The sequence below is a fragment of the Capricornis sumatraensis genome, chromosome 3 (assembly GCF_032405125.1).
Source record: "Capricornis sumatraensis isolate serow.1 chromosome 3, serow.2, whole genome shotgun sequence".
In the NCBI taxonomy this organism is placed as follows: domain Eukaryota; kingdom Metazoa; phylum Chordata; class Mammalia; order Artiodactyla; family Bovidae; genus Capricornis; species Capricornis sumatraensis.
In genome coordinates this window covers 21824667-21931989 of record NC_091071.1, presented here as the reverse complement: position 1 = coordinate 21931989, position 107323 = coordinate 21824667, and the positions used below count along the sequence as shown (strand labels likewise).

Here is a 107323-nt window from a genome sequence, read left to right as displayed (position 1 = left end):
TTTGCAATTGTATGATAAGACAGTAGCTAGGCAACAGTGAACAACACAAGAAAAATAATTTGACATCTCCTGTAGCTGTTTGTATAGGTGTTCTTATTTTGGTGTCTACTTTATCAATTCTAATATATTTGTATTGTCTTTGTCTTCTGTGTGGGCTTCCCAGATAGCTCAGTGGTAAAGAACCCGCCTGCCAATGCAGGAGAGGCAGGAGACATGGTTTCGATCCCTGGGTCGGGAAGATCCCCTGCAGGAGGAAGTGGCAACCCACTCCAGTATTCTTGCCTGGGAAGTCCCATGGACAGAGGAGCCTGGTGGGCTACCGTCCCTACAGTCGTGAAGAGTCAGACACAACTGAGCACATTTGCACTCATATCTTCCATGTAGGAGTTAATTCTAACATTTTTAGTTGCTACTTTTATTTTGGAATAATGTTAGATTTCGAGAAACCTTTCAAAGATAGTACAGAGAGTTCGTGTGTACCCTTAACCCCCTAACTTTGTCTTGCATAGTAGCCACATTATGTGTCTAAACTAAGAAATTAACATTGATACCCTATTATTAGTAAGTAAACTACTGACTACTGCAGTTTCGCCCATTTTTCCATTTCCTTTTTCTCTGTTCCAGGAGCCAATTCAGCATACTACATCCCATTTAGTTGCTTACGTTTAAAATTGCTTGGTGTTTATTGACACAGTACCATTTATATTTTTCTTCCAAATATTTATTATAAAATCACATGAAATTTCCCATCTTAACCATTTTTAGGTGTTCAGTGGTATTTAGTACATTCAAATTGCATAACCATCACCATAATCCATTTTTACTGTTTTCACATTTTGCAAAACTGAAACTCTGTAGCCATTAACACTAACTCCCTATTCCTTTCCCCCTTCCCCCACCCCCAGTCCTGGCAATCACCAGTCTACTTTCTTTGAATTTGGCTATTCTAGGTACCTCATAAAAGTAGAATCATACAATATTATTTTGTGTATGACTGGCTTATTTGATTGAGCACAATGATCTCAAAGTTCATCCATGTTATAATGTGTGTCAAAGTTTCTTCCCTTTTTAATGCTGAATAATATTCCATTGTGTCTTTTGCTTATCCATTCATCTGTCAATGGACACCTGCATTACTTTTATTTGTTATTGAGAATAATGCGACTATGAACATGGGTGTATGAACAATCTGTTTTGAGTTGCTGTTTTCGGGATCCATACCCAGAAGTGGAATTTCTGGATCAGACACTAATTGTATGTTTAATTTCTTGAGGAATTGCCATATTGTTTTTCACAGTTGCTGCATCATTTTACATTCCTACTGACAGTGTACAAGGGTTCTAATTTCTCCACATCCTCCCTAACATTTGTTATTTTGTAATTTTCTTGATAGTAGCCGTACAATGGATCTGAGGTGGTATACAGTGGTTTTGATTTGCATTTCTCTGGTGATTTGTTTTTCTAGTACAACTTGTATGGCATTGGGTTTGATTTACTAGTAACCTGTACTTTGTAGCTTGCTATCCATATTGATATCAAAGATTTGGAATCGGTGTACACTGATACCAAAGTACTTTTTCATTAAGAAATTTCATACTTCTGGAGAATTAGAATTATTATTGCATAACTAGAACTTAAGATTTCCCTCTGGATTTTAGAGTCAATATGCTGTATTCACATGAATTATATACTAGTCTATTTTTTTGTGCAGGACCATTTAAAAATTACTTTCAGTAAGTATAAAATGAAAAGTAAAGATCCCTTCTTTATACCCCCAAATAAATAACCATGTAAATCTGGAATGTCTTATACACCTGCATTTCTTAAGTTTTGGAAAATAATTAAGAACAGATATGATGTCCAAATGCTATTTTCTTCTATCCTGTTCAGGAATCAACACAGTACATTGGTTTTATATTTTCATCTTTTTTCACTTTTTAAAACTATTTTGTATTCAGGTATAGCCAGTACACCGACTAAATGGACATGAGTTTGAGCAAACTGGGAGATAATGAAGGATAAGGAAGCCTGGTGTGCTGCAGTCCATGGAGTCTGTGGGGTCACAGAGTCAGACACGACTTAGAGACTAAACAACAACAACAAATAGCCGATTAACAGTGTGTTAGTTTCAGGTGAACAGTGAAGGGACTCCGCCATACATATACATGTGTCCATTCTCCCCAAACACCCATTCAGGTTGCCACGTAACAATGAGCTGGGTTCCTACTATACAGTAGGTCTTTGTTGGTTATCCGTTTTATATAGAGCATCGTGTACTGGCAACCATAAGTTTGTTCTCTAAGTCTTTTTTTTGTTTTTTTGCTGTGGAAACCCAGGAACCAAGATGCAGGACACTGCTTTTAAACTTGGAACCCTCAATGCTTTTCAAATGGTAGAGCTGAAATGTTTGAGAATATGTTGCCAGTCCGCTTTATACTCAGCAGAACAAAACAGTTTTCCCTACACTTGATTTTGCCATCTTGTTTTTATTTATTATTTGTAGGGTGGCTTTGACTGATTATAAAGCACTACTGGTTTTGGCATTATAAGTAGCATGTTTGTTATAGAAAAAGTAGAAAATACAGGTGTAAAGAACATGCAAGTAGATTTTAGCTGAACCATACCCCTTAGAGGACCACTACTAACATTTTGGTGTTACCCTTCTGGACTTTTTTACATACCTGTATGTGCCCACGCATACACATTTACAAATTTTTAACATTAAAAATTTTGACAATAAAAGATACCTTTATTCTTCCAAGATGAATCATGTGAAACTCATAGACACCTATTTTCTAAATCAAAAATTGACAAAAGATGGAAAACATTTTCTATCATCTAGTGCTTGAGAGTAAGCTTCTTGTTTGAAGGATTAAACCAGGAGCCTAGGCATAAAAGGATGTTTTTGAGGATGCTGATAAATATTATAACTATTTATAAATAACTAATAAATATTTATAAACCATCAACTGAGCAACAGAGCAGCAGAGTTGGTCATTTTTGAAGAGTATATGTCATTCTGCCGCCAACAAAGTAATGTCAGCATTATACATTTCAGTTTTTAAAAAATTTCAGGCATTGAGAGGTGTTTCATTAAATGTAAAGGATTGCGAGAAGATCTCTAGAGCTCACAATTAAATTTGTTGTTCAGTTGTTCAGTTGTGTCCTACGCTTTGTGGACCCCATGGACTGCAGCATGCCAGGCTTCCCTGTCCATCACCAACTCCCAGAGCTTGCTCAAACTCATGTCTATCAAGTCAGCGATGCCATCCAACCATCTCATCCTCTGTCATCCCCTTCTCCTCCCTTCAATTGTTCCCAGCATCAGGGTCTTTTCCAGTGAGTCAGTTGTTCACATCAGGTAGCCAAAGTATTGGAGCTTCAGCTTCAGCATCAGTCCTTCCAATTAATATTCAGGACTGATTTCCTTTAGTATTGACTGGTTTGATCTCCTTGCAGTCCAAGGAACTCTCATGAGGCTTCTCCAACACCACAGTTCAAATGCATCAATTCTTCAATGCTCAGCATTCTTTATGGTCCAACTCACATCCATACATGACTACTGGAAAAACCATAGCTGTGACTAGACGGACCTTTGTTGGCAAAGTAATGTCTCTGCTTTTTAATGTGCTGTGTAGGTTTGTCATAGCTTTTCTTCCAAGGAGCAAGCATCTTTTAATTTCATGGCTGCAGTTACCATCTGCAGTGATTTTAGAGCCCAACAAAATAAAGTCTGTCACTGTTTTCATTGTTTCCCTGCCATAAAGTGATGGGATTGAATGCCGTGCTCTTAGTTTCTTGAATGTTGAGTTTTAAGTCAGCTTTTTCACTCTCCTCTTTCAGCTTCATCAGTTCAGTTCAGTCGTCGAGTCGTGTCCAACTCTTTGCCGACCCCATGGGCTGCAGCATGCCAGGCCTTCCTGTTCATCACCAACCCCCAGAGTTCACTCAAACTCATGTTCATGGAGTTGGTGATGCCATCCAGCCATCTCATCCTCTGTCATCCCCTTCTCCTCCTGCCTTCAATCATTCCCAGCATCAGGGTCTTTTCAAATGAGTCTACTCTCTGCATCAGGTGGCCACAGTATTGGAGTTTCAGCTTCAGCATCAGTCCTTCTAATGAGTATTCAGGACTGATTTCCTTTAGGATGGACTGGTGGATCTCCTTGCAGTCCAAGAGGCTTCTCCAACACCACAGTTCAAAAGCATCAATTCTTCAATGCTCAGCCTTCTTTATGGTCCTACTCTCACATCCATACCTGACTACTGGAAAAACCATAGCTTTGACTAGACGGACCTTTGTTGGCAAAGTAATATCTCTTCTTTTTAATAAGCTGTCTAGATTGGTTATAACTTTTCTTCCAAGGAGTAAGTGTCTTTTAATTTCATGGCTGCAGTGATTTTGGAGCCCCCCAAAATAAAGTCTGTCGCTGTTTCCACTGTTTCCCCATCTATTTGCCATGAAGTAATGGGAGAAGGGAGTGGCAAACTACTTCAGTATTCTTGCCTTGAAAACCCCATGAACAGTATGAAAAGGCACCTTTGTCAAGAGGCTCTTTAATTCCTCTTCGCTTTCTGCCATAAGGACGGTGTCATCTGTATATCTGAGGTTATTGATATTTCTCTTGGCAGTCTTGATTCTAGCTTGTCCAGCCCAGCATTTCGCATCATGTACTCTTCATATAAGTTAAATAAGCAGGGTTTCAATATACAGCCTTGATGTTATCCTTTCCCAATTTGGAATCAGTCCATTGTTCCATGTCCAGTTCTAACTGTTGGTTCCTGACCTGCATACAGGTTTCACAGGAGGCAGGTAAGGTGGTCTGGTATTCCCATCTCTTGAATTTTCCACAGTTTGTGATCCACACAGTCAAAGGCTTTAGCATAGTCAATGAAGCAAAAGTGGATGTTTTTCTGGAATTCTCTTGTTTTTTCTGTGATCCAATGAATGTTGGCAATTTGATTTCTGGTTCCTCTGTCTTTTCTGAATCCAGCTTGAACATCTGGAAATTCTCGATTCATGTACTGTTGAAGCCTGGCTTGGAGAATTTTGAGCATTATTTTGCTAGCATGTGAAATGAGTGCAATTGTGGGGTAGTTTGAACATTCTTTGGCATTGCCTTTCTTTGGGATTGGAATGAAAACTGACCTTTTCCAGTCCTGTGGCCACTGCTGAGATTTCCAAATTTGCTGGTATATTAAGTGCAGCACTTTCACAGCATCATCTCTTTGGATTTGAAATAGCTCAGCTAGAATTCCACCATCTCCACTAGTTTTGTTCGTAGTGATGCTTCCTAAGGCCCACTTGACTTCGCACTCCAGGATGTCTGGCTCTAGAAGAATTATCACACCATTGTGGCTATCTGGGTCATTAAGATCTTTCTTTGTATAGTTCTTCTGTGTATTCTTGCCATCTCTTCTTAATATCTTTTGCTTCTATTCGGTCCATACTGTTTCTGTCCTTTATTCTGCCCATCTTTGCATGAAATGTTGCCTTGGTATCTCTAATTTTCTTGAAGAGATCTTTAGTCTTGACCTTTCTATTGTTTTCCTCTATTTCTTTGCATTGATCACTGAGGAAGGCTTTCTTATCGCTCCTTGCTATTCTTTGAAACTCTGCATGCAGATGGGTATGTCTTTCCTTTTCTGCTTTGCCTTTTGCTTCTCTTCTTTTCTCAGCTATTTGTAAGCCCTCCTCAGACAACCATTTTGCCTTTGTGGATTTCTTTCCTTAGGGATGGTTTTGATCACTGCCTCCTGTACAATATTCTCCTGTACGAACTTCTGTCCATAGCTCTTCAGGCACGTGTCCATCAGATCTAATCCCTTGAATCTATTTGTCACTTACACTGTATAATAGTAAGGGATTTGATTTAGGCCATACCTGAATGGCCTAGTGGTTTTCCCTACTTTCTTCAATGTAAGTGTGAATTTTGCAATAAGGACTTCAAGATCTGAGCCACTGTCAGCTCCTGGTCCTTCTTTTTGTTGACTGTATAGAGCTCAGAAAAGATAGGATAGTTATGCATAATTCCACCATGCACTCTTAACACTTCAATGTATTTCCTGTTTTAATACACATGCATATATGTTGCATGTGTGCATGCTCAGTTGTGTCTGACTCTTTGCAACCCCGTGGACTGTAGCCTTCCAGGCTTCTCTGTCTATGGAATTTTTCCAGGCCAGACTGCTGCAGTGGGTTGCCATTTCCTCCTCCAGGGGATCTACCAACCCAGGGATGGAATCTGTGTCTCCTGTATTGGCAGGCAGATTCTTTTTCACTGAGCCACCCAGGAAACCTTAACATAAACACATATGACTTCATGTTTGACTTTTTTAGATGTAAAATTATTTCCTTGTGTGTTTATTACACAGTCTTTGTTCATACCCATTTAAATAGCTGTATAACCCATGAAGTTGATGTAGTATAGTTCATGTAACCATTTCCTTAATGGGAACCCGAGCTGAATCTTTTCCCACCTGACTCTCCTTTTGCATTCATATGCAGTGCTGCTGCGTTAAATATTTTGGTGCACAAACTTTTTTTTTTACTTCTGAGGATTTTTTTCCCCTTTATATAAATTTGGTCACATTTACTGACCAAGGTGTCTGAATATCTTTACAGTTCTTTTGTTTGTTTTTTAACCGTTGTATTATGGAAAATTCCAAGCACGTGAAAAAGAAGAAAATAGATCATAATAACCCCTGCTCGGGAGACAGCTAGTATCAACACAGGACCCAGATTGTTTCACCCATATTCCTGCCCCTCCTTGGTCCCTGTTATTTCCAAGCAAATCCCAGACATCATGTTTCAGCTTTGTAAATATGTATCTGCAAAAGATAAGGACTCTTAAAAAAGAGCCATATTGCAGTTGTCACACTTAAAAAAACTAACCAGAAAACCTCCAGCGACCACATTGCTCCCATTGTTCCATCATTTTTAAAATTGTTTGTTTGAATTCAGATCCAAATAGAGTCCCTACACGCAATTGGTGGATATGTTTGGAGAGCCCTTCAACCTCTTTCCTCGCCGCTCTTTCGGAGAGGGGCGAGGGAGAGGGCGTGCTTTTGTTGGCGTCTTGCAGCTGCGGGACTGTAACCCCCACGGCGCTCGGGGCCCGGGTCTCCACTCCGGCCGCCGCAGGGACCGCCCGCGTTGGACTCGGAGCAGCGGCGCCGGGCACCGCAGGTGAGGCACCGGCGGCGGGGACGAGGCCCCCGTGGGGTCCGTCGCAGGGGATGCGGGCGGCAGCTGCTCAGGCGCTGGGGTGCGCGGGGGCCAGGGACTCGCCGCGGGAAGCTGCCTGGCGAAGGGGCGCAAGGTACAAGGAGGGCGGCGGGGGCCAGAGGGAGAAAGGAGAGTGGGCAGAGGAGATTCAGCGACTTGAAGGGCTCGTGGGGAGGGCGCCGTCCATGGGAGGGGAGGGCAGGAAATTTCTAAGAAAGGGATCCGAACCCGCTTAATAAGAGCAGACATGAAGGCAAGGACTTTGTCATGATAATATCAATAGCAACAACAGAAGCATCAATAATAATAGCTACTATTTGTCCAGTGTTTATATGTGCCAGTGCTGGGGTCAGTTTTTTTTTTTTTTTTACATATTTTACATACAAGGAAATTTCTTTACATATTTTTCCAATTATATTTCATGGCTGTTGTGAGCAAGAAATGAGAATATTCAGGTAGAGCAAACCGTTACACATTGGATAAATTGATGAACTTTAAAATAACATTTACACAGTCTTTGTGCCTGCTTAGGGGTTTCAATCATGTCCAACTCTTTGGGACCCCATGGACTGAAGCCTGCCAAGCTCCTCTGTCCATGGGATTCTCCAGGCAAGAATACGGAAGTGGGTTGCCATGCCCTCCTCCTGGGGCTCTACCCCATCCAGGGATGGAAGCTGCGTCTCCTGCACTGCAGGCAGATTCTTTACCATCTGAGCCACCAGGGAAGCCCCTGTCTTTGTGAGGCATTATCGCCATCCGCATTGTACAAAGAAGGCAATGTAAGCCCAGAGAGGTCAAGGAGTTTGTTGAAGAGCAGACGGCTAGTAATCAGTGGTCTAAATGAAAACTGGGGCTTCTAGCCCTGAGGTGGCACTGGCCATCTGGAGTTCAGGTACAGGGCCACTAAGCAGAGGCTGGAGAGCAGAACTACTCAGTGTTTGGAATCATTTAGCTCAGGACTCGGGAGCTAGGCCCTGCCACCTAATAGTTGTGTGATCCTCGGCAGGCCACTTGACCTTTTAAAACCCATTTCCTTGTCTGTGAAATAGAAATTGCAGTAATATTTGCCTCAAAGATTCTGCAAGGACTAAGTGAGGCAGTGTGTGTAGAGGGGTGCGGGCTTAATTCTCACTCATTTAGTGGTCGCTACAATTATGATTCCTAGAGAGCCAGGTGGCCCTGCGTCTGGGCCCCCCTTCTGCCATTTGCTCACTGTTTGAGTTCTGTGTGTCTGTTGAACTCGCCTGTGAGACCAAGTAAACCTTCAGGGCTGGTGGACAGAGCAAATGTATTGGCCCAGCAGGCAGAGGATGCCCAGTGAGACAGCATCCTCCTCTCTCTCCTTCTATCACAGAATCCCAAGTCTTCCATTTTGCTCTCCTGAGACTCAAAGACAGGGAGGAGAATGACAGGCCAGAGTCTCACCGTTAGGGACAGAGCTGGGAGCACCACTCAGGCCTGATGCCTCTAGTCTAAAAAGAAAGCACACATTCCCTTGAGTAGAACTCAAGGAATGGGGCTGTTTCAATACCACAGTTAGAAATGAAATCCAAATCCAGTTCAAATAGCCTGGTAGCCTACAAACCAGACAAGTTAGACCACTTTGCATTAATACTAATGAAAATGGTCTTGTGGGGTTATTTTTTTTGCTTTCAGTAGAAAATCTTCAGGTTAGTATCTGTAGACCTGTATCTTTGTATCCATGATACGAACCTTAAATGGCACTGCTTTGCAGACAGTAAAACTCCATGTAATTGTGAATTGTTGGTTTCTGTCTGGGATGGGATGCCCCAGCATGGAGGATCCTCCCAGTATCTTTGCAAAATGTCTCTCATGCATTGAATGACCAGTTCATCCCAGTTTGCCTGCAACTTTCCAGGTCTTAAAGCGGAATCCCTCAGTCCCAGGAAACCCCGATGGTCAAGGTTTTTAGGAACCCATGTTCAGTTCAGGTTTGTGGTTATTGTTACGGGTTTCGTTTTGAGTTTCTTCAAAGCAGTCCTTGCCTGCCTGATTTTCGCCCATCTGCAGGCCTTTGGGTGGGGAGGGGGCTGGATGCATGGAGAAAGCTATTGACCCCCAAATCACCATTGCCCAGCTCAGTCCTTTTAATCCTCTTGGCCAAGCTCCTGAAAGAGAGTGACCTGAGGGACTTTTAATTAAAACCAAATCCCATCCTGGCTTTGGACTGGGATTTCGTTGGAACGAAGACTTAATGTGCTGCAGAAAGTGGAGCTTCTATTTCAGTAATTGTAAACCCCTTGTAGAATTAATAGGGACACTGCAGCAATAAGCACAAGAAGCCTCATTGTCTGGGAAACTGGAGAATTGTGAATGAGGCCAATGCCCCAGGGCAGCTGACCAAAGGGAAGGGAGGGAAAAAGGGCCATAGGTTCCCCAAAGTCCCAAAGCATGTAAGAGCTCTTAGGTGAGCTGAACATCCCCGCCTGCAGGGTGGGATTGATGGGGCAGAAGGCGTCTACCAAGTGCTTTGAGATCAAGTTCACTCAGAATCTATTAGAATGCTCTGCCTTCCTTGTCTGGAGGTTTCCAAAATTTCAGTTTGTTTTTGCCCTGAGCAGTAAAATGAGCGTAACTGTTCCCAAAGCTGGTTGTGGAAGTCCCCATGGGGGGATAGAGAATCTATTTGCATAACAAGCCAGACAATAGCAGGGAAATCTGTATTAGAGGATGCTGGGGCGCCTATAAAGTAATCTCAAGAAACCATAGACGTGCACTGTAGGGCTCCTTTTAATTTCCCGAGAGGGTGGCATCTGGGGATCGGGTTGTGAGCTGCCTAGGAGTCACTTGTTTTCCTATCAGCCCTCTGGTCACTCCTTTTAGAACCCTTTCCCAGTTCCTCCACATCTCTCCACGCTTTTATAAAAATAAAAACACAGTTCCTTTTATTTGTTTTTCTTTTAAAAAGTAATTTATGGTTTGTATGTGGAAAATTTCGAACCCATACAAAGGTAGATACAGGAATATAATGGCCTTCAGCTTCAGTTCTCAACTTGTTTCCTCCATACTTATTTCCTCCCTCCTGTATTATGTTGAAACCATCTCAAACATCACATTTCTTCTGTTAAGTATATAAGAATGTAGCTCTAGAGGAGGCTTGGCAAACTTTTTCAATAAAGGAAAAGAGAGTAAGTATTTGTGGGGCCACACAGCCTCTGTTGCAACTTCCCAGCTCTGTCATTGTAGCTTGAAGGCAGCCATCAGTTCAGTTCAGTTCAATTCAGTTCAGTTGCTCAGTCGTGTCTGACTCTTTGCAACCCCATGAATTGCAGCATGCCGGGCCTCCCTGTCCATCACCAACTCTCGGAGTTCACTCAAACTCACATCCGTTGAGTTGGTGGTGCCATCCAGCCGTCTCATCCTCTGTCGTCCCCTTCTCCTCCTGCCCCCAATCCCTCCCAGCATCAGAGTCTTTTCCAATGAGTCAACTCTTCCCATGAGGTGGCCAAAGTACTGGAGTTTCAGCTTTAGCATCATTCCTTCCAAAGAGCACCAAGCACTGATCTCCTTTAGAATGGACTGGTTGGATCTCCTTGCAGTCCAAGGGACTCTCAAGAGTCTTCTCCAACACCACAGTTCAAAAGCATCAATTCTTCAGCACTCAGCTTTCTTCACAGTCCAACTCTCACCTCCATACATGACCACTGGAAAAACCATAGCCTTGACTAGACGGACCTTTGTTGGCAAAGTAATGTCTCTGCTTTTCAATATGCTATCTAGGTTGGCCATAAGTTTCCTTCCAAGGAGTAAGCGTCTTTTAATTTCATGGCTACAGTCACCATCTGCAGTGATTTTGGAGCCCCCCAAAAATAAAGTCTGACACTGTTTCCACTGTTTCTCCATCTATTTCCCATGAAGTGATGGGACCAGATGCCATGATTTTCATTTTCTGTATGTTGAGTTTTAAGCCAACTTTTTCACTCTCCTCTTTCACTTTCATCAAGAGGCTCTTTAGTTCCTCTTTGCTTTCTGCCAAAAGGGTGGTGTCATCTGCATATGTGAGGTTATTGATATTTCTCCCAGCAATCTTGATTCCAGCTTGTGCTTCTTCCAGCCCAGCGTTTCTCATGATGTACTCTGCATATAAGTTAGATAAGCAAGGTGACAATATACAGCCTTGACATACTCCTTTTCCTATTTGGAACCAGTCTGTTGTTCCATGTCTGGTTCTAACTGTTGCTTCCTGACCTGCATACAGGTTTCTCAAGAGGCAGGAAGGCAGCCGTAGACTATACTTAAGTGAGTGGAGTGATTATTGTCTAATACAACTGTATTTATGGACTCTAATATTTAAATTGCATACATGAAATTTTCATGTGTCCAGACATATTGTTCTTTTGATTTTTTGAAACTGTTTATAAATGTAAAAACCATTTTTATCTCATGCGCCATGCAAGACCAGGTAACCTGTGAATTTGGCCCTTGGGTTGTAGTTAGCTAACCCCTTGAAGGAGGTCATGGAGAGGATGTGACCACCATTGCAAGCTGGACCAGAGCAATCAGAGCCTCCTCACCCCTCCCCAATCCTTGGAATGTATGTTCTGCCCACTGTTCCCACCAGGGGAGCATTTTTTCAGGGACCTAACCTCTTAAGAAACCTATGTGCACGTCAGGAAGCAACAGTTAGAACTCTTTGCGACCCCATGAATTGCAGCACACCACACTATTGAATTTGTGCTCTAGTGCCTGGAAGCCAAAACTATTGAGCCCTTGAGCAGCAACTACTGAAGCCTGCAGAGTCAGTGCTCTGCAAGAAGAGAAGCCACCCCAATGAGAAGCTGGAATACTGGAAGGAAGAGTAGTCCCTGCTAATGGCAACTAAAGAAAATCTCAGGCAGCAATGAAGACCCAGCACAATAAAAAATAAAGAAATAAAAAATTATTTTAAAAATATAACAGCAACAAGAGAAAAGGCAAGCATTGTAAGTAAGTGTCCTTGCTTAGGACACCTGCCATCTACCAATCTGGAGGGGCTGCTTCTTTCTCCAGTCTCTCCTTACCCTACCTGTATGGGGGCCAGATTGTGAACCAACATCCCTCCTTTAAAAGATAAGTACTCCTTTAAAAATGTAGCCACATTTCTGTTATCAAAAACATTAACAGTAGTTCTTTAAAATGTTCAAATATCCAGACAGGGAGCAAGTTTCCACAGTTGCCCCATAGTTTTTATTTTTCATGGTTTGCTTCTATTAGGATCCAAAGAAAGTCTATATGCTATGAATAATTGTTATAGCTCCTAAGTTTTTTAAGTTCCTAGTTCCTTCCTCTGTGTGTATGTGTGTGTGTCTGTGTCTATGTCTGTCTCTCTCTGCAGTGTATTTGCTGAAGAAACTAGGTTGTTGATTCTGGGGAGTTTCCTACAGTCTTGAGTTTGCTGATTGCACCTGGTCTACCCAACATTTTAACAAAGGAACGCCTGGGTCTCAGTCCTTAAAGCTCACCCACGTTCTCCCTTATGCTCATTTTCTTGGTGAACTCATCCAGTGGCCTGGGTTCAAGTATCTTCTGGCTGCTCTGTGTAGATAGCTCCAGTCTGAGCCCTGCTCTAACTGCAGACTCAAACGCCAGACTGCCTACTTGCTTTGTCCACTTGGGTGTTTTATGGTCATCTCAAGCTTAGCTTGTCCAGATCTCCAGAGCATCTTTCTCAAATCTGCCACTCCTATGGTTTTTTCCTATTTCTCACCTCTCTAGATGCTCAGGCCCAGATCCTTGGACGTGTCTGTGACTTGTCTTTTCTTCCTCACATTCAGTTTATTGGCTCTACCCTTCAAAAAATCAGCAACCTCAGATATGCAGATGCCACCACCCTTATGGCGGAAAGCGAAGAGGAATTAAAGAGCCTCTTGATGAAAGTGAAAGAGGAGAGTGAAAAAGCTGGCTTAAAACTCAACGTACAAAAAATAAAGATCATGACATCTGAGCCCATCACTTAATGGCAAATAGGTGGAGAAACAATGGAAACAGTGACAGGCTTTATTTTCTTGGGCTCCAAAATCACTGCAGATGGTGACTTCAACCGTGAAATGAAAAGATGCTTGCTCCTTATAACAAACCTAGACAGCATATTAAAAAGCAGAGACATCACTTTGCCTACAAAGGCCTGTATAGTCAAAGCTATGGTTTTCCTAGTAGTCACATATGGATGTGAGAGTTGGACCATAAAGAAGTCCAAGTGTCAAAGAATTGATGCTTTTGAACTGTGGTGTTGGAGAAGACTCTTAAGAGTCCCTTGGACTGCAAGGAGCTCAAACCAGTCAATCCTAAAGGAAATTGATCCTGAATATTAATTGGAAGGACTGATGCAGAAGCTGAAGCTCCAGTATTTTGGCTACCTGATGCCAAGAGCTGGCTCATTAGAGAAGACCCTGATGCTGGGCAAGATTGAAGGCAAGAGAAGGGGACGAATGAGGACAGGATGGTTGGATGGTATCGCTGACTCAATGGACATGAGTTTGAGCAAGCTCCGGGAGATGGTGAAGGACAGGGAAGTCTGGCGTGCTGCAGTCCATGGGGTCGCAAAGAGTTAGACATGACTGAGTGACTGAACAACAACAACCCTTCAAAATATCCCCAACCACTTCTTGCCACCCTCACTGCCATCTGTGACTAAGTCATCACTGTTCATCTCTTACTGGTCTCCTTGCTTTGCCTGTTGCCCTTGTTCAGAGCATTCTCAACAAGCAACTGGGGTTATGGAGCTAGTGTTTTAAAAGTCAGAGTGTGGCTTTCACACCCAGGCTGTGCTGTGCTCAGCCACTTCAGTCGTGTCTGACCCTTTATGACCCCATGGACTATAACCCACCAGGCTCGTCTGCCCATGGGATTTTCCTGGCAAGTATACTGGAGTAGGTTGCCGTTTCTTTCTCCAGGGGATCTTCCCAACCCAGGGATCGAACCCAGGTCTCCTGCGTCTCCTGCATTGCAGGCGGATTCTTTACTGCTGAGCCACCAGTGAAACCCGCTCTCATTCTAATAACCCTCAGTGGCTCCTGTCTCCCTCCAAGTAGGAGTCAAGGTGCTTATGATGACCTAACCTCACCTACTGCTGTCATCTTTGTGTGATTTATTGAACATGTCAGTTGCATTCCTAACGTCACAGCCTTTGCACTTCTGATTCCCTTTTTCTGGAACATTCTTTCTCCACACTTTCCCATTATTTGAATTTTGAAAACATCAGTTTGGCTTGTTTATTTCCTAAACCCATATGTGGGGCTTTGTTCCAAGCATTGTTCTAAGTGATTTACTTCAGTAACTAATTTTATCCTCATATGATGTTATGAGGTAGGTACCAGGGAAGCCCTTATCTTCTCTTTTTCAGATTCTTTCCCTTATACATCATTACAGAGTATTGAGTAGAGTTCCCTGCGCTATATAGTAGGTCCTTATTAGTATCTATCTTATACATAGTAGTGTGTACATGTCAATCCCATTCTTCCAATGTACCCCACCCCCTCCCCTGTCCCATAACCATAAGTTTATTTTCTATATCTGCAACTCTGCTTCTGTTTTCTAGATAAGTTCTTTTGTAGTCTTTTTTAAGATTCCACAAGTAAATGAAATCATGTGATATTTGTCTGTCTTACTTCACTCAGTATAACAGTCTCTAGGTCAATCCATGTTGTTGCAAATGGCATTATTTCATTCTTTTTATTTATGGCTGAGTAGTTTTCCGTTATATGTACGTACCTCATCCTCTTTATTCATTCATCTGTTGATGGAGACTTAGGCTGCTTCCGTGTCCTGGAGGGAATGTAAATAGTGCTACAATGAACAGTGGGGTGCATGTTATCTTTTCCTGTTATGGTTTTCTGTGGCTACATGCCCACGAGTAGGATTGCTGAGAAGGCAATGGCACCCCACTCCAGTACTCTTGCCTGGAAAATCCTATGGACAGAGGAGCCTGGTGGGCTGCAGTCCATGGGGTCGCTAAGAGTCGGGCACGACTGAGTGACTTCACTTTCACTTTTCACTTTCATGAATTGGAGAAGGAAATGGCAACCCACTCCAGTGTTCTTGCTTGGAGAATCCCAGGGATGGGGGAGCCTGGTGGGCTGCCATCTATGGGGTCGCACAGAGTCGGACACGACTGAAGTGACTTAGCAGCAGCAGCATGGTAGCTCTATTTGTTTTTAAAGAACCTCCACACTGTTCTCCAGAGTGGCTGCACCGCTCCTAGTTCTACCACTTAAGAATTTGCAAGGACTTAGGAGCCCTGTATCAGGGATGGATCAAAAACCAAGTATTAGAACAAGAGATGCTCCTCATGCTCTTATCACTTAGGAAATTACAAGGGATTTAGTGGCCCTGTTGCATGAACTGGGGGCAGAAACCAATACATATTTTCTATTTTCTCACAGTTTCCCTTCTCTCAGGGGTCTCAGTCTTGTTCTACCTGTCGTCTGATGTCTGAAAACCTTTGTTTCATTTGTTTTCTAATTGTTTAAGGCAAGGAAATTTATCTGCTGCCATTTACTCCATCATAGCTGGAAGCAAAAGTCCAACTCATTCCTTATTTATTGATGAGTGGTGTTCCATTGAATGGATATGCCATATTTGTTTAACCTTTCATCTATTGTTGAACATTTGAGTTGTTTCTAATTTTTGGAATGGAACTCTACAAATCTTTGTATGGATGTATGTTTCAATTTCTCTTGGGTAAATACCTAGGGGTATAATTCCTAGATTGTAGAGTACTGTATATTTAACTTTATAAGACACTGCAAAACAGTTCTCCAAAGTGGCTGTATCAGCAATGTATGAATTCACACTGCTCCACATTACTGTCAACACTTAGTATTGTTAATCTTTTCAACTTTTAGCCATTCTAGTGCATATGTAATGAAGTTGTTACCACACCAAATTTGGGTCCACTTGCCTGCACATGGTAAAGCCAATCTACAGACACCAGGTTGTGGTGAAGGAAAGTGTTGTGTTTATTGCAGGGCGCAAACAAAAGAGTCCAGGGCAACCGGTGCTTAAAAGGCTCCCCCAACTCCTCAAATTCTTTCAGGGAAAGGTTTTTAAAGACAGGGTGAAGGAAGGGGAGGGACTCGGGGTGATAAGCTCATGGACATTCTTCTGATTGGTTGCTGGTGAGGTAATCAGGAGGGACCGGCTGGTTCCAATTGGTCTGGGGTTTATGTGCTTGTGGGCAGCATACTTTCTTCCCCGGGGGCTCAGCAGTAAACAAACTGCCTGTGATGCAGAAGACGCAGGAGACCTGGGTTCGATCCCTGGGTCAGGAAGATTCTCTGGAGGAAAGCATGGCAAGCCACTCCAATATTCTTGCCTGGGAAATCCCATGGACAAAGGAGCCTGGCCGACTACAATCCATGGGGTCACAAAGAGTCGGACATGACTGAAGTGACTGAGGATGCTCACATGCAGGGACAGAATACAGTTAACTTCTTCCACCTGTTGGGGGCTTTAATATCTACAAAACAGCTCAAATGACGTGGCTCAAAATATTATCTTCAGTCCTTGAGGAGAAACTAAAAAGAAACTAAAGGTCCTTGATACTGTTTAATGGCTAAAGTATTATCATTTTGTCTTGCTTGACTGTTTCCCTTCCTTTCTGCATTTTCTCACTTCTCTGAATTTACTCTTTGGGACTTGGGGACGGCCTAGGAAGCTAAAGTCTTTCTTTACACAAGAGGCAGGCAGAGGACACGGTGTTGGGGGGGTCTGTTCTGGGAAGACTCCACAGGGTCTGGCTCACTTACAGTGTCTCATTAGTTATCAACAGCATGTTCTTGAAAACTAATATTTGCCTGGCGTGCTGCAGTCCATGGGGCTGCAAAGAGCTGGACACGACTGAGCGACTGAACTGAACTGAATGACACTGATAGTCCTTTAGATGCGTATTGGCCATTTGTATTTTTTTAATGAAGCTTAGGTTCATATTTTTTCCCTGTTGGCTTATTCATCTTCTACCTACTGAATTGTAAGAGTTCTTTTTATTTTCTGGATGTAAGTCCCCTGTCAGCTATAACAGAGTCCATGCTTTTAACCACTCCTCTTTGTTCAACTGAGGGGAATGAGAGGTGGTTGTAAGAATATAAACAGGCCATTATAACTGAGGAGAGAGATGATTGTGTTTTACACCAGCAAAGAAGTTTAGATGGAGCAAGGTGGATGGAATTAAAAAAAAAAAAATCATTAAGGGATTCTAGGTCTATCTGTTTTTCCCTTGTCTTCTGATTATTCTTAAATATGTCTAAAATATACAACCCTGAATCATGTCTGTGCTTGAATTAACTGCAGGAGAATGTCTCAGGAACCTCGGAGATGCTTTCTTTGGCTGTTCCTTTTCCTGAGCCTTGGAGCGGCAAGTTATAGCGTTCCAGACTCCCGGCAGGGTAAGTCCCGAGGGAGGAGTCATCTGTCACGGTTTCCACACATCTCAGGGGATGGAGTGGGATTAGGTCAGTTCAGGTATATGGTGCTACTGAGTGTTCTGGGATGTGTGCATGCCTGTGTGCCCTGTATGTGCCTGTATGTGTAGAATTTTCAGGGTTATTCTAAAAGGGTTTCTCAAACCAAGATTTCCTCACATTGGCACAAGTATAATAAAAATTCACTAAAAATTTCCGTCATGAGTAACCTTTTCTGGGGGATCTTTTCTTAACACATCTGTATTTTTGAAGGTCATCCCATTCAATTCTGTTTATACATTCAATGGCTTTGTTGCAGATTTGCACCCATTGTTGCAAAAGATGACGGTGAGTATACCATTTTCTTCTAAACAACATCCCCTCTGTTGAAACCGCCAACTCGTGGATGTTATACTTGATGTTATCTCTTTGCCTTTTAGGAAGAAATAATAGATGGAAGCTACCTGAATGGTAACATTCCCACTGTCCCCACTTGTTGCGTCTAAGAATTTCAAACAGGAGGTGCCTGTGATCTCTCTGGAATGATTCCTTTTTAAGCTGTCTTTTCATTTTATTTCCATTGTAGCATTGCTGGATCTCATACAGTTTCAAAGGTAACTCATCCTAAAGGGGAGGTGGAGGGATGGAATAGATTTTCTTAATGGAAGTCCCTTAACTATAAAAAGTACTATATACTCGTTTATCCAGTTTATCCAAAATTTAGCCAATGCACAAGTGTTTTAGAATAGATACATTGTTCCATACAGTTTTGGCCCCCTCTGCTGTAACACAAGAGCTAACATTTACTGAGTGCTTACTATGTAGCAGGTACTATTTTAAGTGCTTTATGCATAGAATACACATATAATCCTCACAAACCTCAGTCTCCTCCCACCCAGGTATGTCCTTTTGTTATTTCATTGGATAGAATAATGAAACTGGGGCCCAAGGAGGTGATTTAAGGCTGATTCCCTCAACTGGGAAGTGATGAAGCTGGGGTGTGTATCTAGCAGCCTGGCCCCAGGGTGCACCGTCACTTTATTTTTTTTAGAGTGCTCTATCATTTTATTTTATTTGGCCACACCATGTGGCATGTGGGATCTTAGTTCCCTGACCAGGAGTCGAACTGATGCCACTTGCGATGGGAGTCTTAACCACTGGACCACCAGGAAAGTCCCTCACTGTCCCTTTATGTGCTGTTAGATGCCACCCTGTGGAGCAGGGCACTGAATAGTGTGGTGGCAAGGTAAATATTAACAGATGATTCTAATATAACAAGTACTATGAAGGACTGATGGGAGACTTGGGGCCCTATGACAGGAACACTCAATCATATTAAAATGAAAGATCCCCATAAACACTCTTCTCCCTAAGGTAACTTCAGTTGACAGTATTGAATATATTCTTGCAGGCTAAAATTTTTTATCTGTCTCTAACTATCCATCTATCTAGCAGCACCTATGTATCTATCTATAACGAGAATGTGATTATAAAAGGCCTTCTAATTGTTTAAGGCAGGAGAATTTATCCACTGCCAGCTACTCCATAATAGCTGGAAGCAAAAGTCCCACTCATTCCCCTTTTCTGAGTGAGTGGCATTCCATTGAATGGGTATTACCACCTGTTGAACATTTTACCTGTTGTTGGACATCTGAGTTGTTTTCAATTTTTGGCTGTTATGAATGAAGCTGTGCATTTTCTGTGTGTTTGGCAATGTTTTAGCACTTTACATGTGTGGACAGATTTAATTCTCACAGTTAGCTATATTTACATCGGAGAGGGCAACGGCACCCCACTCCTGGTAGGCTGCAGTCCATGGGGTCGCTAAGAGTCGGACATGGCTGAGCGAGTTCACTTTCACTTTTCACTTTCATGCATTGGAGAAGGAAATGGCAGCCCACTCCAGTGTTCTTGCCTGGAGAATCCCAGGGACGGGGGAGCCTGGTTGGCTTCCATCTATGGGATCACACAGAGTTGGACACGACTGAACTGACTTAGCAGCAGCTATGTTACATAGAAAGGGAAACTGGGGCACAGGAAAACTCAGTAAATTGCCTGAGTCCACACAGTTGAGTGGTAGAGCCAGGATTCAAATCCAGGTTTTGAGCCAACAGTCTTAACTATGCTATTCCAGCCTCTCATGGTATACACAGCATTTGTTTTGTAAATTTAATATAGTCAGGGGGCTTCCCTGGTGGCTCAGCTGGTAAAGAATCCACCCGCAGTGAGGAAGACCTGGGTTTGATCCCTGGGTTGGGAAGATTCCCTGGAGGAGGGACACCTGTCCAAGTCCGTCTGTTTGGATTGTTAATCTGAGTGGATTGTTACAGGATTTAGAATATAGCACACAGCTCTGAAACTGATAGTTGTCTTTGAGAGACTGGTGGTTGGGTGGGTTCCTAATACTGGAAACTCCCCTACACTGTGCCAAGGCAACACATTGCCTTCCTCCAAGCACAGAGTTCCTAGCATCCTGGCCCACTCCCACTGTCCTTTCTGAACTTCGGTCCCCTGAGCTCTTAGCTAGCAGGGGGACTACCCATCCTAGCGGAACCTGTCATCATGACCCTCTCTGTCTGTCTTTGACTAAAGCTCCCACGTGTGGACGGCAGACCTGTCCCACAGAGTCCTGGCCTATCTGAACTCACGGCACGTTGCCTTCACCATCCCCAGCCTGAAGGTGTGTATCTGAGACCCACCCCTGTGTTCCCCTCTCAGTGCACAGGGATTGCAAACTCAGGAGCCAGGTGAGTTGGAGAACTGGCGGAGAGCTAGTCTTCACTTCTGCAAAGAAACATGTTCTGTCCAGTTTTTTCGGAAACGTGCTATAAGCTCTTTTGTCTTTCGTTTTTCTACTTTTGATGGAGATATGGTGTCTGTATAAGGTATAGGCGGAGCTGCTGTCTCTCAGCAAAGCCCCCTCAAATTATAGCAGCTCAGCCATGAAATTAAAAGATGCTTACTGCTTGGAAGGAAAGTTATGGCCAACCTAGATAGCATATTAAAAAGCAGAGACATTACTTTGCCAACAAAGGTCCGTCTAGTCAAGGCTATGGTTTTTCCAGTGGTCATGTATGGATGTGAGAGTTGGACTGTGAAGAAAGCTGAGCGCCAAAGAACTGATGCTTTTGAACTGTGGTGTTGGAGAAGACTCTTGAGAGTCCCTTGGACTGCAAGGAGATCCAACCAGTCCATCCTAAAGGAAATCAATCCTGGGTGTTCATTGGAAGGAGTCATACTGAAGCTGAAACTCCAATACTTTGGCCACCTCATGCAAAGAGTTGACTCATTGGAAAAGACCCTGGTGATGGGAGGGATTGGGGGCAGGAAGAGAAGGAGACGACAGAGGATGAGATGGCTGGATGGCATCACCGACTCGATGGACATGAGTTTGAGTGAATTTCGGGAGTTGTTGATGGACAGGGAGGCCTGGCGTGCTGTGATTCATGGGGTTGCAAAGAGTTGGACATGACTGAGTGACTGAACTAAACTGAACTGAAACAGTTAAGCTTATTTATATTATGTGTAATAGTCCACACCACCCTTATGGCAGAAAGTGAAGAGGAACTCAGAAGCCTCTTGATGAAAGTGAAAGAGGAGAGTGAAAAAGTTGGCTTCAAGCTCAACATTCAGAAAATGAAAATCGTGGCATCCGGTCCCATCACTTCATGGGAAATAGATGGGGAAACAGTGGAAACAGTGTCAGACTTTATTTTTGGAGGCTCCAAAATCACTGCAGATGGTGACTGCAGCCATGAAATGAAAAGATGCTTACTCCTTGGAAGAAAAGCTATGACCAACCTAGACAGCATATTCAAAAGCAGAGACATTACTTTGCCGACTAAGGTCCGTCTAGTCAAGTCTATGGTTTTTCCAGCAGTCATGTATGGATGTGAGAGTTGGACTGTGAAGAAGGCTGAGCGCCAAAGAATTGATGCTTTTGAACTGTGGTGGTTGAGTTGGTGATGGACAGGGAGGCCTGGTGTGCTGCAGTTCATGGGGTTTCAAAGAGTTGGACATGACTGAGTGACTGAACTGAACTGAACTGAGGTGGGAAGTCCAGAGAGGAGAGGCAACTCTACCGCAAAAGGCCATCGGCGGGGGTGGCGGGCGGGGGAGGGCAGGTTCCTTCTGTCTTACTGTTTTATCATCATCTAGGGAGTTGCTGCTTGTGTGGTTGAAATAACATATCCATTCTCCAACCCAGAGAGGGTGCTGTGGGAAAGAGGAAGTGAAAGGTCAACAGCCTCTCTTTAAGGATGTGACCCGGAAGTTGCATACTTCCTCCTGCTCTCATTTCATTGGCTCACAGTCCACAGTCACATCTTACTGCAGAGGAATAAGATGAGAGGCCATGTACCCGGATAAAACTTGTGGGCTTCTGTTGCTAAAAGGAATTACAAGAGAGAGGATCTTTGGGTATAATTATCAGTCTCTCAATCGCAGGTCCAGGAAATATTTTTCTCCCCTTTAAATTCGAGCATAAGAAAAACAGTAGTGCAAGTGCGTAAATAGATGGCAATGGATATTTACATTAGGGAACAATAGGGCATGGTAGGAACTGCAGTGAGCTGGCCAGCCTCTACCTCATTAGCGTAATTAGTAGACGGGGTGCAATGTTGTGCTCTGTGAAGAGCACAGAAAACTGAAAGAACATTCTTTCAGAATTCAAAGACTGTTACTTGATTCAGCAAAGAGGTCATATCACTTATGAATGAAGTTCCGACATACGTCTTTGTTGTTTCAACTTTTACTGACTTTATGGTGAAGATGAACATTCGTGTAAGAGCTACGCTGAGATTGCTAGTTGTTAACCACTTACAGCCACTAGACGGAGGTGGCTGGTGGCCTCACGACATCTGCTTTCTTCGTCTTGTTCATCAGTCTGTGTAATCTATAAAGAAGTGGTGCTTGCCCTTTTCTCTCTAGCAGTAGGGCTCCTCATGAAATGTGTATATTTTAACCTGATTTGAGCTATACTCCCTCTCTTCCTGTTTGTATATTCATTTATTCATTCAGTACCTACTCATCCAACCTCTAGTCTCTGCCAGGCACAGTTGTAGACACTGGAGGCTCAGAACAGGCAGTCACCTTACCACCCATGTGGGCCTTTCAGTCTAGAGGGAGAGACATTGAGTAAACAATTCTTCAACTCATTCAAGACAGAGGATAATGGCTGGCACTGATTGAGAACACTTTACGTACTCATTTACTCCTTGTGATATAGGATTAATCCTTACTTACATAGTAAGTTTGACTCTTGTCCCTACTTTTCAGCTGAGGAAACTGAGACCTGGAGATACTGTTGCCCATTTATCAAAACCCAGGAATCTCAGTTAAATTTGACTTGCAGATTAATAACAAATACATTTTTAGTATAAGTATGTCCCATGCAATATTTGGGATATACTTATGCTAAAAATTATTAGTTGTTTATATTTAATTCAAATGTAGCCAGGCATCCTGTATTTTATCTAGCAATCCTAGTTAAGGAAATTGAGAGAGGCTGCACAACTAGTAAGTGGCAAGGTGGGGATTTGCACATGGGTTGTCTGGTTTTGCCATAAAGGTGGTGTCATCTGCATATCTGAGGTTATTGATATTTCTCTTGGCAATCTTGATTCCAGCTTGTGCTTCTTCCAGCCCAGCGTTTCTCATGATGTACTCTGCATATAAGTTAAATAAGCAGGGTGACAATATACAGCCTTGACGTACTCCTTTTCCTGTTTGGAACCAGTCTGTTGTTCCATGTCCTGAACTATCTGGTCCTAGAGCTTACCTTTTGTCCATGATGCTTTGCTGCCTTTCTAGAGCATTTTTATTTAAGGAAGATTTAGAAAATAGCTCCCCAGGTAGCAGAGGAAATCTCCTCTAGGAGAAACTGCTGGCCTCTGCTCCTTACCCTGGAGGGGATGCCATAGCCAGTTCATGCTGCCTGAATGTTGCTCCTGTGCAGAGGGTTTGGAGCATGGCAGAGGGTTTGGAGCGTGGCAGAGGGTTTGAGCAGGGACCATCTGGGCATAGTAAAATATCTGAGTAGAGGTCAGCTGCTCTGGACTTGAAACCTCAATTGCCTGCAGGGACCAGGCAGCTATGGCTGGAGGGTGGTGATCAGGAAGAGTAATTACAGTGAGCGATTGCCCCTTGGCCTGTTGATTATTATACAGAAGGGGATATGTGTCTAGCACTGCCACATCTTTGTGGATTTTTGTGAGAAATTTCCTGAATTTTAAATGTTGGCAGCTCATTAAAAATTTTGGAATCAACTCAGCCAAACGCATGCAGGCTGCCAGCTTGTGGTCCCTGCAGGGAATTAGGTGGCTTGGCTGGGTGCTGGCTGTGTGATCCTGTCCTGTCCTCACTGACTCGCCCAGCATTCCGTGTCCAGGCAGCCATGGAAAACCTCCTGGAGCAGCGTTTGTACCAGCCCCAGAAGCTGCTGGAGGACCTGAGGGGGACAGATACTCAGCAGTTCCACACCGCCATGAAATGCCTCTTAGAAGACAAGAAGGACCGCCTGGTGAGGCTTTCTTGGCATCCTGGGAGTGGGGGAAGACCCGGGCATTCAACTTGGTGCTTGTCAAGTTGAATGGAATTGAGCCTCATTCTGCCTGTCTTCATTTCCTCCCTGAAAACTCCTTGGGACCTAGATTTTCTGTCTTACTTCCTCCAGAGTTCAAATGAAGTGCCTTATAATTCATATTCTTATGGTAACTCAGATAGTAAAGAATCCACCTGCTATGCAGGAGACTTGGGTTCGATCCCTGGGTTGGGCAGATCCCTTGGAGAAGGGAAAGGTAACCCAATCCAGTATTCTTGTCTGGAGAAGCCTGTGGACAGAGGAGCCTGGTGGGCTACAGTCCGTGGGGTCATAAAGAGTTGGACCTGACTGAGAAACTAACACTTTATAAGTACTTTATAAGTACTAAGAAATGAAGGATACCCAGACCAGCCAGTGTAGAAACTGGCAAGACAGTTCAGTGGGCTGTGCAGCTGGAGCTCTCCCAGCTCACTGCAGCTCTGAACCCTCAGGAATGCCACCTGGACACACTCACACTCTGTCCAGGGTCCTGGCCTAAGTGTTACCAAGATACCGGTCCTGGTTTGGGGGGATTCTGAAACCTCAAACGAACAGAACTTTCTTCTTTTCTAGTAGGTATAATCCTTCCTCAGTTTCAACTCTGTAAAAAAATGCTTTGTAGTTAAAAGCAGTCTGAGGAAGGCTGCTATAAAAATATTTTGATTAAAAAAAAAAAAGGTATTGTAAAGGCACAGTTGTGGCAGTTAGCTTTTTGAAAGTAACTTGTGAAGCATTTACCCTATCCTAAATTGCACTCTTTGCAGACTTGCACACATATGCTCTGCTTTCAGAATAAATTTGCAAATTATATACAAAAAGGAGGAAGCTTTTAATATAGATATTGCATTTATAAATGATCTGTATTAGAATATAAAAATCTCCAGTTATATTCAATTACTACCCATGTTGTACAACAGGTACCTTTTATTTTAGTTGCTAACAAAAGGCTACACAACACATACACACACAAAGAAATAAGGGGTACTGAGGAGTCCCAATAGTTTGGCTGCATAAATACCCATGAATGATTATTGTGTACCAGGAGACACTGGGTTCTAGATGAAAGACAGTCTCTGCCCTCAAGGAGCTTATGGTCCAGAGGAGACAGAAACAGATAATTTTCACAAAATAAGGTTGGCTATGTAAGAGCAAAGAAAGGCTTCTGAGACACAGAGAATCACTGGGAATCAGAAAGGTGAGGTTTAGAGTTTTTCAGAGACAGTTGAAAGTGGAGCAGCATTTTCCTAAGGGAATTGAAGCATTTAAACATTTTAATAATCATAAATTAATTTCAATGTCTGTTATTAAAATACACATCAAAACTGTGAGTTTGATGGAGATGTAGTTTTTCCTTTTGAAATGAATTTAAGTTTTAAGAAGAGTCAGTTTAAAGTAAAAAATTACGGAGAAGGAAATGGCAACCCACTCCCATAATCTTGCCTAGGAAATCCCATGGACAGAGGAGCCTTGTGGGCTACAGTCCATGAGGTGGCAAAGAGCTGGACATGATTGAATGTCTGAACAACAGCAAAAAGTACCAAGTGTACAATCCTAACTAGCTAGCTGATCATTTAGAAGCTGAGTGTGTCAAAGCCACAGAGAACCTGTCTGTTAGAGATTATTCAGTTAGTAACCTTTATCGAGTCCCATGTATGTTTGTTAAAAATAAAATAAAATTGAAAGCCTTTGTATTAAAAAAATAAAGTAAAAAATTAAATAATTATAAAGGTGATGAAAGATATGGCAAAAATGAGGATGGTGGCCTAAGAAAATGGTCTGGATTAATGTTTATTGAGGGTTTACCATGTGTCAGGTATTATCCTGAGGGAAAGTGAGCTGTTTCTGTAGAGGGCCTGATAAGAAATATTTCAGGCTTTGTAGGCCATACAATCTCTGTCACAACTACTAAACTCTGTGGTTGTAGTGTCAAAGTAGATGACAGGTGAATGAATGGATCTGGTTGTGTGCCTATAAAACTTTATTTACAGGAACAGGCGGTAGGCTGAATTGGGCCCATGGGCTGTATTTGCCAACACTCTTCTAAAGGTTTAACAAGCCAGGACTTTTTGAAATAAGGATAACTAGAATCTTACCATTTCAATATTCAGATGAGGAAACAGGCTTGGAGAGGTTGAGTAAGTAACTTCAGGTTACACAGCCTGAAAGTGGCAAATCTGAGGTAAGAACCTGGGTTCCTGACTCTTAGCTGTGAGCCCGTGGCAAGGCCCGCAGGCTCCTTCTCAGAATAAGGTGTTAACATCTATACAATGAAATACAAAGGATGATAAAGGAAGTTGATTCTATTGAAAGACATTTATCAAAATACGTAAGACAAAGTTGGGGGTCAGTAATTCTTGAATACTTTCAATAGTAAGGTTTAGTGGTTGGTCTAACAGCTTCTGTAATTTTGAGGAAATGTTGAGTGTAAGCGAGATTTCAAGTCATTTACAACAACGGTAGTGAGTTATGAAAGTGTTTGTGATTTTTAGTGATGACACAGCAAAGCTTCTTGCTGGTTCAAAGCCACCTTGCTGGCTCGGTGCCTATGTTCATCCTTGAAGGAGATGCCGGGGGTCAGTTCCACAGCTGTGAAACGGAGGATGCAATTCCCTCCACTCCCCACCCCTAATACTATCCACAGACCCCTGCCTCAGAACCCCCAAGTTACACTCTTAACCATTGCACTGTTTGGCCCCAACTGGCAATGACGGAAGTTAGGAAACTTGTAGACGTGGTTAGATGAGTGGGCTTGGATTCAGTACCCTTGTTTCAGATCCCAGCTTTGTGTGCCTTTGGGCAGGTTGTCTAATCTCGCTTTTGCTTCTTGTCACCTGTGATAGTGAGTTAATTATAGCATGTAATGTTTGCTGAGTGTTCACTAGGTACCAAGCACTCTCCATTCATTAAATCTCATTCGGTTTTTATAAATCTAGGAGGTAAGCACTGATTTTTATCTTCATACACGAGGAAGACATCGAGACTTAAAAACGATAAGTGACTTATGCAGGGACACACACATATAAGTCAAGGGCCTGGGCTTTGAACCTAGGAATGTCTGACCCTCAGACCTGTGGGTATCAACCTATAGGACTGTTGTGAGAATAATAGGAGAGTATGCATGGTTGCTCCATGCTTGGCACAGTGCCTGGCATGTAGTGCATACTCAGTAAATTGTGGTTATTTTTGGAAGGCATGTTGGGTGAAGGACAGAGTTGTGAACAGTCAAATTTTGCGTAAACTCTGTCAGCATTCCTGGGGTCTGTGGTCCAAAGGATGTAGTCAGTCATCCTAACAGGCTATTTCTCAACATCTTCTGCGTACCAGGAATCCCACTGGGCACATGGCATGGGCCTCAGCACTTTCCTGGCTCAGCTTCATCTATACACTGAAATCAGATGCCAGGGCTCCACCAGAGCCTGGTGAAAGCAGGCTCTATGGTGGTGCTGGGGATCATCTCCCTAGTCATTCTTATGTACAGCCAGGGCTGAGGTCCACTGGCTTGGAGGAAAGATAGGTTTATAAGCATTTCTAATCACGGAGTTTGGTTCAGGATGTTCTTGGAAGCCCAGAGTGGAGGGAGGTTTGATTTGACCAAAGAAGGACATCAGAGAAGACTTCACTGTTTCAATGATGACTGACCTTGACCTGAAAGAATCAGCTGGAATTCGCTGAGACAAGGAGGTGGGGATTCCAGCTAGAGCAAGGGCCTGAGGTGTGACAGTCATGATGTATCTGGAGAAGGACAAGGCATTCTGTAGGTGACAGAAAAGTCTAGAATATTTGACATAGCAGCATAGCGTTTAATAGTGGTCCTGAATTTCACCTCTGCTGCTAAGCGTGCTCCCGCCCGGTGTTTCCAGATTGAGAGGCAACCCTGACTTCTGCCACTCCTTTAGGAGCTGGACAGCATCGTTATTGACTTGGGAGAGATTCGGAAACAAGCCTTGCAGAGCCCGGGTGTGAACCGCAGCCTGTTTCTCGTCACGCTGGAGAGGTGTTTCCAGGTGCTGAACCCCCTGGAGTGTGTGGAGATCCTGGGCATGGTGCTGAGGGGATCCTCAGGCCGCTTTCTCCACCCGGACATCGCGGAGAGTCTCCCGCATGACCTGCGTGAAGACGCCTTCAAGAACCTGTGAGTGTCCTCCCCACAACCCGCTGACTCCACTCGCTGCCCCTCAGAGTCTGTCCTGAGGTCAAGGAGATAACACATGAGGGAGGGGAGAAGGCAGTGAGGACAGGTTAATATTCGAGGTCAGTTTAGAGATGGCTTGAGTAAAACAGTCTCCCGCATTTTAGTCATTCTGGTATCATCCTCATAATTTTTGCCTGTATTTTTATTTTGTGTATTTAAAAAATAGTGATTCATTCTATCTGCTTAAAATATCTATATTAAAAATAAAAAATGATACATGCTACTGTATATAAAAGAGATAACCAACAAGGACCTCCTGTATAGCACAGAGAACTAGATTCAGATTTGGTAACAATCTAGAAGGGGAATGAATCTGAAAAAAATAGATATATGTATGTATAACTGAATCACTTTGCTGTACACTTGAAACTAAGGTAACATTTAAAATCAACTATACTTGAATAAAATTAAGTAAATTAATTAAAAAAAGTAAACATGGTATAGTTACTATAAATGGGAAACCAGTATCATTTGTCTTTGTTGTTGTTTAATCGCTGTCATGTAAGGAATCATAAAAATAAATACAACAGCAATTTAAAAAGTGTCATTAAATCCTAGCTAGATATATTGCTCTGAGCTTGGGACCTGTTCTCGGGTGAAAAAGGAGCTGAGTGTGTGTTGAATACTCCCTAGCACTAAATTGAGACTTTCTCCTTGAGAGGCAGCAGGACTTGCAGACACAGTTGGATCCAGGAGCTCAAATGACACCATCAGCAACATCTCTGTCTTTTTTCCTCTCAGCTCTGCCCTCCTCTGCATTGGCCTTGCTCCCAGGCAAGCTCTCTCCACAACGGAACATGGGCAGTTCCAGGCCCCTCCTCAGAGTGCCTGGTCCAGAGGACTTTCCCAGCAATTCCAAGCAGAGTCCTAGACCTGATTCTCATTGGTCCAGACTAGGTCATGTGCCCATTCTTGAGCTGATAACTGTGGCCAATGGGATCTGGGGAGATGAATGGCTTGCATGTGGGTCACAGTTCCACCCAAACCACATGGATGTGGGAGAAAAATCATTTTGCCAAGAAAAACTGAGGTGCTGTTAATGCAAGAGAGGAGGTGGATGCTTGACAGTCAAAACTCAGATGTCCAGCACAAAAGCTTTATAGAAACCCTGAATAAGAGTCCATGAAAAGATTTTGGGCCCTACAGAGAGAAAGACAATAGAACAATACAGGTATAACCCTGCATGACTCCAGGTTCTCATCATCACTGGGGAGTCCAGAATATGCCCCCATTTCCTGTTTCCTAATGAGCATCATTTAATCCAACCCCTTCTTTCACAGATGAAGAAACTGAGGCCCAACAAGGGGACGGTATACCTGAAGTGATGCCATAGGGTTTGACTTAATCTGAACTCAAGCCAGTTCTCCTGAACCTCAGTTTTGCCTACTTCTTACTCTACCCTTCTGCTTGTGAGGATGATGTCATTAACTCCATTCCCATTTTTCAAATGGGAAAATTGAGGCAGTGGGATTGAATAGCTTGACCTAGGTCTTGATAGAAAGTGAAAGTGAAGTCGCTCAGTCGTGTCCGACTCTTTGGGACCCCATGGACTGTAGCCCACCAGGCTCCTCCATCCATGGGGTTCTCCAGGCAAGAATACTGGAGAACCATTTCCTTCTCCAGGGACTCTTCCAGGCCCAGGGATCGAACTCAGGTCTCCCACATTGCAGGCAGACCCTTTAACCTCTGAGCCTTAAGTCCAGATCCTTAGGTCATGATAGAGCATTGTTACAAATGGGCAAGCTTTCCCTTAAATGATGTTTACCATTTTCTCAGAATTACTGAATATAGCTATCTCCTGTCCCTTTCACCCCCTCTGCTGTTATGAAAAACAAAACAACAACTGAAAGAGAGAGAGAGAAAGAAGAGGAAGAGGAAGAAGAACCGGAATAAAAGGAGAAAGAGGAAGAAAAACAAGAAGGAGGAGGAGGAGGAAGGGTGAGGAAGAAAAAGAAGAAAAGAAAGATTCAGAGAGAAGACCCTACGATGGATTGAAAGTTTGTCTCTCCGCATATGAAATGACTGGGAGAGTGGGGGGACAAACCTGAAGCTTAGGAAAGGCTGGCGAATTGCTCATTTGGTGAATTGATTTTCAGCAGTGGGTGGAATTGAGCGAAGTCTTCCGAGATGAAGAGACTCAACTGTTTTGCCAGGATGAGCCAGAGGGGTGATCAGTGCCAAATGCTGAAAGGTCAACTCATATTGGACCAAACGGAACTGCTGGGTGTGGTGACAAGGAGGTCATTTGGGATTTGGGCCACAAGGAGTAGTGTGGCAGCGGGGAAACCAGATGACCCTGGCTTAAAAAGTGACCAAGACACTTTATACCCGCAGGATGTCTGAAATTGAAATGTCAGATACCAACAAGTGTTGACAAGGAGGTGGAGAAATCAGAACCTTCAGATACTGTTGGTGAGAAAGTAAAATGGTGTAGCTACTTTGGAAAGTAGTCTGGCAGTTCCTCAAAAGACTAAGTATAGAATTGTCATTTAACCCAGAAATTCCACTTCTAGGTCTACATCCAAGGAAAATGAAGCATGTTACACAAACACTTGTACGTGAATAATTATAGCAGCATTATTCATAATAGGCAAAAGGTGGAAATAGCCCAACTGATGAGCAGATAAAGAAAATTTGGTATATTTGTACAACAGAATAGAATTAGACCATAAAACAAAGTACTGATGCATGTCCCAACATGCATGAACCTTGCAAACATCATGCCATGTGAAAGAGGCCAGATACAAATGTGACATATTGTATGATTGCATTTATCTGGAATATTCAGAAGAGGAAAATCTATAGAGACAGAAAGTACATTAATGGTTTCTAAGAGATCGGGTGACTAGAGGTTCAGGGGTGATAGATAAGAGTACAGGGTTCCTTTCTGAGGCACTAAATGGGTTCTAAAATGGCTTGAGTGATGGTTGGAAAAGTCCATGAATATACTGAAAATCATTGAGTTGTGTACTTTAAATGGACAAATTGTATGGTACACAAGTTACAGCTTAATGAAACTGTTATTAAAAAAAAAATGACCAGGTGGTTGGGAAATGGAGATCAGTCTTTGGCAGATTTAAATGTGATGGAAAGAGGAAAAATGGGGAAATAGCTACACATAGCAAGGGGATGGGAAAGGCTTAATGACGGCTTAACCAGTGACGGCTTTGGGTGCATCTGCTGTTTGGACCCTGCCTGCAGGCCTGCATCTGTTTGTTTCTTAACTGATACCCACATTTTCATCGTTTAGGTCTGCGCTGTTCAAAGATCTCTATGACCAGACCTCGGCCCATGCCCAGAAGGCTGTCTACTGCTGGATGACTGGGATTCTGAAGACATCCGCCAAAGTGACTGGTGAGCCCAGGCCTTGAGGTGGGAACACTTTTTAGGCGGAGTCCATCCTTAAACATGGTGGTGCTTCATCTCTATAAATAGGGATTTGATTTCATTGTCACTTAAGACTTTTACCTCTCTCAGCTTCCAAAAAGGACGTGATGTGGCTTGTGGGAAAACACACATACCCCATTTCATCAATGCGTTTTTCACATGTTGAAGTCTCTGAAGTAACAGTCATTTGTATCTTAGAATCAAAGGTGTGTCCTAGTTTCTTAGGAAATAAAAACAAGTTTACAAGTTCAAAATCTGTGTTAAAAATCTATATCAAAATCGGACAATATAGTTCTTTTAAAGAAAATCTAGACAGTAAAGCCCAGAAATTCAGCACTAAGCTTCCTGGCAACCAAAGCAGAAATAGGCCAGGATTTATTTGACCGATGTTTATTTTTTTGTAAATTAATTAATTAATTTTAATTGGAGGCTAATTACTTTACAATACTGTAGTGGTTTTTGCCATACATTGACATGAATCAGCCATGGGTGTACTGATAAATGTTTAGTAAAAACCTACTATTTCCTAGAATAGTCAAATTCATAGAGATGGAAAGTAGAGTGGTGGTTGCCAGGGGTTGGGAGAGGAAGGAATGGAGAGTATGGAGAGTTACTATTTATTTATTTCATTTTGTTTATTGGCTGTGTCGAGTGGCTTGTGGGATCTTAGTCACCTGACCAGGGATTGAACCCCAGGCCCATGGCTGTCAAAGGGCTGAGTCGTAGCCACTGGACCACCAGGGAATTCCCAGGGTTGCTGTTTAATGGGTACAGAGTTTCAGTTTTGCAAGATGAAAAAGTTCTGGAAAGGGATGGTGGTGCTGGTTGCCCAGCAAAGTGAAGGTACTTAATGCCACTGCACTGTGTACTTAAAAATGATTAAGATGGTAAATTTTATGTTATGTTTATTTTACTACAATTGAAAAAAAAAGAAGAAAAGAATAGCGATGCAGATTAGTAATGCAAACGGTTTCACAGGTAATGTCAACTTGTTGAATCTTTAATGTTAGTAATGTAAACAGAACAAACTCAACACCTAAAACGAGCCCACTGGACTTACCTGGTGGTCTGGTGTTTGGGACTCCAACATCCAGTGTAGGAGGCGCAGGTTCATTTCTTGGTTGGGGAACTAAGATTGCACATGCCATAGGGTGTGGCCAAAACTTTTTTTAAAAAATCACATTTATTTTAAAAAGCCTACTATGTGTCAGCCACTGGAGATACAGAGGAACAGAAGGCAAGTCTTTGCTTTACGGAGCTATAGTTTTATTGTGGGTGAGAAGGTGGAGAAAACTTTTAGGCAAGTAAATAAAAAGGAGAGAGGGAGAGAGAGAGGATATAGATATGAGTACGGCTCTGCAGAAAATAAAATTGGTCAATGCCATGGAGAGGGTTACTGCTTTAGACTAGAACAGGGCTTGGCCATGGTTTTCTGTAAAGGGCTAGAGTAAATGTTTTAGGCTTTGTGAATGTAACAGAAAAGCAGCCGTAGACAGCAAATAAGTAGGTGTAGCTGTAGCCCAGGAAAGCCTTATTTACAGACACTGACGTGTGAATTTCATGTAATTTTCAAGTGTCACAAAATCTTCTTTTGATTTTTCCTTAACCATTAAACGATGTAAAAACCAAGCTGAAGTCTGTGCAAAAAGAGATGCTGGGTGGGTTTGGCCCACAGGCTGTAGTTTCTGACCCCCAGATTAAGGAGTCAGAGAAGAGCTCTCTGAGCAGGCGACATTTGGTTTGAAACCAAAATGAGAAATGGAATCAGACGTGTGAGGCTCTGGAGGAAAAGTGTTCCAGGCAGGGGAAGCAGCAGATAAAAGGCCCTGAGGTGGAAGTGAGCCTGTGTGTGTGGGGGAGACAGAGAAAGCCAGTGGGTGGAAGTGGAGGGAGTGCCAGCCAGTCCTTTTCCTGGAATTCAGCTCTGAGGTTTGTGTATAGAGAAACATTAAAGAGTGGAATAATAAATGTCTTCCATGTGCAGCAGAATTCCCTCTGCCTGGTGCATAATTGTGACCTCTGGGAAACTGAATCTCACACTATGTAACCTGGGAAATTCACTCAACTCGCCCACTAGATTCTTGTTGTTCGGTGGCTAGGTCGTGTTCAACTCTTTGCGACCCCATGGTCTGCAGCATGCCGGGCTTCCCTGTCCTTCACTATCTCCTGGAGTTTGCTCAAATTCATGTCCGTCGAGTTGGTGATGCCATCCAATGACCTTATCCTTTGTCATCCCCTTCTCCTCCTGCCCTCAATCTTTCCCAGCATCAGGGTCTTTTCCAGTGAGTTGGCTCTTCACACCAGGTGGCCATAGTATTGGAGTTTCAGCTTCAGTATCAGTCCTTTCAATGAATATTCAGGGTTGATTTCCTTTAGGATTGACTGGTTTGATCTCCTTGTTGTCCAGTGGGACTTTCAAGAGTCTTCTCCAGCACCACAGTTCTAGACTGTAGACTTCCCTTAAGTCCTTGTTGCCAGAATGTAATTAGAGACAGACTCTCCTAAAATCCCTATGTGGTATGTTTCATTATTAAACTAAAGTGAATTAAAATGAATTCTATTTGGACTTTTAAACTCTTTTTTTCATGAAGTTCCTTGAGGTAACCTGAAATACTTTGGGTGTCAAAAATATCCTGAATTTGGGGATCATTGGTCTTCAGAAATATAGTTCATGCTTAATAATTAATTAAAAATGGACATCTCAGCTTAGTTCTCGGTGAATTTAATGGCTCCCCCACAGAATTATCTAGCCTTTGGGGCCACCCTTTCTTCTAATAACCAAGTCAGGTGTTCAGAGTTCCCATCTAGAGGCTGTGTACCTGTGCTCACAGCAACAGCTGTGATTCCTGGGTTGGGGAGGCACCCTCTTGTTCTCGTGATGTGGTCCACAGATCAGCTGACCCCACCATCTCCTTTGGGCATCAGCCGTTGTCCAAGGCTTCTTGCAATAGCTTTTGGTGACTGATTCACAGCACCCTAAAAATGCTCCCTGCTTTTTTCATTTCCCTCAAATGCTGCCAACGCAATGTTGTACTTTGTAAATCTTTTACTGGAGGTGGAGGATTAGGGGCAATGGCAGCCAATTCTAGTTCACTGAAATGTAAAAAAAAATTTTTTTTTTTTTGGCCTCACCCCACAGCTGGGAAGATCTCTTGGAGAAGGGAATGGCTACTTACTCCAGTATTCTTGCCTGGAGAATTCCGGGGACAGAGGAGCCTGGTGGGCTACAGTCCATGGGGTCACAAAGAGTCAGACAAGACTAAATGACTTAAAACTTTCACTTTTACTTTTTCACAGCCTGTGGGGGCTTAGTTCCCCAACCAGCGATTGAACCCTTGCCCTTGGCATTGAAAAGTGGATTCTTAACCACTGGACCACCACAAAAGTCCCAGTTCACTGAAATTTGAATTTGGATCCTGGCCATGATTGTTCCTAAAGTCCCACTGACATTCGCTGATGGGGAATTTCAAATGTCTGAACAGATGATCAAGTTCTCTGGGAATTCAGAGAAGAGAGAAATTATACTGCTGGCTAAGGAGATGAGAGAGGGCTTCAAGGAAGAGGAAATATTTGAGCTCAGTTTTTAAGGTTGGGTTTGGAGAAGGCAATGGCACCCTACTCCAGTACTCTTGCCTGGAAAATCCCAAGGACGAGGGAGCCTGCTAGGCTGCCATCTATGGGGTCGCACAGAGTCGGACACGACTGAAGTGACTTAGCAGTTGGAAGCAGAAGGGTTAGGGGAAAGGCAGTCTAGCTGTTGGGAAAGTCCCAAGAGAGGAAAGATTTGGAGACCATTAGGGGTGCATACAAGAAAGGGCAAATGGTTTGGGTTGGCTCATGTATGCAGTGATAATCAATAAGGAAGATAAGGATTGTTACTGGCAGTAATAAAAGAATCAAATATATTTCAAGTTAGTAACTAAACTAAAAATGAAACTATATTTTGTGGTCTTAGTATTAAAAAATAATCTGCATTTCTAACTAGTTCCCAAGTGATGCTGAGGCTGCTGGTCCAAGGAGCCGAACTATGAGTAACGAAGTGGTGGCCATCCGTCATTGCCTATGTATAACGTAGCATCTCATAAGCAGAGGGCTCTCAAAAAATGGCTGTTGAATGAATTCATGGATGCAAAAAGAGGTCCTGCTATCAAAGATATTTCTGACAGTCATTTACCAGTGCATAGGCTTTTATTTATTTACTTTTTAACCTATGTTTTGTCTTTTTTGCAGATGACTCTGTTTCATGGGTCAGTGCAGAAAACTTATGGATTTTGGGCAGATACATGGTTCACTTATCCTTTGAAGAAATTATGAGAATTAGTCCCATAGAAGTAAGTTTGAAAAATACGTTTACATGTCTCCATCACCAGTACATCTGAAGTAAGGTGTGTTCTGGACTTCCCAGGTGGCGCTAGTGGTAAAGAAACTGCCTACCAATGCAGGAGACCTAAGAGATGCGGGTTCAATCCCTGGGTTGGGAAGATCCCCTGGAGGGGAGGGCACTGCAACCCACTCCAGTATTCTTTTTTTTTTTTTTTTTCGTATTTGGATAACACACCGATTGGGTTATCTCTTTTTTTTTTTTATTTTATTATTATTATTTTTTTAAATTTTAAAATCTTTAATTCTTACATGTGTTAAGTAACACTCCAGTATTCTTGCTTGGAGAATCCCACGGACAGAGGAGCCTGGCGGGCTACAGTCCATTAAATCACAAAGAGTCAGACACGACTGAGTCGACTTAGCATGTACACAAGGTGTGTTCTAAACCTCTCATGTTCAGCCAGCCACTCACCTTAGCTCAATATAACTTGAGCATCTAAAGAAAACTCCTTGAATAAGGCCTCAAGCAGTCAGTTGCTGGGCTGTGTTCTAGTGTAGAAGAGCCAAGAAAACAAAAAGAATTGTGGACAACTAAGACAGTTCTGATGTCAACAACAGCATCTAAAGAGAAGGTTGACTATGAACCAAAGGTCGTTTAAGGGTATTTTTGAAGTCAAGAAATGCCAAGGATCGTAGCTATAGAGTTTACAGTCACTGGAAGCACAAACCCAAGTCAAAAGCAACATGGATCGATTGCTACTTCTATTTATGGCAACTTCTATTGATAGCTACTTTAGCATGAGCGATGATTGGACTTTAAAGTTTACAGTGGAGAAGTGTACATATTCATGGTGCTCAACTCACTGCTCAGGAATTACTCTCCTTTTCCTAATGTTGTTCTGATGATACTAAAATCCCTTGGGAGGCATGATGCTAGAACTCAGCCTCCAAGGAATGCTGCCAACAGGGAGGCTTTCATAAAGAGTTTGGGGCTTGCCACCAGTTTGTACCCTGTGTGCCCTAACTTTCTCCTGGCCAGTGAAAGAAGTGTTTGCATCAAATGACTGGCCCGTTCAAGGACTGACTGACCCAACCGTGTCTGGTTATTATGAAATCAGAGGCAGAAGTAGGTTCCTCTTTCTTTAAAACAAATATTTCCTTATTTGGCTGTGCCAGGTCTTGGTTGCAGTATGTAGGATCCTTAGTTGTGGCATGTGGGTCTAGTTCCCCGACCAGGTTTAGAACCTGAGCCCCCTGCACTGGGATCATGGAGTCTTAGCCACTGGACCACGAGGGGAGTCCCTAGGTTCCTCTTTTTACCTGACAGGCTGGGAATATTTCAGATGTCTCTCAGTTTCATAACCCTCAGTTATAAAATGGATTAGACCTCCATTTTACGTTTTTAAAGTTGAGTGAACTTCAGAAAGTCGAAAGAGGTTAACTTCTCAGAAAACTGGGCCCCTAGCAGGGACTTCTTGAGATCCAGGGGCTGATCACAACATTTCTTCATCTTCTAAACATGTAGAGAAGGGAGGTGAAGCCACAGGGTACCAACACTCAGAGGGAATTTCTTATGGACGAAGAGCACAATCCATGAGGGAGAGACAGCTTTATGAAATCTTTAAGCGAAGAATAACAGGGCCTCAAAATACAGGAGACCTCAGTGCGACACTCTTGGACACACAGGCAAAAACTGAACAATAATAGAAAGAACCTGAAGAGTATATTTAATAAAGTTGAATGCATTATGTATATATTTACATAATAAGTGTGTGTTAAATATTATGTAAACATGTATTTACATATATATTGTATACATATATCCAACTTTATATCTTACAGAGAGAACACACATTCTTTTTTTTAATCACCTGTGGGTCATTTACAAACCAATTTATCTATTTAAAAAATTCTGATTCCCCAAAGCAAACAATTTGTGGACCACATTCTCTGACCTCAATAAAACAAATCTAGAAATAAATATGCAAATATTAGCTTGAAAAAAGTTCAACTGCTCATATATTAAAAAAGAAAAACTTTCCTAAATAACAGGTGGATTGTAGAAGAAACTGAAGCAGCAGTTACAGACCATTAGGAAATCAATGTCACTTACAGTTACCAAAGAGGCAATGGGATGAGGGACCGATCAATTAGGAGTTTGGGATTAGCAGATCCATGCCTCTATATATAAAAAAGAGAAACCACAAGGTCCTACTGTATAGCATAGGGAACTATATTCAATATCTTGTAATAAACTATTACAGAAGAAAAAAGAAATCAATGAAAATGAGGAATGGGCATCTCCAGGTGTCTGGGGGCGGGGCGCAGCACAGGCCACCGGGGCGGGGCTTCACAGGGCTCCTGCAGCCCCCCACTGATCTTCCTGGCCTCCTCCACCAGATTGGGCTGTTTATCAGCTATGACAACGCCACCAAGCAGCTGGACACGGTTTATGACATCACACCTGAACTGGCCCAGGCGTTTCTGGAGAGGATCAGCTCCTCCAACTTTGACATGAGGAATACCTCTACCATCCACAGGCAAGGAGTGTGGGCACTGGGCCCCCAGAGCTGTTTCCTACCTAAGCATCAGCTTCCTCTGAGCAGCAAAAGAGCTGGGGAGGGGAGGGAGGTGGCTGATCCATCTCTTTGAATCGTCCCACGTCTCTGTGCATGTGAGGGAGGTGTTTCCCCAAAGAGATCCCTTTAAAGAGGTTATGAAGTGGAGAAGAAAACAAAATGCGTTTAAAGCATCTTCTAGGTGCTAACATTTTATACAGCCTTACCTATCAAGTGCTAAGATTCCAGCTCTAAGCACAGAAGTGGAACTTTTTACATTCTTGGTATTCCCTCCATTCCAAGTTGTAAATGTGGCATTTACAGTTGGTTAGGTCGAGTATTGAAAATAGCTCACGGGCCACATATTTGTGAACCTGTGAACCTGTTGTATTCTAGACCCTCAGGCAGGAGCCCTGGTGTGAGGTCGGCTCTAGAATTTAGTGATTGTAACCTGATCCCCAGGAACTGGAACCATTTCCAGCAGGGAGGGGCCAGGAGCTGTGTACTTGGTGACCGCAGAAAGGGTTTGAATGTTGGGGGTAATTGTGCAGTGGGGAGGGGTGGTGGGCACCGTTCACCCATCTTCTCTCCATCTCCCAGGGTCTTACTGTCACAGATCTTCCTCTGACAGCATCACATGACCTTACATTTTCCAAAGTCACCTGCAGAGAATATTCTCATATAGAACCCTTACACCCTCTTCCCCTGTCCTTAGTAATTTTCACTCAATAGCATGGGCCCTATTTTTTCTAGTCAGTTCAGTTTAGTTGCTCCGTCGTGTCTGACTCTTTGCGACCCCATGGACTGCAGCAGGCCAGGCCTCCCGGAGTTTACTCAAACTCACGTCCATCGAGTCAGCGATGCCATCCAACCTTCTCATCCTCTGTGTCCCCTTTCTCCTACCACCTTCAATCTTAGTTACACAAAAAATAGTGTAGTGATTAAGAACATGGGGCCTGGAGGCAGAAGTCCTGGGTTTGATCCTGGCTCTGCCACTTACAAGTTGGGTGATCTGCACCTCCCTGTGAATCTACTTCCCCATCTGTGAAATGGGAGCTAATAAACTGCCTATTTCATTAAGACCCTTGTAAGGATTAAGCACATTTGCACATAGAAAGTGCTCAGTAAATATTAGTTATTCTTAACATGGTTATTAATATTTGGTCTTCACTTCCTCTGAGTATTTTTTTCTCCTAAGACACACTTTAAAATCCTTTTCCTGAGCTGGTTGCTTTCCTGGGGACCTGTCTGAGAGTGTCACTGTTTGATCATGGCCAACGAGGCGGTCCAACCACTCTAAGTCAAGTAGATTTCATACTAATGCTAAGAGCATCCATTTCAGAATAAGTGCTTAGCATCTACCAGGAAGTATGCTAATCACTTGGTATGCATCTTCTCATTTAACTCCCACAGTACTCCTTATTCTTTCATCATATTTATTATGACGTGCTATGATGGGCGGAGAAGGTAATGGCACCCCACTCCAGTACTCTTGCCTGGAAAGTCTCATGGATGGAGGAGCCTGAAAGGCTGCAGTCCATGGGGTCGCTAAGAGTTGGACACGACTGAGCGACTTCACTTTGACTTTTCACTTTCATGCATTGGAGAAGGAAATGGCAACACACTCCAGTGTTCTTGCCTGGAGAATCCCAGGGACGGGGGAGCCTGGTGGGCTGCCGTCTCTGGGGTCGCACAGAGTCGGACACGACTGAAGCGACTTAGCAGCAGCAGCAGCAGCTATCATGGGCAAAGGAAACCTCCCCATTAAAAGCTTAGAGAGGCAGGGTTATGGTAGAGTGTGCGCTGCACAGCCATGTGTAGCTTGCAGAGAAGTAACTTGCTGGAAGTCAGATGTCTCACAGAGCTGAGCTTCAAATTCCAGTTGGGGGTGAAGGTATGTTCTTAACCAATAGATGCAGTGCTTCCAGCTAGACCAGGGTTCAGATCTCATCTCTGCTCCTACATTGTTCTGAATCCTGTCTTTTTATTTTCTTTTGAAGCATCATCATCTAGGGGTGTTGGCTGTAAATAAATATCCTGGAAAAATCCTGGAAATAAACTTCTGCTTCAGAGAATCCCTGAGTGTGGGCAAATCCCTTATCTCTGTGTGGATAAGGAATGCTTTCTTTGTATCCCTTAATGCCCCAGGAGGAGAGACAGCATAGTTGGATGGATCTAGATTTAAGGCCCAGTACCACTTGCCTTAATCTGTTTGAGTCTCAGTTTACCCTTCTGTGAAATGGGGCTAATGAGAGCACTCACCTTGCAGGGTTGTGATGAGATAATCCAGGTTAAAGGGCTCAACACGGTTCCTGGTGCTTAGCAGCTGCTATGATTGTGACCTCTTGGTTCTAACTGGAGTGGAGTCTTGGTTGTGGCCCCCTCCTCTCTGCCCTCCACCAGCATCCCTTTATCTTCTCACGCAGGCTGGGGCTGCTGGTTTGTTTCTACGATGACCTGGAGCTGCTGGACGCTGCTGTGGCCCAAGTGCTCCTTCACCAGATGATCAAATGCAGCCGCCTGCGGGGCTTCCAGGCTGGTGTTCAGAAGGTGCAGAAGTGCTGTGAGGCCCCGCACCCTTGGCCTCAGTTTCACTAGCCAGAGAAAAGGGAAGAACCGTCTTGTCTGCCCTTTGCAAGAAAGGGTGAATCGCGATCTAGGTCCAGCCATGGCAGAAACCCCAGCATGAACTTAAAGTAGGGAGAAACAACAACAAACTGTAGGACGAGCTTGAATCAGTTTAATCAAAGTGGCCACCTCAGACTGAAATGTGCGTGAGGTTATTTGGGGATCTTAAATGCAGATTTAAGGTCTGGGTGGGGCCTGAGACTCTGCATTTCTAACGAGCTTCCAGGCGATGTTGAAGCTGCTTGGCTGGTGACTGTGCTTGGAATAGAGAGGAAGTAAAAGAACTCAAATCTGGTTCTACTAGTGGCATATCCCTTCCCCAGGCTCTACCCTCAGAGATTCTCAGGTTATGGTCTGGGGTTTGGCCTGGGTGTGGTAGGTCTTCAAAGCTACTCAGATGATTCCGATGTAGCCAGGGGAGTTACTGAATTCCTAGACCAAGGTTTTGGGCAAATTGGCACATGGGGACTATCTCATTTCCCTCCCGACTTCATCTCTTTCTCTCCCTTCTTCCCTGGAAGTCTTAATTCTGCCCGGCTTCTCTCCCTTCTTTTTTTTTTTTTAAGATTTTATTTTTATTTATTTGTTTATGGCCATGCTGGGTCTTTATTGCTGAATGGGCTTTCTCTCTAGTTGTGATGTGCAGGCTTCCCATAGCTGTGGCTCTCCTCTTGTGGAGGACAGGTTCTGGGCCCGTGGGCTTCAGTAGCTGCGCCATGTGGGCTCAGAAGTTACAGCCCCCAGGCTCTAGAGCACAGGCTCGGTAGTTGTAACACATGGGCTTTGTTGCTCTGCAGCTTGTGGGATCTTCCCGGACCAGGGATTGAACCCTGATCTCCTGCATTGGTAGGAGGATTCTTTACCACTAAGCCACCAGGGAAGCACCTCTCTCATTTCTTTTTGTTTTTCTCATTTTTCAATGGGAACGATAATATGAGAGCAATATTCAAGAAAATTTTGGTCACCTCATCAGTTATTCCACAGCAGTGTTTCACACATCACCAAATCCTCAGGAAAAGAATCCTTCCCAAGCAAGCTCAAGCAAAAATAAAATAAGTGTAGTTTAGGGCCACAGGGACAGTTGTGACCAAGAAGAAAGTCACATGTGATTAGATATGAGAGAACCCTTTGGCTCATTTGGGTCAATAGTTCTTACCGGGAGGGTGCATCAGAATCAGCGGGAGGGCTTGTTGGAAACAGCTTAATAAGATACCCTCATCTGATTCAGGGGCTTCCCTGGTGGCTCAGATGGTAAAGCATCTGCCCGCAATGAGGGAGACCTGGGTTCGATCCCTGGGTCGGGAAGATCCCCTGGAGAAGGAAATGGGCAAGAGTACCCACTCCAGTACTCTTGCCTGGAAAATTCCATGGACAGAGGAGCCTTGTAAACTACAGTTGCAAAGAGTCGGGCACGACTGAGCGACGTCACTTCACTTCATCTGATTCAAGAGCGCTGGGGTGGAACCTGAGATGTTGTATTTCTAACAACTCTCCAGGTGATGCTGAAACTACTGGTTAAGCCCCACACTTTGGGAACCACTGCTGTAGGCCTTTTGCAGATGTGGAAGCTGATCTCTAGGGAAGGGGAGCTGCTGATTTTGGAGAAAACCAGCTGTGATAGCTGTCTCTTTCACTTAACTCTGCTGCCCCCCAGTGGCCATCTGGAATACTTGCGTACACGCCTCTGACATGATTCTATATATATCTAAGTCACTTCAGTCGTGTCCGACTCTGTGTGACCCCATAGACGGCAGCCCACCAGGCTCCCCCGTCCCTGGGATTCTCCAGGCAAGAACACTGGAGTGGGTTGCCATTTCCTTCTCCAATGCATGAAAGTGAAAAGTGAAAGGGAAGTCACTCAGTCGTGTCCTACCCTTAGCGACCCCATGGACTGCAGCCTACCAGGCTCCTCCATCCATGAGATTTTCCAGGCAAGAGTACTGGAGTGGGCTGCCATTATGGTTCATGCAAACTCAGGTGTTAAAATACAAACCGTTCTGTTGTTGTTTTGTTTTTGTATAGAGGTCACGTTACAACAGATAAATTGATCGCCTTCTTTACTGAAAGCAGTTGGGAAACACACTTGACTATAACTGGACAGGCATGTTATATAAAATAAGGGAATCACAAAAACGTGAAAACTCATACGACGTAATTTTAAATGAAAAATTTTAAATAGAGCAGGAAATTGCATTTCTGTTCATGTTACATCTATATAAAGACTAGATACCATAGTTTATTTATATAGGCATAAGAAATTTTGGAAACATAAACAGTTACTAACCATAGTAATTTTTTTGAGGTAGAGTTTTCAGGAGACTTTTACTTTCTTGTTACTGTTGAGAATTATTTTTACACATTTATATATTATCGTAAAGCTTCCTGGGATATTTCATAAAAGAAAAGCAGCCATGTAGACAGGATGTAGAGTTCAAGGTCACAAAAAAAATAGATGCTACAGGAATGGTGGTTATGAGTGAACAAAATTTCCTTCCGCCATGCTTTAAGGTTGATTTAATAACAAATTAATATTTAAATGAAGCATAGAGTGAATTTGCAGCATAGGAAGGTCGAGGCCAGAGGAGGTGGCATTTTCAGCAGCGTGACTCATGATCTGGTCTCAGCAGGAGCCCCCTTCTTTTTGATGAGCAGGGAAGGGGAAGGCGCATGCTGGGGTATAGTCCGGAGGAGCCGCCGTCCTGCTTGCTGTCAACTCTCACCCTGGCTTGCTCCCTTTCTAGCTCAAAGCTGAGCTCCTGGAAATTGCCACGGAGAACCAGACCCTTAATGAGACTCTGGGCTCTTTGTCGGATGCGGTCATGGGCTTGACCCACAGTCAGCTGGAATCCCTCTCCCCCGAGGCTGTGCAGGGCGCCATCTCAACCCTCAACCAGGTCTCTGGCTGGACCAGGAGCCAGGTCATCATCTTGTCTGCCAAATACCTGGCCCACCAGAAGGTCAGTTGGAGCGTTGGACTCTGTTTTAATGGCCCAAGACCGAAGGGCTGGTTATAGACATTCAGCAGGGGCAGCCAATCGGTAAGAAGATGGTGCCAAGGAAGGCTACCTGGGTGCAAATCCTTGGTCTTCCATGTGTGGCAGTGTCTGCTGCATGACAGTGGGGAACTGACAGCTTCTCCTTGCCTCAGTTTCCCTCTTTGTAACATGGGGATAACAATAGCTCCTATTCCATAGGTTTATGTGAGTTGGTCCACAGGAAGAGGTTGGATAACACGTGACCTAGAGTCCAAGCTCAGTGAGTGTTAGCTATCACTGAGTTAATCATTTAACCTTCCCAACAGCCCTATAAGGTCAGTAATGTTATAACCTCCATTTTCCAGGTCATTCATATGAGGCACAGAGCGTATAAGGGAATTGCCAAGGCCACATGAAAGGGACAGGACTGGGATTGAACCCAGGGCATCTGGCTTCAGAGCCTACTTGCTTCATTCCCATGCTGACTGCCTCTACCATGGCACCGTGACCACTGCCCACTCATTCTTCTTTCTGACTCAAAGCTGAGGGTAGACCATCCATCTTGTCCCTTCAAGACTTCTGGTGACTTTAGTTTGAAGGCTTTGCGGACCTTCTGTTTTGACTGGGGCCACCTAAGTCCACTCTGTGAATGTGATTTTAGAGCGCTGCGGGAGACAGACTTATTCCTCCCAGCCCTGGACCAAGTGGCTTTTCTCTTTCCTGGCATCCAATTCTTCTTAGGAATGAGGCGACTTTTGCTAAGAAGCCAAGTGCTCAAAAGTCTTTGCCTTCCTTAAGGACAGTAAGAGGCTGTTCATTCTACAGGGAATAGCTCAAGGAAACCACTCAACTGGTTTTTAAAAAAACCAATAAAATTTTCTGATTATATTACATTTAGCCTCTTTACACCAAAGGAGGGGTTGGGAAACAGTCATGATTTCTGTTAGGGTGTGCAGCTATAGTCATATATATATATATATATATATATATATATATATATATATATATATAAAATATCAGACTCACGTCCTAAAATGCTTCTTTATTTCACCTCAAAGCTTCCACGTGAAGATAGATGAGTGTGAGGCTTTGCTGTGTCAGCTGCCTGATGGGTGATATACGGAGGACAGCAGGCTTCTCCTGGTCCCATGAGAGGGGTGTGCAGGGCAAACAGAGGTGCCATGACTCACCCCAAGGTTCTTGCCCATTGTTGCCACTGTGGGTCCTGCCTGATGTTCGGGTGTTTTTTTTAATAAAGCAGAAACTCTAATTTGGATTTTTATAGGATCCCCCCAATTTTTAAATCTCATCTGCTAGGTCAGATTACACACAGAAGAGCCCGTTGCCTGGTCAGCGGTGGCATATGGGTCACTGTGCTGTGCTTAGTCGCTCAGTCGTGTCCAACTCTTTGTGACCCCATGGACTGCAGCCCACCAGGCTCCTCTGTCCATGGGGTTTCTCCAGGCAAGAATACTGCAGTGGGTTGCCTTGCCCTCCTCCACTGCTTTTTTTAAAATTCTGCTGTGGCCTCGGATGGCATAGTACCCCAGCGGCATGGTTACCTCTGTGTTGTGTTTTGATACTTAGGTCTCTTTCCTGATGGAAGGAGGGGGGTCTGGGAGGGAAGCTTGTGTCTTGCTCACAGTGGTGCCCCAGCGCCCCTCCGGATGCCCAGCCTGCAGTGGGGCCTGGTACACACCCTTGAGGTGCAGCCCCGAGGCTGGTCCTCACCCTCCCTTGCTGGCGCCCCCAGGTGCTGTCCTTCTACAATGTCAGTCAGATGGGCGTGCTGCTGACTGGGGTGGGCACGCAGGCCTTCCACGCCATGGACCGCAGGGACCTCATGCAGCTCCTAAGAAGCGCCACCTCCCTGCACGTGTCCGACTTGTCACCTGCCCAGCAGCACGGTGTCCTGAGCAAGGTGAGAGGAAGATGTCTGGTCCGAAGCCCCTGGGCCTCTCAGGCGTGTGGTTTTGGGACTTTGTGAGGGGGCTCTGTCTTTGGGTGGGGTTGTTGTAAGCCTGGAGAATGCCTTCTTCTGATGCCCACCTCCCTTCCTTTCCGGAAAGTGCCTCTGGGGTCGAACCTGATTCTCCCCAGACTCTGGTGCTGTCCCCAGCCAGCTGAATCCAGAACACTTTTCTTCAGTTGGATTTCTTGCTGTCATAATGTTTTAGGGGTTTGGTTTTCAAATGTGGAAATGAATCCTGAATTCCCCCGCTGCTAAGTCACTTCAGTTGTGTCCGACTCTGTGCGACCCCATAGATGGCAGCCTACCAGGCTCCTCCGTCCATGGGATTTTCCAGGCAAGAGTATTCCCCTAGTGCTTCAGAAAGGCCCCCCTTTTCTGTTCCAAAGCCATGTCCACATTTCTCGCCCTCACTTGCAGTGGGTCTTCTGGGCATCATATCCCGTTGGACCTGCCATGTCTAATTGCACAGTCTGCTAAGAAAGCAACTCAAAGGGTTGGGCCTAAAATACCAATAACTTGCAGATCGCTGTAGCTCTTATGGTTAAAGGGTGTGGGTTTTGGAATAAGACAGAGTTGGGCTTGAATCTCACGTTATCAAATTTCAGCCAATTACTCATTAAGCTTTGGTTTTCTTACCTGTAAAATGGGAATAAGGACTGTCCCCACCTCACTGGGTTGCTGAGCAGATCTGGTGGGACTTATTGCCCATGAAGCACCCGCCTGGCCCTCACCCAACACTCAGTCCATCCTCTGCAAAGTTGTTACTATGCTTCTTCTCACTTTTGACAGGTGATGGAAGCGGGAGATACTGTCTCTGGCATTGTTGAAATACAGGGTGCTTTCTTTAAGGAAGTGTCTCTCTTTGATTTATGGAGGGAACCTGGATTCAACTCCACAGTCCTGAAGGAAAAGGAGATCCGGAGGAGTCAGGTATGACTGCAATGCCCAGAGGTGGTGCCTGGACTTCTGATTGTCTTATGGGAAAGCTCTGTTCTAAGGTTAACTTGGTACTTGGTAAAACAAACTTATTTCTGTGTGAGTAACCTCATGAACTTGGGCATACTCCGGGAGATGGCGGTAAAGGACAGGGAAGCCTGGCGTGCTGTAGTCCATGGGCTTGGGAAGAGTCAGGCATGACTTGGTGTCTGAACAACCGCAACAAACTCAGGAGGCAGAATAGTGTTAAGTTAGATGAAACCCAAGTGTGAATTCCAGGGCTACTGTTGATTAACTTTGGGGTTGCTGCTTCGCCTCCCATGGCCTCAGTTTTCTCATCTGCAAAATGGGGCTCATCTCTCATGAGACTCTGCTGGGCATGCACTGTACATGAGAGCAGTTACTACTGGGGCCGCCTGGGAAGAGTTGTGCTGTGGAGGCCCTTGAACTTCCTCTGACTTGCATTCATTCATTCATTCATAGTGTTTATGGAGCCCCTGGCCACTTCTCTCCCCTCTCAGGTACCAGGTGCTGTTCGTGGTCCTGGGGACACGGAAGTGAAGGGAGCTTCCTTCCTAATAAGGGAGACAGTACAAAGGATCAATAGTTAAATGTATGCCCTGCTACCTTTTTTTTTTTTTGATTCCTCTGCTGGGCTTGTGGGATGTAAGTTCCCCAACCAGGGATCGAACCTGGGTCTTTGGCAATGAGAACGTGGCATCCTAACCGCTGGTACTCCAGGGAATAAATGTGTGCCCTGTTAGATGATAGATGCTGATGAGTGGTAAGGAGACAGTAAGCCAGGGGAGGAGGCAGGGGTTCCAGGGGGTGGGGAGTGAGCTGCTTAGACAGGCGACTTGCTGAGCTCAGAGAGGTTGAAGGGGCCACAAAATCTTAGCTGCAGCATGTGGGATCTAGTTCCCTGATCAGGGATTGAACCCAGGCACCCTGCACTGGGAGCGTGGAGTCTTGACCCCTGGACCACCAGGGAAGACCCAGGAGATTCTTTATCTATGGAACTTTCTAGCCCATCCTGGTCTAGTCATCATCAGCTTTACTTCCTGGAATGCTGTGTTCAGGAACCAGCAGGTGGGCATGAAATAGGGGCTGCAGGGGGTCCTCAACTGGGCAGCGGCTTCTCCGAGCACAGGAAGCAAACCTCCCGCCTCTCTGTCTTGACTTTGCTCCTCGTTCACCTCCTGGACCACCTGGGGTGTGAGAGCTCTGCAATCACTGGACACCAGCTCAAATCCCAGCCCGGCTGCTTAGCGACTATGTGAAAGTGAAAGTGAAGTCGCTCAGTCATGTCTGACTCTTTGGAATGCTGTGGACTGTAGCCCTCCAGACTCCTCCATTCATGGGATTTTCCAGGCGAGACTACTGGAGTGGGTTGCCATTTCCTTCTCCAGGGGGTCTTCCTGAACCAGGGATGGAACTCGGGCCTCCTGCGTTGCAGGCAGACTCTGAGCCACCAGGGGATTCCTGCAATTGTGTGATTCTAGGTAAATAACAAAGCTTCCATTTTCCCATCTGTGAAATGGGAGCATAGGACTCATGACGATGGCCCATGAGTGCTCCATCAACGTGGCAATCATCCTCTTCCCTCAGGCCTTGTTCCTGTTTGAGCTTCTGTCAGAAACGACCAGGAGACCTGAGGAGCTCCTGAGGTGAGCCTGGGACTGACGCGCCCACTGCAGCGTCCCTCTCCAGGAGCCTAATTCCCCAGGAGGGAGAGTCGGAAGTCCTGCCTGCCGTGGGTGTTGGATCAGATCTGCCTGCTCTTGCTCCTTCTTTCCTCTTCCCTGCCGCCCCTTTCTCCTGGGCCCCTTGTCTCGTTTTCTAGTGCAGGGCAGCTGCTCAAAGGTGTGACGTGCCCCCACATTGACGCCATGAGCGCCGACTCCTTTCTGGCTCACTTCCAGTATTTCGAGAACAGCTTCTCTCTGCTCTCACCGTATCAGGTACCATCAAAGCCCTTCCCTGCTTCTCATTCTCTCTCCCTACCCCGGTCACCAGGTGGATTAACTGTGGTGTCTTAAGATACTCGTGCCAGGACTACTGATGCAGGTGATGATATGGGGCCAGGTATTGAGCCAGCTTTTCTCTAATTTCTCCTTTAAAAGCTCCACATACCCATGCCTCTGCAGCCAGAGTCTCAGCAGACGGGCTATTCTATACCCAGATGTGAACTTCAGATTTCAGCTGGCAAGTAGACCATTTTTGCATGTTCACAATTATGCTCCTGGGAGTGCTCCTCACACCCTCATCTGCCTTCCTACCCTTTCCAGGGGTAGCCTCTTTAACTCTTTGGGGAGACTAGAAGCAGTGCCTGATTTTCACTGTATTTAAGCAAGTGAAAGCAGGCCTGGGGAGCAGCGTTTGGACTTGGAGTGTAAGCAGCAAGCTGTATAGTGTCTGAGAGGGTGAGCACATGGCCTGTGCATTTCAGATCTGAATGAAATGTTTCCAAGCAATAACATTTTCTTTTTTTTCCCCTTCCATATATTTTTTTTTTGTATTTATTTTTTTAAATTTTTTTATCATTTATTTATTTATTTATTTATTTTTATTAAATTTTAAAATCTTTAATTCTTACATGTGTTCCCAAACATGAAACCCCCTCCCACCTCCCTCCCCATAACATCTCTGTGGGTGATCCCCATGCACCAGCCCCAAGCATGCTGTATCCTGCGTCAGACATAGACTGGCGATTCAATTCTTACATGATAGTATACATGATAGAATGCCATTCTCCCAAATCATCCCGCCCTCTCCCTCTCTCTCTGAGTCCAAAAGTCCGTTATACACAGCTGTGTCTTTTTTCCTGTCTTGCATACAGGGTCGTCATTGCCATCTTTCTAAATTCCATATATATGTGTTAGTATACTGTATTGGTGTTTTTCTTTCTGGCTTACTTCACTCTGTATAATCGGCTCCAGTTTCATCCATCTCATCAGAACTGATTCAAATGAATTCTTTTTAATGGCTGAGTAATACTCCATTGTGTACATGTACCAAAGCTTTCTTATCCATTCATCTGCTGATGGACATCTAGGTTGTTTCCATGTCCTGGCTATTATAAACAGTGCTGCGATGAACATTGGGGTACATGTGTCTCTTTCAATTCTGGTTTCCTCGGTGTGTATACCCAGCAGTGGGATTGCTGGGTCATAAGGTAGTTCTATTTGCAATTTTTTAAGGAATCTCCACACTGTTCTCCATAGTGGCTGTACTAGTTTGCATTCCCACCAACAGTGTAGGAGGGTTCCCTTTTCTCCACACCCTCTCCAGCATTTATTGCTTGCAGATTTTTGGATCGCAGCCATTCTGACTGGTGTGAAGTGGTACCTCATTGTGGTTTTGATTTGCATTTCTCTGATAATGAGTGATGTTGAGCATCTTTTCATGTGTTTGTTAGCCATCCGTATGTCTTCTTTGGAGAAATGTCTATTTAGTTCTTTGGCCCATTTTTTGATTGGGTCATTTATTTTTCTGGAATTGAGCTGCATAAGTTGCTTGTATATTTTTGAGATTAGTTGTTTGTCAGTTGCTTCATTTGCTATTATTTTCTCCCATTCAGAAGGCTGTCTTTTCACCTTGCGTATATTTTCCTTTGTTGTGCAGAAGCTTTTAATTTTAATTAGATCCCATTTGTTTATTTTTGCTTTTATTTCCAGAATTCTGGGAGGTGGATCATAGAGGATCCTGCTGTGATTTATGTCTGAGAGTGTTTTGCCTATATTCTCCTCTAGGAGTTTTATAGTTTCTGGTCTTACATTTAGATCTTTAATCCATTTTGAGTTTATTTTTGTGTGCGGTGTTAGAAAGTGATCTAGTTTCATTCTTTTACAAGTGGTTGACCAGTTTTCCCAGCACCACTTGTTAAAGAGATTGTCTTTACTCCATTGTATATTCTTGCCTCTTTTGTCAAAGATAAGGTGTCCATATGTGTGTGGATTTATCTCTGGGCTTTCTATTTTGTTCCATTGATCTATATGTCTGTCTTTGTGCCAGTACCATACTGTTTTGATGACTGTGGCTTTGTAGTAGAGCCTGAAGTCAGGCAAGTTGATTCCTCCAGTTCCATTCTTCTTTCTCAAGATTGCTTTGGCTATTCAAGGTTTTTTGTATTTCCATACAAATCTTGAAATTATTTGTTCAAGTTCTGTGAAAAATATGGCTGGTAGCTTGATAGGGATTGCGTTGAATTTGTAAATTGCTTTGGGTAGTATACTCATTTTCACTATATTGATTCTTCCAATCCATGAACATGGTATATTTCTCCATCTATTAGTGTCCTCTTTGATTTCTTTCATCAGTGTTTTATAGTTTTCTATATATAGGTCTTTAGTCTCTTTGGGTAGATATATTCCTAAGTATTTTATTCTTTTTGTTGCAATGGTGAATGGAATTGTTTCCTTAATTTCTTTTTCTACTTTCTCATTATTAGTGTATAGGAATGCAAGGGATTTCTGTGTGTTGATTTTATATCCTGCAACTTTACTATATTCATTGATGAGCTCTAGTAATTTTCTGGTGGAGTCTTTAGGGTTTTCCATGTAGAGGATCATGTCATCTGCAAACAGTGAGAGTTTTACTTCTTCTTTTCCAATTTGGATTCCTTTTATTTCTTTTTCTGCTCTGATTGCTGTGGCCAAAACTTCCAGAACTATGTTGAATAGTAGCGGTGAAAGTGGACACCCTTGTCTTGTTCCTGACTTTAGGGGAAATGCTTTCAATTTTTCACCATTAAGGATAATGTTTGCTGTGGGTTTGTCATATATAGCTTTTATTATGTTGAGGTATGTTCCTTCTATTCCTGCTTTCTGGAGAGTTTTTATCATAAATGGATGTTGAATTTTGTCAAAGGCCTTCTCTGCATCTATTGAGATAATCATATGGTTTTTATTTTTCAATTTGTTAATGTGGTGAATTACATTGATTGATTTGCGGATATTGAAGAATCCTTGCATCCCTGGGATAAAGCCCACTTGGTCATGGTGTATGATCTTTTTAATATGTTGTTGGATTCTGATTGCTAGAATTTTGTTGAGGATTTTTGCATCTATGTTCATCAGTGATATTGGCCTGTAGTTTTCTTTTTTTGTGACATCTTTGTCAGGTTTTGGTATTAGGGTGATGGTGGCCTCGTAGAATGAGTTTGGGAGTTTACCTTCCTCTGCAATTTTCTGGAAGAGTTTGAGTAGGATAGGTGTTAGCTCTTCTCGAAATTTTTGGTAGAATTCAGCTGTGAAGCCGTCTGGACCTGGGCTTTTGTTTGCTGGAAGATTTCTGATTACAGTTTCAATTTCCGTGCTGGTGATGGGTCTGTTAAGATTTTCTATTTCTTCCTGGTTCAGTTTTGGAAAATTGTACTTTCCTAAGAATTTGTCCATTTCTTCCACATTGTCCATTTTATTGGCATACAACTGCTGATAGTAGTCTCTTATGATCTTTTGTATTTCTGTGTTGTCTGTTGTGATCTCTCCATTTTCATTTCTAATTTTATTGATTTGATTTTTCTCTCTTTGCTTCTTGATGAGTCCGGCTAGTGGTCTGTCAATTTTATTTATCCTTTCAAAGAACCAGCTTTTGGCCTTGTTGATTTTTGCTATGGTCTCTTTTGTTTCTTTAGCATTTATTTCTGCCCTAATTTTTAAGATTTCTTTCCTTCTGCTAACTCTGGGGTTCTCCAATTCTTCCTTTTCTAGTTGCTTTAGTTGTAGAGTTAGGTTATTTATTTGACTTTTTTCTTGTTTCTTGAGGTATGCCTGTATTGCTATGAACTTTCCTCTTAGCACTGCTTTTATAGTGTCCCACAGGTTTTGGGTTGTTGTGTTTTCATTTTCATTAGTTTCTATGCATATTTTGATTTCTTTTTTGATTTCTTCTGTGATTTGTTGGTTATTCAGAAGTGTGTTGTTCAACCTCCATATGTTGGAATTTTTAGTAGTTTTTCTCCTGTAATTGAGATCTAATCTTAATGCATTATGGTCAGAAAAGATGCTTGGAATGATTTCGATTTTTTTGAATTTATCAAGTTTAGATTTGTGGCCCAGGATGTGATCTATCCTGGAGAAGGTTCCATGAGCACTTGAAAAAAAGGTGAAATTCATTGTTTTGGGGTGAAATGTCCTATAGATATCAATTAGGTCTAATTGATCTAATGTATCATTTAAAGTTTGCGTTTCTTTGTTAATTTTCTGTTTAGTTGATCTGTCCATAGGTGTGAGTGGGGTATTAAAGTCTCCCACTATTATTGTGTTATTGTTGATTTCCCCTTTCATACTTGTTAGCATTTGTCTTACATATTGCGGTGCTCCTATATTGGGTGCATATATATTTATAATTGTTATATCTTCTTCTTGGATTGATCCTTTGATCATTATGTAGTGGCCTTCTTTGTCTCTTTTCACAGCCTTTGTTTTAAAGTCTATTTTATCAGATATGAGTATTGCCACTCCTGCTTTCTTTTGGTCTCTATTTGCGTGGTATATCTTATTCCAGCCCTTCACTTTCAGTCTATATGTGTCCCTTGTTTTGAGGTGGGTCTCTTGTAAGCAGCATATAGAGGGGTCTTGTTTTTGTATCCATTCGGCCAGTCTTTGCCTTTTGGTTGGGGCATTCAACCCATTTACGTTTAAGGTAATTATTGATAAGTATGATCCCGTTACCATTTACTTTGTTTTGGGTTCGGGTTTATACACCCTTTTCGGTTTCCTGTCTAGAGAATATCCTTTAGAATTTGTTGGAGAGCTGGTTTGGTGGTGCTGAATTCTCTCAGCTTTTGCTTGTCTGTAAAGCTTTTGATTTCTCCTTCGTATTTGAATGAGATCCTTGCTGGGTACAGTAATCTGGGCTGTAGGTTATTGTCTTTCATCACTTTAAGTATGTCTTGCCATTCCCTCCTGGCCTGAAGAGTTTCTATTGAAAGATCAGCTGTTATCCTTATGGGAATCCCCTTGTGTGTTATTTGTTGTTTTTCCCTTGCTGCTTTTAATATTTGTTCTTTGTGTTTGACCTTTGTTAATTTAATTAATATGTGTCTTGGGGTGTTTCGCCTTGGGTTTATCCTATTTGGAACTCTCTGTGTTTCTTGGACTTGGGTGATTATTTCCTTCCCCATTTTAGGGAAGTTTTCAACTATTATCTCCTCAAGGATTTTCTCATGATCTTTCTTTCTGTCTTCTTCTTCTGGGACTCCTATAATTCGAATGTTGGAGCGTTTCATATTGTCCTGGAGGTCTCTGAGATTGTCCTCGTTTCTTTTAATTCGTTTTTCTTGTTTCCTCTCTGATTCATTTATTTCTACCATTCTATCTTCTATTTCACTAATCCTATCTTCTGCCTCCGTTATTCTACTATTTGTTGCCTCCAGAGTGTTTCTGATCTCATTTATTGCATTATTCATTATATTTTGACTCTTTTTTATTTCTTCTAGGTCCTTGTTAAACCTTTCTTGCATCTTCTCAATCCTTGTCTCTAGGCTATTTATCTGTGATTCCATTTTGATTTCAAGATTTTGGATCATTTTCACTATCAATATTCGGAATTCCTTCTCAGGTAGATTCCCTACTTCTTCCTCTTTTGTTTGGTTTGGTGGGCAACTCTCCTGTTCCTTTACCTGCTGAGTATTCCTCTGTCTCTTCATCTTGGTTATATTGCTGCGTTTGGGGTGGTCTTTTTATATTCTGGTAATTTGTGGAGTTCTCTTTATTATGGAGCTTCCTCACTGTGGGTGGGGTTCTATCAGTGGCTTGTCAAGGTTTCCTGGTTAGGGAGGCTTGTGTTGGAGTTCTGGTGGGTGGAGCTGGGTTTCTTCTCTCTGGAGTGCAGTGGAGTGACCAGTGATGGGTTATGAGACATCAAAGGTTTTGGAATAATTTTGAGCTGCCTGTATATTCAAGCTCAGGGGAGTGTTCCTGTGTTGCTGGAGAATTTGAGTGATATGTCTTGTTTTGGAACTTGTTGGCCCTTGGGTGGAGCTTGGTTTCAGTGTAAGTATGAAGGCATTTGATGAGCTCCTATTGCTTAATGTTCCCTGAATTCAAGAGTTCTCTAATGTTTTCAGGCTTTGTATTTAAGCCTCCTGCTTCTGGTCTTCAGTTTTTACAGTAGCCTCTAGACTTCTCCATCTATACAGCACCGATGATAAAACATCTAGGTTAAAGATGAAAAGTTTCTCCACATTGAGGGACACTCAGAGAGGTTCACTGAGTTACAAGGAGAAGAGAAGATGGAGGGGGTAGTTAGAGGTAACTGGAATGAGATGCGGTGAGATCAAAAGAGGAGAGAGCAAGCTAGGCAGTAGTCACTTCCTTATGTGCGCTCTATAGTCTGGACTGCTCAGAGGTATTTACTGAGTTATACGGGGAAGAGGAGAGGGAGGAAGTAGACAGAGGTGACCAGGAGGATAAGAGAGAGGAATGAGAAGGAGAGAGACAAATCCTGCCAGTAACCAGTTCCTTAGGTGTTCTCCACCGTCTGGAACACACAGAGATTCACAGAGTTGGATAGAGAAGAGATGGGGGAGAAAAGAGACAGAGGCCACCTGGTGGAGAAAAAGGAGAGTCCATAGGAGAAGAGAGTGGTCAAGCCAGTAATCTTGCTCTCAGGTAAACTTGGGTAGTGAAGTTTGGGTTTTTAAATGAACATAATTGACAACAAAAACCTAAGAGCAAAGGTTAAAAATCTAGAGTAGAGGTTGGATTTTCAAAAATACAATATTAAAGAAAAGAAGCAGAAGGAAAAAGCAGGAAAGAAAGAAAGAAAAAAAAACCAAGAATTATTAAAAAAAACAAGCAAACAAAAAAAACAAAACAAACAAACAAAAAAAACCCCACCAACAACCATCCAAAGGCTATATATGGTGTTTGCCTTAAAAAAAAAAAAAAAAAGTCTTTTTTTTTAAAAATAGTAATAATAGGTTATAGTAATAAAAATTAGAGGAGAAATAGAAGATTTAACAATTAAAAAAAAAGGTTAGAAAAAAAAAAAGAAGAAAAAAAAAGAAAAAAAAAAAGAATGATTTTTAAAATAGTAAAAATATATCTGGCTCTTCTCTGATGTTTTGGGCCGTGTGGGATCACTTCCAAGGTGGTTCCCTCTGTTTAACTTCTTCCGTTTGCTGGTTTTTCAGGCTCACTAGTTCAGTCGCGCTGTGGGGAGGGGGGATGCCGCAAACAAATAGCGCTGTCGTGTGCTCACAGTGTCACAGCCCCGCTTGACCTGTCCCTTCTCGCGGCGCACAAACCTCTCCGGCTCTACGATGCACAGCCGGGAACCGTCTGGGGCCGGCCCTAGGCTGCGTGCACTTCCGGGTCCAAGCCGCTCAGGTTTGGCGCTCAGGCAGCCCTCAGAGGCACAGATTCGGCTGGGACTGCGCTTTGTGCCCTTCCCAGGTCCGAGTAGCTCAGGAGTTTGGCGAGCGTGATCGCCGCGGCTTGTCACCTTTTCTGTTGCTGCTGCTCAACTTTCTGGGTGGACCGCTGGCGTCCCCCGTGAGGCAGATTGTGACTGTCCAGCACCCCCAGAAGTCTTAGCAAAGAAGCCCGCTTGCAGTTAGGTAAGTAAAGTCTCTCCGGGTCTGCAATTGCCCCTTTCCAGTCCTTACGGCTCTGGCTGCCTGTCCCCGGCGGGGGATGGTCTGCAGCCGGCTTTTTCCGTTCCGTCCTTTGTTCTGTGCTCGGTCCTGGCGGCGTCTTATGTTCGAGCTTTTCGTGCGGTAGCTATCACACAGTCTGGTTTGCTAGCGCAAGTTAGATCGTTCTGGTTGCACGTGGGGCGTTCCTGCCCGATTCTTACAAAGCACTGCAGCCCGCGCCTCCTGCGCGTCCCTGCCCTGCCCCCACTTCCCAGTGGCGGATGCAGGCGTCTGTGCTGCTTTTCCGCTGGGGGAGTTACTGTTGGGCTTGTAATCTGTTGGTTTTAATTATTTCTTTATTTTTCCTTCCTGTTATGTTGCCCTCTGGGTTTCCAAGACTCGCCACAGACTCGGCAGGGAGAGTGTTTCCTGGTGTTTGGAAACCTCTCTTCTTAAAATTCCCTTCCCGGGACGGGCTTCCCTTCCTGGGACGGAGTTCCCTCCCCACCTCCTTTGTCTCCTTTTTCGTCGTTTATATTTTTTCCTACCTGTTTTTGAAGACAATGGTCTGCTTTTCTGGTTGCCTGCTGTCCTCTGCCAGCCTACAGAGGTTGTTTTGTGGAGTTTGCTCAGCGTTGAAATGTTCTTTTGAGGAATTTGTGAGGGAGAAAGTGGTCTTCCCGTCCTATTCCTCCGCCATCTTTATGCTCCTCCCCCCCCTTCCATATATTTTTATTTTTTATTATTTTTTAAAATCTTATACTTTTTTCTTTTTCTTTTTTAAATTATGGAAGTATGATAACACATTTCCAAGGAGACTTAGAAGATACAGAACAAAGTCACACACAGTTCCACTATATATTACAATTATTTTTTTAAGTAGATAATTTCAGATTGGAGTTTCTATATCAAACTCTCAAAAATTAATAGAATGAGTAGGCAGAAAGTTTATAGTAGACCTGAAAAGCATTATGAACCAATTCAACATAATTAAGATTTATACAATTTTCACACAACAGCAGGATATAGGTTCTATTCAAGTTCTCGTAGACTATAAACCAGGAGTCACTGGAACATATCCAGGGACATAAAGCAAAGTGCAAACATTTCCTGGTCTAAAGGCATTGAAGCCATACAGGGTCTGTTCTCTTATCACTGTGGAATTGTGTTAGAGATCAATATTAGAAATAACCCACAATATTTGAAAATAACCCACATATTTTCATGTGCAATGTAACATTTACTGAGAGAGCTCTGTGACTTAGCCATTGAAAACCTCAATAAAGTTAAAAGACTGAAAAAACAAAGAGGGTGATTGCAGAGAAGAAAGCATTTAAATGAGAAAATTAATATCAAGGATACTTAAAAACACCCATGTATTTGGAAGTTAAATGTCCCACTTTTAAATGATGGGTGTATCTAAGCAGCCATAACAAGGAAAATTAGAAAATATTTGCAAGAGAACAAAAATGAAAAGAGAAATTTTTCCCCAAGAGCCAGGAAGGGTAAAGCCAACTATATAATCCTTTGAAATCATTAGAATAATGTGCAAAATTTTAACGAAGCCTGTCATTCCCTCGGATTGTTTGTTCTGTCAGTGGGTCTCCAAGCCGAGCTTGCATCAGCGCTGCTTGGAAGGCTTGTTTGCAGTGCAGCACGTTTCAGTTCTCCTGGGTGAGTGAGTTGTGATGTGCTGTACCACACAGCGGAGAAGGCGATGGCACCCCACTCCAGTGCTCTTGCCTGGAAAATCCCATGGGCGGAGGAGCCTGGTGGGCTGCAGTCCATGGGGTCGCTAAGAGTCGGGCACGACTGCCCGACTTCACTTTCACTTTTCACTTTCATGCATTGGAGAAGGAAATGGCAACCCACTCCAGTGTTCTTGCCTGGAGAATCCTAGGGACGGGGGAGCCTGGTGGGCTGCCGTCTATGGGGTCGCACAGAGCCAGACATGACTGGAGCGACTTAGCAGCAGCTGTTAGCAGTACCACACAGCACCTGCAGTTCACAATATGGTATCTGCACTTCACAATTTGCTAAGAGGGTTGCTCTCAAGTTATGTGCTCTTTCTAAAGAACCAAAGCAAAGGGACAGAAGGACACTTTGGGAGATGCTGGGCACGCCTATTACCCTGACTGTGTGCCTGCCATCACGGGTGTTTGCCTGTGCTCGTCTCATCAAAGACTATGCATTAAATATGTGTAATTCTCTGCATATTGATTATACCTCAGCAAAACTTGAAGAATACAGAGCCCCACTTGCGGAGTTTCCCTGGGGCTCCTGGTATGAAGCCTGATACTTTTCATTTTAACAGTTCCCTGGTGAGAACCACTGAAATCTACAAATAGCCTTGCCCGGGTAGGGCGGGAAGCAGGTAATTTCTGTAACCTGGACCTTGGCGTGGCTGTCTCCTTCTACTCATCCAACCGATGCGATGGATGGAGTTCAGGCCCACTTTGAGGAATACCTGCACCTTCAAATAGGAAGAGATGTCTCCATAAACCTTACCTGACTCTGCCCAGTTCTAAGAACCTTCAGATACCAGTAATTAGAAAATTTGCCTTTATTGTTTATGTTTTTGCTGAAAACACATAATTATTATAAAACAAAACAATAGAGAGAAAGTAAAATTTCTCCTAGAGCATAGTTCTCAATAGGGAACCATTTGGACATATCTGGAAACACCTGTTTTCATGACACCTGGGGGAGATGCTACTGGCATCTAGTAGGTAGAGGCCAGGGATGCTACTTAACCATCCCATGATCCTGAGGACAGCTCCTGCAAAGTGGATTTATCCTGCCTCAAATGTCAGTCATGCGGCTTCAGAGGTATAACTACAGAGGAAGTTTGCTACTGACTTGGAGAATTTTTGGTATATCTAAAGCATATCTACATGTAATTTAAAAAACACAAATAAGCTCATACCATACACAACGTTCTGTTTAAATTTATATGATACACACACAGAGAAATCTACCATATGGAAACAAAATAGTTGTGTAATATTCCACCATATGACTGTACTATAATTTACTTAGTTCCCTAGTGATGCATCTTAAGGTCACATCTCATTTGTAGTTATAAAAGAAACTGTGGTGAGCATTCTCAGACTTAAATTTTTGTGGGCATCTTGTTCTTGCCCCAGTTTCCTCATCCATAAACTTGGTGTAATAGCGTTACCTACATCTTAGGGTGTTAAAGTGAACATTTAAGTTAATAAGTGAACGTATTCAAAGCGCTTAGAACAGTGTCTGACCCACCGAAAGCACAATCTGTGTTTGGTCTTATTGGACTCAATTCCTAGAACTGCTTTAATCTTTCAGGTTAACTGTTTGGCGTGGAAATACTGGGAGGTTTCCAGGTCCTCTATGCCACCCTTCCTCTTGGCAGCACTTCCGTAAGTGAACACCAAGTCCCCCTTTTCGGCAGTATGACTGGCGGGTGTCCTCAAAGCTAAAGTGACTCTCTTTCCCTGGGTGTTGGTGACGAACTGGAAGCAAGTAGGGAGTGCCTTCGACTGTTAAATCCTTGAGATCCAGCATATAAATTCTGAGCCCCATGTTGATGTTTCAGGCAGACTCTCTTGCTTTTTCTTGTTGTTTAAAAACCAAAGCCAAGGCAACCTGAGCTTGAATGAGTGAACGCCAGTAAAACAGGTCACATCTGAGCTGGTTTCACGGCTGGGTCCAGGCAGGGGAATCAGGACTAATGTGAACAGTGGGATTTCTCCTAAGATGAGTGGGTGTTCAGGCCTGGGGGGCAGCCCTGCTTTTTAAATATGGTCTGGACACAGTTTCTCTTTTTCTCTTTATTTCCCTCTTCCTTCTTTTGCTGCCATTGTCTTCACTGAATTAAAAATATTTGTTGAGTACTTACTACATACTAAGTTCTAAGAGGTAAGTCAATTTTCCCTTTATAAAAGCCTACATTCTCATGGAGGAAAAACAGACAAGCGTTAAGCCAACTATAATATCAAGTTGATATTTGATTGAAAGTAACAGAACCTTAACTCAAACTGGCTTAGACAATAAAAGGTAATTTTGTGTTCAGGAAAATCCAGGGGTGGACTTCAGGCATAGCTGTATCCAGGGGCTCAAATGAGAAGGCCAGAGAGGTCAGGGAGGGCTTGTGTGACACTCCGGCATGTTTCGTATTCTGGGCACGGTTCTATGTTTCAGAGAGATCATCATCACGGTCCATAGAGAGGATGGAGTGCGGGGGGCCTGGCTGGAAGGAGAGAGACAGTGGAGGCTTATTTCTATAAACTTGACCTTGGCACGGTTGTCTTATTCCACATATCCATGTCTAAGCTCAAATAGCACTCCCTTCAGAGGGGTTCCCCTGGCTGTCCCCACATCACCCTCCATGATAGAGCCATTTAATTTTCTTCCTTCCATTCATTACTAGCTGAAATAATCTGTTTTATTAATTGGTCTCTGTGTTTCTTCCCCCTAGAGAATCCTGACGGTAGGGACCTGCCGCTCATGTCTTATTCATGTTGGTAGCTGGTGCCCAGCACAGTGCTTGGCATACAGCAGGCATGCCTGCTAAGTCACTTCAGTTGTGTCCAGCTCTTTGCTACCCTATGGACTGTAGCCCACTAGGCTCCTCTGTCCATGAGATTCTCCTGGCAAGAAGACTGGAGTGAGTTGCAATGCCCTCCTCCAGGGGATCTTCCTGATCCAGGGATTGAACCCATGTCTCTTTACATCTTCTGTGCTGGAAAGCGGGTTCTTTACCACTAGTGCCACCTGGGAAGCCCTGGCATGCCGCAGATGCTCTTTATATATTTGCTGAATGAGTAAAAGTAAAGTGTGAAAGTGAAAGTGTTAGTCGCACGGTCATGTCCGACGCTTTGTGACCCCATGAGCTGTAGCTTGACAGAATGTGGTCCACTGGAGAAGGGAATGGCAAACCACTTCAGTATTCTTGCCTTGAGAACCTCATGAATGGTATGAAAAGGTAAAATGATAGGATACTGAAAGAGGAACTCCCCAGGTCTGTAGGTGCCCAATATGCTACAGGAGATCAGTGGAGAAATGACTCCAGAAAGAATGAAGGGAAGGAGCCAAAGCAAAAACAATACTCACTTGTGGATGTGACTGGTGATAGAAGAAAGGTCCAATGCTGTAAAGAGCAATATTGCATAGGAACCTGGGATGTTAAGTCCATGAATCAAGGCACATTGGAAGCGGTCAAACTGGAGATGGCAAGAGTGAACGTCGACATTCTAGGAATCAGCAAACTAAAATGGACTGGAATAAGTGAATTTAACTCAGATGACCATTATATCTACTACTGTGGGCAGGAATCTGTTAGAAGAAACGGAGTAGCCATAATGGTCAACAAAAGAGTCAGAAATGCAGTACTTGGATACAGTCTCAAAAACAACAGAATGATCTCTGTTCGTTTCCAAGGCAAACCATTCAATATCACAGTAATCCAAGCCTATGCCCCAACCAGTAACGCTGAAGAAGCTGAAGTTGAATGGTTCTATGAAGACCTACAAGACCTTTTAGAATTAACACCCAAAAAAAGATGTCCTTTTCATTATAGGGGACTGGAATGCAAAAGTAGGAAGTCAAGAAACACCTGGAGTAACAGGCAAATTTGGCCTTCGAGTACAGAATGAAGCAGGGCAAAGGCTAATAGAGTTTTGCCAAGAGAATGCACTGGTCATAGCAAACACCCTCTTCCAACAACACAAGAGAAGACTCTACACATGGACATCACCAGGTGGTCAACACTGAAATCAGATTGATTATATTCTTTGCAGCCAAAGATGGAGAAGCTCTATACAGTCAGCAAAAACAAGACTGGGAGCTGACTGTGGCTCAGATCATGAACTCCTTATTGCCAAATTCAGACTTAAATTGAAGAAAATAGGGAAAACCACTAGACCTTTCAGGTATGACCTAAATCAAATCCCTTATGATTATACAGTGGAAGTGAGAAATAGATTTAAGGGCCTAGATCTGATAGATAGAGTGCCTGATGAACTATGAATGGAGGTTTGTGACATTGTACAGGAGATAGGGATCAAGACCATCCCCATGGAAAAGAAATGCAAAAAAGCAAAATGGCTGTCTGAGGAGGCCTTACAAATAGCTGTGAAAAAAAGAGAAGCAAAAAGCAAAGGAGAAAAGGAAAGATATAAGCATGTGAATGCAGAGTTCCAAAGAATAGCAAGAAGAGATAAGAAAGCCTTCCTCAGCAATCAGTGCAAAGAAATAGAGGAAAACAATAGAATGGGGAAGACTAGAGATCTCTTCAAGAAAATTAGAGATACCAAGGGAACATTTCATGCAAAGATGGGCTCAATAAAGGACAGAAATGGTATGGACCTAACAGAAGCAGAAGATATTAAGAAGAGATGGCAAGAATACACAGAAGAACTGTACAAAAAAGATCTTCATGACCCAGATAATCACGATGGTGTGATCATTCACCTAGAGCCAGACATCCTGGAATGTGAAGTCAAGTGGGCCTTAGAGAGCATCATTATGAACAAAGCTAGTGGAGGTGATGGAATTCCAGTGGAGCTATTTCAAATCCTGAAAGATGATGCTGTGAAAGTGCTGCACTCAATATGCCAGCACATTTGGAAAACTCAGCAGTGGCCACAGGACTGTAGAAGGTCAGTTTTCATTCCAGTCCCAAAGAAAGGCAATGCCAAAGAATGCTCAAACTACCGCACAATTGCACTCATCTCACATGCTAGTAAAGTAATGCTCAAAATTCTCCAAGCCAGGCTTTAGCAATATGTGAACCATGAATTTCCAGATGTTCAAGCTGGTTTTAGGAAAGGCAGAAGAACCAGAGATCAAATTGCCAACATCCACTGGATCATTGAAAAAGCAAGAGAGTTCCAGAAAAACATCTATTTCTGCTTCATTGACTATGCCAAAGCCTAGTCTTGACTGTGTGTATCACAATAAACTATGGAAAATTCTTCAAGAGATGGGAATACCAGACCACCTGACCTGCCTTTTGAGAAACCTATATGCAGGTCAGGAAGCAACAGTTCAAACTGGACATGGAACAACAGACTGGTTCCAAACAGGACAAGGAGTACGTCAAGGCTGTATATTGTCACCCTGCTTATTTAACTTCTATGCAGAGTACATCATGAGAAATGCTGGGCTGGAAGAAGCACAAGCTGGAATCAAGATTGCCGGGAGAAATATCAATAACCTCAGATATGCAGATGACACCACCCTTATGGCAGAAAGTGAAGAGGAACTAAAAGCCTCTTGATGAAAGTGAAAGAGGAGAGTGAAAAAGTTGGCTTCAAGCTCAACATTCAGAAAACGAAGACTATGGCATCTGGTCCCAACATTTCATGGGAAATAGATGGGGAAACAGTGTCAGACTTTATTTTGGGGGGCTCCAAAATCACTGCAGATGGTGATTGCAGCCACGAAATTAAAAGATGCTTACTCCTTAGAAGGAAAGTTATGACAAATGTATATATCATATTAAAAAGCAGAGATATTACTTTGCCAACAAAGGTACGTCTAGTCAAAGCTATGGTTTTTCCAGTGGTCATATATGGATGTGAGAGTTGGACTTGGAAGAAAGCTGAGCACCGAAGAATTAATGCTTTTGAAGTGTGGTGTTGGAGAAGACTCTTGAGAGTCCCTTGGACTGTAAGGAGATCCAACCAGTCCATCCTAAAGGAGATCAGTCCTGGGTGTTCATTGGAAGGACTGATGTTGAGGCTGAAACTCCAATACTTTGGCCACCTCATGCAAGGAGCTGACTCATTGGAAAAGACCCTGATTGGGAGGGATTGGGGGCAGGAGGAGAAGGGGACGACAGAGGATGAGATGGCTGCATGGCATCACTGACTCAATGGACGTGAGTTTGAGTGAACTCCGGGAGATGGTGATGGTCAGGGAGGCCAGGAGTGCTGCGATTCGTGGGGTCGCAAAGAGTCGGACACGACTGAGCGACCGAACTGAACTGAACTGAACTGTAGCCTGCCAGGCTCCTCTGTCCATGGAACTATCCAGGCAAGAATGCTGGAGTGGGTTGCCATTCCCTTCTCCAGGGTATCTTCCCAACCCAGGGGTTGAATCCAGGTATCTTGCACTGCAAGCAGATTCTTTACTTTCTGAGCTACCAGGGAAGCCCTCTGATTGAATGAATGAAAAAATAAATAAGACAGTGACATTAGGAATGGAGAGACAAGAACAGATTTGAGTATTATTGAGGAGCCAGCAAAGGAAGATTTAAGGATAAAGAAATGAAGGGGTCTTGGATGGCAGAGAGAAGGCAAAACATGTTTGAAAGGAGGAGGTTGAATTTGGTTTTGGAATAGTGAAGTGGCAATGATGCCACATGGATCTTTCTCAACCTTTATTTCATTATTGCCTCCCAAAGGAGAAAAATTTAATTTCTCCATAATGAGAGAAATTATAAGTAGTAAGATTGTGTTAAGTAGGATCGAGCTTTGGCAGGTCACAAATCACTGTAATAACGAATATTCCCCACCCCTATTCCCTCTTTCTCCCTGAACCAGTTTCTCCCCATTGGGGGAAATATTGCTCATCTTGAGAATATAAGGTCAAGAGCTTGGAGGAGAGTTCTCAGCTCAAACAGTACTCCTTTCAGAGGGGCTTCCCTGGCTGGTCCCCACATCATCCTTCATGATAGAGCCATTTAATTTTCTTCCTTCCATCCATTACTAGAGGAAATAATGTGTTTTATTAACTGGTCTCTGTTTCTTTGCCCTAGAGAATCCTGGAGTTGACGGAATTGGGAGTCATTTCTCTCCCCGTCTCCTCATCTTTTTCCCTCCACTTTCTATTTCATTTTTTTCTCCTCTTTGTCTCTTTCTTCTTCTGGTTTTTCATTTCCTTTCTCCTCATCCCCCCTCAACCAGTCCAGCAGGCAGCTTCTGTCTATGGAGAGCCTGTTCTCATATCTTGCTGTTGGGTCATGGAAGAGGAGCATGGTGGGAAACTTGTTTCCACCTGTGAGAGAAGAGCATTATGGGAAGTTTGTTTCCTGCCAGTAAAAAAGAAAAATGATGAGTGGGAGGCTTGCTCCCTGCTCAAAGGAGCCAGGACATCACTGGGGAGAACCAACACTTAAGGATCAGCTCTGTGATAAGCTCTTGGGCAAATACAGAGCAGCCCCTGTTTTCCTTCCCTCATTCTCCCATCTCTCTCCAGGGCTCGCTATCTGGCTTCTCTCCCAGCTTCTCAGTGTGTGCCCTTCCTGATCAGCCTGGGGAAGAGTCAGTTGGACTCCTTGGTTTTGGATTCCCACAAAAAAAACTCCGTCCTCAAGAAAGTGCAGCAGTGCCTGGTAAGGAAACTCTTCCTGGGTGACGCTTTGACTCGTGACCCTTCCCCTCTGGGGCCTGTGGGCATCCTGGGGAGCCCTCAGGGGGGCTGGCTGGGTTCTCAGGTCTGATGTGAGGGCTGGAAGTTTGATTTGTGGGTCTCAAAGCTGGCTCTGAAACCACTGGGTGGGACACTCTTGGCCACTGGTTCTGGGGACTTCCATTCTGGGGCCTGAATGAGGGGAGGCCGCCCTGGAGGACTGGAAAGAGCACAGTACACAGAGTCTGGGCTCTGGACGAGTCTCTGCCAGTGGTTGGTTTTGTGGCTTTGGGCAGGTCACTTCCCGTCCTTGAACCTCAGTCTCCTCATCTGTAAAATGGGTACAGTAGCACTTTGTTCATAGAGCTCTTGAGGACATGAAATAGGTAATATATAGTTTAATGCAAAGGCTCAAAGGGCCAAGCTGGCAGTTTCTTTATCTTGAAAAAGTGGATGATATTAGTACTTGTACAGTTACTTTGAAGATGAAGAGAGTAAGACCTGGAAACACTTACACCAGTGCCGAGCACACAGTAACCACTGAATAAATGTTAGCGATTTTAAGCATTTTGAGAAAAAGCTTTGGAGGCTTCCAAGGGCCTACAAACTTGAAAGTACTGTTACTGCTGTACTCTCATCATAATGGGTACTGAACAGTGGGGTGTCCACAGAGCAATACCAGTGACAGTGACTGCAGCCTCAGTGAGTGAGTGAGTGCTCACGATGGACATGTTCTTCTGCCCACACCTGCCCCCACTCCATGTGGTTGCCCAGACTTCTGAGGCCTACTCCCTTGGGGTGAAATTAGGCCTTGTGTGAAGCCACGGTAGGGTAGGTGGTTTGGATCCTGGAACCTTGGTGAGGTTTGGGGTCAGGAAGTATTTTATGGGATCATGATCTGGAACCCCACAGGCCCTTTCCACCAGCTCCACTTGTCAATTTCAGAGCTACATCGTTGCTGATGAGTACACCGTGGACATCCTGGGGAACTTGCTCTGTCACCTGCCAGCAGCCGTCATCCGCCGTGGGTTGTCCCCCAGAGCCTGGGCCACTGCCCTGCGTGACCTCAGAGACTGCCTGGACCTCAGCCCCCAGCAGAAGGCAGCAGTGAGGCTGAGGCTCCTGGAACAGCATGGGTGAGGAGGGCCCCAGGCTCGGCTCTGGGGCTGGGGTGGGGCTTCTGGCCAAGGGGCCCCCGGCCCTGGCTCTTCCGCCTCAAAGCAGAGTCTCTAACTTGTGATGAGGTTACACCCTGGGATTTATTCTTGAAACTTGACCTTTCTTCTTTTGGACTCAGGTGAAGGTGAAGTCGCTCAGTCGTGTCTGACTCTTTGTGATCCCGTGGACTGTAGCCTACCAGGCTCCTCCGTCCATGGGCTTCTCAGATTCCCTATAAAGTGAGAATGATAGCTTCTCTTCAGGCCTCACGTGGTTGTCACCAATACATCTTGGCTTATGGAAAGGGAAGGAGTCTCAAAAAAGATGGCACTTTATGGGACTTCTCTGGTGGTCTAGTACCGTGCTTTGAAGGCAAGGGGAGTGGGTTCAATCCCTGATTGGGAAACTAAGATCCCACATGCTGTGAGATGCAGCCAAAAAATAAATTTTGAAAAAAAAAATGGCACTTTACAAATGCAAGGAGGTGTTATTATTATTGTTGTTAAAACAACAACAACAATGATAATACAAATAACTGAGGCACTGTCAGCTCTGGGTGAGTGAGAACTCCTTGGGGGAAAACAGAGCTGTCCTTTCCCATGCAGAATTTTCTGAAGTTAGGTCAGATTTGATTATGGCCTAGATGGAGAAGCCTGGTAGGTTGCAGTCCATGGGGTCACTATGAGTTGGATATGACTGAGCGACTTCACTTTCACTTTTCACTTTCATGCATTGGAGAAGGAAATGGCAACCCACTCCAGTGTTCTTGCCTGGAGAATCCCAGGGACGGGGATTCTGATGGGCTGCTGTCTCTGGGGTCCCACAGAGTCAGACATGACTGAAGCAACTTAGCAGCAGCAGCAGCAGACATCAGTTAATGGTAAGACAACAAATGTCTTTGGAGTAGTTACTGTGGCCCAGGCACTTAATATTATATAGAGTTTAAGAGCCGGGACTTGGGAGCCTGAGTCCCTAGGTTAAATTTTTCTATCATCTACCGCCTGTGTGATCTGGGAAAAGCTACTTAGTCTTTTCACATTTTATTTTTGCATCTGCAGGATGGGGGCAGCGAGAGTCCCCACAGGGCTGTTGTTACGATTAGCTGAGTTAATGCATGCAAAGGACTTACAACAGTGCTCGGCCCATAGAACTGAGTATTTGACAACTGTTTTATCAGAAGGAATGAAGATTCAGTTGTTATTATTACATGTGTTATTGCCTGTTGTCATGGAACTTACAGTCTAATGGGATATTATTGTTAACGAAAGAGATAAAGGGAGGTTTTTTGGCCAGGGATGGTTTGCCTTGGTTCTAGCAGAAGGATAATCACTGCTAATTAGGCAGATCTCCTTTAGAGATATCACCAGACATCCTTTAGGGATAGTGTGGGGGACATCCCTGTAGACATTTGTGTCTCTGTAAGAATAACAGTGGATCCTGGGTCAGTGCCAGGATCCTGGCAAATTATTATTCTGCCAAGTTTGAGAGGAAATTTTATCTTGCTATAGGACGAGACTTATAATGGTAATTATAAAAGGAACAAATATAGCATTACTTTTCTGTTGAGGAAAGGGAGGAAGGAAACACTCTGATGCAAATGAAAGAAATTCAGGAGCTCAATTCACGCTAAAAAATGGGAGTTGGTCGAGTTTAGAAGGGAATGTGACTTCAGGCATGGCTGGATCCAGGGGCTCAAATGATGTCATCAGGAAAATGTTCCTCCTACCTCTCAGCTCTGTGTTCTCGGATGTGGCCTTTATTTTCTCCATTTGGTGATAGTATTCGCCTGCAATATCCTTTTTATTGCTAGAGATACCAGAAGAAAGAGAGCTTCTTTCATAGTTCCATCAAAAATCCCCAGGATGATTCTCATTGGTCAGCCTACATCACATGTCAGTTTTCTTGGTTAGGGATATGGACCACATGATTGACAGCTTCTCCAGGTATATAGATAATCTTTTCCTAAAAGAAAAAGATGCTGCGGGACAAGGGCAAGAGCACGACCTTTCCATTTACTGCTTATTCTCTCTCCTAGACTCCCCCAGAACTGGACAGCCGAGACAGTGAAGGATTTGGGATCCTTTCTAGTGCTTTTCTCAGGAGATGAATTAAGCTCTGTTGCCACAAAGGTACCTCAATGTTCTATCTTAGAGAAGCCTGAAGGAGTCTGAAGAAAAGAAAAATGTGGTTAGTTATATTCCCTTGGGTTTGCTGTCAGTTTGTCTTTCTGGAAACCTCCTCCCTGCCTCAAAGAGCTCGGATGTTTCCAGCTCCACTTCAGGATGCCCAAGGTTCAGGGAAAGGCAGTGAGGCAGGAGCTAAAGGAACTCTGAGCCTTTCACGTGGCTTCTAGGCAGATGTGTGTGACCTGGGAGCTATCATTTGGCTGCCACTCTGTATCCATGTGCTTCCCACATGCATGTCCGTTGGAGGGCTTACACGCATCAGCACAATATGTACACAACACGTGTGTCCAGTATGTGGAGTCACATGGGCAAACATATTTGATCTAAAACCAAATCTTAATTGAGCATTGCCTTTGGATGTAACACTCTCCTTGGAGCAACTCCCCAAGAGTTCGACAAGGCCAAGAGGTGTGCCAAATGGTCATGTACTTGTCATCTCCTGCTGTGTAACAAAGCTGCACACTCTCAATGGCATGCAACAGGAAACATTTATTTTTTACTGACTACTCTGTAGGTCTGGGACTATGAGTCTGCCTCTGGGGCTAGGCTACCTGGAACCTGTTTTTCATGCTGTGGAAATTTGAAACTCTACAAAAGGGAGGGCAAAGTGCAGTTCTCTTTAAACCCTGGGCTTACGTTTCACTAGCCAAAGTAAGTTATATGATCAAGCCCATTTTAGTGGGGCAGGAAATTTCCTCCATGCAGGTGGAGGGTGGGATAGGAGGGGATATACTGAACAAGAGTTAGATAAACTGCAAAGCACCTCCACACACTTTCATTCTCTGTATGCACACATGTAAGATGTATGTTGTCATACTCGCTCAGGGTACCTGAATACCTGGCATGTCACCCAGATTTAAGAACAGCAACATTCCGGTGTCCAGTTATGGTAAAATCTTCTCTTTGGGTGTCCAAACCTAGAGTCATAAGCAGCAGATGCATGTGTCTTGTAGGTTTATTTAACTTTTCTAAAAATCAATTTTTAAAATTGAAAAAGTTTTGTATCAACATAGTTAAATCTCAGAAACACAATGTGTGATTAAAAAAAAAGAGTTGCAAAAAATACATACAGTAGGATACTAAGTAAATAAATACTAGTTAGATTAATTTTAAGCACATTCAAAACTATTCCATATGTAATAGAAGTTTAAAAGTGCATGAGGATGGTTAATTATCAAATACTGAATTTGCAGTGAGAGTTACTTCTGGGGAAGGAGGGAGGCCTAGGATGAGCTATCGGTTATATTTGTGATGTTTTACTTTTTAACCTGGGTTGTGGGCATGTGGATGTTTTGCTGTATTCCTCTTTTTTGTTTTTGTTCTATCACTCAGTCGTGTCTGACTCTTTGTGACCCCATGAACTGCAGCATGCCAGGCTTCCCTGTCCTTTACCGTCTCCTGGAGTTTGCTCAAACTCATGCCCATTGAGTCGATGATGCCATCCAGCCATCTCATCCTCTATCGTCCCCTTCTCCTCCTGCCTTCAATCTTTCCCAGCATCAGGGCCTTTTCCAGTGAGTTGGCTCTTCACATCAGATGACCAACGTATTGGAGCTTCAGCTTCAGCATCAGTTCTTCCAGTGAATATTCAGGGTTGATTTCCTTTAGGATTGACTGGTTTAATCTCCTTGCTGTCCAAAGGACTCACGAGTCTTTTCCAACACCATAGTTCAAAAGCATCAATTTTTTGGTGCTTGGCCTTCTTAATGGTCCAACTCTCACAGCCATACACGACTACTGAAAAAACCATAGCTTTGACTAGATGGACCTTTGTCAGCAAAGTAATGTCTCTGCTTTTTAATATGCTGTCTAGGTTTGTCATAGCTTTTCTTCCAATCAGCAAGTGTCTTTAAATTTCATGGCTGCAGTCACTGTCTGCAGTGGTTTTGAAGCCCAAGAAAATAAAGTCTGTCACTGTTTCCATTTTTTTCCCCATGTATTTGTCATGAAGTGATGGGACTGGATGTCATGATCTTCAGTTTTTGAATGTTGAGTTTTAAGCCAGCTTTTTCACTCTCTTTCACCTTCATCAAGAGGCTCTTTAGTTCCTCTTTGCTTTCTGCTATTAGTGTGGTATAATCTGCATATCTGAGGTTGTTGATATTTCTTCCAGCAGTCTTATTCTACTTTTAGTTTTAATGACTGAAATGTTAATAGAACAAGAAATACATACTTGGGTTAGAAAAATCCCAAATACATCAAAGGCTACAGGATATGAAGTTCCTGGCTCTGTGTTTCTGAGTCCCCAGCCTCTCCCATCAATGGTAGTTGCTCTTCCTAGATTCTTCTGCATTCTTTATGAAAAATCCTCCTCCTCCCTTTAAAAATACAAAATGGAAAATACTCTGCTGTGTAATCGCCTCTTAAAAGTTAATTGTTTATCTTAGAGCAGCCGCTCGTGACCTTAGCTGCATATGGGAATCCCCAGGGGACTAAAATGGACAGATACACGGCCCCACCCCAGACCAATGGTCTCAGAATCTCTAGGGTAGGGCCCGAGTGTCTGTGAATTTCCCAGGTGCTTCTAACCTACAGCCTGGACTGGGAACTCCTGGCTTAGACTGTGACTCTGATTCTGAAAATTAGAATAGAAGGAGGAAATTCATGTAACCTGGGTGACTTTTGGGACACACACGACTTCAGGGGAGAGTTTGATGAATTCTCTGGACTCTTGGACAGATTTACCAATAATATTCTGAGTCTTGAAAAAGTGTATCAGCTCTGGATAAGAAGTGGCACCTTTCTTAGGGCAACTAGAAGCCCCCTCATTGCTAGTCTTTACCTCGAACTCAGAGAGAACTCTTTACTCCTCCTTTTATACATATATATTTTAATGCAAATTGAAAAGCAGTACAACCCCCAAAGAGACAGGCATACATACATTTTTATAGATATTATCAGGTGGTAATGATGCACCATCTAATAGTCCCATGAAGAAATAAGTATACATAATTCCTACATCTTGGCTATCATTAGGTATTGTCACTTATAATTTCTTACAGTCTGATGGGTGAAAGCAATATATACTTGAACATGTATTGGATTAGCACTAAGGTTGGATATCATTTTATATGATTCTTTGTAGAGACTAGGTTAGTTGGGCTAGGAATTAAATTTATATGAGAAGCTGCTACAAGCACACCTCAGAGATATTGTGGGTTGGGTTACTGACCACCACAATAAAGTGAGTATTGCAATAAATTGAGTCACATGAATTTTTCTTTCTCTTTTGGTTTCCAAGTGCATACGAAAGTTATGTTTACACCATACTATAGTCTATTAGCATGCAATAGTATTATGCCTAAAAAACAATGGAAATACATTAAATAAAAAATACTTTATTGCTAAAAATGCTAACTATCATCTAAGCGTTCAGTGAGTTGTTAATGTTTTGTAGATAGAGACTCTTGTCTCAGTGTTGATGGCTGCTGACTGATCAGGGTGGTGGTTGCTGAAGACTGGGGTGACTTAATTTCCTAAGATAAGACAGCAACGAAGTTTGATGTGTCAATTGACTCTTCCTTTCACCAACGATTTCTCTGCAGCATTCAGTGCTGTTTGATAGGATTTTACCCACAGTAGAACTGCTTTCAAAATTGAAATTAATCCTCTCAAACCTTGCTGTTGCTCTATCAACTAAGTTGTGATTCTATAATATTCTTAATCCTTTGTTGTCATTTCAATAATCTTCATCAGGAGTAGATTCCATCTCAAGAAACCACTTTTGTGCTCATCCATAAGAAGCAACTCCTTATCCATTAATGTTTCATCATGAGATTACAGCAATTCAGTCACATCTTTAGGCTTCACTTCTATTTCTAATTCTCTTGCTATTTTCACCACATCTGCAGTTACTTCCTCCACTGATGTCTTGAATGCCTCAAAGTCATCCATAAGGGTTGGAATCAACTTCTTCCAAATCCCTGTTAGTACTGATGTTTTGACCACTTTGCTTGAATCACAAGTGTTCTTAATGGCATCTAGAATAACCATCCTTTCCAGGAGGGGTTCAATTTATTTTCCCCAGATCCATCAGAGGAGTTATTATCTGTGGCAATCATAGTCTTAGGAAATGTATTTTTAAATAATAAGGCTTTAAAAATAATAATAATTTAATTGAATAATAAACATTTAAATAATAAGCCAAAAGTACTCCTTGATCTATGGGCTACAGAGTGGATGTTTTGTTAAGTATGAAAACAACATCAATCTCATTGCACATCTCCATTGGAACTCTTGAGTGCATTGTTAGTGAACAGTAATATTTTGAAAGGAATCTCTTTTTCTGGGTAGTGGGTCTCAACAGTGGGCTTGAAATATTTAATAAACCACACTGCACTCAGATGTGCTGACATCTAGGCTTTATTGTTCCATTTCCAGAGCGCAGAGAGAGTATATTTAGCATAATGCTTAAGGACCCTAGGATTTTTGAAATGGTAAATGAGAACTGGCTTCAACCTAAAGCCACCAGCTGAATTAGCCACTAAAGAGAGAATCAGCTGGTCCTTTCAAGCTTTGAAGTCAGGCATTGACTTCTCTTCTCTAGCTATGTGCATCCTAGATGGTATCTTTTTCCAATATATGGCTGTTTAGTGTAGCCATCTTTGTTAATTAGCTTAGCTAGATCTTCTGGATAACTTAATGTGGCTTCTACATCAGCACTTGCTGCTTCTCTTGAAATTTTATGTTATAGATGAGAGAGTCATTTCCTAGGCAGGTTGATAAGAAGTCTAGGGGACCCTAAGGAGAGAGGGGTCTGGAATTCTCAAGGAGGAAGAAACGACAAACTTTCTTTTCCCTTCTACATTCCTTAGGATTATATAACAATAATGTATCCTGCTTGAGGACAGTCTCTGGATTAAACCTTCTGGCTAATCCTGTTATCTTAAAACGTAAAGTATAGGAGTAGGTCTAGTGAGGTCTTTACAACCTCCAGATATTCTTTTGATTCACTGTAATAACTAATTATGAGTTTGAGTGAACTCTGGGACTTGGTGATGGACAGGGAGGCCTGGCGTGCTGCGATTCGTGGGGTTGCAAAGAGTTGGACACGACTGAGCGACTGAACTGAACTGAATAACTAATTAGAGAGTATATAACTCCATTGCTAACACCAGCAAGGGGGTACTCTCTCTGCCCCTTCTGATGCCTATGTCAGAAGGCTTTCTCTATCTCCTTTATACTTTAATAAAACTTTATTACACAAAAGCTCTGAGCGATCAAGCCTCGTCCCAGATTGAATCCTTTTCTGGAGGCCAAGAATCCTGGTATTTTTGCATGGTTCACCAACAACCTTTCATAGAGAAGACTTCTTTTCTTAAACCTCATGGACCAACTTCTGCTAGCTTCAGTCTTTTCCCCTGAAGCTTCATCACCTCTCTCAGCCTCTCAGTTCTTCATAGAATTGAAGGTTGGACTTTGCTCTGGATTAGTCTTTGGCTTAAAAGAATGTTGTGGTTGGTTTGATCTTCTGTCCGGACCACTAAAGGGCTTTCCAGGTGGTGCTAGTGGTAAAGAGCCCACCTTCCACTGCAGGAGACATAAGAGAAGCAGGTTTGATCCTTGGGTCAGGAAGATTCCCTGAAGGATGGCATGGTGACCCACTCCAGCATTCGTGCCTGGAGAATCCCCGTGGACAGAGGAGTCTGGTGGACTATAGTCCATAGAGTTGCAAAGAGTTGGACACGACTGAATTGACTTCATGTACACACCAGACCACTAAAACTTTCCACCTCAGCAATAAGACTGTTGTGGTTTCTTATCATCTGTGTGTTCACTAAGTAGGACTTTTTATTTGCTTCAAGAATTTTTTCATTTGCATGCACGATTTCATTTAACTGTTTGGTGCAAGAGGCCTAGCTTTCAGCTTGTCTCAGCTTTTGACATGCTTTCCTCACAAAGCTTAATCATTTCTAGGTTTTAAAGTGAGACTTATGACTCTTCCGTTCACTCTGACACTTAAAGGCCATCGTCAGGTTACTAACTGACCTGATTTCAGTATTGTTGTGTCTCAGAGAATAGGGAGGTGTGAGGAGAGGGAGAGAGATGGGAACAGCTCATTGGTAGAGCAGTCAAACACACACTACATTTATCAATCAAGGTCACTGTCTGATAAGGGTGTGGTTTGTGGTGCCCCCATTATAATAGTGACATCAAGGGTCATGGATCACAGATCACCATAACAAATATAGTAATGATGAAAAAGTGAGAAATATTGTGAAAATTACCAAAATGTGACACAGAGACTTGAAATGAACAAATGCTGTTGGCAAAATGGTGCTGATGGATTTGCTCATCACAGTTATCACAGACCTTCAACATGTAAAAATGCAGTACTGCAATGCAATAAAATGCAATGAAACAATGCATGTGTGTATAAAGAAAAAACAAAACAATGGAGGCAATGCAGCAGTGTTCCACTTTAAACTCTCATTTAAGTCTCTGTTTAATGTGCTTTAATTATTATTCGTTCCTCGTTGGTCATCTTTTCTGCCCCATATAGTTTCCTGACATCCTGCAACAAACAGCTTCCAAGATGGCCGGGACTTTGCCCCCCAAAGAATTCCTCCAGACTGTCTTTGAATCTTTTCGGAACATCAGTGTGGAGAACCGCAGCTCTGACCCCAGTCCTGGTGAGTGTTTCTGGAGTATCTGAGTCTGTGCCTGGCAGCGGTGTTTTGGCTGATTTCCTGGCATCAAGCGGACTCCTTGTCCCAGGGAGTGGATGCCGTGTCTGCAAAACAATGAGTAGCAAAAATCCACAGGGCAAAAATTACATCTTTGTAAAGTGATTTGAAATCATATCTTGTTCTCCTCGGTTAGGCCAGTAAGTTTAATGGGTGAACATATGAAACAGACATTTCAGAACAATTGATTTAAGGGCCAAAATGTCTGTGTGACTGTGAATTGCTGTGCTGGGACCAGGCTGACTGGATTTGAATCCTGGGGCTGCTACTTGTGGACTGTGTGACTTTGGGTAAACTCTCTAACCTCTCTGTGCCTTAGGTTTCATTCTCTGTAAAATGAGGATAATGAAAGTCCCTCCCTCACTAGATTATTGTGAAGACTGGTGGGTTTAAACCTAGGAAAGTGAAAGTTGCTCAGTCGGGTCCGACTCTTTGCAACCCCATGGACTGTACAGTCCATGGAATTCTCCAGGCCAGAATACTGGAGTGGGTATCCGTTCCCTTCTCCAGGGGATCTTCCCAGATCCCAGGGATCAAACCCAGATCTCCTACATTGCAGGTGGATTCTTTACCAGCTGAGCTACCAGGGAAGCCCCTTAAACATCCTATAAACCTATAAACATGTTCACAACAGTGCCTGGCACGTAGGAAATGCTCAGTAAGTATTAGATATTAGTAAGTGTTATTGTACACTTATTAAGTGTAGACTTGTGCCCAGCAGGAGGAGACAAAGTTAACCAGACCAAAGAATAATTGTAATAATGATAGTTGACAATCCATGCTTACTTTGTTTCCTGCAGCAAATAATTTTTGAGCACCAACTATGTGAACAAAATGGAAATCCCTGCCCTCATAGAGCTTATTTTCACATGGTGGCAGGGGCGGGGTGGGGGTGGGGTCGCTAGACAATAAATTGAAGACATAAGTGAAATACGAAGTGTGTTGTGTGATAAATATCAAGAAGGAAAATTTGTTTGTTCTCTATGTCTCTATTCCTGCTTGCAAATAGGTTCTTCTGTATCATTTTTCTAGATCCCACACATGTGTGTTAACACATGATATTTGTTTTTCTCTTTTTCACTCTACACGACAGTCTCTGGGTCCATCTGTGTCTCTGCAAATGGCTCAATGTCATTCCTTTTTTATGGCTAATATTCCATTGTATATATGTGCTACGTCTTCTTATCCATTCCTCTGCTGATAGACATGTAGGTTGCTTCCAAGAGGAAAGAGGAGCTAGGAAGAATTGAGAGATTGGGCTTGACATATATACACTCCTATGTGTAAAATAGATAACTAATGAGAACCTACTGTGTAGCTCAGGGAACTCTGCTTGGTGCTCTGGGGTGACCTGAATGGGAAGGAAATCAAAAAAAGAGGGGAGATAAATGTATATAGCAGACATGCATCTCGGATTCATTTTGCTGTACAGCAGAAACTAACGCAACATTGTAAAGCAACTATCTCCAATAAAATTTTTTTAAGAAGAAGGAAATTAAAGCAAGGACAGGAGTCAGAGAGTGTGGGGTGCAGGGTTGTAATTTGAAAGGAGATAGGCTAAGGAAGGTTTCACAAGGTGACATTTGAGGAAGGACTCAAGGGGGTTGGGAGCAGGGCCAGTGGACTTGTGAAGCTACGTCTGCAGACAGAGGAGTGGACAGGACTGGGGGAGGAAGGAGAAATGGAGGGCGGTGTGGCTGCAGTGGGGCCTTGTCTCCCTGTAAAGGAAGTCTTAAGGTGAGGGTTTCATGGGGCAGCAAGCCCAGCAGCATCACAGTCGGACTGATGCTCATCTTGGGTCCTCACCTCTGTCCTGTGGGGTGGGTGGTATGTTCCTCCCACTTTCTTGACAAAGGAAATGGAGTTTCAAGAGACTCAGAGATTCGGCCAAAGTCTCCGAGCTCGTAAATGGCAGCTCTTGGAACTGAACCCAAAGCAGGTGAAGATCACCACTAGCCCCCACGGCCCTCACGGCCCAACAGTCCAGCTGTCATAAGCTCCTCCTGTGCCCGTGGCGATGAGAAAGTAAGACTTTTCTCACCCGGGGAGGAGGCCCTTACCTCCAGTGCTTAGTTGGCATTTTCTTTGGTTGGTTCTGGGTATTAATTTCTGCTGTGATTGTAGTAACTAATGGATTAGCAGAACTACTACTTGGTTTCACTTTGGTAAATTTTGTGTGTGTGTGTGTTGATTCATTCAACAAACATTTGCTGAATACCTACTATGTGCCAGGCCCTATTCTAAGCCCTGGAAACACAGCAGTGATAAGCCCAAATCCCTGCTGCACTTTAAAACCATTCTTTTCTCCTCAATTCTGTACTTCTACTGGATCCTGCTTTCATTGGAAAGTGGGGCCAAGGGGGTCTGGGAGAGACGGGTCTTTTATATTCTACAAGTGGGCTGTGATAAAGATGTTTGAGCACCAGACGTGTACCTTCAACCTGGTCCAGTTTTGCCTCTTGATTGATGTCCAGTGAATTTCCACTGAAGATGCAGTGAAAGGGGTGTGGCCACAGGGCTCTTGAAATGTCCAGCCCTGGGTGGTGCTGGCGAGTCTGTCAGTATCAGGGGCTGTCAGCTACTAAGACAGGAAATCCAGGACTCTTCTTAAGACAAGGGGCCTGGTTTCCTCTCAGACTGTGCACATCTGGGCCGGCTGAGACAGTATCTCATTCGTGTATTGGTGAGTAAATGGTTTGACTAGGTAAGGTTAAGCTTATTCAAAGACTGACGCAGATGGGTTTCTGCTGTTGCCAAGGAAAATGTAACAGACCCATTTCTCTTCTCTCCTGGGATGGGAGGGCCACAGCCTCCACCAAGACTTTTATGGCAGGTAGGTCATCTTCCCTTTCCACACTTAGATAGGAGCACATCTTCCTCATAATTCTGGAAGCCCTAACTCTAACTCTGGGTTGCAAACTCAAATGTATGGGGTGGCTATGACAGGTAGTGTAAGTAATAAAAATGGCTAACAGGTATTGAGTGCTTACTGTATACTTGGCTTTATATGTAATGATATGTTTCGTCCTCACAAAAATTCTGTAAGGTATTCAAAATTTTAATCCTCATTTTATAGACTGGGAGTACGAGGCACAGAGGGGTTAAATAGCTTTGGATCTGAATCTAAAGCCAGAGTGAACAGCTCCTACTGCCCAGTCAGAGTGATGCAAAGCTTCTACTGTGTGCATGCGGCTTTGTATAGAGTTAGTAAAACATAGCAGAAGTTTAATTCAAACTGGTCCCTGGGTGCCTGAGCTCAGCTTCTACCCTACGCCGCTTCTCTTGGGTTAATCTGCTTAGAGAAGAACATTACTCACTTCAATAAAGAAGTAGACTCAGGGAATTCCCTGGCAGTCCAGTGGTTGGGACTCTGCACTTTCATTGCAGGGGGCTTGGGTTCGATCCCTAGTCGGGGAATGAAGATCCCACAGGCCTCACAGCCAAAAATAAATAAATTAAAAAAAAATAAAGTTACTGCAACCAGTGATCACCGGGGGCGGGGGAGGAGGAAAGACTCACATTTACTGAAATTCTCTTTCCGCTGTTCCTTCTCCACGTCACCCATTCCTCAGGCTGCCATGGCATCGTGGCTCCCTCTTCCGATGACATCATCAAGCTGGCCGAAGCCAATGCCTGCTGGGCCCCCGAGGACCTGCTCTGCCTGGAGGAGGACACGTTCCTCAGGAGCGTGGAGCTGCTGGGGGCCGTCAGGAGCTTCAGCCTGGCTCAGCTGAGGAAGCTGAAGGAGAAGGCAGTACAGGTGAAGGCCGCATCAGGGAGGAAGCCCTCACAGAGGGAGACCCAGCCCAGGGTCCCAGCCCTGCTGAGCACAGACCCATCTCATGGAGTCTGCACTTGGGTCATCTTGTTGGGATCTCACTGCGTCCGCTCCGAGCCAGAGCTGTGACCTGTGAGCCTGAGAGAGCCCCAGCGCCTCCCTCTCAGGGCTCTGTCGAGGGTGGGATGAGCTGTCTTGGCATCTGAAGGGTGCTCCGTAAATCAAATTTTGGGGATACCCTGGTGTCTCTGATGGAGGTGGTTTCCAGGAATCATGCTCTCAGAATCTGTTGCAAAGTCACCTGAGAACAGAGCAGAAAGGAATAAAAGGAGAACTCGAAGTAATTTGCCATCTTTATACAGGTTCCCTTGAGTGGCTTGTTTCAGCTGTTAAGACTGTCATGCACTATGTAGTTATGGTTGTGGAGTTAAGACATTAAATTCCTTAAAACGATAAGTCTGTTTTGCATATAAGTAATCCAAGTTTATTGTAGACAAGTCAGAAAATAATAAAGAAGAAAATCAGTTAATCTTTTACCTGGAGATAACTGGGTGGCTCAAATGGTAAAAAATCCACCTGCAATGCGGGAGACCTGGGTTTGATCCCTGGGTTGGGAAGATCCCCTGGAGAAGGGCATGGCAACCCACTCCAGTATTCTTGCCAGGAGAATTCCACGGACAGAGGAGGCTGGCGGGCTCCAGTCCATGGGGTTGTAAAGAGTCAGACACGACTGAGAGACTACTGCTTTCACTTTCAAGCACTCTTAATATTTTGGTATGTTCACCCGAAGCTTCCCAGACTTCTGTGTATTGCATGTAAAATATATTTATATATTTCATACATGTATTTCATATACCTCACATATATATGTTACAAAAAATAGTATCATACTCACTAACTCTTCAATAGCTTCCTCTCCACACTAAAAGTGTAGGGCACATATTATTATATATCAGAAATATAAATATATATCAGCATTTTAAATAGCTACATAATATCCTACTTTATGGTTGGCTTTTATTTATTTATCTAGTTGGTATACTTTAAGACTTTATTTTTTTTAATGCCTCAATATTTATACATATTTCTTTGGGCACTTGTCTTATTATTTACTTAGGCTAAATTCTCAGAGATGGAATATCTGAATCAAAGAGTATAAATGTTTTAAAAGGTTTTTATGCATGTAGCCAAATTTCCCTCTAAAAAGCATGTACCAATTTACATTCTTAACATCAACAAATGAGGGCATCCTTTATCCCATATCTTTCTGATACCATAAGTGATCATTCTTTTTACTCTTTGTCAGTTCGATCAGCCTACTTACTATTCTTTGATTGTTGTTAACGTACATTTCTTTAATATGACTGAGACAACTTTTCTCATATGTTTGTTTCTTCTTTTGTGAATTTCCTATTCATGTTTTTTGTCTGTTTAAAAAAATATACTCATCATTTTCTTATTGATTTGTTTGAGAACTTTATATATTAAAGAAATTTACCCCATGTCAGTTTCAAATACAGTCAGTAAAAGTGAAAGTGAAAGTTGCTCAATCGTGTCCGACTCTTTGAGAACCCATGGACTATACAGTCCACGGAACTCTCCAGGCCAGAATACTAGAGTGGGTAGCCTTTCCCTTCTCCAGGGGATCTTCCCCACTCAGGAATTGAAGCAGGGTCTCTTGCACTGCAGGTGGATTCTTTACCAACCAAGCTATCAGGGAAGCCACAGTCAGTAGGGGTCAGTCTAATCTGGCTTTTTTTTCCACCTGAAGGTTTGGGACATGCCTTCTTACTGGAGAGACTACCATATTGTTTCCCTGGGGCGCATTGCCCTGGCTCTTAATGAGAGTGAGCTGGAGCAGCTGGATCTCAGCTCCATCGATACAGTGGCTTCCCTCAGCCAGCAGACAGAGTGGACCCCAGGGCAGGTAAGTAGACATACTGGATCTCTTAAATATTCGATTTCTGTCTTAATAGTGTGTATATTTTCCTTTACATCCTAGAGCATACTTAGCATAGTCATTACAGCAGCTTTAAAAGTCTTTGCTGCTGGGGACTTCCCTGGTGGTCCAGTGGTTAAGACTTTACTTTCAATGCATGAAATGTGGGTTCAGTCCCTGGCTAGGGGGCTAAGATCCTGTATGCCTAACAGCAAAAAAACAAAACAAAACATGAAACAGAAACAATATTGTAACAAATTCAATAAAGACTTAAAAAATAACTGTAAAAAAATGAAAGTCTTTGCTGCTAATTTCATCATCATTGTCATTTCTATTTATTCATTTTAGCTGCACTGGATATTCATGCCGCTCATGGGCTCTCTCTAGTTGTGGTGAGGGGGGCTACTCTTTCCCATGGCTTCTCCTGTTGCGGAACATGGGCTCTAAGCTCTTGGACTTCAGTAGTTGGGGTGCATGGGCTTAGTTGCTTCTAGGCATATGGGGATCTTGCCAAAGTAGGTCTCAAACCCGTGTCCCCTGCATTGGCAGGTAGATTCTTAACCATTGGACAACCAGGGAAGTTCATCATTGTCTTTTTGTTAGCTAATTTTCCCCCTAATTATGGTCATATTTTCTTATTTGTAAGTCTAAACATTTTAATGGGATAATAGGCATTGTGAATTTTACATGTTTGAGCACTCAGTTTAGTTGCTCTCCTTTGAAGAGTACTAGGCTTTGTTCTGGCACACACTTCAATTACTTTTAGAGCAGTTTGATGATTTTGAGGCTTCCCTTTGAGCATTATAAGGGTGAATCTAGAGTGAGCATCCAGCCCAGCGTTTCTCATGATGTACACTGCATATAAGTTAAATAAGCAGGGTGACAATATACACCCTTGACGTACTCCTTTTCCTATTTGGAACCAGTCTGTTGTTCCATGTCCAGTTCTAACTGTTGCCTCCTGACCTGCATACAGGTTTCTCAAGAGACAGGTCAGGTGGTCTGGTATTCCCATCTCTTTAAGAATTTTCCACAGTTTATTGTAATCCACACAGTCAAAGGCTTTGGCCTAGTCAATAAAGCAGAAATAGATATTTTTCTGGAACTCTCTTGCTTTTTCGATGATCCAGCAGATGTTGGCAATTTGATCTTTGGTTCCTCTGCCTTTTCTAAAACCAGCTTGAACCAGCTGGAAGTTTATGGTTCACGTATTGCTGAAGCCTGGCTTGGAGAATTTTGAGCATTACTTTACTAGCGTGTGAGATGAGTGCAATTGTGCGGTAGTCTGAGCATTCTTTGGCATTGCCTTTCTTTGGGATTGGAATGAAAACTGACCTTTTCCAGTCCTGTGGCCACTGCTGAGTTTTCCAAATTTGCTGGCATATTGAGTGCAGCACTTTTGGCCACAGCAATCAGAGCAGAAAAAGAAATAAAAGGAATCCAAATTGGAAAAGAAGTAAAACTCACTGTTTGCAGATGACATGATCTTCTACATAGAAAACCCTAAAGACTCCACCAGAAAATTACTAGAGCTAATCAATGAATATAGTAAAGTTGCAGGATATAAAATCAACACACAGAAATCCCTTGCATTCCTATACACTAATAATGAGAAAATAGAAAGAGAAATTAAGGAAACAATTCCATTCACCATTGCAATGAAAAGAATAAAATACTTAGGAATATATCTACCTAAAGAAACTAAAGACCTATATATAGAAAAGTATAAAACACTGGTGAAAGAAATAAAGAAAAAAAGGATTTGAAATAGCTCAACTGGAATTCCATCACCTCCACTAGCTTTGTTCATAGTGACGCTTTCTAAGGCCCACTTGATTTCACAGAAACACAAGCTGGAATCAAGATTGCCGGGAGAAATATCAATAACCTCAGATATGCAGGTGACACAACCCTTATGGCAGAAAGTGAAGAGGAACTAAAAAGCCTCTTGATGAAAGTGAAGGAAGAGAGTGAAAAAGTTGGTTTAAAGCTCAACATTCAGAAAACTAAGATCATGGCAATTGGTCCCATCACGTCATGGGAAGTAGATGGGGAAACAGTGGAAATACTGTCAGACTATTTTTTTGGGCTCCAAAATCACTGCAGATGGTGACTGCAGCCATGAAATTAAAAGATGCTTACTCCTTAGAAGGAAAGTTATGACCAACCTACACAGTATATTTAAAAGCAGAGACATTATTTGCCAACAAATGTCCATCTAGTCAAGGCTATGGTTTTTCCAGTGGTCATGTATGGATATGAGAGTTGGATGGTGAAGAAAGCTGAGTGCCAGAGAATTGATGCTTTTGAACTGTGGTGTTGGAGAAGACTCTTGAGAGTCCCTTGGACTGCAAGGAGGTCCAACCAGTCCGTCCTAAAGGAGATCAGTCCTGGGTGTTCATTGGAAGGATTGATGCTGAAGCTGAAACTCCAATACTTTGGCCACTTCATGAGAAGAGTTGACTCATTAGAAAAGACCCTGATGCTGGGAGGGATTGGGGGCAGGAGGAGAAGGGGATGACAGAGGATAAGATGGCTGGATGGCATCAATGACTTGATGGACATGGGTTTGAGTAAACTCCAGGAGTTGGTGATGGACAGGGAGGCTTGGCGTGCTACAGTTCATGGGGTCGCAAAGAATCGGACATGACTGAGCGACTGAACTGAACTGAGAGTGAGCTTTATTCAGTGGTTAATTTATCCCCATCACTGAGACGTGATTCTTCTGAGGACTCCATCCAATGCTGCGTGTAGTTCAAGATCTCTTCTCTAGGGCTGGTGGGAATATGAACTCTTCCCAGCTCCATGTGAGCTCTGAGAATTGCTCGGCCTCCTGCTTTCTGATGCCTTTTTGATATTTATGTGGACTTCCATTCCTTGCGTGTGATCAGTGCTCAGCCTGACTTGATAAAAGCTCTCTGTAGATGTCTGGACCCCTTCCCCTCTCTGTGCAATTTCTTCCTCCCCAATACATCACCTGACATATTATAGGATCTCTGGCCTCTCTGGACTTGAATCTCTGTATCCTCAATGCAGCCTGACCGCTGGGCTTTTTTGGGTTCCCTTTCCCGCTCCATAGCCTGGAACCTGCCTCTGGGCAGACAGTAAGGGCAGTTGTGGGGTTCACCTGATTTGTTTTCCTTCTTTGAGCATTATAGGCTTGTGCTTTCTGTTGTCCAGTGTCTAAGTAGAGTCATTTCATTTACTTTTTTCAGTTTATGGTGAGAGGGCGATTCCTGTGTCAGTGAATCCTTCATGGGCGAAAGAAGAACTTCTGCCCAGAAAATGTTTCTGTTGGGTAGGAAGTTAATCCACTATATTGCTGAACAGGGTGTCTTAGCTGCTCTGTGTTCACTTGGTTCTCAGGCGGCCCTCCCCTCCGCTGTCATTTTCAGCACTAGGCTTGCGTATCATGTAATTAGCAACCCCAGAAAAAAGCACTTCTTTCTCATTAATTTTTGAAACAGCCTCAGCATTGAGTCCAATCATGTAATTGCCCAGTCCTAAACAATCTGGTCAGAAGTAGAATATGTGGGTCGGCCTGACACACATCGGAGAGTAGAATCCATCTCATCAAGACCATCTGAACTGAGAATGGGGAACGCGTGTGTGATAGGCTATGTGATGACCCCCAAAGATGTCTACTTCCTCATCGCTGGAACCCATGAATAGGTTCCTTTATGTGGCAAAAGGAACTTGGCTGATGTGATTAGGTTAAGAATCTTGCAGTGGGAGATTATCCTGGTGGGCCCAACATAATCACAGGGGTTCCTAGTGATGGAGGTGGGGGCAGGAGGGCCCCAGATACAGAGGGCAATGTGACAGGGGGAGGGGGAGGCAGGGGGACACACTGAGAGATTTGAAGGTGCAGTGCTTCTGGGTTTGAAGATCGAAGATGGGGCTCTGAGTCAAGGACTTTCAGGCAGCCTCCAGAAGCTAAAACAGACAAGGAAATGAATACAATCTAGAGTCTCAAAAGGAACACATCCTGATGACCCATTTTAGGACTCCAGATCCCCAGAACTATAATAGAATATATCCGTGTCATTTCAGGCCACAGAGTTTGTGGTAATCTGTTATAGCAGCAAAAGGAAACGAATACAGGTGGTTCACAAAGGGAAAAGCATCAAGGGGAGCATGGATACTAGGCAGGCAAAACCAAGGCATGTCCCCTACTCTCATGAGCTTCTTGCAATCAGGATTGCCGTGTCACATGACTGAGTGGCAACATTCAAATAGAACACGGGGTGAATTGTGCCCCGCTGGAGCTGGGCAACATGGAGGCCCTGGCCCTAAAGGTGAAGTAAGTTAATACATGTTAAATATGTGAACAATGGGCTTGCCTGCTGGCTCAGACATTAAGAATCCGCCTGCAATGCGGGAGAACTGGGTTTGATCCTTGGGTTGGGAGGATCTGCTGGAGAAGAGAATGGCTACCCATTCCAGTATTCTGGCCTGGAGAATTCCATGGACAGAGGAGCCTGGTGGGCTACAGTCCATGGGGTCGCAAAGAGTCGGATACGACCGAGCGCCTTTCACTTTCACTGTGAACAATGCCTGGCACCTCGTAGTCAAAAAAATTAGTTGTTTTCATTGTTGCCATCAGTATATTGTCATCATCACACCCCCTCTTTCTGGCAGTTTAACACTTGCCTCGTTTGCAAGATGAGAGGGTGGGCCCTCCCCCTGGCCCACCAGTCTGCACTTCCTGCCACTCCGACATTCTATAATCCTGGGGTTCTGTGACTCTAAAACTGGTTTTGACTGACTTAAGAAGTGCCGCATCACACTTCCAATATTAAAATCATTCTATTTGCAGTCTGGGAGAAAACAGGAAAATATCTCCAAGTTAGAAACTACAGTATCTCTGTCCCTTTGTACCAATTTTCAATTCCCATGGATGGCAGTGAGATTTATCAATATGTTTGAAGGGGATATGAAAACCTAACATTTGCATATATCATTTGCAGTCAGTTCCTCAACTTTAGCTCCCAATCAAACCCTTAAATGCATGTTTCTAGATTAATAGTCAGACCTGGCGGAACTGCATTAACAGATAGTTCAGCTTAAAAACCAATATAAAGGAAAAAAACTATTATGGAAGCCAGAGGGATGAACAGAGAGATTGAAATCTTACAGCTATTCACTTTTGGCGGTTAATATTGCCTAAAAGTGTTGGTATTAATTGTCTTGGAATCATTACAGATACACTGGCCCAGTCATTCAAGGAAATATATTTTGGCTTATCATCTTGCAGGCTGAGCTTGCATTTTCCAGGTTCCAGTGGCAAAACAATTTAATATCGCATCTTCAAAGTAATTTTATTTGAATTGTATTTTTGCACTTTCATTTTAAAATGGGCATGCCTGATAGTCGGGGAGCACAGATTGCTATGAGTCAACAAGTGAAACCTGATTATGAAGACTTAATAAGAAAAGTTCAAAAGTTAACGTGAATCTCTACCTCTCCTTCATCCCCAAACATCTTCACTGGCTTAGAGTAGAGGCTCTGGAGTCAGACTGCCTGGGTTGTAATTCTAGAACCAGTCATTCAAGTCATCTTGGTATACTTGGCATTACCTAGCATCTTGGCTTAACCTTGGCATAGTTACTTAACCTCTCTGTGCCTCAGTTTCTGCATCTGTGAAATAGAGATAATATTAATATTTACTTCCTAGGGTTGTGGGGATTAGGAAAGATAGTATGTGTAAATGGTCAAAAGAGTGTTGGCATACAATAAGCATTCAATAAATATTACCTGTTATTATTTGGGATGCACATTTCCATTCAGTCAAGGACATTTAAATCTAAGCACAGTATTAACTGAAATTCCCTTATAGCACCTGAGAGCTTTGTAATCATTGAGGGAAACTTCATGAAGACATTGATCAATCTGATTTGCAGAAATGTAGGAAATCTCTCTGAAGTCAATCCATCATGTGGTTGGATTAGAGAAGCAGTAATTTGATGTCATTTCAAACGAATATATATTGCCTCTGCTGCTGCTGCTGCTAAGTCGCTTCAGTTGTGTCAGACTCTGTGAGACCCCATGGACTGCAGCCTACCAGGTTCCTCCGTCCATGGGATTTTCCAGGCAAGAGTACTGGAGTGGGTTGCCATTGCCTTCTCCTATATATTGCCTATGGCTTCTGTAAATCACTTACTTAGATGTTCATCCATTCATTCATTCAAAAAGTACTTATTATTCAGAAGGTACCTTACTGTGGGCTATGCATTGTGCCAGGTACTGGGAATATGGCTGTGAACTAGCTGGATAGGGTATTCATCTTTGGAGATTCTGCTTGGTGATACAGACAAAAAGTTGAGCAATCAAGAGGAAACATTTAACAAATTTTGATAAGGGATAAGCAGAAGATGGACAAGGTTCTCATGGAAATAGTAGGGAGGGAAGCTACTTGGGATGGGAGAATCCAGGAAATCTTCCCTGAGCAGGTAGCATTTAAACAGATCTGAGGGATAGAAAGGCAACAGCTGCGTTTAAAAGTGGAATCCCATTGCAATGTTTCACCATGTTCGCCAACACTTTCTCTTAACACTAGAGTGATCCATATTGTGTGACAGGATGGACTGACATTAAAGGGAGATGGGAAGATTCACTGTGACTCTTCCACTTCCACTCAGGAGATGTTCGTCCTTGGATGTCCCCTCCCTACCTTTGCCTTGTGAGCTCTGGTCCTTCTGTAATCTTTATAATCTGTCTCCATGATCCCTGACAATCCACATTATTATGCAGCTCATCTTTAGGGGGTTGACTTGGGTCCTTCCTCAAGTCCAACATAGGCAGATGAAATTAATCAGGATCCATCCAGTTACAAGTGACAGAAAACCCAACTCAAAGAGACTTGAGCAAGAATGGAGTTTGTTAGCCCAATAAAAAATGAATGGAAGATCTACATAGACAGTGCTTCAAAGAAGACATACACAAGGCCAAAAAGCACACGAAAAGATGCTCAACATCACTAAGTATTAGAGAAATGCAAATCAAAGCTACAGTGAGGTATCACCTGACATTGGTCAAAAAATCTACAAACAACACATGCTGGAGAGGGTGTGGAGAAAAGGGGACTCTCTTACCCTGGTGGTGGAAGTATAAATTGGTGCATTATAGAGAACAGTATGGAGAGTCCTTAAAAAACGAAATATGAATTTCCATATGATCCAGCAATCCCACTCCTGGGCATATGTCCAGAGAAAACCATAATTCAAAAAGATACATGCACCCCAGTGTTCGTTGCAGCACTATTTACAGTAGCCAAGACAAGGAAGCAACCTAAATGTCCATGGACAGAAGAATGGATAAAGATGTGGTACATATATAGAATGGAATACTACTCAGCCATAGGAGAAGGCGACGGCTCCCCACTCCAGTACTCTTGCCTGAAAAATCCCATGGACAGAGGAGCCTGGTGGGCTGCGGTCCATGGGGTCGCTGAGGGTCAGACACGACTGAGCGACTTCACTTTCACTTTTCACTTTCATGCATTGGAGAAGGAAATGGCAACCCACTCCAGTGTTCTTGCCTGGAGAATCCCAGGGATGGGGGAGCCTGGTGGGCTGCTGTCCATGGGCTCGCACAGAGTTGGACACGACTGAAGTGACTTAGCAGCAGCAGCAGCAGCACTCAGCCATAAAAAGAGTGAAGTAATGCCAAAATATCATATGATATCGCTTATATGTGGAATCTAAAAAAATGGTGTAAATGAAAGCACATTTACACAATAGAGTCACAGATGTAGAAAACAACTATGGTTACCAGGCGGAAAGAGGAGGAGGGATGAATTGCGAGACTGGGCTTGACATATACACGCTACCATATATAAAATTGGTAACTGAAAGGAATTACCATAGGGCATCTCTCAGGGCCCAGATGGTAGAGAACCTGTCTGCAACGCAGGGGACCTGTGTTCGATCCTTGGGTGGGGAAGATCCCCTTAAGAAGGGAATGGCCCATTCCAGTATTCTTGCTTGGAGATTCCCATGGACAGAGGAGCCTGGTGGGCTCAGAGGAGCCATGGGGTCACAACGAATCTGACATGGCAGAGCGACTAATACTCACTTTTCACTAAGGACTTACTGCGTAGCACAGGGAACTCTGCTCAATGCTCTGTAAAGACCTATATGGGAAAAGAATCTAAAAAAGAGCGGTGATATGTATATATGTGTGTATATATGTGTGTGTGTGTGTGTGTGTGTGTGTGTGTGTATATAACTGATTCACCTTGCTGTGCACCTGAAACTAACACAGTGTTGTAAATCCACTATACTCCAATACAAATTTTTAAAAAAGAATGGAGTTTATTGACTCCTATCACAGAGGATGTCAAGAGTGGAATCAAAGTATGGCTGGATCCAGAGGCTTCAACCCTGTTGTCAGGACTGTCTCTCACCATTTTTGACCCTACTTTCTTCTGCGTTGGCTTTGTTCAGAGGCAGTTTCTTTCCATGTGGAGAGTTCTAGCAGATTCAGGTGTTTGTCTTCCAAGGTCCAGTCCAGAGTAAAGAAAGCTCAGCTCTTCTAATTGCTCCAGCCAAAATGCTGGTTGGTTTTGACTGGATCATATGCCCAATCTAGAACCAATCACGACAGTCAGGCTAAGAGGCATTCTGACTGGCCAGGAACACTCCTGGAACTCAGAATGCAGTTAGCTCCAATTGGACCACATGAAGTGTGGGAAGGCTGGCTTACCAGGGGAAAGTCATGAACAATGAATAGCCACTATGTTAAATTAAGGGGACCCTACACTACACGTCAGCCCCTAAAACTAATTGGAAAGATTCCCATGTGGTTTTAAATGCCAGAGCATTTAATGTTCTACCCTCTGGAGCTGAAGAGTGAGAGGCAAACGTATTTCAGGGTAGATTTCACGAAGGTAACATCTGACTTGAACTCCCAAATAAAAGGATGGATTTTAACAGTTGGGAATGTAGGAAGGGCATTTCAGATTGAGGCACTGACTTTAAGGTGTAAAGACAGAAAATTACAAGGTTTTATTGGAAAATTGTGAAAACATACTTGAAAAAGTTTGGATCCTAATGCAGAAGAACTTAAATGACCAAACTATCTGAAAGTCATGAATGATGAGGGGAATAAGCCAGCAGACCAGACCCAAGGTACCGGTGTCTTTAATGTTGAAGGATACAAGAACTTCATGGCCTTTATAGATCAGGGGACACACTCAGTAGAAGAGGCACCATCGGGAGGTTAAACTGGATGAGTGGCTAGGATGGTTTGGAATGCGTAATTGTCCAGAGGAGAAGCGTGAGCAATCAGTCAGGAGGCTGGCTCCATTATCCCCTTGGATCCTGGGGTCTTGATCATCCCTGGATGGTTCATTTCTTGTCCTTCCACATTTTTTTAGGCTAAATCCATTCTGCAAGGGTTTCTGAAGGATTCAGGCTATAGGGTCCAGGATCTGAAGAGCTTCCACTTGGTAGGACTTGGTGCAACCCTGTGTGCCATGAACATCACCGAAATCTCACTTATAAAGATCTTGGAATTCAGGTAACCAAAATACTAGCGCAGAGGGGCAAATGATTGATTTGTTGGTTCATTCATTCATTAATTTATGCATCAAGGTGCTCTCTGCTTCCTGCTGCCTTGCAACCTTTCTGGGATAAAATAGGGAGTGAGATTAGCTGGATCCTTTCTTGGTGCTGAGCCTACCTACCTTTTGCGTATCTATTTTGGCTGGAGAGTCTCCTAGGCTCACACTATATCCCTCCCTTGTAACCAGGGTGGTGGTGGCCAGAATCGGGACCCTGCTCTGCAGTACCCAGATCTTGGCAGAGTTTAAGAGGAAGGCGGAAGTTGTGTTTGGGGAGCCCACCAAGTGGTCCAGCTTTGTCTTGCAGGAGCTTGGGACCATTGCAGGTAAGAGGCACCTTGAGCATGCCTTTCTCCCCCTTTCCAACCTTAAATCTGGGGACAAAAACAAACAAAATCCTTGGCCACGTATAGTGAACATCCATACAGTTATGACAGAACCTAGATTTCATGACTTTAAGTTGCAGAAGGTGGGGATCTGCAAGTCTGCTTTTTAAACAAGCTCTCTTGGTAATTCTATGTAGCTAAAGTGGTTTAGAATGTTATTTAATTGGCTCCAAAATAGATTTATACACAATTTAAAATTTGTGTAAAGTGAAGCTCCTTCTGGGCATAAATTTCCTTGTAGGAGACCAATCAGGGCTAATGTGACCCACATATTTTTTTCCTGAGTTGATTAAGGAACCTAATTCCCCAGTGTGACTTTCAGGGCCTTTTGTAAGGAATGATGTTTGCCTGGAACATGCAGATCTGTACATTACGCAGTGCCATTAATAAAACAAACGGAGTTCTGATGGCTTGAATTAAACCCTCTGATTCCTTTTTCTCCCCAGCTGGATTAACTAAGGAAGAGCTCCAAATGCTTGATAAGGATTTGATGCCATATTTCCAGCCATCAGCAATCAAATGCCTTCCTGATGAGATATTCAAAGTAAGTACTCAGTTCCTCAAGGAGAATGGGAGCTGACCCCATTTCAAATCACACAGGGAAGCAGATGGTGGGTGTTGGATTCTAGGGACCTGCAACCTGCTTCTGCTAACAGGGCCAGAGGAGAGCTATGTGCCAACAATGGATGGATCACAACATAATTTTAGCTGTTTTTGTTTTTAAAGTTTTTTCTTCTGTTTTTAAATTATCTTTTAATTGTGTCTATTTTTATGATTTCCTTCTCTTCACAGCCACTGGTGCTAATTTTCTATTTATGATGGTATGACAGGTGTATATTCCCTTATCCCAAACCCTTGGGATATTTCAGAATTTGGAATTTTCCAGAGTTTAGAAAGATCACTCTGTGAATCCACAGTATTATAACTGAACACCTTCAGCAGTGTCTAGGGGAAGCACCTTGTAAGCAAGTACATTAATATTTCTGTGAAGAAATCTGTGACAAATCACACTAATTGGAATAAATAGAGACTATAAATGGCTTCACATCAATTCAGGTCAGATTTTGCTGGCAAATGAGTTTGTCTTAAACTTTGGAAAAAGCTTACAAGTTTCAGACATTTTTTGGACTTCAGAATTATAGATGAGGGATGACATTTCCATTAACATTTCCTTTTAAAATAAATTTAAGTGAAACATTTAAATTGATTTAAAGAAAAGTATTAAGAAAGCCACAGTAGGATAGGTGGTAAATAGCTATGGAAAAATTGAGAGGGTTGAAGGGGATCTGCTGAGGATAGAGAAGCAGATGGATAAGATTAGGAGAGAGTTTGGTGGGGGAGTCTGCTCTGATGAAGAGTGACTCTGGTGTTCTTGTTTGCTGGGTAACTTGGAAACATATTCTGTCCACCAAAACTGGATAAGGCATACCAGGCTAGACAAGCTCCCATGATGCCACGTCATTGGTTCTTTTTAAGACAAGAGAACAGATCTTGAACCACTTCAGGACCAAGAACAGTTCCCAGCACAGACCAGGTGTGAGCTCTGTTTGAAAAGTGAAAGTCGCTCAGTCCTCTCACTCTTTGCGACCCCATGGACTGAACAGTCCATGGAATTCTCCAGGCCAGAACACTGGAGTGGGTGGCCGTTCCTTTCTACAGGGGATCTTCCCAACCCAGGGATTGAATCCAGGTCTCACATTGCAGGTGGATTCTTTACCGTCTGAGCCTCCAGGGAAGCCCAAGAATACTGGAGTGGGTAGCCTATATCCCATCTCCAAAAGATCTTCCTGACCCAGTAATCAAACTGGGGTCTCTTGCACTGCAGGTGGATTCTTTACCAGCTCAGCTACCAGGAAAGCTGTTTAAGGGAGATAAACAAGTAGCTATCCTTAAAGCCCATTCAGCTTCTCTTCTGGGGGGCTCTGCCTGGGGTAGGCAGCTTGGTCCTTGAAGTTGGCATGTTGCTGAGCATGCTCTCCTGGTCTTGTTTGGAATGTACTTTGCAGCTTAGCTTCTCTGGAAATTCCTAGCGGCCACTTACATTGTGGTAGGCTTCAGCCTAGCTGCTAGGGTGTAGGTACCAGACTAGGTTTACATGGCATGTACCAGTGAAGGCATATAATGCAGTGCCTTCAGGGGCTTGAAAAAGTAACAAAAGAATGTAGTGGCCTGGGTAGGGACTAAGGTGAACTGGAGAGCCAGTCTAAAGCTGGGAAAGCTGCTTCTCATCTCTGGCACAGGATGTGATGCAGTGTGACAATGTGGGCCTAGCATTGCTGCCGGATCTTCCTTTTTTTAAGAATCCTGAAGTCTCATTTTCATGTAACATCTCCTGATAATTAAATGTTGGAACTGCTTTAAATTCATTTTTAAAAAACAGTTTAATAGACCTAGGGTTGCAAGGAGCAACGTTGAAAGAATAGATAATTTTTATAATGCAGACTCTGTGTTAATGGTAGATGTAAGGTATAGGCCAGAACTGCATGTCTGCTGTGTGTGTGTGTTTGGTGAGAGGCAGGAGGTGATGCTGAATTTTGCAGGACAGGTTAGCTAGGTGAAAGGGAGGAACAGTGTTCCAGGCAGAAGGATGTATTGCCTCCCGGGGGCTACACATATGACTGTCCGTTCTCCAGGAGTGAAGTGTGCCAGCAAGGAATGAGGGATGGGGTGCTGGAGAGGTGGGCAGGACTCAGAGCTTGAAGGCCTTATTACTATGTAAAGAGCTTGAACTGCATCCTGGAGAGGGGGCAGAAAGGGTTCTAAGCAGGGGAATCACATGATTCCAGGGAAGCACCAACCTGGACAAGAAAGAATAATGTGAAGGAGCAAAGACAGGGCGAGAGAGCAGAACCCCCTTTCTCAGAATCTTTGGGGCCCTTAGAAAATGAGCAGGATGACTCTAGAGGCACCGGACATCCCATCTCATTTCACACCCACTGGAACTGATCACCGAGTCCTCTAAGCCAGAAGTGATTGCAGAAAACATCTTGTTCAGGGCCCTTGAGCAGAATTCCCACTGCTGTGTGTCTATGGCACACATCACTAGTAGATTACTGCACTTACCCTTTGTAGAACCCTTACCGGACTCACCTGCGATGAGTTGAGAATCCACATGGGAGAATCCACATGGGAGAATCCACAAGTTCTCTGTGTGATCCCACATCTAGTCCAAAAGCACAGAGAGGCTGTGAAACTTGCCCAAGGTCACACAGCTAGTGTGTGGCGGAGCTGGGACACAGATTAAAAGCTTTGCCCTTGAGGTGTGTGTTTTCTCTACCACATCAGAGTTTCTCCGGTGGGGGACTCGAAGCACTGTGGGCAGGGTAATTTGCACTGCATTAAACAACATTAAGTCACCTTATCAACTGTCTTTTACTACTGATTACTTCAAGGAGGAAATCTCAATTTGGAGCTTATATATATATTTAATATATGGGCCCCAGGATCAGACATTGTTGGCCAACGGATCTAGCTAGAGTTGTTTTGCTTCTTCTGGTATATTTTACACGAGTACTTATTGCAAGTCATCCTAAGTTTCCATTTTTGGAAATTGCCATTAATTTTTTTTTCATTTTATAATACATCTATATTAGTAGTGAAAGAGTGGTCTGATTTTAAGGAAAAATCCTGAACAGGAGCACAGATGAGAGATGCATGGGCCCCGGGAGGATGCCCGAGCTTTGGGAAAGTCTCGGAGGGGCGCCTCTGAGGGCGCTGTCCCCTACTCTCCTGCAGGAGCTGTCGGCCGAGCAGATCGCCTCCTTGGGCCCTGAAAACGCGGCGGCGGTGACCCCTGCCCAGCGCCGGCAGCTCAGCATGTTGCAGCTGCAGAGCCTCCAGCGGGCGGTAGATGGCGCCAAGGCTCGCTCCTGGCTGGACGCGCCTCCGAGCGCCAGCCCCGCCCGGACCCCCTCCTCTTTTTCTCCTCCAGGTAAGCGGGACGGACCCAGCCGCACTTCCCACTCCCAATCCCCCTTCCTCGTCTCTCGGTCCGCCTCGCCTGACATGAGACAGCGAGAAGGTTCCTAAAATTCAGGGTGGGGTCTCTGACGGTCCTTGAAGATTCTGCATTCAGAGAAAAACCCACAGTCCGTACCAAGCATATGTAAAGAATGGTCAACTCCGGAGCACTTGCAAGTCTTGGGATGGGGGGAGCTCTTAAAAATTGGCAGCCCCACGGACCCCACCCAGAACCCACTGAATCAGAATTTCTCAGGACTTAGGCCCTTTCAGTGGTTCCTTTGCTCCTCCGTCCTTCTCACCGTCCAGGATTAATAAATTCAGTCGATATATTTTGGGGACCTACTGTGTGCTAAGCCTGCTCTAGGAGCTGGTAAGGCAGGTGAGGCTCTCTCGTAATCAACAAGGAGATTTCAAATCTGATTAAGACCGGGGAAGGAAAGCAGCAGAAGGAAGTGGTGGTGACGAAGAAATGAGCTGAGCTGAGGAGTCGGGGGTGGCGGTGGCTTTCTTTCCCGGTTTCCCCCCCCCCCCCCCCCCCCCCCCGTCTGTCTCCCCTCCCCTCCCCTCGCCCTCACACTTCTTTATGACTCCTGTCTTTAGTGAGCACGGTCTTTGGACAAAGTATGGTGCTCGGTTCTGGGGAGGCAGCTGTGAACAAGCCAGGTGTGTCCTCTGTCCTTGTGGAGCTCCCAGTCCAGGGTGGGGGTGAGGGAAGCCCCAGCACCCAGGCGACCATGAGGCAGTACGAGGGATGCTGTGAGCGGGGGACACAGGGAACGCTGGGGAGAGGCAGCTTCCTGGGCTTTGGGGAGGGGAAGCGGCTGTGGAAACCTCCTGAAGACTGCTTTCTAAGCTGCAAACCCAGCTGGAGAGATACCCAGACCACGTGGGGAGTATCCCAGGTAGAGGCAAGAGCAGATGCAAATACCTGGAGTTCAAAGAGAGCTGGGGCCTCACCATCTCCAGGTACCCCCCCTCCTTCTCCCCACTTGGGGATGGGAGGATGCCCAATTTCTGCAGATGGGAGCCATGTCCTTTGATTTATTACTATCTTTAAACTTTTTCATCAAAATATAATCTGCATACATGTAAAAGTTATTTGAAAATGTTACAGTGTTTTGGGTCTTATATAATGCACACAGTAGACCACGCACATGGTTTAAAATACAAAAAGTCTGAAAAGCTGTGAAGTGAAACATCCACCCTCCACCCCTTGTTCCATAGTCACCCAGTTCCCCTCCTCAGTGTTACCAGCTTGTGTATCTGTCCAGAGGTATGCTATGCATATCCATAGATTATTCCTGCACTTTTACAAAAGCTTATTATATACTTTGTTCTGTGACTTGCATTTTTCACCTGAAAATTTACCTTAGAGACAGTTCCATGTCCATATCTAGGAGCCGTGCAGTTTTTGGTTTTCTGGCTATGCTGTAACTGTCTTTAATTAGATCTCTATAGACGATAATTCAGTTGTTTCTATTTTTATACTGCTACAATCAATGCTGCAGCAAGTGACTTTATATACTTTGCATCTGTTCAAGTTTATCTGCAGGGTAAACTCTTCCAAGTGAGACTTTGAGGGGGGGGCACGGGTCAGAGGGTCGGTGCATCTGGAAATTCTGATGCAGGAGCAGCCTAGATCCTCTTTCCTTCCATTCACCCCACCGGGCTGAGCTGGTCCTGGCAGCCGGGTGAACCGTTCCTGGGGGCCAGGCATTTAATCTTGTTTCCTAAACTTGCTTTGTTATCTGAACCACCTGGGTGTGATACTTAAAATCCAAATCCCCTGTCCTGGTACCTGACTTGCTGAATCAGAATTTGCAGGGGAAGATCCCCGAATTTGCATTTTTAGCCATCTCCCTAGGTGACTCCTGTGATTAAATGCAGTTCTGGTACTTGATAATTCACGCAGTCTCATACACTTTGCCCTCCCACCCTTTGCTATTTGGGGCCATTATTCTTGTTTAGGGTTGAGCAAGCCAAGACCTAATGGGGGGTGCGGTGCAGGGAGCTGGTGCGATGTGCCCACCCTCTGTGGGCTGCTGAGACCTCCTGTGAACTCTTGTTTTGTTTCCTTGTAGGAACCTGGGTCTCTGGGGGTCTTGGGCTGGGCTACCCTCTCCTGGTCCTGATGCCCAGGCTTGTGTGGTGAGTGGTGTTTGTGCATCGCCCTGGGGCCCAGGCAGCTGGCCAAGGTGCTTGCAGACCCCGAGGACGCTGCAGAGGGTGGGAGTCCCCCACTTCGACTCAGAGCCTCAACGAGGGCAAGGAGACCCTGGGACTTTGGAACTGAAGAGGCACTAAAGGAAGAATAATTATTAAAATATGGCCTTGCACCTTCTTAAACTGGCTTGTATCCTCAGCAGGGAGACCTCATCTCAGCCTCCCTAGTTTTCCAGCTTGGAGACAGAGAAGCTGGGGAGGGGAGACCATTTCCTGTCAACAGCATGAAGACATTAGTACAAGTTAACACCCTCCCTCTCGAGGGAGATGCCCGCCAGCGACGGGTGCAGGCCAAGGCCCCCGGTTTCACCAAGGCCTGCTCTGGCTTCTCTTCTGGTTTTAATTTCCCTTCCTTGGAGAGATAGGCCATATTGGATTTCTCCTTCTTAGATATTTAGCAGAGCTGAAATAAATGAATTCCGTAACAGACGCCGATATTCCTGCCTGATTGTTGGGACTAATTGATGTTTTGGTGGGCATTGCATTGCTTGGAAATTAAAACATTTAACATGGCTCAACATTAAATCAATTTAAAACTACATTTTCCAGATACCTTCCACTTCCTTGGGAGTCAGCTGAGTGAATGGCTGTTAAACTTTCAAAAATATACCTTTCTTGGTGGAGGTGGTAGCTCTTCCAGGTTTTAAGTGCTCTGGGCTTTGGGGATGGGTTGAAATTAAAGAAAATACACTGTGTAAGTCAGTCACTCCTGCGATTATGGTGCAGCAGAGCAAATGCACCCAGTGGCTCAGTCCTTTTGGAGGCTGGGATGGAGTTACCTCTGGAAATTTGCAAGATGCTCATGACTTTTGGCTCAGGAAGGCAGAGTTTAGGAAGGGGTGCTTTGCTACCTCCCAGATGTTATGCCTTCTCAAATTCAGCCATCAGAGTTGTTTCTCATGACATAGCTTAAGGTGGCAAGTTTTCTTTTTTTTTTTTGGGGGGGGGTCAGTTCCCAGCCTCCACCTTCTGCAACTTCCCCAGCTCTTTGCAGAGATCATGGTCACTGGGGTGTGGGTCAGTGTGCTGGCTATGGCTCTGATTGGTCAGGATCTGTGCTGTACTGGTTATTCAGGTAGATATTGTGGTGGCTGGCGGGTCTTCAGAAGTCATGTGTGGTTATTACAGAAAATTAAAAGACTGGGGTGTGGAGGGTGTGGCCCTGTGGGTATTACTTGGGGTCTGATCTGATTTTCTTTCATCCTGGTGGGGAAGTCGCTAGTGCTGCTTCCTGAGCCCAGATCATTTATCTCGTTACAAACCCCAGCCCCAGTGTAGCTGGGCGGGACCGGCTGCTTTGAGCAGGATGCTGGGTGAGAATGTGTCTGCCCAGATTCCCATCAGAGAGGCCTTGGACCTTGCTCAGTAGTCCCACTTTCTTCCAGCCTTGAATTATCCTGGGCAACCACAACTTCCTCTGAGTCAGACTTCATGCTGCCAACGCCAAGTAGCTTTGCATCTCGCTTTTGCTTCTGATCATTTGTTTCGGGTTAGTTTCTGGGTTGCTCCTCCCATCGTGGATGACAGTAATGGCCCCTGTTCTGCAGGTCCAGTCTGCATCAGGCGCTGCTCTGAGGTCTTCGCCTGTGTCATTAGCTTCCGTCATCATCATCACGACCCCGCCAGGTGGATGCTGTTGGTCCCCATTTTCCAGATGAGGCGACTGAACCTGAGAAAGATGAAGGAACTCTTGTCTGAGTCCTCTCAGATAGCGAGGATTTGGATTCTGACTTTTTGTCTTGCCCTCTGCTGCCTCCTGGATGGATATTCTTGAACTTCTCTAATGAGTTAGATCAGAGAGAGGTTCTGTAGATCCCTTCCCCTCCTCCTCTGGCGGGAGGCCAGCTTGCCTCACAGCTCATATAATTGGTGATTGCCTCAGGCAGGAAGACAAATCCAGCTTATGCCCTGCAGGACCCCCGGGGTCTCGGGTTGAAGCGTGCAGCCTTCTGCACGCAGAAAAGCAGCAGTCGCACCACAGGTACAGCTCCCGCTCACCTTTTCAATGTCAGCGGTGCTGTTGGGTTCCCAGCCTCCACCTTCTGCAGCTCCCCTCAGCTGTTTGCAGAGATCACGCTCCCTGGAGTGCAGGTCACGGTGTGCTGGTTATGGCTCTGATCAGTCTGGGCCTGTGCCATACGGTTATTCAAATTTTTGAACATTGCTCGGCTAGATCCTTTTACAGATCCCCTACCATCAAGCTTGATGGGGGCTGGGAGTCTTCCTGCACCTTCAGTCTGTCATCCAGTGGGACTTAGATTTAAGCTATTCCCTCTAGTCCTGGTACCCAGGGGTTCAGCCACAGCAGCTGGGATGGGCTCCACTGCCGATGAAAGGTGGCTGTGAGTTGGTGTGTGTGTGAACATGTGTGAGTGTGTGTTTACCTGGCTTTACTGAAGAAATGCTATCATGGAAGAGGCAGTAAACAACTTAATATTAAATATTAGGTATTTTCTTTGTCCTTAAAAGTTCTTTGTCCATCCTTGCCTCCTTTAAACACATCCATATTGCCTCCCTATAAAGCATATATGTAATAAACAGGGAGGCCTGGCAGAACTCCAGCCCACAAGGTGTCCAAGTGGCACGTCTTCAAAGTGCAAATCTTGAAACCTTCTTAAAGTGAGTGTCCTTGCTACAAATCCATCCAGGACGTCCAGCGATTCCCGGGATTCTCAACCACTGCAGGAGGGTCGTTGTCCACTTCTCTGCCTTTCCTGCCCCAGGAACTGATTACTTCAGAAAGGGACATAGCTTGTCTGATCCTTGAAATGTTGGCAACTCACCGGCGGGTGAAGACCTTATTTGCTTTCACCTTCATCCTGACCTTTTATGAGCCTAACAAAATGCCTGCTGATGAAATGTGGGGGAAGGGGCTGTCCTTTCCCAGGAGAACTCTGGCCCTGAGAAGTTCCTTCTAGTCTCCAAGACCCTCTGGAACACCCCTGTGTTGGGGGCAACTAGACAGTGGTTCCCAACTCTTCTGCTCACTCCCTTTATTAGGATGGAACAGCCAAGCTCTTGCCATGTGGCTTCATTGTGCATCTCAGTGGGTAGAGTCTGCTTCCCCACCTGTTAACTTTGGCTTTGGCCGCTGAGCAGACAGGACACCATCCCTCCAGCAGAAGTCTTACACGTGCTCGTGTGATTTGACCTCTTGGTAACTGCTTCCGCGTGTGAGGAGACATGTGGGTGAGGAGACGTGGAGCAGACCTGAGCTCAATGCATAGCTCGGAGCTGAGATGAGATCAGCAGGGCCCAGCTGAGCTCAGTCAAGCCCAGGAGAGCCCCAGCCAACCTGAATACTCATACATGAGAAGGATGTATTTGTTAAGGGAAGCCACTGAGATTTAGGGTTATTTGTTGCTGTAGCCAAAGCTGACTTGTACTCCATGACTTCCACATGCCTCCCTGGCACGGGCTGGTCACATGCTGGGGACAGGAAGGTGGTGCACTCTGTCCCTTTCATCACATTCCCATCATTTGCCCTGTAGATTGTGCCCATTAGGGAAGCTCCTTGTCTAATGCTGTGCTTCTTCATACAACACCATGGCCCCTAACTGCCGCTTACTTCCCGTTTCCAAGACCAGGGGCTGTAGAAATCAGGTAACTGCTCCTCTGGGGTCAGAGCTTCTGCCCGTAACATGGTTGTTCCATCTGCTCTGCCATGGCAGCCTTCATATCTAATGGCTCATCAACTATTTCACCTGGAGCACTCACCCATCCAACGTCATTGCCTCCATCTCTGCAGCTTAGCTCTACCGCCTGGTACCATCAAGGCTCTTTAGCTGGAGTTTCCCAGGGGGATATTCAGGTCAGGTAATAGCCTGTGGAATAGGTGCATTGGCCCATCCTCAGGGGAGAGCATCCCAGCTGGAGAAGCCATCTGGCTCTCTTCCAGGTGTGTGTCATCCCCACTCACACTGGAAGCTGGAAGCCCCACTGAGGTGGCTGAGGTCCACAAGTCTGACCTTGAGCTACTCTCCCTTGGGGGCCTCCTGTATCCGTCTTCTTCTGTTCCTTGCCATGTCAGGCCCACTGAGACCCCGCTCTCTGCCATGATATCTTGGGTCAGGGATCCTGAGACTGATGGGCAGGCTGGTGGTTTTCCACTAGTGTCCAGTCAGCTTCAGGACCTCTCACACCAGGAAGGATTTGGAATGGGAGGACTGGACATGACCGACACGTAGCCCCCCTGGAAGGTAAGTTCCCATGGGCAGAAACCCTGACCGTCTTGTTCAATGACGTGTTCTTCCTGCTCAGCAGTCCCCAGTGGGCTGGGTCATGGCTGGTGTTCACTGCATGTTTGTTGAATATGTAAATGAAACTACTTCCCCCCCTCACATCAGACTGAACTCAGTAGGACCTCTGGTCAGGCAAGTGTTGGTAAACTTCAGTTCCAAGGGAGCTGGGGAGATGTGATAAGAATCTACTCATTTAACAAAAAAGCATATTGAGAACTCACTTTTTGCCAGCCCCTGTGCTGGTCACGATGGAGGCAGAACACACCCAGGGCCTGTCCTCATGCAGGCCACGTTGTGCTGGGAGCTAGAGGAGACACATGATAGACACACACAGACAGTGATCCGATGGTGATCAATACAATGGAGAGAAGTCACTTGCGTGGTGGTGGGGGTGAGCGCAGAGAACAAGCTTTAGGTAAAAATCAAGTGGGCATGGAAAAGATAGTGATTGGGCAGAGACTGGAAGGCGATGTGGGGCGGCGTGCGTATACCTGAACTTATATCTGTATTTCCACCTACATTCACATCGGCATCCATATCTACAGCGACGTCATCATCTCTGTCTGTATCCGGTCCGGGTAGCAAGGAGGAGCAAGTGTGAAGTCCCAGAGGCAGGACTGAAGCGCCGGGTGTCTGAGGACTGGCAGGTGGCATGGTGGGTGGGGAGAGGCAGGCGATGAGGCTGGAGAGATGACGGGCCAGATCAGGCAAGGCCTCTGGGGCATCACCGGGCTTAGTCTCCTGGTTCTGAATGAATGGAAAGTGAAAGGAGGTGGAACCCCATGGGATCTTTGCCCTCTTGCCACAAGGGGAACTCAGAAAAGGCGGCTGTGGCTCCAGAGCCCCTCTGGGTTCTGTCTTGCCTCCTCTACGTATTGTCAGGCTCCCTGTAGTTCTTATCCTGTTGCTTCCTTGTAAAGGAGTCTTTGCATCAGTTCAGTTTGGTGAGCGTTACCTTAATCTTAGAAGATTTAACTCAGGACTTTGTTTCCAGGCCCCTTGCTGTGTCCTCGGTGTGGGGAGAGACCTGACCCTTCCCTCCCGCCCCATGCTGATGACCCCTGAGAGCACATCTCCTCCCCACACAGCCAGGTGAGTGGTCAGCCGCAGGAGTCTCTCCGCACCACTGTAGGTGATGTATCAGGACCCCCTTGACTTATATCCCTTCTGAGAACTGGGAAAGTTTCTGGATTCAGGCCTGGCTGGATCCAGGAGCTGTGACAACATCCCCGGGAGTGGGCTTCCCTCTTACTATCTTCTGAGTCTGCCTTTAAGCCTGGCTTCTTTCCTAGGCAGGCTCTCCTTTCACGGTGGCCACCGTCAGCATTAGACTCATAGCCTAACATGTTAGCATTATTGAGAGAGACAGAGAGACCTTGGTCTTTCCTGGTCACACCAGTGGAAGTCCCTGGATTCACTTTGACTGAGCCTGCCTGAGGCAGGCAGCATTGCTGAGCTGACCCCTGTGGCCAAGATGGTGAAGTTCACCAACTGGCCAAGGCTAGGTCAGGAGGTGACCCCAAATCCTACCCCAGATCACAGTGACCAAACAGCAAAGGGCAGATTCCAGGAGAGTTCAGTTACCAAACCATGGTAGGCAGAATTCTAAGGTGGCCCCAAACTCCCTGCAATGCATGCCCCATGCAACCTCCTCCCCCTAAGTGCAGGCGTGCGTGTGGGTGGATGTCACTCCCATGACTGGGATGCTGATCGGCTGACTTTGAGTTCCTCAAAAAGGAGGTCATCTGGGTGGAACTGGCTTGATCAGGTATGCCCTTGAAAGGAACCAGGCCCTTCCTGATGACAGAGCTGTTCAGAATGTGAGAACCTGTGGGGAGACCACAAGGCAAGGGCCCAGGGTGCACTTAGGAAGGCGAGAGAGGCCCTGGCTGATGACCAGCAGGAATACAGAGACCTCGGTTGCACGATCAGAAGGAACAAAGTCTGCGAAAACCAGCTATTCTGGAGGAGGACCTCAGCCACAGACAAGACCCCAGCCCCAGCCGCACCATGATTTCAGCCCAGTGAGATTCTGAGCAGAGAATTCAGCTGTGCCTTCCGACCTATAGAACTGCGAGATAATAAATGTGTATCATTTAAGCCACTCCATTTCTGTCAATTTGTTCTGTAGCAATGGAACACCAAGACACAGAATAAGGGGAAATGAACGCGGGAAGGCAAAGTGACTGAGGGGTCCGAGGAGCTGAAAGCCGGATGGTCACCTCTGGTTGAAATAGATCAGCTCTGGAGTTTCAGCTTAGCCTGGAAACATATCCTTGAGCATGAACACCCCCTACCGCCCTCCACCCTCCATTCTACCTCTTTTGCTTCTTGGAAGGAGGGAGGCCTGGTATGTTTATTGATTTTCTGCACTTGTCATTGATAGTGATTGAGCATCGTTTGGACTTCCTTGGTGACTTAGCTGGTAAAGAATCCTGCTGCAATGCGGGAGACCTGGGTTTGATTCCTGGGCTGGGGAGATCCCCTGGAGAAGGGAAAGACTACCCACTCCAGTATTCTGGCCTGGAGAATTCCATGGCCTGTATAGTCCATGGGGTTGCAAAGAGTCAGACACGACTGAGCGACTTTCACTTAGCATCATTTCCTCCTTTTCCGCAATACTACGAATTTCCTTTGAGAATATTCCTTTAGGACTTTCACTCATGTGGATTAGGTGGGATCAATACCACCTTCACTTCCAGTGCTGGGCTCTGATGCACTGAAATCAATAAGCATATCCCATTCCCCAGGTCACAGTAATTGATTCAGGGACGGGCCAATGAGAGCCAGGTCTGGGATTTTTATTCAACTCTTAGAAGAGAGCGGGAGAAGGAGAGGGAGAAAGCAAGGGGGATGTTCTTTTGTTCTGGACTCAAGCTGTTCAGCCATCTTGAAACTGTGAGAAGAGAGGCTGTATGAAGGCATGGAATTGAGAAATGGGATAAGGATGGAGTTAAAAGAGCATGTGAGAAACAACAAACAAAAACTTTTTTTAAAAAAGAGAGTGATGATGTAAGAAAACCCAGGTTCTGGTAGAAGTTTCTGGAGCCTGGATCAAACGATACCTGCACATCTGTCTCTGGACCATTCAGTTACAAGAACAAAATTGGGTTAGATTTTTTTGATGCTTCCAATTGGTTTGAATAGCTTCTCTGTTCTTTCTTTTTCTTGATTTCCGAATGTCTGCAAATTGTCTTTTATTATGGGTGTAGCAGATCACAAGGTGTCACTTCCTCTATAACACATTGTTTATGGGTATCCTGGCTTCACAGGGCCCCTAAAAGCTTTGTTTTACTCTGAATTTGGCTCAGATGCACCTGAGTGCCTGTTGGGTTTATAGGGGCCCTGTTTTTGAAAACTATTCTTTACATAGATGACAAAGTGATGATTTAATGTTCAAGGCTTTTGCCTTGAGCCTTGGTGTTGTTCTGGAGGTGACACTCATCTGAGGTGGGAGATTTGCTCCTCTCACCCTCCGGGGACCTTCCTTGTTGGGAATTTGGCCTCAGGTGGCTGAGTCATATCCGGCTGACTCCAAATACCAGTCTGGATCTGCTTGTCCAATGGGACAGTGCCTCCTGTCCCCTGAGGGCAGCCAGTACCACCTCCTGCTTTTCTTCCTCCTGATTTAGCATCATGCACGGCACGAATTCTGGGTACAGCAGAAGGGTTTTTAGTTCTCCCGTGCAGCCTGGGTTTGCTGGCACAGCCTGCTCTTAGCAAGTCTGATTTTCTAACTGGCATCCAGCTGCATCTTGTATGATTTCCTATAAAGGCCTCCCTGGTCTTTACACAGGGGGCTTTTCTCTTTGTTTGTATAGTCCACGACTGTCTCCATAGTCAAACACCCACGCCAGTCTTGTCAAGTACTGGGCTATAGCAAGGAAAGAACGGAGCTTAAGATGCGAGGCTGCTCATTGGATCCCTGGGAACATGATATTACGGTTCTTCACTCCCCGCTGCTCCCCAAGGACTGACACTCTTACAGCATCCAGAAGCAGGCTCAAAGCCCTGCTCTCGGTGCCTGTACTACACTTACCAATAAGGCCTCCAGTTCAGTCGTGGCTTTATTTTAAAAGCTACTTTGTGTTTCTCCATGTTGGTTGGAATACCAGCTGTGGAGAGCCTTCTGATGTCTGCCCCTTCCCAGGAGAATTGCTTTGACTTCTGTGCTTTTTAGAAGCTCAGAAAAAGCTGCCTGGTGTTTTGTTTGGATGTTTTTCTGCTCATACCTCCAGATCTACCTTCCACTCTATCAGTTCCCCTCTGTCCCAGATCCTGTGTAGGCTCCACTGTCTCTGGTTTCCAGCTGGGTTGGGCAGTGTGGCGTGGTAGACTATTGGAGGGTCCTGACTCCCATTCTGTCAGCCTGAGGGTCCCGTCCTCCTTGAAGGCCATGGTTCCTTTGGGCGACTGTTTCTTACAGCTGCAGCTCTCTCTGGATTCCAGAAGCCTCTCTCTCCATTTCCCCTTTAGCCCAGTGGTAAGAAAACAAAGATCATGTTATCTGGTCCATCACTTCATGGGAAATAGATGGGGAAACAGTGGAAACACTGTCAGACTTTATTTTTTGGGGCTTAAAATCACTGCAGATGGTGACTGCAGCCATGAAGTTAAAAGACGCTTACTCCTTGGAAGAAAAGTTATGACCAACATAGATAGCATATTCAAAAGCAGAGACATTACTTTGCCAACAAAGGTCCATCTAGTCAAGTCTATGGTTTTTCCAGTAGTCATGTATGGATGTGAGAGTTGAACTGTGAAGAAGGCTGAGTGCCGAAGAATTGATGCTTTTGAAGTGTGGTGCTGGAGAAGACTCTTGAGAGTCCCTTGAACTGCAAGGAGATCCAACCAGTTCATTGTGAAGGAGATCAGCCCTGGGATTTCTTTGGAAGGAATGATGGTAAAGCTGAAACTCCAGTACTTTGGCCACCTCATGTGAAGAGTTGACTCACTGGAAAAGACTGTGATGCTGGGAGGGATTGGGGGCAGGAGGAGAAGGGGACAACAGGGGATGAGATAGCTGGATGGCATCACTGACTCAGTGGACGTGAGTCTGAGTGAACTCCGGGAGTTGGTGATGGACAGGGAGGCCTGGCGTGGTGC

General features: G+C 44.2%; 1 protein-coding gene across 2 annotated transcripts; it reads left to right on the top strand.

Annotated features, from left to right (window-relative positions):
- Positions 1-17519: 17519 nt before the first annotated feature.
- On the top strand, positions 17520-97905 carry OTOA (otoancorin). Of its 2 annotated transcripts, none has more exons than XM_068968801.1 (28): positions 17520-17610; positions 17945-17973; positions 18066-18096; positions 18212-18239; positions 20218-20305; positions 24014-24145; positions 28102-28337; positions 31648-31751; positions 36015-36115; positions 38508-38647; positions 41092-41215; positions 44035-44250; positions 46022-46189; positions 47030-47170; positions 48785-48843; positions 49020-49137; positions 60084-60157; positions 65940-66075; positions 67038-67228; positions 69286-69379; positions 75939-76068; positions 79695-79882; positions 81672-81827; positions 91219-91361; positions 91594-91730; positions 92237-92334; positions 95526-95721; positions 97835-97905. In XM_068968801.1, the coding sequence occupies exons 1-28, from the start codon at positions 17520-17522 to the stop codon at positions 97903-97905; spliced, it is 3420 nt and encodes a 1139-aa protein (XP_068824902.1). The 2 variants fall into 2 exon arrangements, with proteins under 2 accessions (XP_068824902.1, XP_068824901.1); XM_068968800.1 differs by having other exon boundaries at positions 38508-38671; positions 41080-41215.
- Positions 97906-107323: the final 9418 nt, after the last annotated feature.

Bases quoted from the DNA above. Each gene is read 5' to 3' on its own strand.
- OTOA (XM_068968800.1), top strand. From the start codon at position 17,520: ATGTCTCAGGAACCTCGGAGATGCTTTCTTTGGCTGTTCCTTTTCCTG. The intron at 36,116-38,507 runs GTAAGTTTGAAA...CTCCTCCACCAG, and splicing joins TGAGAATTAGTCCCATAGAA to ATTGGGCTGTTTATCAGCTA. The intron at 47,171-48,784 runs GTATGACTGCAA...CTCTTCCCTCAG, and splicing joins AGGAGATCCGGAGGAGTCAG to GCCTTGTTCCTGTTTGAGCT.